The sequence below is a fragment of the Numenius arquata genome, chromosome 21 (assembly GCF_964106895.1).
Source record: "Numenius arquata chromosome 21, bNumArq3.hap1.1, whole genome shotgun sequence".
In the NCBI taxonomy this organism is placed as follows: domain Eukaryota; kingdom Metazoa; phylum Chordata; class Aves; order Charadriiformes; family Scolopacidae; genus Numenius; species Numenius arquata.
Genome location: NC_133596.1, coordinates 5,149,680 through 5,282,605, shown reverse-complemented (window position 1 = coordinate 5,282,605; position 132,926 = coordinate 5,149,680). Strand labels below are relative to the sequence as shown.

General features: G+C 47.1%; 13 protein-coding genes across 18 annotated transcripts; 4 read left to right on the top strand and 9 right to left on the bottom strand.

Moving 5' to 3' along the window:
- The first annotated feature begins 2,195 nt into the window (after positions 1–2,195).
- Positions 2,196–6,152, top strand: LOC141474158 (elongin-A-like). The gene is made up of 8 exons (XM_074161910.1): positions 2,196–3,137; positions 3,400–3,514; positions 3,874–4,011; positions 4,249–4,337; positions 4,621–4,795; positions 5,003–5,114; positions 5,415–5,575; positions 5,860–6,152. Exons 1-8 carry the CDS (start codon positions 2,910–2,912, stop codon positions 5,919–5,921), a joined length of 1,080 nt encoding a protein of 359 aa, XP_074018011.1. The 5' UTR covers positions 2,196–2,909; the 3' UTR covers positions 5,922–6,152.
- Positions 6,153–7,593: 1,441 nt separating this feature from the next.
- PITHD1 (PITH domain containing 1) lies at positions 7,594–10,578 on the top strand. The gene is made up of 6 exons (XM_074162047.1): positions 7,594–7,815; positions 8,027–8,070; positions 8,234–8,311; positions 9,209–9,313; positions 9,816–9,924; positions 10,162–10,578. Exons 1-6 carry the CDS (start codon positions 7,624–7,626, stop codon positions 10,261–10,263), a joined length of 630 nt encoding a protein of 209 aa, XP_074018148.1. The 5' UTR covers positions 7,594–7,623; the 3' UTR covers positions 10,264–10,578.
- A 3,082-nt stretch (positions 10,579–13,660) lies between these two features.
- On the top strand, positions 13,661–17,889 carry LYPLA2 (lysophospholipase 2). Its single transcript, XM_074162063.1, has 9 exons — positions 13,661–13,738; positions 14,518–14,549; positions 15,217–15,282; positions 16,081–16,128; positions 16,326–16,396; positions 16,675–16,748; positions 16,916–17,017; positions 17,453–17,629; positions 17,839–17,889. The coding sequence occupies exons 1-9, from the start codon at positions 13,661–13,663 to the stop codon at positions 17,887–17,889; spliced, it is 699 nt and encodes a 232-aa protein (XP_074018164.1).
- A 3,617-nt stretch (positions 17,890–21,506) lies between these two features.
- Positions 21,507–23,936, bottom strand: GALE (UDP-galactose-4-epimerase). Its single transcript, XM_074162031.1, has 10 exons — positions 23,816–23,936; positions 23,596–23,711; positions 23,187–23,300; positions 22,798–22,974; positions 22,584–22,697; positions 22,420–22,486; positions 22,210–22,295; positions 21,977–22,054; positions 21,649–21,763; positions 21,507–21,562 (listed from the first exon to the last, which is right to left on the bottom strand). The coding sequence occupies exons 1-10, from the start codon at positions 23,934–23,936 to the stop codon at positions 21,507–21,509; spliced, it is 1,044 nt and encodes a 347-aa protein (XP_074018132.1).
- A 1,780-nt stretch (positions 23,937–25,716) lies between these two features.
- HMGCL (3-hydroxy-3-methylglutaryl-CoA lyase) lies at positions 25,717–30,953 on the bottom strand. 2 transcript variants are annotated; one of them, XM_074161920.1, is made up of 9 exons: positions 30,879–30,953; positions 30,705–30,791; positions 30,375–30,482; positions 29,867–29,962; positions 28,379–28,527; positions 27,786–27,849; positions 27,299–27,487; positions 27,043–27,168; positions 25,717–26,738 (listed from the first exon to the last, which is right to left on the bottom strand). In XM_074161920.1, the coding sequence occupies exons 1-9, from the start codon at positions 30,924–30,926 to the stop codon at positions 26,637–26,639; spliced, it is 969 nt and encodes a 322-aa protein (XP_074018021.1). In that variant the 5' UTR covers positions 30,927–30,953; the 3' UTR covers positions 25,717–26,636. The 2 variants fall into 2 exon arrangements, with proteins under 2 accessions (XP_074018021.1, XP_074018022.1); XM_074161921.1 differs by lacking the exons at positions 25,717–26,738; positions 27,043–27,168; positions 27,299–27,487; positions 27,786–27,849; positions 30,705–30,791 and having other exon boundaries at positions 28,375–28,527; positions 30,375–30,484; positions 30,872–30,926.
- Positions 30,954–32,075: 1,122 nt separating this feature from the next.
- On the bottom strand, positions 32,076–38,766 carry FUCA1 (alpha-L-fucosidase 1). Its single transcript, XM_074161962.1, has 8 exons — positions 38,378–38,766; positions 37,181–37,315; positions 36,419–36,556; positions 35,666–35,771; positions 35,031–35,231; positions 34,627–34,817; positions 33,697–33,796; positions 32,076–32,323 (listed from the first exon to the last, which is right to left on the bottom strand). Exons 1-8 carry the CDS (start codon positions 38,752–38,754, stop codon positions 32,183–32,185), a joined length of 1,389 nt encoding a protein of 462 aa, XP_074018063.1. The 5' UTR covers positions 38,755–38,766; the 3' UTR covers positions 32,076–32,182.
- A 2,068-nt stretch (positions 38,767–40,834) lies between these two features.
- CNR2 (cannabinoid receptor 2) lies at positions 40,835–41,902 on the bottom strand. Its single transcript, XM_074161963.1, has one exon. It carries the CDS (start codon positions 41,882–41,884, stop codon positions 40,835–40,837), a length of 1,050 nt encoding a protein of 349 aa, XP_074018064.1. The 5' UTR covers positions 41,885–41,902.
- A 14,007-nt stretch (positions 41,903–55,909) lies between these two features.
- Positions 55,910–57,795, top strand: PNRC2 (proline rich nuclear receptor coactivator 2). Its single transcript, XM_074161889.1, has one exon. It carries the CDS (start codon positions 55,922–55,924, stop codon positions 56,342–56,344), a length of 423 nt encoding a protein of 140 aa, XP_074017990.1. The 5' UTR covers positions 55,910–55,921; the 3' UTR covers positions 56,345–57,795.
- An 891-nt stretch (positions 57,796–58,686) lies between these two features.
- SRSF10 (serine and arginine rich splicing factor 10) lies at positions 58,687–69,938 on the bottom strand. Of its 5 annotated transcripts, XM_074161867.1 has the most exons (7): positions 69,745–69,936; positions 67,502–67,606; positions 65,645–65,748; positions 63,799–63,961; positions 63,448–63,501; positions 63,169–63,270; positions 58,689–59,999 (listed from the first exon to the last, which is right to left on the bottom strand). In XM_074161867.1, the coding sequence occupies exons 1-7, from the start codon at positions 69,807–69,809 to the stop codon at positions 59,981–59,983; spliced, it is 612 nt and encodes a 203-aa protein (XP_074017968.1). In that variant the 5' UTR covers positions 69,810–69,936; the 3' UTR covers positions 58,689–59,980. The 5 variants fall into 5 exon arrangements, with proteins under 5 accessions (XP_074017970.1, XP_074017971.1, XP_074017968.1 ...); XM_074161869.1 differs by lacking the exon at positions 63,169–63,270 and having other exon boundaries at positions 58,687–59,999; positions 69,745–69,938; XM_074161870.1 differs by lacking the exon at positions 63,169–63,270 and having other exon boundaries at positions 58,688–59,999; positions 63,448–63,498; positions 69,745–69,930.
- Positions 69,939–73,293: 3,355 nt separating this feature from the next.
- On the bottom strand, positions 73,294–76,974 carry LOC141474247 (fatty acid-binding protein, liver). Its single transcript, XM_074162065.1, has 4 exons — positions 76,842–76,974; positions 75,531–75,703; positions 75,165–75,254; positions 73,294–74,131 (listed from the first exon to the last, which is right to left on the bottom strand). Exons 1-4 carry the CDS (start codon positions 76,972–76,974, stop codon positions 74,081–74,083), a joined length of 447 nt encoding a protein of 148 aa, XP_074018166.1. The 3' UTR covers positions 73,294–74,080.
- Positions 76,975–79,684: 2,710 nt separating this feature from the next.
- Positions 79,685–105,841, bottom strand: MYOM3 (myomesin 3). Its single transcript, XM_074161942.1, has 36 exons — positions 105,735–105,841; positions 105,508–105,582; positions 104,628–104,787; positions 104,227–104,384; positions 103,023–103,118; positions 102,286–102,374; positions 99,249–99,293; positions 98,891–99,031; positions 97,759–97,920; positions 97,325–97,466; positions 97,033–97,232; positions 96,662–96,715; positions 96,202–96,329; positions 95,253–95,436; positions 94,213–94,387; positions 93,420–93,541; positions 92,572–92,759; positions 92,269–92,395; positions 91,612–91,790; positions 91,421–91,535; positions 90,986–91,142; positions 90,488–90,597; positions 89,944–89,988; positions 89,687–89,823; positions 87,948–88,092; positions 86,760–86,819; positions 85,716–85,783; positions 85,316–85,426; positions 84,587–84,674; positions 83,462–83,500; positions 82,835–82,940; positions 82,055–82,218; positions 81,366–81,402; positions 81,230–81,252; positions 81,084–81,139; positions 79,685–80,360 (listed from the first exon to the last, which is right to left on the bottom strand). The coding sequence occupies exons 1-36, from the start codon at positions 105,839–105,841 to the stop codon at positions 80,061–80,063; spliced, it is 4,293 nt and encodes a 1,430-aa protein (XP_074018043.1). The 3' UTR covers positions 79,685–80,060.
- A 7,314-nt stretch (positions 105,842–113,155) lies between these two features.
- On the bottom strand, positions 113,156–120,605 carry IL22RA1 (interleukin 22 receptor subunit alpha 1). Its single transcript, XM_074162201.1, has 7 exons — positions 120,563–120,605; positions 117,626–117,758; positions 116,747–116,928; positions 115,333–115,517; positions 114,724–114,859; positions 114,357–114,478; positions 113,156–114,163 (listed from the first exon to the last, which is right to left on the bottom strand). The coding sequence occupies exons 1-7, from the start codon at positions 120,603–120,605 to the stop codon at positions 113,156–113,158; spliced, it is 1,809 nt and encodes a 602-aa protein (XP_074018302.1).
- A 4,148-nt stretch (positions 120,606–124,753) lies between these two features.
- IFNLR1 (interferon lambda receptor 1) lies at positions 124,754–129,071 on the bottom strand. Its single transcript, XM_074162191.1, has 7 exons — positions 129,014–129,071; positions 128,174–128,297; positions 127,737–127,918; positions 127,185–127,327; positions 126,514–126,670; positions 125,872–125,990; positions 124,754–125,668 (listed from the first exon to the last, which is right to left on the bottom strand). The coding sequence occupies exons 1-7, from the start codon at positions 129,069–129,071 to the stop codon at positions 124,754–124,756; spliced, it is 1,698 nt and encodes a 565-aa protein (XP_074018292.1).
- Between the last annotated feature and the right edge of the window lie 3,855 nt (positions 129,072–132,926).

Sequence of the window (132,926 nt, the reverse complement as noted above, 5' to 3'; positions counted from 1 at the left end):
CCCCGCAGGTGGTGGGGAGAGGAAGGTGGGCAGGCGGGGAGCGATGGGGGCTGGCAGGGTGGGGTTTGGTCCCCAAGGTGTACAGACAATTTTCTATGTTCCTTTTTTTTTGGTGGTAACTAAGATGAATATTTTAATGAGATAAGTTCTATGAGAAGAGGAAAATCGTGTCTCAATAAAAGCCAAACACTGGAGTGTGTCTGTCTGTTGTTCTGTCTGAGCGAGAACCGCTGAGGATGCTCTGGGTGGGCCCTGTGGGTGGTGTGGGAGTGATTGACTGATGGCTAACGAGAGCAGTGATTCTCATGCCTGTTTTAGCTCCTGAAGGGAGGGAGATCCCTTTGAATAGTGTTGGGGTTTTTTTTTTTTAAATAAAAATAAAAAACTGAGGGAGCACTGAGTGCTCTGAGTTCCTGCTTTTGCAGAAAGAAATACACTTTTTTCGAGCCTCTCTTTTCCTTGGTCTCCAGTGTACTGCACTCTGGGTTCCTTCACGTACCCGAGCGTGCTGGGATCTATATCTCCCCAGTTTGGGTCCCTGTCCTTCTTTTTTCTTTTTTTTCACAGTGTTGGGTATCTAGAACACGATGTTGCTTTGTGGCATTTGTTAGTATTTTCACCCATAGAAGACAAAGCAAATCCAGCTTCTCATTGTTGAGAGCAATGGGGGTAGTGGGAATGGCTGGGAGAAACCAACGAGCTGCCCTGTGTGTTAATAACTTCCTGGGCTTCCTCCCTCTCTTCCCAGGTTCAGGAACATTCCTCACATGTCCTTTGATGACGCGGCCAGGGAACCGGAGCAGACATTCAGCCTGAACCGGGATCCGACGGGGGAGCTGGAGTACCCCACCAAGTACGATGCTGACCCGCGGGCCTGGGGGGGTGTAGGGGGCCGCTCCTCCCGAGCGCAGGCGCCGCACTCCATCCAGCTGCTGGCGAGGTGCCCGCTGGTAGGAAATGGTTAGCAGAGGGCAGTTCCTTCCCTGGCATCTCAAAGGTGCCCCAGAGCAGGATTTGCCTCCCCGTCTCCCTCCTGCCCTTGTCGGGTTGGAGCTCTGCTCTGACACCCATATACCCAGAGCTGGGGGGGTTCCTGTGGCTGCAGCCCAGAGCTTTTTTTGGGTGCAGAATGTTGAATCCCCTGCTCCTGGCCCCAGTGACAGCTCATTGCTGGCCACAGCAGTGAAGGAAGCTGCTCCTCCTGCTCCCTGGGCTGTTTGTGCTGGGAGGAGGGGGCAAGGCAGCAGGGTGGCAGCCTGGACGCACAGCTCCGGTTCATAAAACACACCGTTACTATTGAGATCAGTGTTTTGCTCTTCCAAAGCAAACAAGAACAACTTTGGTCATGGCAATGAACTCCTAAATATAATGGCGATGGGGCAGTGGTTTCTGGTGAACAGAAGCGCTGGAGAGGCTGCCTGAGGTGCCCGTAGCACTGGATGTTCTTGTGGTAAGAGCTGTGAAATCTCTGCCGCTTCCCGGGTGTCTGTCAAGTCCCAGGATAAGTCTTTGCCCCGGGAATGGGGCCTGTTCCCTCGGCCGCCTGCTCCAGCCCCATCTCACAGGCGCGATTGTGATGCGGTTCCAGAGATAAAAGGCAGCGCCAAGGAGCGTGTCAGGGGGAAGCCTCGGAGGACACTCGCTCGTCCTCAGCTCTTCACCAAGCTTCACCCTTGACCGAGACCTGAGAGTCGGAGCCATTCCTGACGCTAGCGGAATCGGCATTAGATTATTAGAATTATTATTAGAACTAAGATTAGTTTAGGTTATTAGTTTATTAATTTAATAGTTTATTAGATTATTAGTTTATTATTAGAATTAATAATCCTGACGATTATTAGTGAAGTCTTCTGACATCGAACTTACCCGCGGTCATGGTAAATACTAACTTGGGTTATGGCTACAAATAATTAATGTTTGTCTAAGGCAGAGTTAACTCATCTTTGATTTACAGAACTGTAGTAAACGCTACAATGGCTGCTGAAAACATAATTTATGATTTGGGGTATCTCTGCCGTTGGATCAAGGGGGTTTATTTCTACCTGGCGGGGACGGGCAGGGGGTTAACTTTATTCACCCTGTGGGAAGTTGAGCAGAGGTGAGGATGCCGCGTGTCTTGCTAAGATGAACTGATGTCTGGGCTCTCTCCTGAAGGAGACGGCTCTTGGGAACACTGTGACCGAGCTGGACGCAGAGTTTGAGGCAAATTTCCAGGCTGCGTGGCAGAAGCTGGAGCGGCTGTGCCAAGAGGCACTGAGGTGAGTGAACCTGGCTGGTGATCTTGATGGAGAAGCTTTGTTCTGTTTTTGCCGTGGGGAGGAGAAACTTCTCTGACGGAGGTAATAAAAGGGAAGGCTCTGGGAAGTCTTGTGAGACAAGTGTGCTGACTCTGGATGGGGTTTGTGCCTTGCTTTGGCAGAAATTCCTGCCTCTGCTGGCCACGGAGCGTTGGGCTGCTGGTGGCCGCAGTTTTGGGTGAACGTAGGGACCAACTGTCAAGAATTTGCAGTTTGATGAAGCCATTAACAGCTTTAAAAGGCCTTTCAAGGCCAGCAAAGTGCCTTTAATAAAGCAAGAGATGCAAGCTGCTTGCTGCCCATGTTTTAATCTAACGATTTTGGGGTTTTTATCCCTTCAGAGAAAACAAACACGCTGAGAAGGAAAGAAGCCGGGACTCTGAAAGAGGCAAAGCGGTAAAGACCAAGCTGAGCCTGGAGGCATCTACCGAAGAGCGGCAGAAAGGGACATCTAAGAGTGACTCTTCCAAGAAAATTAAAGAGAAGGGGATTTCTGGGAGCTTAAACTCTTCCCAGAGGAAGCGCAAATACACCGATGTGTATAAAAAATCGACGGGCTTTTCCTCCATTTTGGGGGAGGATGAAGAGGAAGAGGAATTTAAACCACCCACCATGTCCTTTGAGGAGTACCTCACCTATGACCAACCCCAGCAAAAGAAAAAGAAGCGAGTGGTCAAAGCCTCTGTGTCGGCTGGGGAGGAAGAGCAACGGCACAGCGCCCATTTGCTGTGCCACCCCAGCGTCGACAGCTCCTGCTCCAGTCACCAAAGCCCCAGCCGCAAGCGCAGCAATGAGAAAAGGGCAGAGCAGGAGCCACCAGAGGCTCCTAAACCAAAGAGGGTAAGGTTCTGAAGGGTCTGCAAGTGAACCAAGGATGTGGGACCAACTGCTCTCTGTCCTCTGCCCTCTGGGGCTTCTTCGTTTTCCCCTTAGAGGTGCTGGCTGTGTAAAACCTTGACTGCTGAGTCTTTTTGCTCAACTTTGAAACACTTTCCCCTTCAGAAAGTGTTTTTATAATCTTAGCAGCCTTTTGCAATGCTGAAAAGGGGCCACATATCCATGTTACAGGTATGTAACTTGCACGTGCTTTGTCTCCTTCCAGATACTTCTCGATGTGGAGATAAAGCTCCCAGAGATCCCCCTGCCGCCGATCCAGGCCAGCTGCAGCCCTCTTCCTGCTGCTGAGTCCGTTCCCTGCTCCCAGAAGAAAAGGAGAGGTATGTTGGGCAGGCAAATTGGTCTGAATTGGGCTGCAGCCGCTCTTTGTGAGAGGGAGTGGATGGTGGCTGCGTTCAAATCTTTCTGTTGGCGTCTTGGTGCCCAGAGCCCGGGTTTCAGCCAAGCGATGGCTTCTCTCCCACGTGCTCTGGCAGAAATGAGGAAGATCCTTTGCTGACCCTTCTGGAGGCTTGGGCTTTGGCCTTGCCCTTCCTGAACCGGGTTGTGGGTCTCAGAGAGAAGCCTTGGCCCTTGAGGTTGCTTCTGGGGGACTCTGATTTGTGTCTGCTGTGCCATTCCTCAGGCTGGGCTCTTCTTTGCTCTGTTCCCTTCTTACCCCAAGTCTTCCCCTTTACAGCGGTTTACTCACCAGTTGAAGAGACTGAAGGGGGCTTCACAGGCCGCCGGCTGTATTCAAAGACGCCCGTGTTTTCAGGCCGAGTCCCAAAGAGTCCTTCTCAGCAGTGTGTCCCAGTCGTCACCAACAACATTGACTGTAAGTACCTTTCCTCAAGCACTGGAAATAGTGGTAAATGGAGCCTTGCGCAGGCACTTCTGCACTTGGAGAGACTGGTGCCTGATGACCCACCAGAGCTATGGCACCCACGGTTCCTTTCTCCTTCCCCTCCTCTTGTGCAGTGGCTGCAGCGGTTTCCGCTGCATTCAAGGAGTTGAGCCCTTCCCTTGGTGAGGAAGGGGCAGGATAAATACTCTGCATCTTGCTTCTCTCTAGCGATCTGTGAAGCGGGTGGCGTCCCTGGGCTGGAGCCAGAGAGGTGCGCTGTCCGAGGGCAGCTTTGTGGCACCGAGGAACGTCACCATGTGAGTGCCTGGGCCTGGGGAAGGGCTGGTGACACGCGGGAGGGACGTTCTGTCCTCATCTGCAATAGATGAATAGTCAAGAACAGCGCTCTTTGCAGCAAGAGGTGGCTTTGGCTAGTCCAGAGTTCCTGGAGTCGGCATCTGCCCCTCTCTTGCTGCACGTTGCTCCCGAAGCTGCCTTGCCCTCGCTGCTGTTCCAGTGCCACTGGCGCCAGCCGGTGCCGAGGGAGAGGGGAGTGAAGGTGTCCGGGGGGATCCCAGCTCACGGGTGGGTTTGGTTCAGGTCCTCGTTGAAGATACAGAACGGCTCTGGCGCAACCGATGTCTCCGAGACTTTAAGAACGAGGAGCCCCAAGAGTCCGAGTCCTGGCGGGAGATGTACCTCCGCCTCCAGGAGGCACGAGAGCAGCGGCTGCTCAAGTTAGCCCAGAAGATCGGCTCAGCTCAGGCCAACAAAGGTAAGGAAGGGCTGAACGATGAGAGAGGGGTCTGGGAATGCTGCCGAGGGGACGTCTTTGTGTGGGGAAAGTCTTCCAGAGTGGCTGGTTTAACTCCAGTCCAATTTAGGAGCTGCTTAACTCTCTGTTCTCCACTAAGACAGGAACTGAGGAGCCCCATTTATCACCAGCTGCATCTCAGCAATGTTTCCCTTTGGCCTCCTACAGGTCGAGCGGGCAAAACCATGCTTCTGGCCTCCCCGCCAAAGGCTCCTCGGGACATACGACGGAGACAAGAGCTGTTTGGGACTGGAGGAGCGTTTCTGCCAGAGAAGACCAAGTGAGTGTTTCTCAAGGAGCGCTTGCTGTTCAGGGCCTCTTCTCCTGGGCACTCCTGCCAGCGTCCCCTGAAGCTCCGTGTCCTGGCAGGAAGGGACACTGTGTCCTCGGGAGGCCCTATTCCAGGGAAACCCGTAACAGTAATGGCCTCTGTCTTGCTGGGAAGCCTGGAGGTCCTGGTCCCTGCTGGTTCCATGTGGTCTCAGCCATGCTGCTGTTAACACACGTGGCTTGTTCCTGAAGAATTGCATCAAACCACAGCGAATCCTTTCCTGAAATGTCTGTCCCGTCTCTTTTTCAGAACAAAACCAGTCCTGTGCTCATCTACCGAATGCCACCCTCGTGTCAGTGAGGAGAAGTCCTGTGACGGGCCCAGCACCAGCAGTGGCCGTTCTGTCCCATCTTTGGGCAGGACCATATTCTCCTCCCGGGTTCCTGAGCCCAAGACACCACCAGTGAAGAGTAAGTACAAACCGCACAACGTCCCTGAGTCTCCCTGAGCTCCTCCTTCACAAACGCACGAATCTGCTGCTTCTCCCGGCTCTGCAGGAGGGGGGATGTTGGTGGCCTCTCTCCTCTCCCCAAGGAGAGGCTAAAGGCTGTTCCAACGCTTACCCCTGCCTTGGGTCTGCTTTGCCAGGGCTGCAGCTTGGAACTGCTCTCTGCTCCCCTCCTCTGTGGCTGCTGCTTTCATGTGAGGGGGTTTGGGGTTGATTTGTGTTTTCTTTTTTCTTTCTCTGTTGCAGAAATTGCACCCTTGATGGCACAGTCCATCAAAGACTTCAAAAAGACGTTCTCTCGGAGATAAGCTGCAGTCCAGACCTGGGACTTTCCCTCTTGGGGACGCGTGGCACTGATGGAGGAGAAGGTCCCCCAAAAGCCCTTTTCTTTGGACTCGTGGGAGGCTGCAGCTTTGTCATCTGACAAAAGAAGGGTGTACAGCATCTCCCGAGAACATGTAAAGTCTTCGCACTAGCGGAGAGTGGAAGATCCTCACAATATTAACTTTTTAACCCCTTAATAAATTATAAGATGGTTTTACTTGATATTTTGCCCCATATCTCCCCCCATAGTCTCCCCACTCGCAATGCAGTACGAGGGCCAGCCTCTTTGTGCCTGGAGCTGGCAGGAATCCCTGTGTCTGAGTGGACACTGGGTCTCACGGGACTCTTTCCTCGTGAGCTGGTACCTGGACTCTCTGGGACAGGTCAGACCAGTGGCCCATCTGCTCATCGATCCTTTGGCAAGTGCATAATGTCCCGAGGCTTCGCTCTCTCCTCGTGTATGTTCATGAAATCTTGTCTCTCGCCCTTCTCTCTGCTGTTACCGTAGATCTTGTACAGATGCTTATGTTGTTGTGCAGGGATGGCAAGACCCAGTGGGGACATGTTCTCTGCTCCTGTTGTCTTCTGCTGGCTACTAGAAGAAAAGTCCGAGGGGCTTTTGGAGAAATCTTACTGTGCACCAAGTCAGGTTTTGACTTTTTTTGAGAGGGGACTTTGTCTGCCTCTGTTATTCAAAACAGTTTTTAAGTATCAATGGTTTGGAGGTTCTCGCAGGGGAGCAGAGCTTCCCTGTACCCTTGACTGATGAATGGTGCGTCTCTATCAGGGAAGGTCGTCCCCTTTGACCGAGCGCGCAGCTTTGGGAGGGACGTACATGGAGTGGAGAGGGGACACCCCCCTCGCCAGCCAGACCAGCCGAATCAACCCTGGCGATCCATGGGGTGACAGATGTCGCAGCCAGATCACCCTCGCATCCAAAGGTTGGGCCAGATGACCCTTGAGGTCCCTTCCAACCTGGTATCTGGGATTCTATGATATCAATGAAGGCATCAGTTTGCCTCTTTAGGTGGAAAGAAGGAACCCTTTTCTCTTGCTTTCTGTGTGGAACTGGGAAGGATTTACTTCCAGTTTGGAAGCTGGTGCTTCGTGTCTCTTCCCTGTACGTTTTCCTCTGCCCCCTCTTTGGAAAAAGGAAGGGTTTTAGTCTTTGAATCTGAAACCACTTGACTGGGGTTGGGGGGAAGTAAGGAAATGTTTTTTTTCATGCACTTTTACTACATCGCAGGATTTCAGAAAGCTGTGCTGCACTTGATGTCTGAGGAAGTGGAGATCTGGAATGAAAGAGCCCTTGATGTGGCCCAGCGGCTGGGGTTGCTGGAAGTGTGAGGGGGTGCCCTGGAGCCCAGCTCCCCTGGGAAGAGGGAAATCACGTCGCAATAACCGCTAAAAACCGGATCGCGTTCGCCTGTTCTTCTGCGTTTTAGCAATAACCTCTAATGGCGCGGTGGGCGGAGCTTGGGCGCGACGCTGGGCGTGGCCTCAGGATCGTGTGGGCGCGGCTGCGTGGCCGCAGTGGGCGGGGACTAGTGACTGCGTAGGCGGAGCGTCGGGGTCCGGGGGTGACGGTGGGTGTGGCCCCGTGGGCGGGGCGTCGTGGCCGCGGTGGGCGGGGCGTGGGCGGCACTGCGCAGGCGCAGTGGGGGGGGCGGGGGGCACGGCGCAGCCATGGCGCACGGTCCCGGTCGCTGCTGCTGTTGCTGCGGGGAGGCGGCGGCGCCGGGCGGCGCGGAGCGGGGCGCGGCTTGGGGGCTCTACCTGCGCATCGACCGGCAGCGCTTGCAGTGCCTCAACGAGCGCCGTGAGGGCAGCGGCGCCCTCGTCTTCCGCGCTTGGGAGGAGCGCGGCGATCGCGCCCAGGTGAGGCCTGGACGGGGCCTGTCAGCAGCGCCGCGGCCTGAGGAGAACCGGGCGGCGGGAGGGGAGGGGGACGCGAGGGGCTGGGGGTCCCCCCCCCCGTGCCCCGGAGCCCCGCCGGGGTTACCCGCCCCACCAGTACGCACTCCCCCGGTGCGACAGCCGCGTCCCCGCGCAGTGGGGCCTGACCTGACCTCCTCCTCTGTCTCCCCAGTTCGTGGAAAGCGACGACGACGAGGAGCTTCTCTTCAACGTCCCGTGAGTTCTTTCCCCGAGCTCCTCGGGTACCGTCCTGGCCGCTGGCGAGGCCGGTTCCTCAGCTTTGCGTTCCTGGGAGCGAGGCACGTCTGTGCGCTGCGGTAACCGGGGCTTGTTTGGGGGAGAACGGAGCTGAAACCGCCACTTGTGTGTCCCTGGGCAGGTTTACAGGCAACGTGAAATTAAAAGGAGTAATGGTGATGGGAGAAGACGACGGTACACATCCAGCGGAGATGAGACTGTAAGTGACACGGGTGTCAACTCTGCTGGAGCCTAAAAGGCACTGATTGACTGGTAGCTAATGAGGGCAGCGATTCTGACACCGTTGGGTGTCCCAGCACCCAGCGAGGGGGCACAGCGTGGGAGAAACCAGCGTCACTCTGCAGCTCCTCCGTCCTTCCAGGGTGCCAGGAGGAAAAAGAAACCGTAACTGGTACAGGGCTGAGCATAGCTACGTGCTGCCTCTTCTCAAGAGAAACGGGGCGCTGGTTTCAAAGAGAAGATGCCGTTTGATTAAGACACTGGCTGTGCTGCCAAGAATCCAGCCTGCAGCGGGGTTAACAGGCTGCAGAAGGATCCATGAGCCAGGAGAGGGGCACGTTTTAGGGGGGAATGCTGAGGGCTGGGAGGGAGGGACACAAGGGACGAAGCGTCCTGTAGCCAGGTGAGGTATGTAAGGCTTTGGCAGTGTTCCGGCCATGCTGAGCCACGTGGCCTGTTTTAGCTTCTGAAGGTAGGGAGATCCCTCTGAATAGTGCCTTTGTTTTTAAAAAATGAGAGTGCGCTGAGTGCTCTGCAGTTCTTGCTTGGGGGGAAAGAAATACAGCTTTTTCAAGACCCTCTTTTCCTCGGTCTCCAGTGTACTGGGGTCTGGGTTCCTTCACGTACCCAAGCGTGCTGAGATCTCTACCTCCCCTGCTTGGTTCCCTGCTCTTCCTTGTTATTCTTCAGGGTGTTGGGTATCTGGAAAATGATGTTATTTTGTGGCAGCATTTGTTGGTATTTTCACCCATAGAAGACAAAGCAAGTCCAGCTTCTCATTGTTGAGAGCAATGGGGGTAGTGGGAATGGCTGGGAGGAAACCAACGAGCTGCCCTGTGTGTTAATAACTTCCTGGGCTTCCTCCCTCTCTTCCCAGGTTCAGGAACATTCCTCACATGTCCTTTGATGACGCGGCCAGGGAACCGGAGCAGACATTCAGCCTGAACCGGGATCCGACGGGGGAGCTGGAGTACCCCACCAAGTACGATGCCGACCCGCGGGCCTGGGGGGGTGTGGGGGGCTGCTCTTCCTGAGCGCAGGCACCGCACTCCATCCAGCTGCTGGCGAGGTGCCCGCTGGTAGGAAATGGTTAGCAGAGGGCAGTTCCTTCCCTGGCATCTCAAAGGTGCCCCAGAGCAGGATTTGCCTCCCCGTCTCCCTCCTGCCCTTGTCGGGTTGGAGCTCTGCTCTGACACCCATCTCCCCGGAGCTGGGAGGGTTCCTGTGGCTGCAGCCCAGAGCTTTTTTGGGGTGCAGAATGTTGAATCCCCTGCTCCTGGCCCCAGTGACAGCTCATTGCTGGCCCACTCGACTCAGGTGTGAGGGAAGTCCTGCCCCCTCGGCCCTTTGCTCCCACATCCCACTGGGATGAGGCTGGGAGCTCTGCAGGGTGCGGGGCTGCGGGGCCCTTTGTGCTGAGAGGAGGGGGCAAGGCCAGCGGGGTGGCAGCCTGGACCCACACTTCAGAGTGTCTTTTCTTTCAGAATTGCCCGTTTCTCCAATGTTTACCACCTCTCCATCCACTTTCCGAAGAACTTCGGAGCGGAGACAACCAAGATATTTTATATAGGCCTGAAAGGAGAGTGGACAGAGGTAGGTTGTCTCTGGATGAGCAAGACTCTGCTAATGGTGTAAAAAGGGTTTTAAATCAGAACTTAAATGGAGCTCTAGCAGTGAGGAGGAAGTGGCAGTGATGTGGGTCCTGGGGACGGAAAGTCTGTGATGAAAGGTCTGTAAGATTAGAACTTGGTCAGCTCTTGCCAGTCAGGTGTTTTAGGAGGAACTTGAATTCTGTTCTCCTCTGGACTAACATGTTTAATCTTAATTCAGGCTCATCGCCACGAAGTCACTATCTGCAATTACGAAGCATCAGCAAACCCAGCTGATCACAAGCTGGAACAAATCACCCCACAGACTCACTTCATCTCCTAACAGTGCTGTTGGGACTCCCCCGAAGGCTCTGATACAAGGCTACGGACGTGATGGGCTGACTTGGACAGAATTGGCTTCCTGGAGTGCTGCGGAGCGTTGGATCAGTTTTACGTTTTGGTCTTTGCCTCAGAAAGCAGAGCTCTGAGCCTACGCGATGCCCACGTGGAGGTGGCCGCTGAGGGCAGCGGCATGCTGGGTCCTGCAGAAGGCAGCGGCTCCGCTCTCCTCAGGGGAGAGTCGGTCTTTAGGCGGTGGCGAGCTCGTGTCCGGTGTTGTTTACTCCTCTGACTGCCAATAAAACACGCTGAGGTGCCGAGTTGTGGCTGTGGCCTGCTCACACGCATCCCCCCCTCCCCTCAACGCGGGGTCGCAGCCGGTGGCTGGAGCCCACGGGGGCGCGCTGCCTGGCACCGGTGGTTGTGTGGTGGGGAAGCGGGGCGGCGCTCGGTGCCTCACCGGCAGCAGGGGGTGTGGGGCGGGCCGCTGTGGTAACGGCAGGGCACCGGGGCCGCGGCCGCTCACTAATAAACCGCCGACAGCCCCGCGTTTCCCCGCCGGACCGGGGCCTGGCTCGGCCGCGCCGCTCTCGCCTCAGCCTCGCTGCCAAGATGGCCGCCCCCTGAGGAGCGGGCGGCGCGTCACTTCCGCCGCGCTGACCCCACCGGCGGGCGGAAGTTCCGGTCGGGAGCGCGTCGGGGGAGCCGGGAGGAGAGCGCGCGCCGGGCCCGCGGGAGAGGTGCGGGGCGGGGGGGGGAGGGATGGGAGGGGGCACCGGGGCCGGGGCGGGGGTGTCGCGGCGCGGTGAGGGCCGAGCCGGCTCCCAGGGACGAGGTGGGGGGATGGCGGGAGGCCGGGGCGGGGCCCTTCCCGGGGTGTTTAACGGGGGGGAGCCGGTAGATCGGCGGCTGGGGCAGCTGCGGGCCGGCATGGAGGGGGGGGGGAGGGGAGCTTCGGCGGAGAGACCGGAGATCCGGGGCTCCGCTCCCCAGGCTTTCCCCCGCCGCGGTTCTGGCTCCCGCCAGTGGCCGAGGGCGGGCCCCGGTTCCGTCTCGGTTCCCCGCGGCCTCATGCTCGGGGCGGCGGGGGACCACGCTGCCGGTAACGGGGCCGCTCCTCCCGCCGCCAGCGGCCTCCCCCCGGTCGGTACGAGCCCCTCAGGCTCCCGGCCTTTAGGAAAACCCCTCAAAAAGCCGCGTTTCCGCGGAAAACTGGCGTTCCCGTTCCGGCGGGGAAGCTCGTGAGGGCGGCCGGGCTGGGGTTCAGGCGGGATTTCTCCGGTCTCCTGTCGCCGTTCCCCCCCCCCCTTCGCCCTGCGCCGGTTCCCCTCCGGGCTGCGGGAGCGGGAGAGGCCGGGGACACGTCATTAAGCGATAATTAGCGCCTTGCTCCCCTCCTGAGCGTGGGTTTCCCGTGGCGGGGGGGGGGGTGTGGGGTGTGACAGCTCTGGGGCTACCACCCGAACAGCCCCAGTCGGACACGAGTTCATCTTTTTTTTTTTCTCCTTTGTTGCCGGTGGGGGCTGTGATCCAGGCACAGACCGTTCTGGGGGCTCGATCCTTCCCCTCGTACGTTTTGGCCTCAGAGCTGCCTCTGCTCGAGCTGTTCTTGTGGCAGCAGCCGTGGACCCTCCTGTCGATCATATAATCACAGAACGGTTTGGGTTGGAAGGGACCTTAAAGCCCAGCCAGTGCCACCTGGGCAGGGACACCTCCCACCAGACCAGGTCGCTCCAAGCCCCCTCCAACCTGGCCTTGAACCCCTCCAGGGATGGGGCAGCCCCAGCTTCTCTGGGCAACCTGGGCCAGGCTCTCACCACCCTCACGGCAAACAATTTCTTCCCCAGATCTCATCTCAATCTCCCCTCTTTCAGTTCAAAACCATTTCCCCTCCAGGAGTGGGACAGAAACACCCCAGGGAAATCCCGGGTGTCTCCGAGGGGTGGCTGTGGGGTGCTTCAGGCAGCTTTGACCCTCGAAACCCCTCTTTTCCTTGAAGCTCCTGTGAATAAGGCGAAGACGTGAGTCTGTCTGCTCAGGGAGCACGTTTCAGCGTCTCCATCTGTCATGGAAGATGCTTTTATTTATGGCTCTTCTCGCCAGGAATGTTGGCAGGTGCTGTTTTTTCTCGCTGGTTGTTTTGACCCTGGAGTACACACCAGCACGTGGGCTGTGTGTCTGTGAGGTTCGCCAGACCCGAGGAGCTTGTTGTTCCCCGTGTTTTCATTTGAGTCGGGGAAGCAGCTGACGAACAGTTGGTGAAACGAGTTGGGCAGGTCTTGGCCCGGGCTGGTAGAGGAGGTGGCTGTTTCTGCTGGGTAAGGCTGTCTGCCGGGGTACCGGCGGTTTAAGGAGGGGGGGGTTCAGGTGGTCCCGTGCTCATCCAAAACCCTCTGGGGATGGTGCTGGCTGTGAGACGTGGAGACTCGGGGAGACCACGGGGGCTGATCTGGCTCCTGGCAGTATCTGGGAGGCTGATCTTCTTCCTGGGAGATGATGGCAGCGCTGTAAACGCACCCTGATCTAATTAGTCCTGGGCGGTAAAGCGGGGGTTAGGGCCCGTCACGTGAGGTGCGGTAGTTTTCGCGATCTGCGCCGGACTGGGAACAACCGCTGTCGACTGTCGCGTCTGGAGGCGGTGTCGTGGGGGCCGTCGTCTCTGCCGGAGCCTCCCGCCTCGCAGGTGACGGGGATCCAGGAGGTGACAGTCAGCCCACCGTGCTGGCAGGAGGCCGTTGCGGTGGGGACAGCGGTGGTGGCCCTGGCTGGCTGCCTGTGGGGGAGGGACAGCGATGCTATCGCTGGGGGGGGGGGGGGGGCGCAGGCTCCGGGAGGGAGTGCGGGGCTGGGTCTCAGGCCGGTGTCTGAACACTCTGGTTTATCCGTGAACAGCTCCATAAAAGAGGGCTGGACCTTTTATTAGTGCTATAAAGCTGCTGCGTGCCGGGCGCCGGCGTTTCCTGCTTCCCCGTCGGAACAGATGTGGGTCAGGCTCCTCCTCGGCTCTGCTGGCAGCCGGGAAAGGGATGCTGAGGCTGCGCGACGCCCGGCTGCCCTCTGCCCACGGCGTTACAGTCACAGAAATAACTTTGGCTTTGAGGTGTAACAGAAAGAGCTAATTTTAACGCTTCCAACACCCCACGCGCCCAATCCCTGCTCACACGCATCTGGTGTTGCGACGTGGGAAGCGTTTGCTGCTTCCTGGCTCTCCGGCATTGCCAGGACAGAGCAGGGCTGTCCCAAGGGCTTAAACATCAAAGCCTTCACGGACTCTTTAATTTTCCCCTAAATAGCTGGTCCTTCTGGAACAAATAGTTGCCGGGGAGAAGAGGGGTTTATTTTCCTGCCTCACCTTTGTCCCTCTGTCCCACAGGTACCAGTGTCTGAGTCCCTCTCGGTGTATGTGTGGTAACAACATGTCTGTCCCCCTCCTCGCTGACGCAGTGACTGTCTCAGGGGCAGAGCGGGAGACTGCCGCGGTAAGAGCCGGACCCCTCTTGCCTCACCTCCTTCTTCCCTTTTAGCGGCCTTGAAGATAAGGAGCTGCTTCTGTGGGGTTCAGAGGAGCCGTTGAGCTCAGCCCGTAATCCCTCGGTTCTCCAGATGTACATCGTGGTGCATCAAAGGGGATTCAGGACCAGCAAGGGCTGGTCTTGCTGGGGAAAAGTAACTGTCCTTTGGGCTGGGCTGTTTGTGTCTGGTGTTTGGTCCAGCTCAGTCCAGCCTCGCAGAGAATCAGTGGGAGTTGGATCTGATTTGGCTGTTTAGGTTTTTAAAAGCAAACCCCCCCAAAGAAAATCCTCTTGTCCTTCCCTGGGGCTGCCTTCCCTCTGCTCCCCGTTGCGTAGGGGTTGCTCTGGCCGTCGATGAAAAGCCTGTAGGGGTGGGTCTGTGAGTCCTTGGCAAGCTCGGCCTCAGCTCAGCGTGGTGCCGTGCAGCCTGGTGGGACAATCCATCCGTCCCTGTCCCTCTGCTACGCCAGGCAGCCAGGGAGCCGATGACACCCACAGACCCGGCCGTGACAGCAGGCTCTGTGGCACAATGATGACGATGATGATGTGCCTGTTCCACCCATCCGTCCTGCTCAAAGCTGCAGAGACGTGTCATTAGCATCGGCTAATTTCTGCCTGTTTGAGTCTCTTCTAGTTAGTGACTGAGTGGCCTTTTGCTGCTTCCCTGCGAGCCCAGCCCTGCCTCTCTCCCAGAGCATCGGCTCTCGCACCGGCTAATTCTTTTGTTTTTCTGCTTAATTTAACAGGTCATTTTTTTACATGGCCTTGGAGACACGGGGTGAGTATTCCTGGAGCTGGCTCTGGCTGTGACGCGGGGTTTCCTGCGAGCGCCCGGTGCTGTTCTCCCCAGGGGCAGCTCTGAGATGTGTCTGGGGCTTTGAGCTGGGTCCGATGGCCGTGCCTGCGCCACCCTCGCGGGGAATCGCCGGCCAGCAGCTGTCTGCAATTCAGCTTGAATATTTATGATCCCAGCAGCCTGGCAGCCCCCCCGCCCCCTGCGGGTTTGATTTTCTGCTTTCTTTAAGGCAAGCAGATAAGCACTGCGGTTTTTCCATTCCTTGGGAGGGCTGGGAAGTTGGGTTTTGTCTGCGCGAGTGCATCTCTTTAACGTGCAAGGCCACCTTAGAGGAGAGCCTGAGATCCAGCAGTAACAAAAGGCTTCTCCCTGCACGGGAGATTCTCTCTCCTCCCTCGCTGATAGCAGCTCCTCTGCTTCCAGCTGCGGGGCTTTGTGCGCTGCCTTCGCCCTGCCGCAGAGATCTATGCCAGGGATTTGTGTTGGGATTCAGGCTGCTGGGGCTGGGCAAGACTTGGTAAAATAAGGTCAGGGCAGGGGCAGGGGGGCAACAGCCTTGGAGAAAACCTGTCCTTGGGGGGAATCCCTCCCTTTCCATCAGCATCCTCCTAAGGCATGCCTTGAACTCCCTCCTCTCCTCTCTCCCCAGGCACAGCTGGGCTGACGCTCTCTCCTCCATCCGCCTCCCCTACGTGAAATACATTTGCCCTCACGCGTAAGTGCCGTCCTTGCTTCGGGAAGGGCCTTGGGGGGGCCTGGGTGGGCTGTGACACTGGTCCCCGCTGCCAAGACTGTTCTGGGAGGCAGATGGTGGCCTGTGCCCTGACCTATCCGTGGGGCTGTGCAGTGAGGCTTGTTCTCCTGCTGTGGCCAGTTCGTTCAGGGCCCCAGCCCTGACATTTTCTGCCTGCAGAGCCCATCAGCGCAGGAGCTGCTGCTCTGAGTCTGTTTTCTGCCCTGTCCTGTCCTCTGCCTCTCCCTGATGACTGCAGTTAAAGCCAAAAGCAGTGGAGCTCCTTCCCCATCCCTCTGCTCAGGCAAGAGTGGGGCTCAGTGGAAAGGGAAGGAAATGCTCCCAGCTGTGTCCCCAGGGTCAGTAGCAGCCCATGCTGGGGGGCACTCACCGGGCTGGGAGAGCTCTGCCGTGGTGGCGTCCCCAGCAGCAGGGCCTGGGCTTCCCGGTGTCCCCTCTCAGCAGCAGAGGCAGCCGCTCCATCAGCGTCTCCTGGCTCGGCAGCAGCAAACAGAGGGACGCAGGTGCTCTCCTCCCCAGACGGGCTGCTTGGCAACGCCCTGGAGCCTCCAGCTCAGCCGGGACCTGCTCGGGGCTTGCGGGTGATCCCTGGGGTCACCTTGTAGCCCCCAGGCTGGGTCTGGTGGCACCCACCCGCTGCTGTCCCTTGGAGAGGTGTCCTGCGGCTGTGAACAGAAGGGCCGGTCACCCCACTTCCCTCGGCTCAGATTTTCTTCCTCTTGCACTTGAACTAAAACACCCAAACTGTTTTCTCCACAGGCCCCGGATCCCGGTGACCCTCAACATGAAGATGGTTATGCCCTCCTGGTCAGTGCTTTGGGGGGCAGGGGTGGGTGAGGCCCCTTTCGGGGTGTATTTTGGGGAGTGAGAAGGGTGGGGGCGTTGAAGAGCCAAAATTCACTGCCCTGTAGGAGCCAGGGGAAGGGCAGAGCACACCCAGCTCCCACTTCCCCACGCCCTGGGTGCTGGGAGAGGTTTGGGGCTGACTCTGCTTCTTCTCCTAGGTTTGACCTGATGGGGTTGACTCCAGATGCACCTGAGGATGAAGCTGGGATCAAGAAAGCTGCAGAAAACAGTAAGAGGCTTTGGGGAGGAGGAAGCACTTAGCTCCTGGGTACCTCTCCCTCTCTTGGGCAGGAACAGATGTCTTCCTTCCACCTCTCCTTCCTTTCTGCTCTCCTGTCATCCCACCCCACCTTCACCCTGGCTGAAGCCAAGTGTGTTCAGTCCCTGAGACCTCTGGCATCTGCCTCTCCCTGATGTGCTGAGGGTCCTGTGTGCACCCCCAGGCGTTGGATGATGCTCTTCAGCCCCCCTGGCCTTTCACTGACCCTTTTGTCTGTCTTCTTCCAGTTAAAGCAATTATTGAGCATGAGATGAAGAACGGGATCCCACCTAACCGCATCATCCTGGGGGGCTTCTCACAGGTGAGCTAGGCTGAGGGTTGGGACCTCTCTTTCCCCTCCAAAAACACCCCCCAAAGGGAGCACCCATGGCGAGAAGGCGGGTGGATGGTGGGCGAGCCGGGGCTGGTGGGTGCTCTGGAGCTGCGGGCCCCTCCATGGCGCTGACAGACCTTCCTCATCTGCTGCAGGGTGGCGCCTTGTCGCTGTACACGGCTCTCACTTGCCAGCACCAACTGGCCGGCATCGTGGCGCTCAGCTGCTGGCTCCCGCTGCACAAAGCCTTCCCACAGGTACCTGGCGCTGCTGCCGCCACCCCGCGTGTCCACAGGGAGGGTCACTGGGGTTGGATTTTCCCATCTGGAGTTCGCTGCGGTGTGAGCCTGGGGCTGCTGGGGGCACGAGGTGCCTGCAGTGGGGGTTTAATCTCATGCCTTTACTCATGGGGCAGGTGGGGGCTCAGGAGAAATCAGGGCTCTGTCTCCCATCAGGTGTGGGCATCTGCAAGCCCATTTGCTCCCCGAGCCTCCTCTGGGCCACCGGGCAGCAGCTTGGTCCTCGTGGCAGCATGGGAGGAGGCGTTTGGTGGCAGGGCAGCTCTCCATGTCCCTTTTGAGGAGGGGAGCTGCCAGGTGACGTGCATGGGGACGCAGATAAAGCACCTTCTCCGTTCCCCACTGGGGATCCCCTCTCGTGGGCACGCCTGAGCGCTTCCTTCCTCGCTGCAGGCGGCGAATAACGGCGTGAACAAGGACATCGCCATCCTCCAGTGTCACGGGGAGATGGACCCCATGATCCCCGTCCGCTTCGGGGCCCTCACTGCTGAGAAGCTGAAATCTGTCGTCACCCCCACCAAGGTCCAGTTCAAAACCTACCCCGGCGTGATGCACAGTTCCTGTCCTCAGGTCAGTGCCTCAGGGTGGAGAGAGGGGATGGGGCTGTCAGGGACCCACCCCGGTGCCGTGGGTCGGTCAGGGCAGGGACATTGTTGAGTCCAGAATGTGTTTATTCCCTGATATACTGCAGGGTCACCCCACTGCCCTCGTGCCCCCACACTTGGGGCAGAGCACGGCGCTGAGGAGCCCCGCAGTGACGGGTTCTGTGCTCTCTGCAGGAGATGATGGCGGTGAAGGAGTTCATTGAGAAGCTGCTGCCCCGGATCTAAGCGGAGCCAATCGAGACTGTCGCAGGGAAGGACGCTGAGGCCGCAGCCGCCGATCTTTCCCTCGTGACCTGTCCGCTGCAAACGGAAGCCATGGCACCCCCAACGCACCTCCCGCCGCACCCCCGGCCCCTGCCTCTCCCCGTCTCCTCACACCGCGTCCTCTCCGGCTGGGGGTGCCCCGTCTCTCCCCGCTGCTCTCGGAGCTGAGATCGGAGCTGTCTAAGGCGAGTCTTCGAGTGGCCTTTTCTCTCCTCCTCTTGCTCCGAGCGGTCTCTGTGGGGGTCACCATCCCCTCGACTCCCCGGTTCAGGCACCACAGTGTGTGGGTCTGGCACAGCGCGGGCGAGGTTTGGTTGTTTGGTTTTTTTTTTTTGGTTGGGTTTGGGGTTTTTTTTTGTAACAGTATTAGGGGTGGGACGTGCCCCCGTGCGGCGGGAGGAGCAGTGTGGGCACAGGGCAGGGTTGGTGCACCCTCCATAGCCTGGAGCAGCCCGTGCTCCTCCTCTGCCCTTGGCCCGGCTTCTCCGCGGCTCCTCTCGGCCTCCGCTCAGGCGACTCACGGGTTTTCAATCAGAGCTCAGGAACCCGAGACTCTCCTGCAAACGCCTCAAGGCCCAGAGGAGAGGCTCCACTCCGGGCCCGTACAGCCAAAGGCTGCCCCGTCTCCCGGGGCCGGCAGAGAGGCGTCCGCGCAGCTCCTGCACCTCCTCGCACGGGGCCCCGGCCCCTGCCCTGTCGCACACGCACAGTCCCCGGCAGCCTCAGCCCTCGGCTTGTGGCAGCTCTGCCCTCCTTGAGATAATCGCCTCCTTCCTCCTCCTCTTCTTCTTGTTGCTTTTACAATCTCCTCAGCCCGGCAGAGGGGTCCCAGAGGCGTCTCTCCCTCCCTCAGCCCAGCTCTGTGCCCTCAGAGCCCCAAAGTGCTGCCGTTTACAGCCGGTGTCCGAGCAGCTTTGCCGCGGAGTCTGCCTGGCGCTGGCCCAGTCCTTGACGTCTCTCTTGCTGCTACTTCTCCTTCCCTTTGGACTCGGGCTGGCTCCAGGAGGGAGAGGTGAGGTGAGGAGAGGCTCCTGGCCCCCAGGGACGGCTCCTGGCGCAGCTGGAGGAAGCAGGTTTGCTCCCAGCCATCATCTCACCAGCATCTTAACGCCCGGGTGCCGCTGTGCCCCGTCCTGTGGGGTGGCGGGGGGTTCTCCATGCTCCCCAGGGCCACGGCTCTGTTGGCCTTTCCGTTGTACAATCACAGTTTCTCCGGCTGGAGGCTGCAGCCAAGGCTTGTCCTCTCGAGTGGTGGTGGGTTGGGGCATGGGGCTGGGACCGTCCCCACCAGCAGAGCAGCTCCCTGGGCACAGGGCCCCGAATGTCTCGTGCGCAGGTGGGCTCCTGGCCGCCCCCTCCCCTGCCACAGGGCCGAGGGCACTCGCTGTTGAGCGGCGCTGCCCTTCTCCTCGCCTCCCCTCCACCGGGCTGAGCCCACAGCACCGCTGGGTCCTGCCGGGTTGGAGCCGTACATGTCTTTTAAGAAATAAAAAAAACACCACAAAACCCGCCTGTCGCTCCCTCCCGTGTGCCCTGTCCGGCCCCTTGCCCCGCAGAGCCTCTGCTCGGTGCCCCGTGGCTAGCAGTGGGCTCGCGGTGCCAGGGCAAGGGCTGCTCTGGGGGACAAGGGGGGGCTCGGCCCCAGCCGTGCCCTCCCCACCTGGGATGCGCAAAGCAATAACCCGCTCTCCGGAGAGTCGGATCTGTTGGACCCATCCTTGGTTGATTTCTTGGGTTATTTTGAGTTGGTTGGGGTGTTTGCTTTTTTTTTTTCTCCTCTCCCCTCCCTTAGGAAGTCTTAAACCAGCAAACCTGCTGCTGGCACTGGGGGGAGCCCGGCTCTTCCCCTTGCTTTTGGGGTTCAGTCCTGCTATTTCTTCTATTTTTGTCTGTTTTAAAGCTGCTGTGTCCTCCCCTCCCTGCGCTGGGGGCGGGTGGGGAGGGGAGCGGGGCTGGCTGGGACAGGGCGGGGGGGGCGCAGCTTACCCCAGGGCTGGGGGACGGACAGACCGACCTATTTGACTGTGAACTGGAATCATGTGTATAGCGGGGGCCAGCAGGGGCCTGGGACTCGTGGCCATCCTTAGGGCACGGCCTGGGTGGCCACGCTGGCCCCGTTGCAGAGCATTCCTGCTTGCTCCCCGCCTGAGCAGCACGTGCCTGGCCGGGGCCGTGCTGAAGACCTGGGAGGGAGAAAGGCTTCTCTCCATTCCTCAATACAGCTATTTTTTTTGGGGGGGAGGGGGGGGGTGTTTGGTTTTTGGGGTTTTTTTTTGTGGGTTTTTTTTTTTTCCCTTCTCTCTTTCTCTGTTTTGTCTTCCTTGTAAATGTTTGGGGTTTTTTGTGCGTGTGTTCCACAGAGTCAGATACAAGGTTAAATAAATGGTAAACCTCTCCCTGAGCTGCGCTGGCGTCATTGGTGGCCGGGGAGGAAGCGCCGTCAGCACCTCCGTAAGGGAGGGTCGGGGGGAGCGGGTCAGCACCAGCCCCCCCCCCCCCGTCCCCCCCAGGGTGCCGTTTGTGGGAGCAGCAGCTCCGGCTGAAGGGAAAGCAGAACAGAGCTGCCACTTAGAAAGTAAGAAAGTTTATGTAAAAACAAATCAAAAGCTCAATTCATAATTTAGTAGCATAAGTTATTAATCCAGCTGACAGCAGAGCGGGGTGACTGCGTCAGCGCTGCCTAACGAAGCCGTTAGAGCTGCCAGTAATAAATAGGACCAGTATTTGACAGCCGAGCAGAGCCTTCTCCTGGGCAGCCTTTGGCAATGTGATTAAGGGAAGCGGCTGCCACAGGCAAGGTGGAAACAAAACCAGGCACCAGCCGTGGGCAGGGGCTCCTCCGGTGGGGCAGGAGATGAGTTTTGGTCCCCAAAACCATGCTGGGGGACAGGGAAAATGGTGTGGGGGGGCAGCTGCTGGCAGCCATCAGGTCTTTTCCCTGGGGAGGGGGGGGGAAACAAACCTTGGGCTGTGACTGGTCCCTGGGGGAGTGGAAGACGTGGCACCCTGGCCTGGGGGTTCCAGAGGCTGTGAGGTAGGGGCTCAGCAGCCCAGGGGCTGTAGGTGCCCCAGCCTTTCCCCCTGAAGACTGGGAAGCTCCCTGCTCCCTGAGCTGGGCACATTGGGGTCCAGGTGCAGCAGGAAAGGGGCTGTTTCCTCTGCAGTTTGGGCTCAACAGAACTCATGTATTTTAGCACTGGCTGCGGCCACTTCCCAGGGCACAGAGAGAGCCCAGGAGCAGCTCCAGCAGTAGCCGCAGGGCCCAGCCGAGCACCTTCTCCCTGCTGGGGCTGGCATCAGCCCCTGTACATTCCCATGAGGGGATTTTGTGCCCTGGGTGCCAAAGCTGGGCCCTGGCTCTGTTCTTCCTTGTGGTTCTGCTCTATGAGATGCAAAGGACCTGGGGGGGGGGGGGGCATTGAGGATGAGGAGTGAAGAGGCTGGGGATGCTCCCGCCTTCCTGCCCCACGCGAGAGGCAGGAGGGGAAGCTGGAACTGCACCCAGGACGATGGCAGCCTCGCTGGGAGGGAGGTGGGGCTCCCACCCATGGCAGCCAGGCAAGCCCTCAGGCCACAGCTCAGTTCTTGCTGAAGCCCATGGGATTCTGTAGCTGCCACCGCCACAGGTCCTCGCCTGCAACAGGAGAGAGCGGCCATGAGGGGTGGGCCAGGAGAGGGGCAGCCGGTGGCACACAGGGTGCTGGGGAGGGGGAATCTTACACATCTTGTCTAGGCCAAAGGCAGCTTTCCAGCCCAGCTCGCGCTCGGCCAGCGCCGGGTTGGCGTAGCAGGAGGCCACGTCTCCCTCCCGCCGGCTCGTGATCTTGTACTTGATCTGCAGGGAAAGCAGCGCCCTGGGGTCTGGGGGCTCCTGGCTCTCAAAGGGGACTCATCTGAGGCCCAGGAGCTAAGGGAGCAGTGCCGGTGGCCGTCACAGACACAGGCACAAGGGCTGCCGTGGCTGTGACGGTGTGAGGTGACGAGGTGGGGGTGGTGGGAGCCGCTGTCTCTGTGCCTGCGGCCCTGCAGGCTGTGGGTCAGACCTTACCTCCCGCCCCGAGGCTTTCTCCATGGCCTGGACCATCTGCAGGACGGAATAGCCGGTGCCTGTGCCCAGATTGTAGATCTAGGAAGAGGATAAGGGACACAGGTCAGCTTCTTTCACAAGGGGAGAAGAGCCAGGCCCCCTTTTACCTCCCCCCAAGGGCTGAGAGCCCAGCTCTGGCCCAGCCCCACAGCCCCGGCAGGGCTGACTGCCCCCCACAATGGCCGCCTTGGTACCTTGCAGCCGCAGTTCTCCTTGAGCTTCTTCAAAGCAGCGATATGGCCCTTGGCCAAATCCACGACGTGGATGTAATCCCTGACGCCTGCGGGGACACACAGAGAGTGAGCACAAATCCCTCCTGCCCAGGGTGCGGCCGGGCTGGGGAGCTGTGAGAGGGCTGCCCCGGGGGGACGGGGTGTCTCCACCCCACCCGTTCTGCAACGCACCCGTTCCGTCATCCGTCTTGTAATCATTCCCGAACACGCTGAGGAATTCCCGGCGCCCCACTGCCACCTGCACAGAGGAACAAGCCCACGAGAGCCCTGTCAGCCTGTGCCCCACACAGGCACCGTGAGCCCGGGGGTCCTCAAAGGCCGCAGAGGGTCAGTACCTGCGCCACATAGGGCATAAGGTTGTTTGGGATCCCCTGAGGATCTTCTCCGATCATGCCTGACTCGTGGGCGCCGATGGGGTTGAAGTAGCGCAGGAGAACGGCGTTCCAGTCCTGGGGAGACACACAGATGTGGCTGCCTGGTCACCCCAGCACGCTCCAGTGGGAAAAGACCCCAGTTCCCAACCCTGTGTGCCTTGGGGCAGCTCCTCACCCTCTCTGCTTTGCAGAGATCTCGAATCATCTCCTCGATGAAGTACTTGGATTTGCCATAAGGGTTGGTGCAGCCTCCGACTGGGTGGTTCTCATCCAGGGGCAGGTACTTGGGGTCTCCGTAGACAGTGGCAGAGCTGCTGAACACGATGTTCTTCACGCCATGGGCTTTCATGGTCTGGGGAGCAGGGAGCAGCCACCACTAAGCCAGCAAGCTCCGTGCCCTCTGCAGGTGGCAGCTCCCACCATGCAGGCACCGTTACAACCCTGGGACAGGGCCTGGGCATGGGGAGCACTGCAGGGACCAGGCTGCCAGCCAGCACAGCCACCCCAGAGCAGGATCACACCCGTCACCCAGTGCCCGTGTGGCCCCGAGCCGGCTCCACTCACCTCCAGCAGCCGGATGGTCCCGGTGAGGTTCACCCTGTAGTACTCCAGGGGCTTCTGCACAGACTCCCCCACTGCCTTCAGCCCCGCAAAGTGCATCACGGCTGAGAAACGGTGCTGCAGAGGGAGAAAGAGCTTGGCATTAATGCCACAGCAGTAGGAGAGAGAAGCTCCAGCCAGAAACCAGTCAGAAATTTCCACAGGAGTTTCACTCAGCGAGCCCGTGTGGGTTCGTGGCCACTCCGCGGCCCAGAGGAACATTTGCTGGTCACAGCATTTCCTCAGCACCGTCCTCCCCACTCAGCTCCTGCTCGGTCCGTGTCCCCCTCCTGGCTCCCACCTCCAGCACCAACCCCTCTCACCCCTCGGAGCCCACGACGCCACCCTGGGGCACTGTGGCTCTTGCTCTCACCTTACTGAAGAGCTCCTGCAGCGCTGCCTCGTTGGTGATATCCAGCTCCTGGAAGAGGATGGGCTTGTGCACGATCTGCTGCACACGCCGGAGGCTCTCGGGGAGCGCATCTGCCCCTGGGGAGATGGAAGGGAGTGAGGCACTGGGATAGCTGGATGTCCCGGCACAGGCTGAGAGGAGCTGAGCCTCTTGCACAGGAAGGGATGAAGGCTCTCCGTACCTCGGATGGCATTGTGAAAGTTGTCTATGACCACGGGGACATAGCCAGCCTCCACCAGCTCCAGCACACAGTGACTGCCGATGTAGCCAGCTCCGCCGGTCACCAGGATCTTCTCTGCCATGGTTCCCTGGGGAAGGAAAGGCCCTTCAGTGCGGAGCAGCCGGGGGTGGGCACGACAGCCAGGGCCCCTGGGAGGGAAGGGGCAGGCAGGACTTGGACACTGTCACGTCAGCACTGCCTCTGGGCACTCCCTTCGCTCGGCCGGCCAGCGCTAGGACGGCATCCAGAGAGGAACAGGCTGGGCAGGGTGTAGCACACCCTGCCGACGTCGTTCACACCTCCCGGACAGGGAGGGTTTATCTGACACTTGTCACATACCAGGAAAAAAAAACCTTATTCTTCCTGTTAAATCCAGTCAAGATCCTGGCGTCACCCATATCCTACAGCACAAATCCCTCAGGCTAATTTGCCCCCAAGCACAAGGGAGACATCTAACAGTACTAACTTGGGTGGCCTCCTCCAGGGGCATCAGCTCTGCCCTCTTCCCCCCCATTCCCTATTTCTCTTCCCATTCTGAAAGCCCCTCTCTACCACAGTCCCAGCACTCCCTCCAGCCTCCCTTCCCAGGCCCAGCTCTCACCCCATTCCTCCCCTGCTCCCCAGGAAGGTGGGCATTGGGTCGCTGCAAATTACAGGGACATTTGCTGACATATACAAAGTGGAAACCTGGAAAATAACCTGCAAGAAGGGGCCTGTCCTCAGGAACTGAGCAGCGGCTCCTGCCCAGTGGGCAGGAGGGAGAATCTCCTTTATTACCAAAGCATGTGGAGGCAGCACAGGGAAAGTTTCCACCCTGGGTGACTCGAGTCACTCCCAGAGCTGCGTCTCAGACTGAAAATCAAACTGACACCCCCAAACTGCCCTGCCCTGTGCCTGCTGCCAGCCCCGGGGCTGCTCTGGTAGCCAGAGAGAGCAGCTCCAGGGGAGGCCAGAGCCTGAGCCAGGCAGGAGAGGGCTGGAAACCCAAAATAACGCTGCTTTTTGCCTGGCAGGTGAAGAGGCAGCGGGACAGGGCAGGGGCCTGTGGGACAGGGTGTGGATGTGGGACAGCAGCAGGACAGGGTTACCTGTGAGGCTGCCGTTACCCGCAGGGCCAGGAGGGAGTTACCCGAGGAGCCGGGACCAGGGCTGCCAGTGGGGCTGGGGGTCTCCTGAGGGGCTGCGCATCGCCTGGGGGGCTGGGGTCGGGTCCAGGGCTTCCCCTGAGGGGCTGGGGGTCCCTGTGGGGCTGGAGGGGCCCCAAGGGGCTGAATATACCTCAGGGGTCCGGGGTTACCTCAGGGCCTGCGGTTACCTCAGGGGCTGGATTTACCCCAGGGGTCCGGGGTTACCTCGGGGGCCGGGCCGTGGGAGCCCCCCGCTGAGGGAGAGCACGGCAGCACATCCCTCCGCTCGCCCCCCGCCCACGCCCGAGCCCGAGCCCGAGCCCGAGCCCGAGCCCGAGCCCCTCGGCCGCTCACCCGCCGCTCCGGCCGCCTCCCGCCGCCGCGCTGGTTCTACCCCCGTGCCGGGTGCGGCCCCTTTAAGGGCCGGCTCGCGCTCCCCGCCCCCCCGCCGTGCCACGCGCCCCGCTCTCCCATGGAAACGTGTCACCGGCTCCAGCTACGGGGCGGCGGCGGGGACAAAAAGCTGGGGAGGAGAGAAGGGGGGCGCATGCGCGGATACCACGCCCCCGAGGGGGCGGGGAGTAGCGTAGAAGGGCGCCCATTGGCGCGCCGAGGGGGAAGGCGGGGCCACACAAGCCCTGCCCCGCGGGGAGGGGAGCGCTCTGTCCCGCAGCGCCCCCTGGCGGCGGGAGGACGCCACAGCCCTTCAAAACGCACCCAAATTATTCACCGGTTCCGACTCCTTTCAGTGGCGGGGTTTATTAAATTGTTACAGCTTATTTAAGTGAAGCGGAGAGACCCAGAGGGACGGTCGCGCATGTGACCAGCTGGTTTCTAGTCTTACTAATAGTCTATTAAAGAAAGTATTTTAAATAGAAGACTGCGGGCAGCTGCCCTAGGACCTGAACCACACGCAGTTCGTGGGGGTACGGAACGTGGGTACGGAACAAGGGTGTTCCACGCTCCCTGCTCTCAAGGGATGCGCCACAGCCCACCACCATGCAGTATTTCCACAGTGGAAGAGACACTTGGAACCAAAGCAGCAGCAAAAGTTCTTTTAACTGGTTTATTTAAACCTAATTTCTAATAGCTTAGATTATTAAATAATGTGTTTATTACTCCTCGTATTTAGAAGTATCTTACAACAGATACAGTCCTTTATTACAAGCCCTAAACGCTAAGACAGAAGGTGCAAGGCTGCCCCTTGAAGGAGGAAGGGGAGCCTTTTGATTTCAGTCTCAACATCTTGTAGGGATGAGAGAGAAGGAGAGAAGGGCCGAGCCTGCCCTGGGAAAGTGCTGTAACTGGGAAAGCTGTGCTTTATCCTTTGCTGGGAGTTTACGGAAACACACTCTCAAGGCAGCAGTTACCGGACGCTGTTCTGAGCCAGGACTCTCTGGGGGAAGGCAAGCGCTGCGGCCGCTGCTTCTCCCTCAGCCTCTCCGCGTCCTCCCCTCTCTAAGGCCAACGGCTTCAAGGTTGAATGGAGTATACTCTTTTTTTTTTTTTTTCTTTCATTTCTTCAAAGATTCCAGTGGATTACACGTTTCCTCTCAAGCGCCGAGCCTGGAAGGGGCACTGAAGATCAGAGGGGAAACCCGGCCAGCACCAGATCCGCGCTTTCTTCTTGATCCCAGGAGAAACGCCACCGGGCATCACAGTCTGCAAGACGCCTGGGAGACTTTGGAATTGGTTCGTCTGTTGAGAGCGTTGCAAATAAACGTGCCCGTGTCCATCAGCTTCTGCAGATCCACACCCTTCATGGGGAAAAAGGAAAACCAAAGCTACGGCATGCCTTGGTACCAGTTCTGCCACGTAAAGCTGCCCAGTAACAACTGGCATCACTGGGAGAGACCAGCAGGGGGTGAGGGAGCCTTTAAAGGGTACTTTAATGAGGTTTAGGTTACTTTAACGAGGTTTAGGGTACTTTAACTAAAGTGCCCTTCGGTTAAGGGGTACTTTAACCAGTGAGCACAGTGCCTGCTGCTCACTAGTCCGATTCTGAGAGAGGGGTCAAACCTCGGAGCGCTGAGAAAGGGAGATGTTCCTGCTGGCACTTACGGTGTGGATGCCCAGGCCGTTCAGCATGTACACCAAGTCCTCTGTAGCAACGTTTCCCGATGCCCCTTGGGCGTAGGGGCAGCCTCCAAGGCCAGCGACCGAAGCATCGACCACGCTCACACCCATCTGCAAACAAAACCACTATCAGTAAACGCTTAAAGTAAAAGCCACGGTCCTGCCCCTAACATCTACGGTTCACAAGCAAGCGCAGAAGAAACTCGAGGAGAGATGCTACGCTGCAAAGCAGGAACCTCACCTGAAGCGCTACCAAGATGTTGGCAAGAGCTTGCCCGTAGGTATCATGGCAGTGAACAGCGAGAGCCCCCACCGGCACCTCTTTCATGACTGCTGTCAGCATCTCCTTCATGCTCCCCGGGGTCCCGATGCCAATGGTGTCACCCAGGGAAATCTCGTAGCATCCCATCGAGTACATCTTCTTTGAGACCTGTCCGAAAGGTGAGAACACTCAATGAGAAGGCAGCTTTGCCATTCCCTTCCCCGCAGCTGGAAACCCGCCGTCCAGAGGAGTCAGAGCATGATTTCCTGGAGCACAACGTCCAGGAGACTATCCCCTGAATCTCCACATCCATTTCAGGTAGACCCACCCTTCCTGTGGTGGCAGCCACCTGTAACCTTCCCCAGTCTTCCCTCAGCCTTCCGTTAAATGGTTTGACACATCCTCCAGCCATAAAAGGGAGCCAAAAACCTCTCAGAAATTCTGGTTATAGTTATGATGAACTCACCTCTGCAACTTTAGCTGCAGAAATCTTCCCTTCATAGGGACACCCAAGGACACAAGAAACATACCTATGGTAAAAAAAAATACACACTTTTAGCTAGAGAACTGAAGGGAGATCATACTGGCCAAATTAGTCAGGACTCAGGCTGCATCTCGCATGCTCTATACAATGGAAGAATTAGTTTCATTCTCTAAAAATCAGCCCAGTGGACAAAGCTTTCATAATTAACTATTCAACAACTACTTCGTCCACAGACGTGAAAAATTTGCCAAGACAAGACAGAGTAATTCCATGAAGGGTGAATCCATCTGGAAGAGTACAAACTGTCACGAGCGGTACAGGCTTTGCACCAAGCCAGCTTCTGAACCCACGTTAGGTGTGGCGGAGTTTCCAAATTAATGCTTCTCAAAGCACTGAGCTCACATCTGCTGGCACCCACCCAGGCAGAGAGACACCTCCCTCCAAAAAAAGGTAAAGTTGAAAAGAAATCCCACTGCCCAGCGCCGCACGGGCTGGACCCCAAAGGGATAAATTCAAGCAGTCGTATCTCTCCACATGACCCGCTCGATGCTGAATCGGCGGCAGGAGCTCCTTACCCCCGGACAGGAATGCTGGCTGCTCTCGCTGCAGTCATCACTTCATCAAACCTCTCCAAACTCTCCTCGATGGAACAGTTGATGTTCTTCTTCGTGAAGAGCTCAGATGCTGCTCCAAAGATCGACACTTCTTTGGCCCCTGCTGCCACCTGCCAATAGAAAGCATAAATTAAAACAAGGTAATTTCTCTTGCAAGGGAAATGACAAGCGCAACCATGACTGCACTTCTCTCATTTTATGAAAACAACATTTCTTCCCCAATAATAGCTCAATTGGGAATAACCCAATTCTCTCCTCGGTTCATTGTGCAGCAAAAACATCCAAGTTTGCCTTCAAAGGAAGCGCAAAGTTACAGATGCAGCACCAAAGCCACATCTGCTGGATGTAGTCAGGAGAGCTGTGGGACATGCGGATAAGACTGAAAGCTGTCAATTAATCACTGTCAATTAAAATAGATTACTCTTTTTTATATATATATATAGTAGAAAATGTATCGAGGTATTTTCTATTATAAACAAGAGGTTTACATTTCCCCAGCAAAATGATCCCTTGCAAAGGAACTAGAAGATGAGAGCTGCCTGCCAGAGGGAAAGATGCATTTCCCACCCTTAACCATGGAACCATGGAATTGTCAGAGTTGGAAGGGACCTCTAGAGATCATCCAGTCCAACTCCCCTGCCGAAGCAGGGTTGCCCAGAGCACATCACTCAGGGCTGCATCCAGGCGGGGCTTGAAAATCTCCAGAGAAGGGGACTCCACACCCTCCCTGGGCAGCCTGTTCCAGGGCTCTGGCACCCTCACCGGAAAGAAGTTTTTCCTCATATTTAAATGGAACTTCCCATGTTCCAGCCTGTGCCCGTTGCCCCTCGTCCTGTCACTGGGAACCACTGAAAAGAGTCCGGTTCCATACTCCTTCAACCCACCCTTTAGGTACTTGTAAACATAGATGAGGTCTCCCCTCAGCCTTCTCTTCTCCAGGCTGAAGAGCCCCAGCTCTTTGAGCCTTTCCTCATCAGGGAGATGCTCCAATCCCTCCATCATCTTAGTTGCCCTACGCTGGACTCTCTCCAGTAGGTCCCTGTCTCTCTTGAGCTGGGGAGCCCAGAACTGGACGCAGTATTCCAGTTGTGGCCTCACCAGTGCAGAGCAGAGGGGGAAAATGACCTCCCTCGACCTACTGGCCACACTCTTCCCTACGCAGCCCAGGATCCCATTGGCCCTCTTGGCAACAAGGACACATTGCTGGCTCATGGAAAGTTTGCTATCCACCAGGACTCCCAGATCCTTCTCCTCAGTAGTGCTTTCCAGAAGATCCACCCCTAACCTATACTGGTGCCTGGGGTTCTTCCTCCCCAGGTGCAGGACCCTACACTTGCCCTTGTTGAACCTCATGAGGTTCTTCTCTGCCCAGCTAAGAGACGAGATGTCCCTCCGTAGGCAGCCCTGCACACAAGGCACCGAGAACACGCAGACACTGCCAGCTCTTACCGCCGCCTGAAATCCCTTCAGGTTGGGGGTCAGCACAGGGTAACTAACACCAGGCAACTCGTTAATTCCTTGCATGACTTCGGTATGGTCAGCCATCTGCAACGCAAACAAGGAAAAGGTTTCTAACAGTGACGACATCCACTTCGGCAAAGTATAAAATCTTTCTTAAAATGGGAACAGAAATATTTGGGAATAAGAGAAACGGGCCTCTAAAAGAGCGTAAAGCATTGCACCCCGTGAAGGATCACAGTCCAGTGACCCAGCCAAGCCAGCGCCAACACGTGCGCAACCGGCTGTTTGCGTTTGAGCTGCACATTTGCTCTTTCGCAGGGTCCAAAGGGAAGGTCTGGGACACTGCAAGCTCTTTTATTTGGCTTTGCTGCTTCTTGCCCGGTGACAAGCCACAGTAACAAGGAGTTTGGAGCAAGCGGATTGCTTTTATTGGATAACTATCTATTAATCGTCATTTTTTGTAACAGAGAATTGTAAATCCCATTTGAATACTGACCTGAGGAACCCACTTGGGGGAAACAAAGCTGGTGGCCTCTATAACCTGAAGCCCCGTCTCTGACAGCATATTGATTAAATTGATTTTCACCGGTGTCGGTACAACACTCTAAAAAGGAAAAAAAAAAAAAAAAAAGAAAAACCACCTTAAGTTATTATTTTCACAATAAAGTTTCCTACCACTGCAAAAAACCTCATCTTTCAACATCAAAAAGCAGCATTTAGAAAAAAGGCCCTGTCAGTGGGGCACGGTGGCATGTTCTGGGTATTTGGTTGGAGGGACCCCCCCCGGTGAGGTGCTGAGGGTCCGGGAGCCCCGGCCTGTCCGTACCTTCTCGTTCTGGAGCCCATCGCGCGGCCCCACCTCCACCACCTTCACACGCTTGGGGAAGGCTCCGGTCGCCGCGGCGGCGCTGACCTGGGGAGAGAGGGAGAGCGTCAGCCGAGCCCCGCGCACCCCGTCCCGGTCCCGCTTCTCCCCGTCCCCGTCCCCGTCCCCGCTCACCGGCCGCAGCGACACAGCCCAGCGCGGGAGCAGCCGCCGCGCCGCCATCTCCGCCCGCTCTCACGTGACCGCCACACACGTGACCAGAGGAGGGGGTGTGTGTGGTTTCACGGTCACATGACACCCGCGCTCTCCACGTGGAGCCGGGACCCCCGCTGCGGGCCGGGGCCGCCGCCGCCTCCCCCCCCCCCCACCCTGCCTCCGTCCGCCGAGGCCCCGAGCGGCCGCCGGGGCAGCCCCAATCCCGTACCTGTCCCCGCGGGCCGTCCCGCGGCAGCGACCCCGTGTCGCACTGCGGCATGTTTTCCCCCCAACGCCGCCGGCACTGCGCGGCCGCTGGGCAGCCGTTGGCTTTATACCCCGGCCTTTCGGCGGGCCGGGTGCCGCTAAATAAACACGGCCTGTTTGTTTTGGGTGGGCGCCCCCCTCCCCGCGCCAGAGGTTACCGGCGTGACGGGGTCGGGAGACAAAAAGGCCATGGCTTTGTTGTTCCTTTTTTTTTTTTTTTTTTTCGCTTTTCCCCCAATTCTGTGTTTCTAACAGCGTCATCAGCAGCGCCGGGGTGACGCTCCCGTGAGCGGGTCTCTGGCCGTCGGTGCCAGTTCCCTGAGGTACACGCAGGTTCGTCAGCACGGATCGTTGTTTGTCGATTGAGTAACACGTTGCTCCTACACCACCAGCCCAGCACGTGTCCCAGCACCCGGGGGCCTTCTCTCGCGCTCAAAATCCAAGCGTTTGGGCAACTTTTGCTCGCACCGACCCGGTACAGTAGCAAAACACAAACCAATGCCGGCGTGCAACGCTGCGGGGCCTTCACACCAGCCGCGCGGCAGAAACACACGCCAGGAGGAGTTTCATCCCATAAGGACGTACTGTTCAACCCTTTTAAGAGAAGTTCCAACACGGACACCGGAAATCTTATTTCACCGAAAGAGCAGAAGTCAGAAGTTCAATTCCAAACCGGTGGCTTCTCTGTTAAGTTCACACAAGAACAAAAACATCTGCCAAGAAACCCCCAAAAACCATCAAAAAACCTTCTTGTTGCAAGTGTAGAGAGATGTTTGGCCCGTGGGCTGTCTCACCCCGGCAGAATGCTGCAAAGGACGTCCCAGCTTCCCACTGCTGAGCGAAGAGGTCAGTCCTTCAGGGTCCACCGATACACAGGCAAAAGGGGTTAGAAAATAAATTCTCTTAAGAGAAAATTTAACAATTTATTCAACACTGAATGAAAAATCCTCTCAGACTCGATTTAAAAGAAAGGCGGGGGGGGGGGGGGGGGGGGGCGCTGCTTTCATCCCGCAGCGTCACTTCACACCTTCAAGCTTGACAGCCCAGCCAGGCTGGGGAGGCAGAGGAGAGGGAGGCAGGAAGGGCAAAGTTACGAGCAGTCCTTTACCCGGGGACTTCTGCCACTTCAGAGTCCCCGCAAACCCCAACATCGTCACCTGCAGAGGAGGGTGGGGGGAAACGCTCAGTCGTAGCTCACCCAGCTGCTCCCCGTTTGAACACCCCGCTGCACCCACAACGCGCTTGCAGTCTCTGTACAGCATTTCCCCCCCTGCCCCGGCATCCAAACCAGTCCCGCGCATTTCCACTCATCGCTCACGGTGCACAAAAGGGAACACGCAGGATATTTTGGGGCCAAACTGTAATTTGTTGTTTGTTTTGGTTTTTTTGCCCTTTTTTTTTTTTTTTTTTACTAAGAAGGCTTTACCTCTGTTTGTCTAGAGCAAAGGGCACTCTAGCCATTTGCGTCATGTCCAATTACATTTACAATTAGTGGGTCAGTGTACCTGATTTGAATTTGAGATGCAATACCAGCGATCCCTTCCATAGAATCATAGAATCATTCAGGTTGGAAAAGACCCTTGGGATCATCGAGTCCAACCATCTACCCTACTCTACAAAGTCCTTCCCTACACCATGTCCCCCAACACCGCATCTAAGCGACTCTTAAACTCCTCCAAGGATGGTGACTCAACCCCCTCCCTGGGCAGCCCGTTCCAGTGTCTGGTCACTCTCACTGTGAAGAATTGCTTCCTAATGTCCAGTCTAAACCTACGCTGTTGCAGCTTGAAGCCATTCCCTCTTGTTCTATCGCTATTTGCTTGTGAGAAGAGACCGGCACCAACCTCTCTACGATGTCCTTTCAAGTAGTCATAGAGAGTGATGAGGTCACTCCTCAGTCTCCTCTTCCTCAAACCAAACAGTCCCAGCTCCCTCAATCGTTCTTCGTACAATTTATTCTCCAGGCCCTTCACCAGCTTCGTTGCCCTCCTCTGCACCCGCTCCAGCACCTCGATATCTCTCTTGGATTGAGGTGCCCAAAACTGGACACAATACTCCAGATGTGGCCTCACCAGTGCTGAGTACAGGGGCACAATCACCTCCCTGCTTCTGCTGGTCACGCTATTTCTAATAGAAGCCAGGATGCCATTGGCTTTCTTGGCCACCTGGGCACACTGCTTGACTCCATGTGTGAGGCTCGTTATTTGCTTCACCTCCCTGTGTCAATAGGAACAAAAGACTCGGGGGGGAGGGGGAGAAGCGTCTCTGCCTGTCCCACGGCAGACTGTGAGCCTGTCCCGGCAAGTCCTACCCAATGCTCTGTGTTGAAACAGCGAGGTGAAGCCTGAAGAGCAACCTGGGGGGGCTGCAAGGATCTGGAGGGAGGCCAGAGCACCCCAGAACAAAAAGTACGGGATGACAATTTCCACACTCTCCCCAACTTCCAAATGGAGCCAGGTTGGACATTCCCAGCCCACACGTACCCAGGATGGGTTCTCAGAGCGCGTTAGCTTTTTCTCAAGTTCCTTACTTGTGTGGCTGGGGATGGAGTGGGCGAGGACAGCTCCAAAACGTTGTCCTGAGGCCAGATCAGAAAGATGGCGTAGACAACCGGGCCCTTAGAGGTGTACCTGAGAGAGCAAGAGTTCAGCAAGGTGAAGAGCCCCACCAGAGAGAGAACCAGATACGAGCTTGACCTTTCCAGACAGCACGAGAACACGGGCTCGCCTGCTGTCACCGCACAGTGGTCACCTACTTTCCCCTCATTCCAAAACCTGTCACTTTGGACCCACCACTTAGCCAGTCAGCACTGGCTGATGAAACCCAAACAAAGTCCGTGCGTGCTTCCTGAAAGCAAATGTCATTTGCCGGGTTGTCCTTGCCTCAGTGTGCGGTCAACAGAGCGGATATGCCGCTTGTCCTGATCGTTGCTCTGCATTTCCAGACTGAATACACTTGAGCACACCAAAAAAAACCAGAAAAACCTCTGTTGTGTAGCAATTTGTGGCTCTTGACTCACTATGCCCTTCTCAGTATAAATCTAACCGTTGGGTAATAGTGATTAGTATTATTATATAACAGCTTAAAAGCAAATATCAGTATTTACAAACTGTATGTGTTTGGATGATCTACATTTGTGCAACTCAAAACTAGCCAGGTCCACTGCTTACACAGTCCTGACAGCATGAGCATGGATATTTTTTTAAAGGAAGAGTTGGGTTTTTTTCCAAATGAAGCAAGATGGATGAAGTCCCAATTTTTATTCTCCTCTTTCAAGCAAAATATTCCTTAGGTAACACCCTGGGGCAGTAACAGAGCACTCCAATTGTAGGATATTACCTAAACGCCATCTGCACCTGATGGCAATGCTTCAGAGTGTACCAAATTTAAGAAAAGAATAAGAAAAAAAGTCAGCTCTTGAAAGCCCAGCCCAGAGGGTATTGAGCAACAGAGTCCTTACCAGACTGTGTCTGTGCTGTTCTCCATCTGTACCCTCCATGGCTTCGATTCATAAATTGCCTCCCCATTAGTGTCCAGCCACCTCCCGAGGGCCAGAAGTCTTTCTTGGAAGATGGGAACAATCACCCCCTCTTTTGTAGGTCCCACATTGAGAAGGTAGTTGCCTCCAAAACTCACAGTCTGCACTAGCTCCTGTGTCAGACAAACCAAGGTAACAAATTGCATTATCTTCACTTGTGACAACGAAGGAACCCGAGGAGAGCTTTGTCCTCGTCAACTGCTTCTTTAACTCCAGCCCAATTGTATGAAACACAGGACAACTCTTTCTGCAAGTTGGAGGATGATGGAAACCTCTAATTCTCAGTAACTCCCCCACACCTCTTATTTTGATCTCAGATTTCTTACCTCAATGATACTTGCTTCATCCATTAGCTCAGAAATGTTCATGTTGCTTCGATAGCCCCAGGAAAGCTTGTCGATGGAGGAGCACATCTCCCACTTGTGAGTTGGCAGGATCCCTGGCTTGTATTTGTCAGCGCAATTGTAGTAGCCTCCATGTTGGCAAGAGCAGTTATTGCACCAACGATCGTTAACAACAACAGTGTCCTGAAAGAAGGAACTCAGCTCAGTAGGGAGAATGCTTTGTCCTGGACTTTTCAGCTTGTATTCATCCCTCTTAAGTTAGCAAAGGCATCTAAGTTAGGAGGTAAGCACCTAAACCCCCAGTGTAATTAAAGGAAAGAGAGAGAGGATCCTCCAGAGAAGGCCGAATCCCTCTCTGGGAGAACCTCTCTCTATTCACTCAGTTAGAAGTTAAGGCAACAAGATTCCAGGCCTGTGAGCCTCCCATGTGTGCTGTAAGGCCACTAGAGTCTTCTCGCAGGAGCACTGTGCAGGCTTCTTATTTTTTGTGAAAGAATAAAGCACATCTGGCATCTGTCAAGCAGGTTTCTCATTTGTTCACATTCATATCTCACTGCTACCAGACCTTCCATACCCATAAAACTCTAATGGCCATGAGGGACAGCTGGAAGCGATACCTTGACGGGACTATCGTTATAAAGCCAGGCAAGGAAAGAGGTAGAATTCCAGTATGACTCCGGAGCTTCCCAGTCTCCATCCGACCAAATCAAATCTGGTTTATATCTAACAGAGAGATGAACGTTATTTCAAAATGGCTCATTTTCTCCTACCACAAAGGAAGCGCTGTGTTTCTTGCATCTGGAGTTCTAGCTTCACTTCCTCTTCCTAATGCCTGACATTACCAGAGGTTTATGCTATCACTTTCTGCTTCAGACAAAGCTTTAAGTGAGGTTCTTGCAGCAGCAAAGAATGATGTGTTGAGCACGGCTGAAGAGAGGATGCAATTCTTCCAAAAAACGGAAGATTACATCTCAAAGGCGATTACAAGGCACATTCTTGACCTGGTACAATGGCCATTCTGAGCAACACATGTCCAAGCCTCGTATTTTTGTCCACAAGGATAGCAAGGCAAGGATGTAAATTCACAGTGAAATTGCTCTTCTACTCTACTACACACTAAGCAGCTCACTCCACTTTCAAAGCCACTCTGAGTGAAAAATTTGTCTCTACCTTATTCTACAAGTTAGACTGTCCACAGGGCAAACATGAACCCCTCTTCTAATAACCACAAATCATCACCAATAAGTAAACAGATTTGTCTTGGCAAAAATTAGCATTTGTCACTTCTTTTCTCTGCATACACTTTGTATCTTATCTACAGTACCGAAATCAGGAAAGGCTCCTGATTCCTAACTGGTTCCAGCTCTTACGTTAAGACAAGATCATAAAGTTCTGGCATGGTCTTCTTCAAAACGAAGTTCTGGGTCCTGAAGCCACTTTCTTTGTCAGCCAGATAGAGCGGATTAAACCACTCTAAGAGAGAGTGATACAGTCCATAGCGTATGTTGCTGAAGGAAAACATAGAGGAAAGAGTTAGGCAGCAGGGACTAAGAACCAGTGGCAGATTAGATCACAGAATCACAGAATGATATGGGGTTGGAAGGGACCTCTGGAGATCATCTAGTCCAACCCCCTGCCAAAGCAGGTCCACCCAGAGCACGTCGCACAGGAACGTGTCCAGGCGGGTTTGAATGTCTCCAGAGAAGGAGACTCCACCACCTCTCTGGGCAGCCTGTTCCAGGGCTCTGCCACCCTCAAAGTAAAGAAGTTCCTCCTCATGTTTAGATGGAACTTCTTAGTTTCAAGTTTGTGCCCGTTACCTCTTGTCCTGTCACTGGGCACCACTGAAAAAAGACTGGCCCCATCCTCCTGACACCCACCCTTTAAGTATTTATAGGTTTTGATCAGATCCCCCCTCAGTCTTCCCTTCTCCAGACTAAAAAGACCCAAGTCCCTCGGCCTTCCCTCATCAGAGAGATGCTCCAGGCCCTATTATTTCACAGAAGATATCATGACTTTGCAAGCCCTACTGTTTCATATTAATCTCATCGTTTTCCGCTGTTCATCAAGCACAGTCAGGAGAATTCAATGCACACAGACAACGGGAAGAGCACGGTTTAGCAGTGCTGTACCTCTCCCTGAGGGCTTGTCCCAGCTCTCCAACAAGATCTTGGTGGGGCCCTGTGTCCAGAGAATTCCAGTTCCAGGACACAGGCGACCCCCAGTTGGTGAAGCCTTCATGGTGCTTCGTGGTCAGTACCACGTACCTGAGGGGAAAAAAAAATACTCGATCAGGATGACAAAGGAACTACCTAAGATATTCCCCAGCCTCATGGGCAAACCCAGCCACTAAGAGAGCAAGGGACTGAATAACCATGCTGTGAGGGGCTCTCTTTCCTTACCTTTAAATTTAGAAGCAACTACGAGAAGAATAGAGGTTTTTAATGGATTTTAATACTGAAAAGAATGAACAATCGAAACTTGGGAAGTAGCAAGACCCATCATCTCAGCACCCTGGGCACGACTCCTCAGGGATCTCCAGCACTGCTCAGGGATCCCCAGTCCCTCAGGGATCCCCAGACTTGGCCCTTCCATCCCCTCAGGAACCCCTGCATGCTCTTGGGGACCCCAGGCACAGTCCCCCCATCCTCTCCAGGCCTTTTCATCCCCTCAGGGGCCCCCAGACATGGCTCCCCCATCCACTCAGTGACCAGGGACCCCCATCCCCTCACAGATCCCCCGAAATGGCTCCTCCATTCCCTCAGGGACACCCAGACATGGCACTCGTCCTCTCAGGGACTTGCCATCCTCTCAGGGACCCCCAGACATGGCTCCCCCATCCACTCAGTGACCAGGGACCCCCATCCCCTCACAGATCCCCCAAAATGGCTCCTCCATTCCCTCAGGGACACCCAGACATGGCACTCATCCTCTCAGGGACTTGCCATCCCCTCAGGGACCCCCAGACATGGCTCCCCCATCCACTCAGTGACCAGGGACCCCCATCTCCTCACAGATCCCCAGAAAAGGCTCCTCCATTCCCTCACGGACGCCCAGACATGGCACTCATCCTCTCAGGGACTCGCCATCCCCTCAGGGACCCTGAGACCCACACCCCATCCCCTCAGGGACCCCCAGACATGGCTCCCTCATGCACTCAGTGACCAGGGACCCCCATCTCCTCACAGATCTCCAGAAATGGCTCCTCCATTCCCTCAGGGACGCCCAGGCATGGCACTCATCCCCTCAGGGACCCGCCATCCCCTCAGGGACCCCCAGACCCACCCTCCATCCCCTCAGGGAACCCCTGGGCGGTGCCCGGTGCTGACCTGGCCCCAGCCCGTTGGAAGAGCCGGGCCCACTCGCGGGGCTGGAAGTCGTGGGCGGTGAAGCGGGGCGCGAAGTCCGCGTAGGTGGTACCGGGCGGGTACCGGCGCTGCACGAAGCGCTGGTAGTCGGGGCGGTGCTCGCCCTGCCAGTGCCACCAGAACCACTCGGAGCCCCAGGCCGGGACGGAGAACACCCCCCAGTGGACGAACACCCCCACCTTGGCCTGGTCGAACCAGGCCGGCAGCGGCCTGGCGTCCAGGCTGGCCCAGTCCGGGCGGTAGCGCGGCCCGGCCAGCACCGGCCCCAGCGCCGCCGCCAGCCACAGCAGCCCGACGGCCGCCATGCTGCCGCGTGACGTCAGCGCGGCCGCCGCCATGGCTACCGAGGCAACGGCGGGGCGCCGCCATCGCTGCCCAAGGGGCCGCCGGTTCGAGGCCGCGCTCCGCCTGTCTGCGGGGATGGCCGCCGCTTTCATCTTTCCCTCCCTCCCAGCCCGGCTCTGCCCCGCCGTAGCCGCCTGTGTGCCCCTTTGCTGCGGTTTGAGCCTCTGTGTCCATCCCGTGAGGGGCCAGGGGAGAGGCCGTGGGGTTGGCCCCGTGGCCACTGGGCCTCCATGAGACAGAATCACAGAATCACAGAATCTTAGTAGTTGGAAGGGACCTTTGAGATCATCGAGTCCAACCACATAAAAAAAAAAAAAAAAACAAACCAAAACACCACAACACACAAAAACAAACAAACAAACAAACAAACAAACAAACAACAACAAAAAAAAGGCACCCACCAACTAAACCCCACACCCACAACCTCACACACAACACCCCACCACAAACCAACAATCCCAGGCACTAGAGAATGCCCTGAAGAGCCATGTCTACACGTTTCTTAAATACCTCCAGGGATGGTGACTCCACCACCTCCCTGGGCAGGCTGTTCCAGTGCTTGACCACTCTTTCAGTAAAGTAATTCTTCCTAATATCTAATCTAAACCTCCCTTGCCGCAGCTTCATACCATTTCCTCTGGTCCTGTCGTTATTCCCTTGGGAGAAGAGGTCAACCCCCGCCTCTCTACAGTTTCCTTTCAGGTAGTTGTAGAGGGCAATGAGGTCTCCCCTCTGCCCCGTCTCCGACCGGGCAGCTGGAGCAGGCCTGGGGCCTGGCTCCAAAACCCGCACGTGAGGGCTAAGTGAATCCTCTGGGGAAACAGGGCAGAGTCCAAGAGCCCCGCGGCCGTGCCCCGGGCCAGGCTCATCCCCGTCAGAGGTGTTTCGGGAGCTCCAGGACACCGGCAAAGGGCCCCGTCCCACTTTGCTCTACTTGCAGGTACCCGGTTTGAGTAATTTGCAAAAAAACCTGTGGAGTTCCTCATGCTCAGAGTACCTGCCCCAGCCTGGGCTTAAACCCCTTGCCTGGAGGAGTCTGTGCGTCTGTGCCCTGGAGGTTAATGGAAGAAAAGGCTGGAAAATGGCTTTAATGTTTAATGACGTAACATCCAACAAATACCTGCGTGGTACAAGTTAGCTTCCCTTAAATTTGCTGAAAGAAACATGCTGCCTGCGGGGTCCTGTCCGCCTCGAAACCCTTGACTACGGCAGAGTCCATAAGCCACAGCAAGAGCATTTCAGCTTTCCATAAAGAATGAGACGCTAAAATCAATATGACCCTAAATGCTGTGAGACAGGATTAGCCGGGACCGTCTGCAAGGGAGTCCAGAGAAACCACCTGCACCTTTCCCAGCAAGGGCCGAGGTCCTTCCTGCTGCCGCTCCTGCTCCCGCACGATGCAGCGAGCCATTAACCATCATCGGGACCTCATCAGGACTCGGTGTTGTTCTCTGCCACCTTTGCCAGGACCTGAAGACCTTTTGTCACCGTGCTGCTAATGCATAACACCCCAGGACGGCGTTCAAGCCTGGTATAAATAGATGTACCTCTGCTACGTAGCGATGTGCCGTTAGCACTTTGCTGACGGTGCTTGTATAACTCTGCCCGTGCTTGGTTAAGGGGTTTAGAGGGAGTTACATGATGCCTGGGGATTTCTAGAGAAACTGGAGGTCTGCGGAGTGTTTTATTTGAGGTTAGCTATATTTTAAGGGAGTATAAGGAAGACACCACTGAATATAAGAAAAGTGGGCTAGGAGGATAGGCCGGGGAGGAGGCCAGGCAGGAGGAATTGTCATAAGATGTTAGGATCTGCTGTTCTGGGGCACAGCAATATCTGCTGCCTCGTGGCTGGCACATTGACGTGGTACTGGTTTCTCTGCAGCTTGGGGAGCAGCTGCCTGTGTAAGTCTGTGCACTTTACGTCCCAGTGCCTAAGAATAACATCAGTGGGAGCTGGCTCCACGACAGGCATCTGATCCCCCATCTCCCAGGACCTCCGTAAGAAGAGAAAAGAATAAAAGGGATCCAGACTGTTTCTGCCAGCCCAAACATGGACTTTCCACGGCTGCCTCCCTATGTTACGCGCATGTCCTCGCAGACAGTCTCTATCATGGAGGATTTGTGGGTGCTCTCTGCTTCTGGGCTTTCCTCAGAGACCTTCAGCTGCCTCCTGAAGCGAGAAAAGACCATCGTCAGGGAGGAATATAGCTCCTTGCTCCGCAGGGCATAAATAACGGGGTTCACCATGGAATTGAGCAGGCAGAGGGTGCTGCAGAAGGCAAACACCTTGCGTAGGTGATTGCTCAGCTTAGCAAAGATGCTGTAGATCATGAGAACGAGGACAGGGGACCAGCACAGCACGAGGACAGTCAGCACCATGACGAGGGTCTTGGCCAGCATGACGTCCATCCTCATCCTGGTGTTTTGCTTTCCCACCTGCACTTGGTGCTTCTCCATGTAGGTCACGTGCTGGTGAGCCCTCCATAGCACGTGCGTGTAGGCGTAGACGATACACCCCAGCAGGACCATGATGAAGCAGATCCAGCTCGACAGATAGTTGTCATCCACAAAGGGGAAGAGCTCGGAGCAGGTTGAATTCAATGTGCAGCAGTTCCAGCCCAGGAGGGGCAGGGAAGCAATGGTTGCACAGGTCACCCAGAGCACCCCCAGGGCTATCCACGCTCTCTTCCTTGTCATGAGGAGCTTGTATTCAGAGGGCCGGCTGATGGAGATGTAGCGGTCCAGGGCTGTCAGCAGCAAGCTGCTCAGGGAGGCAGAGAAGGACGTGTTCACCCCTCCCAGCTGCAGCAGGTACATTTCTTTAGAGAAATCTGTTTCGTTAAAGACATGGAAGTTAACAAAACTGCAGACAAAGATGATGCTGGCCAGAATGTCAGCCAAGGCCAGGCTGCTGATAAAGATGTAGGAAGGCTTTCTCCTGGTCCCAGGGGAGGAGAAGATCAAGTACAGCACCAAAGAGTTCTCGAAAATGCACAGTGTCCCAAAGAGGCCGCACAGTGTGGCAATGCTTATCTTCTGCGCTTGCGTGCTGAGGACCATGAAGCACTCCATGGTGTTCGCACTGCATTTGGAGGCATTTTCATGTGTTTTGCAAATATCCATGGTAATTAACTGGAGCCAGGAGCTTGCAGAGAGCGGTTTTCCTTCCTTCTGCACTTCTTTGGATGCTCTGAAAAAGACCAAGAGGAAGGGGATTTACAGGAGCACAATGAGCAATAAATTCAACCCGCTCAGACACATCCCTCCCTTTAGATGGAAGCAAGCAAAAGGAAAATAGCCCAAGGAGACCTACTTTCAGGTCCACAACCCAAATGCTGGAGCCAACTCCACCCTTTCCCAGCAGAGATCCAGGCTTTGTCCCACCGGTGATTTGGCTGAGACCCGTCTATCGCAGCCCATGGGTACCACGTCCGTACTGCGTCCGTAGTCTGTACCACCTCTGTCTCTCGGGCTGTTTCCTCACCACAAGAGGGAAGCAGCAACGCTGAGAATTGTATGATGGAGAAGGATGAGGGATATTGCGCTGCCAGGGACTCGGTACGACTCATCTGGGAAGACAAAGTGTACTTTGAAGTACCAAAAATTACAAGACTGGTTTTATATTTAAGCTTGCCTATTGCAGTCTTATAAAGCTCAGCCTCATTAAAGTTGTGTTTCTCCCCCCATAATCCCTGTGTCATGACTTAGTCTGTCCCATTGTCAGAGTGATTAAAAGTTATTGTTTAACATCGACATTAGAGTGTAGGTTGGACATAATAATGGGGACTTTACTGTGAGGGTGGTGAGGCACTGGAACAGGTTGCCCAGAGAAGCTGTGGATGCCCCATCCCTGGAGGGGTTCAAGGCCAGGCTGGATGGGGCTTTGAGCAACCTGCTCTAGTGGAGGTGTCCCTGCCCATGGCAGGGGAGTTGGAACCAGATGATCTTTAAGGTCCCTTCCAACTCTAACCATTCTATGATTCTGTGAACCTAAGAAGCCCTGTCCATGCCCAGGATTAGGTTAATTCTATCAATATTTTAAGCTTCAGCTGAAGGGAAATGCCTTCTTTTCCCCTCAGCAGATATTGAGCTGCTCGGTGCACTCTGTGGCAGCAAAGTTGTGTTTTTCTCTACACTTCTGCCGTTTAATGCATTTAAATCTCTTCATCTTCATTACACTCATGAGCTTGTCCTTCAGATGTTATTTTTCTCCCATTCTTGCACTTGATTATACTCATCCTTTAGACGAAATACTCTTTCATCGAGGGCTCAGCTGCCTTGTGTTTCCTCATGTAACAGGGGGAACAAGGTCATCCTGGACTGGGTTATAGAGAGCAGACGAAGAGGTGGTTGTAGGATACACTAAAGCTGCCTTATTAACAGAGAGATGCTGCGTCCCGAGTGCCACACACCAACAGGTCGTACTGCCCTGTTACAACGGGAACAGGGGGACAGGAACCCCCTTCCCGAAAACATCCGCCTGGCTTCAAGTATCCAGGATCCCCCATCCAGGCAATGGGGCCATGACTCCCGCTGCCGGAGGAAAGCACTGGGCTGACAGTGTTCCCTTCCCCCAGAACAAACACGCCACTGTCTCTCCCTGCCCTCGGCGATCTTTCGAAAGAGGAAATGCCCAAAACGCGTGAGCCACAGGTGACAGGATGTGTGATGGCTACGGCCACCCGGGGAGCAGAGCAAGTGCCCAGGCAGTGCTGGGGCCAGGTTGCTGCGCTGCTGGGCTCCGGGCACCTGTAGACAAGCATCTGCGGTTTCTCTGTCTGTTTTTTGAAATTCAGCAAAGGCAACAGCTGTCTTTAGAGGCAACAGTAGCCAGCAGTGACCAACACAGTAGAAACCTCTGTCCACAACATCTTAGCAGTGACACATATTTTAGACCTGTCTTCATCACTTCCTTCCCCACCAGTTCCCCCGTCCCTTGGCACCCATCACTGTTTCTGTGTTTCGCAGTAGTCGCAAAATACCCCTGACCACTTGAGATGCTGCCCAGGAGGTGATGGAGAAGAGCCTGAGCCCCACACTTTGCTCCTGCCTGCCCATCAGGGCTTGAACATCGGTGGTTGCAGGGCGTTCAGTGCGTATTACAGCCAGAGCAATTCAATCCTGATTTGCATTTCTTGGCATATCAGGCTGGAGGAGTCCTGGACTTTGGGCTGAACTGTGGCTCGGCGTTGCAGCAAACCTCTCTCCTCTTACATCAGGCTCTGGCATGGGGTAATCGCGCAGGACCGGAGATTTTGCACTCGAATCTCAGCACTCTTGTTTCCTGCAGCTCTTCACAGGAACGCTACAAGGGCAGCAGTAATTACTAACTGCTGTTATTAAACCTGACAACATCTCCCTCTCCAGAGAGAGAAGGATTTAGCGGACAGATGGACTTCGGCATATCTCAGGGCTCACCAGGGGCCACCAGGGCAGCAGCTGCCTCCTTGAGTACCCCAAATTCCCCAGCCAAAACTCTAGCATCCAAACCACGACATCTCTTAATTAAGCAGACTCCAGCATCACCTTGACATGTACTAATTGCAGCCAGCATTCCCAGGACCGTCTTAAATGCTCAGTATCTGCAGTTGTATAATGTCCAACAAACATATTTAAGAGCTTGGAAACTGTGCTGAACACTAGGCAAGAGACTGAGGGCAGCAAAATGCCATCCCTCATGTTATGTCGCTTGGGGAGAGAATTTGGTTATAATGGCAAAATAACTCCTCTGCTGACTGTTCTGGTACAGCTCTCTCCATTAAGCTGATACAATTCAGATAAGCCCTTAGGTTCAAAATACTGTGCTGGGCTCGTAGCAATCAGCCAGCCCAGACCTTCTCTTCCCACATCTGTTGTGTCTCAGGCTGAAAGACAAGGATGAATCTCTTTGCAGTTTTGACCGAACTCCCCCAAATCCTCCTTCCAGCTCCCGTGTCTGTGAGGGAAAGCATGGGGCTTTGCTCCAGCACAAGATCTCTTCTGCAGAGGCTCCAGAGAGTGAAAACACAGTGCCAAGAGCCCCTATCCTTGCAGTGTCTGTCCCTTTGGTTTTTTTCAAACATAAGGTTGCTTTTTCCTGCCCAGGGGACATTTTTCTCTTGTCAGATGGGCTCCTGGATTCAACCATTTGTTTGTTCATGCCCACTGCCTCCTGCACAACTCAGCTCCTGGGAAACAAGCCAGCCCGTATCTGGATCCCGAGGGAGAGCTGATCACAGCATCCTCCATGGGGCAAGTCCCACTTCCAGGGTGGAAACCCCCTTCAGAGGGGCAGCATCTCCACCTCCCTGGGAATTACAGCCCCGGGCACAGCTGTGCATCCCCACCCCAACCAGCCCAGAGTCCCTGCCCGCCGGGCTGACATTTCAGCTCAGCAAGAAAGAGTGAAGGGGCTTCTCGCCCTCCTTTGGAGCCAGGAGGCTGCGGCACAGAGGGACTGGTCCCTGGGAGCAGCAGGAGCTGAGCAGGAACCCTCTGCACAGGATTAACTCTCCTCCCTGCACAACAAAGTGCCTCCTGCCAGCAGGATCTCCCAGAGTGGGGAATATTCTGCAAAACAAAGCAATGGAAACCTTGTCTCTTGCAATGGAGAAACCCCCATACAGTGCCAATAACAATAGCAGAGCCGCGGGAGGCAGCAAATGGAAGCAACGCACTGAATGAACAAGAAGCCCAGCAGAACAAAATGCAGATAAGACATTTGGGAATGCAATATTTTTCTGATACAGCCTCACTGACTGTAAAGTCTGCCCAGAAGCAGCAGAGAAACCTTTCTCCCCCATTAGATCTGCTTGTGAGCCCACTCACTCCAGCCTAGGAACTCCACTGGCTTCGGCGGATATTAAATCTACAAGTGAAAAAGTCCTTTTCCATCTCAGTGCACCGCTGCGATTGATTTCAGCTGTCAGATGTACACTGCCTTGAACGCAGCAGCACCGTTTCTGATAACACTTGGGATGGTTTCTTCATTTACAGAGACATCTCAGAATCCTTGTGATTAATAAGTTAACGTATCAGTTGCTTAGATAACATAAAATTACATTTTCTGGCTGAAATCAGCCAGTGCAATGTGCCTGCAGCACTCTGAAAGCCCTGGTCTTGAATATTTTGTCACCAGAATTTCTGAGAGATTTGATCTTTACAATAGAATAAAATTTCTTAAGTGATCACCTAGCATGAACAAGCGATTTATGCAAAAATTGTCATTACTGCTTGGAAATTTCACTTGCTGAAAAAGCAAAATATCTTTTGCTTTACAAATATTTTAGTTTGTACATGATTCCTTGTTTTGATCGCAGGAGAAGTTTTGCCACTATTTTGGAAATAGCTGCTCAGCCCGGTTTATCCCTCCGACTACATCAAATAATGCCAAAAGGAGTTACCTCCCTGATGAACTGTCTGGCACAAATGCCACACTGAAGATTTTATGCTTTATTTCTATTCAGAGTCCAGTTTTGTCCCTGTGTGACTGCTCGGGGTGATAGCATTCAAAGCACAGGGTTGTGTAGGCACAGAGCAGCACCGCGAATGCCCGTTTGGGTACAAAGCCTGACAAAACAGAGCTTCTCTCACTCCACCAAACCCACCACAACTGGAGTGATAATACACACTAACTCGTGCAGAACACTCAGCCTGAGAGCTCAGTATCGTACTCATCCTTGCCAGACATTTGGAAATAGCTCTGACATATCCAACATTATTATTTTCTAAAACCAGCTGTAAAGAGTTAGTCCCCAGTCTGCTATTTAAACACTTACCTTCCGTGTTCTCGTTAAGAAAGCATCCATCCTAAAAAACAATTTTCCCACCCTTTGTTACACATGCCATTGCAGTTTATCCTGACTAACACCGGGAATCTCCCCGTGAGATCCTCCCCGCGCGCGGCAGAATCTCCCCGGTCTGCCTGCCTGCGTGTCAGCACCGTGGGCTCAAAGGGACGATGTGTTTTACTGCGAGAAAAAGGATCCTTGGCTGTAGGATGTCCCCACGGGTCAGCAAACGCAAACCACTCACCTCCTCTCACTGGCGCTGCGGGCTGGGGGTGCCTGGGGGCTTCCCATCTCTCCAGCTCTCAGGGCAGTTTGTGCAGCTGCAGACAGCGCCCGCTTCCCTCTCCTTTCACATCGCTCCTGCTCTCATCTGGGTTTCTCATACCATTCTGTTTTATTCCCCTGGGCTGGAAATCCATTGGTGCAAATCCTTCCCCTGGTTTCTTGCTCTCTTTCGCATTCTTTCAGCGAACGTGTGTCAGGTTTTCTCTCCTTCCCCACTTCCCCTCTGGGTCTTGTGTTCTGCTTCTGGCTGCTAGTGCCACATCTCACAACCAGCCTAACCCTCCGACTCGCTGAAATAATTTCCTCAGTCCCTCCATTTCCTCCGTCTTCCTGCAGTGTTCGAGGCAAGAGACATTCAGGGTCTTTCCCTGATTTCTCTTGGGAAGTGGAAGAGGAGGGGAAGGAAAAGAGCTAGAAGGCAGACATCGAAAAACCTGGATATACCTACCTGTGGGCAGTTCTGAGGGAAAGCTCAGAAATCTGCCATCTGTGTGTTTGCCTGACACCATCGACAGCAAGAACCACAGGAGTCTGTGCCCCAGAAAGTGGGCATGTCACTTCTCTGTGCACAAACGCGCTCTGCTAATGCCAGAAGAGCAAGGTGATTTTCTTTTTGCAAGTGGAAGGGAAAGGAAATGGCTTAAGGTCTGAAGTTACATCATCATACCCCTGTGGTCGTGCTGGACCCAGGCTGCAGAGGCTGAGGTCTCCACTCTACCCGCTCTCTGCTCTCTTCTTCCCCTCTGCTGGTCAGCAGCGGCCTGGAGCTGCTTATATGCAGGTTGTGCTCTTGCTGATGGAAAGCAGGGACATCTGGCAGGGGACACCAGAGCACTGCAGTGGGAGAGTATCTCCTGTTACTCCAGGCTCCGTGTCAGCGGGTAGAGGCAAGTTTGCCCCAAATCCCAAAGGAATTGACCACGTTATGGTTGGGTAAAGACCATACAACGTGTAGTGGGGAGCACACGCTGTGCTGGCTGCAAAGGAAAGGCTGTGCTCCTTGGCCTGCCCCACAGCAGGTCCTGCTACGACATCCTACAGAGCAGCCACAACCATCAACCTGTCTTCTCCTGAGCGAGAACTCAACCTTCCCTCCTGTGTGGATCCCAGTTCCCCCCATACGATGGGTTCGTGATGCTTTTGAACAGCAATTACATCTCCTGCTCCCTAAACCTTTGCTTCACACGTGTTCCCTCTGCCATTACTGGTGGCTCAGGGGTTTCCCAGCAGCTGGAGCTCGGCCGTTCAGCAATGCTCGGCTGCCCTCTCCAGGGGAGCCCATGACACTCACGGGGACATCGGCCTGCAGATGCTTGAGAAATGGGCAAAATTGGGAACCCAGCGCTTCCTCTTGGCCCCTGGATGGGGAGAGGGGGTTCCCCTGTTTGCTGGGGTGCTTGAGAACAGCTGGGACTCATCTGACCCCTTCAGTGCTGCTCAGGGCTGGGTGTTTCCCAATGCCCCTCTCTGGATCTCACGCACGGAAACCACAATAAAGATGAAAGGCCTCACGGACTATTGTATAAGCAAAGGGGAAGAGGCAGGTTATCAGCTCTGTCGCAAAAAATAACGACTTCTATTTCAGCTCCTGATAAATTTTCCTTTGCAAGAACAAATATGAGACTGTAAAGAGCTTGTGAAAAACAGAAAGATAATTTTTACTAGTCCTGAGTTAGAAAAGCAGCACTCAGCCCCACACTATTCCCTGCTCTGTCACGGCTTCACGTCCAGCAGGATCCTGTGAAATGTAGATCCAAGTTTCCCCTGTCCACAATGAGAGCTGTTGCTCTCTCAGAGGAGTGTGTGCTATAAAATAAAAAACACTATTACTGCTGCACAGCTAGAAGCTTGTAATTTGGTTTCTGGACACTTTTTTGGAGCAAAATTGTCCTGCCAGAGTAAGAGCAAGCTCTGAAAGGCTGACTTCTGTAATGGAAGGGCTTTTTGTTCCCCTCTAGCTTAGATTTTTCCCTTTTACCAGCTGCAGCTAACACAGCTGTGAGCAGCCCTGCTTCGGGAAACCCCCGGTACCCAGGGTCAGCTGCTGGGAGCAGTGATCAGTTTTACATTCCCATGAAGGTCACGTTCTGCTTTTGGGGCAGCCACAGCTTCTCTGGGCAACCTCGGCCAGGGTCTCACCACCCTCACAGCAAAGAAGTTCTTTCTGAGATGTCATCTCAATCTCCCCTCTTCCAGTTTGAAGCCATCACCCCTCATCTTGCTCAGGAGTAGTGTCTCTGCCCCCAGAGCAGTAGGGAACAAACCCTGGCGCTGCCGTTAGGACATAGCTCATGTGATGGGGCACTTAGTCACTGGCACTTGCAGAAAGCCTGGCTGTGCTTTGTGGGAAGACAGTGGCTTGCTTGTATTTCTCTGACTTTTGGTGTGCGCTGGGGCTGAATTTGAAAATGAAGTGGCCCAGACGGCACTGAGGGTGGAGGTGCTGCTCATGGTGATAAGGTGTGAATCAGAGCGAGACAGTGTGACTTTATACTGCACTCTTTGAGGAAACACTCAGAAAAAAACACCCTTATTGTCATCTGCACAGGATAGTTCAGGTGAGTGAAACGGGACTCACCTGAGGAGTTTGCCCTGGGTCCCCGTGACGCTGTGCTGTGCCCTGGGTGAGCTGTCCTGCTAGAAAACCACCTCTGCTCCCTTGTGTCCTGAGGTGTGTTGAGGGTGGAAACGCTTTTCCTGCTGATGGGATGTGAACCAGGCATATCAATTTGAATGGGCTGAAGGCTCCTGTGGGCTTTGGTGACTCAGAGCTGGTGCAGGTTTGCACAGGGAGCTGTTGAGACAGAAAACATACAGGGTGTGAGCGGGAAGTCACACCTGGATGTGCTTTTAGTTCCAAAGTTCAGAAATCAGCTGTAACAAAGTTGCTGCAGCACAAGCCCTTTAAACCCCCCTGGGCCATAAGGCTCAGGGCCTGGGCAACTGATCTTCAGTGAGCCCTGTGTGCCCATGGTGTTTTCACTCTCGGTGCCAAGTTTGTTGTTCTGGGTGTATATGTATGTACACAAGCATGCACGCTGCAGTCACGCAAGGGAGATTCCTTCTCAGAGACACTCCTGAGCACCTAATTGGTTTCAGAGTGCAGAGGAGGAAAGTTATTCTGGAGACGATAAAACTTGGGTACTGGTGGACACTGGCTTAATTAATCTCTACCTAGAAGGTATCCTGCCTCTGCTTTATTCAACAAAAAACCTTAACTTATAAGGAGCTTTAAGCAATTAAAGTACCTAGTTTTATTGAATTGCTGAGGTGCTTGCCTTGTACCTCTTCTCTCTTCACTCCGGAGAGATTCAAATATCCACCTAGTTCCTGTAGATCACTGCCGTGGATTTCCTGGGCTTTATTTGATTGAGAAACAGGGGTCCTCTGCCAAATAGAATAAAGGATATTCTAAATGTTACTGTGTACTCAATACTTTCATGCTGATTTTTAAGAAAATACAAACTCAACATGTTTCCCACACAAGGAAAACTTAGGTAGACTGTTACCCTGGTTAATGTTTGGCTCTGATGGAAACATCTAACTAGTTTCAAGTGTGTCATGGGACTCTTAGTAACCCCAAGGTGTTTACTTTTTATGGCTCTAAGAATCAAGTACCAGCGGAAGCTCGTCACCCATGGAATAAAACTGGGGCAATGGTTCACTATTGACTTAACAAATGATTCATCTGTGCTACTTACTTCCTGCAGCATCCACCAGTGGGTGTTTCCACCGAAACACCTGGGCATGAATCCGTACGTGGTTGGATCCATCTCGATCACAGCTGGAAGCGTTTCAGTTTGGGGCTAATGAAGCTCTGAGGAGCTTGTCTTCACTGGAAGTTCTATGCAAATTGCTGGTTGTTGCAGTGCCAGCACAGATGGAGCTGCTGCCCTGGGCTGGTGTTAACGCTTGCGTTGAGAGGGAATGGAGATGCTGAACAGAAAATAATAGTGGCAAGGGAAAAGCTTGAGCTGCTGTCACTGTGGCAGTACAAGTATGGTGGAGGACGAGAGGAGGATTTGAGTAATGTAGATCCTGGCTTGCTGGGAACATGAGGAAACTTGGTAGTTATTGCAGTCAGCCTTAGATTACCTGGAGGAAGCAGAATAATCCAGACCGAGCAGACGCTTGCACAACAGAAAAAAACACATACTATAGGTTATAAGAATATGTTGCGAAGGTGTCGTGGAGCTGAGGTCACTGAGTTTGTGTCACCATGTGGCAAAGCACAGCAACATCAGGTTTGGAGGTTCAAGCAGTGTGTTGGAGGGCACTGTCCCTTGGACCTTGTCTTCAGCAGATGCAGGGCTGCATGGCATGAGTGGTGGGGATAAGCTGCTCCTTGAGCCACCTCATGTCCTTCTGCAGAGACAGTCCGCCCCTGAGTAACTGAGGTGCATGTTGTGCCATAGGCTTTGGAACAGGAAGTCTTGTGTTGAAAAAAATAATGAGGGTTTAAAAATCATTATTTGAGGGAGTGGAGTAGCTTCTCTTGAGGGGATCTCAGGTCCTAGTAATAAGGGATCAAGACTGAACCCTGGGACTGAGTCTGTGCTGTCTTCAGGACATGCAGTCCAGGACATGGCAGGCACTTGAGGCGCTTCTCTATGTGTCAGGGTTACCGTAGCTCTGGGAATCATAGGATCATGGAATGGTTTGGGTTGGGAGGGACCTTAAAGCCCATCCAGTGCCACCTCCTGCCCTGGCAGGGACACTTCCCACCAGACCAGGTTGCTCAAAGCCCTGTCCAACCTGGCCTTGAACCCCTCCAGGGATGAGGCAGCCACAGCTTCTCTGGGCAACCTGGGCCAGGGTCTCACCACCATGACCCCTTCTTCCACTGCAGGAGAGGAAACCTGCCCAAGGCTTTAGCAGCTGAAGTGTGAAGCATGAGAAACTTTCTCTTTGCTTGCAAGTTGGGCATTGTGGTGTTTTGGATATTCTGAACCGCCTGCCCTTTTGATTTAAAAATCCCCTTGTGTTCCTGCTTGAACTCTGAACGACACAATTTACTGTAGTGGTCATCTGGTTTCCTGGTGTTTTTCAGTGAGTTTCTGCACAAAGACTGGTTTATCACTGACATTTCCTGCTGTCCTGTGGCTCTGGCTAAATGTGTCAGCCTGACCCCAAAACCAGTTCTGAAAGACAAGATGTGTTTTTTGAAGTATCTAAAAGATAGCGAGGAAAAACTGCCAGACCTTGTGTCATCCTTGATCTGAATTGAAAAGTACATGGATGTTCTGTTCCCCAGACAAGAGAGCACATGTGCAGCCAGTAAAATGCCATTTCTAAATATCAGTGGCGTGTCCCGACTTAAAAACATCCGCACACTGAGCTAAGATGATGTTTTAGCAGATATAAACACGCTAAAGATAGAACCAAAGCAAAAATCTGCTGGCGTGCATTATAGGAGAGTTGTTTGAGATTATTAGTGGAATTTCGAGTCTTAAGTGTTTGGTTACAGCAGATACTGTTGCTTCTATCTAAATGAAAGCTGCTAAAAGGATCTCAGACATAACATTAAGTGCCAGGAAATAGGGAGCAAAGGGAAGAAAACAAATTAATCTCAGCTTGGTTTGTGCAACGTACAATAAAGAACACGAACAAAGGTCTGGGCTTGATTATGTCAACACATTTTGCGTATTAAAAGGTAGCATGGTTTTTTGGTTGGTTTTTTTTGTTGGTTTTTTTTTTTTTTCAGTAACACTGCATAATGAAATACAAACTTTATAAAGACGCAGCTTCCCTTTGAGGACTTGTCTTTTGTCCCAAGAGTGCCCGAAGACCCTAGGATGGGTCAGAGCCCTGGAGAACCAGGTGCTGGTCAGTCAGAAACCAGCTCTGGTTTAAATGGTTTACAGGTAAAGGAGAAAAGAGTAATTTTTCCATTTTGTTGCTATAAAAGTAGAGCACCTCAATGAGCTCTTCGAGGTATCTGTACCTGAAAACCAAAACTTTGAATCTTTGTGTTGTTTGTAACTACTTTTCCCTGCCCCAGAGTTGATGAAACTGTATTAGTTGCTTTGTGTTTTCTTTTGGAATTCCTCTTTTTTTGGTCCTTCAAGCGGTGTGCGGTGCTTGACTGGCCCCTCAGGGGTGACAGGAGCCGGAGCTTTCTGGCGAGCATGCAGGTTTCCTGCGTTTATGGAATTTTCACTCAGCCTCTACACATAAAATCTCGTGGGTTTCGGTGTAAACGACCCCTTGAGGCAAAATATGAGGATGTGAAGATAAACACCGAGAGCGGCCATGGCCGGGGGCTCGGCAGCTCCGAGTCCCTTCCCACAACAGTGGCTTAAAACTGTGGAAGATTTTCCTTTCATGCATTTCCTTGCAGTTTGACATTGAAAATACCTCTAAGTTCTTTTTAATAATTTAAAATTTAAAAAATATTTTATGAAAACACATGCGGGTGTGGGGGACGGGCTGGACGAGCCCCTCGCTCCCAGATACCCCTTATGGCGATCGGGAAGCTGCGGGGGATCTCTACGGGGCTGGATTTCGCTCTTTGTTCGCTTTTCGGTGAATCCCCACTCCCGGGGACCCTCTTACAGCCGGAGGAGTCGGTTTTTTTGTTAATTATTTTATCTCTTTGAAGCCCCAAGCGGCAGCTGGCGCAGCCACCACCATCCCTCCCCTTTTGTTGTGCTAATTCCCGAGCCGGGGCGGGGAGGAAAGCTGGCTGCGTGGCTGGGGGGGTGGGGAGCGCAGTCCGGGAACCCTCAGGCCGCGCCCGGCGGAGGGTCCAGCCCCGGGACAAAGGGCTCCGGTCCCCGGACAAAGGGCCCCGGGGCGGCCATCCTCCCGAGCTGCCCTGCGCTGAGGAGATTCAAACGGCGGCCGGTCTGCCCCGTCCCATCCCGGCAACAGGCGGGGCTTGGCGCTGATTGGCGGAGGGAGCAGACGACGCGCTCCTATTGGCTGGAGCAGGGTGGTCAGGGGAGGGGGGAGACGGGTGAAGGTGTTATACGGCGTAGGGAAGCGGCCGCCATTTTGTGTGGGAGACAGAGGGGCAGCAGCTGGAGTTGGTGGAGCGGTTTGGGCTGTGCTTTACGGGGGGGGGGTGTCGGAGAGTGACGGCGGAGGAGCAGCGGGGTCGGTTTCTGAAGGCCCCCGTGTGTGTGTCCGTGCTTTTGGGCGAACGAGACGGATAGAAGTCGGTAAGGGAGGAGCGGTGCGGGAAGGGCCGGGCGCTGCCGCCGCCATGTTGCGTTCGCTGGGCTGCTCCATTGTTGGGGAAGTGGGGACGGGGGTTCCCGGCTCGACGAGGGACTGGGGGGTGTAGGCAGCGTAAGAAGAGAAAAAGTTTAAAGACAAGCAGATGGAGGAGCTTTGGCAAGCGCCGAGCCTGTGAGGGCCGCTCCGGTGGGAGCAAACAGCGGAGCATTTTGTGCTAATGACGTTACCTCGGCCTTTAGTTTTAGTCATAACAAGGCGAAAGCTGGAAATGAAGATGGGCGGCTCTTCCTGGAGCTCTTGGGGAGAGATGGACTCAAGAGTGCTGATGACTCGAAAGTGAGACATCGAGTAGGGGAAGGTGAACAGATCGGAGTGATTTCGGATTAAAATCTTAAAAAAGCTTCCAGGAGGGGATGAGCCACGGGCTAAACAGGAAATTATTTTAAGTTAATAAGGAATTACTTTGGTGAAAAAAAAAAATAATCTGGCAGATTAGAAATGGAGCTGTGTTGTAATGGCTGGAGGAGGGTTTGGGGGGGCGAATTTCCCCCCTTTTGGGGGAAAAGGCGACTTCCTTTTTCTGGGAAGGGTGGGGACACTTGGGGACAGTTCTGGGCGCTGCGTTCCTGCCCCGGTCCCACAGTCAGAGGGTGAGTTCTCACGGGGGGGTTTCAGGAAGGATTTCTTCGTGCTCAGGAGTGATGCATTGGAGCGCTAATTGTCTAAAAATTATCTCAAAGTATTTCCCCGTTGAATTTGACTTTTTCCCCCTATTAAAAGAATTGTGAAATACGAAGTAGAATGGTGAAGTTTATATAAATAAAGATAAATATTACCTTTTTGTTCTTTTGTTTAAAGATATTGTCATCTTTCGCAAATAAGAGACTTCATGAATTCTCTAAATTATTTCATCTTGAGAGAGAAGCAATTGCTTCCTTAACCCGAGTTCAAACTACTTTCTCATTTATGCAGTGCGACTTCTCCCTTGGAGCTTCTGTGCCGAGAATCCGATGTTGGGCTCGGCTCCCTGGCTGAAAACAGCAGATCAGCCCATGAGAACTTCTATTCCTAGCCAAAGGAAGGAGTCCAGCAAAAGGCAGCACCGACTTTTCCAGGCTTGGACGCAAGAAAGGGGGCAAGAATTGGAGAGTGTGGAATCTGAGAAAACAACTGAAAGGTAAAGGGGGTGGGAGAGGAATCTTACAGTGTCGGAGACTGAGCAGGAAGGTGGGACGGTATCTGGCCGGCTGTTTGGGAAGTTCAGTTATAAATGGCTGCTTTCCATTTGCGGTTGTTTTCAGTTCACTTTGGGGTTTATCAGAGTAATTCTTGGATTTACCAAAAAATCGGGGAGTGGCTTTATCACTGCAAACAAGGTGTAAACAAGCCTGGTTTAAATGTCTTGAGGATTAAATATTAACAGCTTAAATTTGGGAGTAACATGTTTTTCACATTCTTCCAGTAACGCCTTTTGCTGAGGAGAAAAGAAGGGATTTATTTAGTAGTTGGGCTGCGTGGAGGGGCCAGTGTTTTCATAACTAGGTAGTTAAAGCTGTGACTATTGATAAGGGGGCTGGGGTGCGGTTCCTGAGGGAGGGATTGCTCTGTGACCTGCTGGTCAGCCAGCAGCAGTGGAATTGTTTAGACAAGCCATTGTAGAGTCAGTAATCTCCCATGCAGAAGATAAATTGCATTATAATTGAGTTCTCATGAGCGCACCAGGTAAGTTCGTGGTTATTTTTGAAGTCGTATCCAGTAAAAGAGAAAAAAATACTACTTTCAAAGAGTTTTGGTTAGATTGATATCAGTCCCCTTGCTTAGAATCTAAAAATTCTCTGAAATATTTTTAAAAAAAGAAATAAAGTAGTAATGCAAACTCCACTGACTTTTTCCCCTGTTTTTACAGGTGACATTTAAGTTGAAGATGGGTGGTGGAGAAAGATTCAACATTCCAGCTCCCCAGTCTAGAAATACCACCAAGAACCATCAACAACTTAAAAACAGGCAGAAGAACAAAGACCAGAATTCGCAGATGAAAACCTATATGAAGAAAGAAAGAGGACACGGATGCAACTCATCACCTGGAGCATGGCAGGCCATGCAAAAAGGGGGAAAGAACAATGTTCATTTCCCCAATAATCAAAATTGGAGTCCTAATTTATCGAATCGCAACCTGTTTTTCGCACCTCAGACCAACCAGAACTACGCTGGAGCAAAATTCAGTGAGCCACCCTCACCAAGTGTTCTTCCTAAGCCACCAAGCCATTGGGTACCCGTTTCTTTTAAACCTTCTGATAAAGAAATAATGACATTTCAGCTTAAAACATTACTCAAAGTCCAGGCTTGAGATGTAACTTTTTCACATTTTTAAAGTTATTTAAAATTTACAAGGTTTCAAATTTGAGAATTGTTGTTCCTAACCCCAGAGGCCAGAGAACCAGATGTTCTTGCTGCATGTAGTTAAGTCACTTGGAAGAGAAGGGGCTGGGAGTTTACATTCCCCTTACGTTTTTACCTCAAAAGTTGTGTGCTGTGTTCACTGTGAAATAGGTATTTTCGTAGAATCATCGAATGGTTTGGGTTGGAAGGGACTTTAAAGATCACCTTGTTCCAACCCCTGCCATTTTCTCTGTAATCAATCTAATCAAATCCTGAACAGTTGCCATTTATTACAAAAGTGGGACTGTCAAATTGGAATTGTGACTGCTTTTTGGTATGGTGTTAGAAAATCAGCTTTTCCCTAACTTAATGCAGCATTAACTGGAAAAAAAAAAAAATGCACTGAAAGCTTTAGTCTTGTACTTTGCTGCCTTTCAAACTCGTGTAAAATTAGCTAGTTAAATAAAAACTGCAGAGCAGAGCTCCACCTAGGACTAGGTAAACCACAGAAACTGTTCTCTAGAGAGCTTGATTAGACACCATCAAATCGGCAGATGAGCGTTTAAAGCCTGTGACTAAACTTTAGATGTGGGAAACATCTTGGTGCGTGTCCTGGAACTGCCGCTCTCCAGCTCTCGTGATGCTCCGTGGGCATCATCCCAAGTCAGACCGTGCCAACCCATGACACTGCATTGCCAGACGACTGCCAAAAAAGCTAAAAAAAACCCCCATTTGCACAGCAATTGCACTGATGAATCCTAAAATACATTTTTATACCAGTTTTATAAAATTGTAAAAGAGGTGGAGTAGTTACTTAGGCTGGTCTTAAATTGGGTACCCTGTAATAATTGTTGTGAGTTACAGTAGCTTGTGGCAGGTATTAAAATGTTTTCATAGGGAAGACAGAGCCATGTAAATAAATGTAAAACTTTGTAGCATATGTAAATTGATGCTGGGCTTTCCTGCACAGAAGTATTTTTTAGTACAAAACTGCTGAATGTATGATGACCATGTGGAGTACATGGCCCGATTTTAAAAAAAAAAAAAAAAAAAAGATATTTTGTTAAAAAAAAAACCCTAAATAACTGTGGCTGTGCCCTTGCACTTAACGTACAGTGAATATGCACGTTGTTGTGAGCTCATTTTTAAAGTAAACTCAGTGCAAAAGAGGCTTATTTAGAATTTTTTAATAAAATAAAAAAAAATATTAAAAAAAAAAAAAGCAAAGCTGCTCAAGTTGAAGATCCTCACGTTCGGAATGTACAGGAGAGGTGCGTGTTAAACCATGGAAAAACACTAAGGTGTTTAAAACCAAATTGGATGTTTCACAAAAAAGTGCAAATGGCTGAGTTTGGGTGCTTGATGAATTGTTTCTTTTTCTAAAATGAATCAATGCTACAATGTTATTTTGTCCCACTAGTTGCTAAAATAAAAATAGAGAATAAAAATACAAAACCAGGGCAGTTGCCAGGGGCAGCTTTCAGCGCTGTCACAATTCAGTTGACCCATAATGGAAACAACTGAACTGTGACAACAAAATCCAGAGTGTTTTAAAAATACAGTAATTACTAAAAATAAGAAGTGCTTTAACTTGAGAGGGAGTTTTGCGGATTGTGAGATGTTCTGAGATGTCTTTCTGTACATTCGAAATGCCTTGGCAGCTGGGTTGAATGTTTACAAATCTCTTTGCTCCAAATAAGATGGAATTGGCGATCTTTAAACTTAAAAGACTTTGTGACCTGGCCCTTCCCCAGTGAATGAGCTGTTATCCCACTTACAATTGTGTATTAGAAATTCAACTTCAAATTGTCAATTACTTACTGTGTTTGTACAAATTGGAAATGATAAAATTTTAAATAAACTATTTTCACCCCCTAAAAGCATCTATTTATTTCAAGATGGTAACGGAAAAGCGGGATTTTTTTTTTTTTGGCAGCTTAAAGAGTTCTATATAAATCTCTTGACGTTCAAAACACTGATTAATGTATTTAAATACCGCTTTTCGTATCCTTAACTTATCCATAACCTTCTTTCCTTTCGCAAGAAACTCTTTACTATTATCTTTATCTGGCAAGAAACAGGAACCTGGGAACCCCAGCACAAGTCGAGTGTCAGATAAGGAGTTTCTTCAACTCCAGCCCTTTTTCCTCAGCCCGGTTGGGGATTTGTGAACGCAGGGCTGGAAAATTCACACTCACCAGGACAACAGCGGGGCTGGAAGGGGCTGGCGGGACCCTCCTGGGGCATCTCCGGGACCAAATCTCCACCAGGCTACGGCTGCAGTAATTAACTCAGAAGGTGCTCTCGAGTTATAGTCAAAACTTGTACATTTTATTCCCAATTCACAGGGTTATTTGCACAGATGGAACACAAAACTCAGGAAGAAAGGATGTGTATGAATAAAACATCAGCATCTTTTGATCAAACACACTACAGGGTACAGAGTCTTCCCTTCCTAGAATAGTCTCATCAGTAAGAGCATCTTTAGACAAATATTATAGCAAATGGACTACAGACTTTTTAAGCAAGTTACAAGATAAATGGAGAAAACCAGCAATTATTAATGGGCGATTATGTCCTAAAAATGTGTAAATTTATCCCTTCGTACTTCCAAATGTTAATCATCTGCAACATCCCTGTCAAAGATCAAGATGTTGATCCAATTGCCCTTCTCTGAACATATTTTTCAAGCTGTTACCCCAGACTAAACAGTAAGAAAAAAAAAAAAGCTCTTTCCAAGAAGAGAGCTCAAAATAACATTTAAATTGAAAATTTCCACTTTGAATAAAGCCATTATACTGTACATTTAAACATCTTTAAAAGACATAGAAAGGATAACATTTAGCTTCCAGAGACCAGTCTATTAGAGGCCCTAATTTAAACACCCAGCTACTTGACCACTAAATTTTAAAGATTTATAATTATCGGTTGGGTGCACAGACTTTTGGTGAAAAAGAAGTTCCAATAGAGCCTTCTGTTACTGCTGAGATAAACGGATAATTAACGCTGCAGATATTTTGGAGCATGGCCATTACTTTTCAGCAGAATTTTTTTTTTTTTCTGCTTTTACACACTACTTCAATTCTACAAATTTTGCAGGAATGACAAAAAAAAATATCTATAGTTTACCACAGAGAAGAAAAAAAAAAAAACAGAATTCCCACCGTTCTTGAGACTCCAAAAGAAAGATGCCTAGACATGATCTTTTGTAGCCTGTGTATGTTCTTGCATTCCAGCTGTGCATAACCTGCAGGGAGCTCGCACAAAACAGGCTACTACTGCTTTTTATTTTTTATTTCTTGGTTGGTTGTGGTTTTTTTTTTTTTTTTTTTTTTTTTTAGGGCAGGATTAGGATTTCCTGCCTCGAGGGAGGGAGATGTTTTTATCTAGATGGGCTGTGGCTTGACTTGCGTGAATGCGTAAACATTCCCTGCCCTTTTGGCCACATCCTGCTAACTCGTCCCCAACTGAAAGGCCCACAGAACAGCTTCTTCACAATTTTTCCATGGGAGCAAGAACTAGGACAACATCTTTATTCATGCACTCTTGAAACATCGTGGGTTTGTGTTCGGCTTTTCTGGCTTGTTCATATACACAAGTCAAGTCAAAGTTTAGTCCTACCTCTGGGAGAGAAAGAAAGAACCATCAGAACTGTCAGATACTACATTATACTTGCAATGAATTGGATTTTCAAAACAAAAAAAGAATTTTAAACTGTGCTATACATAAATGTTGAGGCACACAATATAAGGACATGCTGACAAAATAGTTAAGGTATCGTTAACTCTTACTCCGCAGTCTCAAATTAGAACCTCAGCCTGGACACAAAGACCTTCTCCTCCCTCCTCCCCACCCATCCAGCTCCAATTCTGGCTGGACTAACGAGAACGTTAATTACAGCGAGGCCTCGGAGGCTGCCGACAAAACCCCAGACCCGCACCTTCCCACGCCACAGTCGGCTGGACCGCTTTCAGGTGGGATTTCAGTCTTGAAGACTATATTCTTTTAAGAAAGCTGAAAAAGGGTGGGCTTTTCCGCTCTTACACACCACTTTTATGCTACAAGATAATCACAGCTCAGCTTACGAAGTGTAAGAGGGGGTTTCTCAAAGCAATTAAGTGCTTTTCAGAGTTGTTTTTGTTCAGTGGCATTAAGAACAACCAGTTGTAAATACCAGGAGTGCCAGGAGGCAGCTTGGGTTCTAAACATCACCAGCAGAGTTTTTGCCACCCCCTAGAGAGCCATCACTGGTGCGACTCGTGATACAGCAAATATAATTTGAGAAGGTGATACTAGAAATTTGGTTCTCTAGGAATCTTCAATTCCTGATTTTAAGGAGTTTATAACCTGGCTAATGATACCCGAATTATAACCACAGGGTAGTTCATCCAGCAATAATGAATGTTAACGGAAAAGAAATGTCAATATATTAGACTACAACATATGCTTATCAATCTTATTTTGTCTAGTACCCCTTTAAAAATGTGAAATGATACTTATTCAGACATTAAATGATAAATTCCTGACTTTACTGAAATACCATAGTAAGGATTTTACTCCGTAAGGGATGCATAGCTCTACTCCTAACCATGCTCTGGAGTCAAATTCTAAAGCTACAATAATTCCAGTGGATCAGTATTTCCTTCATTTTTTTATTACAGCATGTTTGCTAAATTTACAGCAAGCAGAAAATAAGCTGGGTCTTTAGTTATTTTGATCAAAACATTGATGTTTTTAAGGTAGTACACAATATTTGTTAAAAAGAACATATAAAAATACCTTTTTAGAAGCCTCTATAAGAAAGGAAATACAAAGTTTAATCCCACAACTTTCCTCTGCTAAGAGCTGCACGCTACTGCTACAGTTTTAAATAGACTTTTTGCTGTTTTTTAAACTATACATCCAGGAAAGTCTACAAAATTAAAGGAACGTGCATATAAATGATTGCATAGCAGAACATGAACATTAACTGCAAACAGTAAAGAAAAAAAGTTAGAAATACTATCAAATGTACAAAGATTCTAGAATCAACCCCCTAAGCACGTTCCACCGCCAATATTTAAAAGCTGTCTGCGTTTCTTCAAAGGCCCTGCTGGAAACACTAAAACCAAAAACCCTAAAATATTTCTCTAAAAAGGAATTTTGTGAAATCGATGTCTTTATACGCTACTACATAAGACAGCAAGGAACACCAGGTGTTTGATGCTGGCTTTTGAAGGTAAATAGAAAAAAAAAAACCAACGCCAAAAGCCATTTTCATAACAAAGTATCTTGCCTTCTAGAGAAATACTGGTAAGATTACACACTGGTTTTGTTATTTTTCACATTCAATTTACTAAATATACTGTATTAGTGATAAACTAAATAGCTAGAGATGCAGCTCTTGTTCATATCCAACTTCAAACATTTGTTCTTAAGTAAAACGAAATCTTGTAACCAAACCACTATCCGTTCTGAGGAAGAAGTGATTCAGACTTGCTTGACCAAATACTTTTTTTTGATGTGTAAAAGCAAGTCTTTGTTACTCAGGAAGAGAGATGGCTACAGTTTTATACCTATGAAGACACCAACTAACCACAGGAGTCATTGGCATAAAAGTTTAGTTCTTATATACTGTACACACACGACTCGAAACAATCTACTGGTATCTAACAGCAGGAAAACTAAGTAATTTTATGGTTAACTGCTCACTAAAATTTAGAATAGATACAAAAACTGCATAAAATGTACATACAACCTAATATTTAGTTGCTCTGCCGTTTGCTGAAATTGGAATTTAATTTTCCACTTCAAGGTGTGGTGTTTTTTTTCCTCACACATTTAGTACTAGCAGCCAGGTCAAAAGCAGTGAAGCCTCTATCCTGACATGTCCCGACACTGCACAGGCTCCGAACGAGCTTTCCAAGACCGACTCTCTCCCCTTGTAGTCTGTGCAATGTTAGTACCATCCCTCCAGATGGCAGGGTTCAAGAGAAATCTCCAAAAAAAAAAAACCAACCCCAAAAAACCAAACACCCCATCTCTCCATAGAGCTCCATTCACCAACCTACTGGTGTCACTGGGCTCGGAGAACACGGAAACCTGCCTTGGAACAACGGAAAATCGCTAGCCTGCATCTCCCGGCAGCCAGTGTTGCACTACAGCTGTCCAGTTTTTCCGTTTTATCCCAAGAAGTTTAGTATTAAAGAACAAGTTAAACAGTTGGTTTAACTGTTCAGCACAAACTGGTACCAATTTCTCTATGGGTATGACTTTTTTTTTTTAATAGGACAATGTTGCAAGTTACGATCAATCAAGTCATCACCAATATCTAAGCATTTAAAAATGCAAATCTTTACAAAAATATACATAGAGACACCACAACCAAATCGGTAGCTGCCCATGACGTTTAACCAAGTGGACATTCTCTCCCTCTCTCTCTCTCTCTCTCAGTGGCTTCTCAACACTGTTTTAATTTTAACCATTGTCGGCTACAGGGAAAACTGACGAAGAAAATATTTTTTAGCACTGTTGCAACATCATATTCCTGATAATTTAAGTAAACTGAACTGTGTGTAAATGAATCTTACATGCCTAAAACCAACATGGATACACTGTTAGTGGCCACTGGACTTGGGACTAGTCCACGACCTTGATCTGGATTTTGACCTAGATCTAGAATGTGATCTTGACTGTGATTTGGATCTAGCTGGTTCTTTTTTTCTCGACTCCTTTTCATATCTTGAGCTGGACTTATAGTGTGTTTTAGAATCTGTTTTAGAGGTGCCTCTAGATTTGGTGTGAGATGCAGACCTAGACCGTGATTTAGCCTTCATTTCTTTCTTGGGCTGTGACTTGGATCGTGATCTTGAATTGGACTTAGATCTTGAAAAAGATCGATTGCGGTGTTTGAACCTATCAGAATAAAGGGGAGAGAGGAGATTTGAATGTAAAAACACTATTCTTAGACATCTAGTACATTAAAAATTGTTTACCGTTTTTTTCAGGAGAAACTTTTTTTTTTATAAACCTATAGTTAAAGGAATACAGTGATCTAAGTTTTCAATTTAAAGAGTATAAAAAGTACTTTACCTATCATTGTCCGAATGGCTTCTGCTACGACGAGGTCTTCCAGTAGGTCTACTGCTAAAAAGGTACATCAGAAAAAGTAAACGGTGACAAATACCTATGTATGTAATAAACACTTAATAAATTATTTTTCAAGCTGTGCATTTGCTTTTAGTTATTCTTCAATGAAGCACAGAATCATTTCATTCAATATTTCTGATGTGATGGAGCATGCAAGATACATAACTCCCACAAGTAATTACAAAGTGAGTATAGAGAAAGATTATGCAAGATTTTAACAGTTAATTAGTCAATGTGATGTTTCTCCTCCAACAGACTGCTGTCCAGTTGAAGCCAAACACACACTACACTTACTTTCTGGGACTATACGATCTTCTATAGCTGTAATCAAAAGAACGACTTCTAGATCGTCTCCTTTCGTAACTCCGACTTCTAGATCGCCTATATCTGTCATAGTCATCGTAACGAGAAGAACTGTACAGGTTTCTCCCTTCCTTGGCTTTCATCTGATTTGGTGCTGTAAAAAAATAGCAATATTTAACATTTTAAGTTAAAAAAGACGCCCTGCTTTCCTTTCAGTGACACTACTAATCCATATATTTGGTATTTAGCAGAAAGCCTAATTCATGATTCTAGCAGCGGTGTTTATGGAAAGGACGGATAAGAGATCACTGTATGTCATTTGCTTTTTGCCGCTTTAACCAATGGACAAAAATTAATGCAGCCTTGTGGGCATTATAAATCTAGGGGGGAAAAAAAAAAACCAAACCAAAACCAAACCACAAATAAACTACCTCCAAAACCAGTAAGAAAGGACTAATGCTCCACAGAACCAGAGCAAAGAACTGGTTAAGGTGATTTCAGGCCACCTGGAAACTGGTGTGACAAGCCAAACCCATGACTGAGACATTCTAACATTCCTGAATTTACTCAAAAAGTGAAAGCTAACAGGGAATTAATTAAACACCTATTTTCTTGCCAACACAGCATCACGCATTACACCTGATCCACAGTCGTCTTTAATGATTAAAAGGCAGTGTATACACCAGCAGCAGTGGATGCCACACAAAGAGAAGTCTGATTCTAGAAGTACTCCCCCTGCCAGCAAAATGATGCACATTCACTCTGTAGCTCAGTTATTAAAACAATTAAGAATGAATGAACTTATTAGTCTTCTGTTGTACTTCCTCTAAGCAGCACCGCTTTCTTTCCTTGGCATTAAATCCCATTCTCATTCAAACCCAAAGACCACACTCACAGTATTTTAAACATATCATGCTGTGATGAACACTATCTGTACTAAATGGCTACAACTTTTATGTTTTAAGTGCTGCTGTTTCCAACACTACGGTTGATTTAGTTAATTTTTCTTCAGAAATTTGGAAGAAATCCTAATGTTTATATACAGGACAGAAGTTTATCCTTCAGAGCATACAATTTCCATTGACTTCAATAAGTTAAATGTGTGTATTTGAGGGAAACCTGCACAGTTAGGTTGTTTCTTTGATAGCTTAACTGAAAGATCCTTAAAGCGCTTTTATTCCCAAACTGCACATGAGTATTACATTCCTGGTTTAGATCAACAAGTACGTGTTAGGTTTACCAACACCATGCTGTATTTTTATATAGTATTTATGTATATGTTAAGAATATATATACGAATTACAGATGGAAAAGGGCTAAGTTCTCTTTACAATTATCTGTTCAGCACCTAACACATCTGTGTCACGTTGAATTGAGATACCTCGAAATTCACTTTTATCTTGAAGCCAAGTGAAAATGAAGACATTACCTCAATCCTGGAAATTGGACTGCAGGGGGAAATGTCAACACAGAATCACTAACACGCTTCAACACAATAAAACATAGCAATGCATTAAAACTGAGCTACTCATTTTGACAGGGAGAAAACTTTCAACAGTGTGTTTCTGCAAAGAAAGCTGAACAGAGCTGCACAGAAAGCTCTTAAGATTTCTGCCAGCAGCAAGGATCGGATTGTGGTAAGTGACCGTTACACTTAGTTATCTGTTTTTAATTAAAACGAGTCATTAATAGTTACTGAATAAAAAGCAACACAGCCACATACTGTTTATATACAAGTAAGAACATATCACAGCAATTAATAACACATGTAACATTGCCTGGCACTACACATTAAGGCCAAAATCACAGTCTGATGAAGTAAACGCAAAGCACTTACTCTTCCGATCCCCCTGTGCAAACTGGATTTCTATTTGCCGACCACAAATCCACTTTCGATCCAAATTATGGAGAGCATCTTCTGCATCACGGACATCTTCAAATGTGGTGAGTGTTAAGGTACTTGGGAATTTGAGTAGTTTACAGATTTGGCATTTAAAATAAAAAAAAAAAAGTTATTTTATAGTTTTACAGGGCTTTTTTGGTTTGGGGTTTTATTTTAAGTTCTTTTGGTCATGCTACAGTATACACTAATAAATATATTTTTTAAAATTTAACCACCATCTATCTGAGAACTCGTACAATAAAATTAAAGTCTCATAATATGACCGCAAACTTATCCATCGGCAAGCAGTTGCTATGCGATACTCTTAACTTTCTTCTTCTCCCACTTGTACTTATGCAAGAAAAAAAAGCGGTATCCGTTTCAAAACACATTTGTTAATGGTCATTCAGTTCACTACACTGACTTTACTAAAATTAAACCCTTGTTCTTAAATTACTTTAGGCATACCAACAGTAAATTTAACACGTGTCTATTAATTTTAGGATTGGGATAAAGCTCTCCATTTTTTCACCAACTGACTTTAAGTTTAAATTCTGTAATGCCATGGACACGTATGCAGACCTTCAACAGCCCGAGATAAAAGCATACACTAAAATCCTTCCACTCTCAGTCAGGCCAGATGTTCAGTAACAAAGACATTACTAATTTTAATCTGCAATACTGACCACTACTGTAATTCACACACCACCTTCCAGCTACGTGACCTGAAAGAACAAATTGCCTTTCTCCTTGTAGCAACTCAGTTCATCAGCAGCATCATCTAAGCAGAAAATAAACTATCGTGTTGTAGGTATATAGCTTGATAAACCAAGAACGAATGCACTTTCACTCAAGACCACAGTTACAGTAGCACTCACAAGAGAAATATTACAGGTTTTGTCAATGGACTAAACCAGAATCATTCATCAAATTACTGCTTACGTGACAAACAGAAGAAAAGCTGTTATTCTGTAGGATACATCAGGTATGACTCCTTTAATCTTGGCCACCATTCAACTTCATCTTGACCTTTAACTCTTTAAGTGCTTGTCAGAAGGACTTGTCATGAGATGCTTGGCCAAAAATGACAGATGGCTTTATCTTTTACTTTGAAAAACAACCTTTTCCCCCTTTTGCAGATAAAGCGAAGCTTTGTCTCCCATTATGGCTTGTCCTTCTTCCAGCTTTTCTTTATTTTTTCTTTTCCCAAACTCTCCCTTCTCTTCAAGCCTGATCCTTAAGAGGTCTTTGGCTTGTCTACTTGCCTTAATTGTTGAACTCTACTCTAAAGGTTCTTTCATGCTTTCTCTTTGGGGTCGCCATTACTGTACAGCTTTACATTCTGAGGCAACAACAGAGGACAGTAAATTAGGGGACAATATTAAAGAAAGAACTTCACCTCATTTTTTATACAATCTGATTTTGATCAAGTGATTCCAGTTTCCATTTGTTAAATTAACAATGAATACCAGCCACAGTTTGCTAAGCACAAGTTTACTTACATACCAGTGATAATAAAAACGTGCTAGACAATTTTGAGTCAGTGATAAATTTTCATTTAAATCATATAGTATTAATTTCAGTGACATAAGCAAGCTTTTATATTACTGGACTTAAGTTTTGCAAAAAGGCAAAGAACAATTGAGAGAAGTTAATCTTCAAAAATAATGAAACACCACAATATAAGTAAGACACTTATTAGATACAACACAAAAGTAAACTGCTTTTTCATTTAGATTTGTTACCTCTTACACAAACTTGAATTTCAAACTTCAACACCCCTCACTAATCAGCCATCTGAAGAAAGGATATTGAACATAAGCAAATCCTCTGGGACGACGAGTGTAGAAGTCAAGTGGAACGTATACATCAACTATAGGCCCATAACGACCAAATTCACGGCGCAAGTCTTCAGACCTAGAATATCACAAATATCTTATATGTTTTTTCACTATTTAAGGTGTTACAAAAACATCCACCAAATAAAAAATAATAGTAATTTAAAACATTTAAAAATCTACAATAATATGACCACCCATCTTTCTGAAAGCAGTTGGTAGAGGATGCATGTAGCAAAACATTTTTTGGGGAAAAAAGCCTTTGGGCAGTTCATTGTTAAGGAACACACGAGGCTTTTCCAAAACACTCAACACTCAGGATGCTTGAGATACACCCTGGCATTTGGAAACCAGTGTTCAGCATCTCTCTACAATAGAAGTGTAAACTGAAAAGCGAGGCATTAGTCAATTCAATGCAGGATGTACTAGCAGAGGTGGGCAGAAAGTGAAAAGACAGACCTAAGAATTATTGTTATTTAAGTACCTCATGTAACTCTTGACAATGATTTTGCAACACGCAGACATCAACCGTAAGATCCAAACGAAGAGTACGAGAATAAACCAGTCACACAAACTCATTTCCATAGAATAATCAATACTTACAACCACATCAAACAGAACAAAACTTGAGTGAGCAACCATTCATGCCCTTAGGATAGCTTTTCCGAGGAGGTGGCTTTAAGAGAGCTGAGCACAAAAAACTGTTGAACAGAACTGTAACTATACTTGGAACAACTACTGTCTCCTCAACAGAGAGGTTTCTTAATCACATCAGCTTCTTTACATGTATTTTTGTGTCATTTGAGGACAATAACCTGTATGAGAAAGACTGATGTAATGCCATATTTATGTGGTATAAAAGAGTTACTACTATTCATTTCTCTCTCTCATCAGTCGGGAAAGAATCTGGAGTGCATATAGTCAATGACGACAGAAGGCAACTACGATGACCAACATCAACATCTCATAATGAAACCAACTCTAAGAAGAATGTACTGTCTAATCACAAGCTTATGGTGATAGCCTCAAAAGGACCCACATTATTTTAAAATGTTTGGAAGCAACAGTCCTCCCTGATTGTTCTGACAGTAAAATAAACTACCAGAAAGAGGAAAGAAAAATTCGTTGAAAAAAAAAAAAAATTAATTTAAAGCTAGTTACACTTTTGACTACAACAAGGTTTCTAATTCATTCTGTCGCACCAATGGTACTGTTATTTCCTGAACGACTTTGGTGCAAGCTGCCCAGGTAGCAAGCTTAAAAACTCATGCTTGCATTTTATACTACTAGACCTTACAGGGACCCTCATACAAATTCTACAATAATTAACAACAAAAGAGGGCTCTAATTCACGTATGTATTCTATACGAATATGCTCTATGTTTCACAGCTGACAAAACACAAAAGGGACACGATAAACTGCAAAACAGAAATGGAGAAGTCTAGTAGTTTATTAAAAATACCCAAGCATTAAATAAGAACCTGTTCAATAACCACTTTTCAATTACTTCAATTCGCTGTGAAAAGTTGCTTCACTAAGTTGCTGCACATATTTAATCCTTACGGGATTTTGCTACAATACAATTATTACGGAGAAAAAGCATCGTGTCCCCCCCCCCACTTTACAGTGAGTGTCATAAGAGGACACCATACATAACCGTTAATGCAGCAGCATTCCACCCGAGCTGGCAGCAATTACCATACTAACGGAACTAACGACGCCAAGAATTTTGGGGACACCCACAGCAAAGGCGCTGTTGTCGCCCTTCTAGTAACAACCGCTGTATTTCAAAAGAGCATTCCCCTCTCCAGCGGCTGCTGAGCATCGCTGAGGGGCACAGGCAGCTATCCCTCAAGCGGGCTTGCAAATCCCGCCTCTATCTCCCGCTGGACAAACTCAACCGCGGGTAGGAGAGTTTCACTTTCTTCCGGCCCACCTTTGTTCTTTCTGGACGTTTGTTTTGAAACCGATGCTCGTGGAGAGGAGGGAAGGAGAGCAGCATGGCGAGGAGGGAGAGGAAAATGGAGAAGGGCGCGGGAAGGGAAGGCGGGGAGAAAGGTAAAGCAGCAGAAGGCAGCAGGCCGGCCTCGCCCCCTCCCCTTCCCTCGCCCCGTGAGGGCCCCCGCGCCCCTCCGGCGGCTGCCGCCCGCGCGGCCTAGCGAGCCCGCCAAAGCCTGCGCAGCCCCCGCGCCCCGCTGGCGCCCGCCCCCACTCACCGGGTGTCGTCGGCCACGTTCCGCACGAAGAGCGAGGTGTTGGGGGGTCGCAGGTAACGGGACATGGCGGCGGCGGCTGGAGGGGGAAGAGAAGCAGCGAGCGGCAGGCCGGGCCCAGGCGCTGCGGGGAGGCGAGCGGCTGAGGCGACCCTCCGGAGCTGCACGCAGCGCCACCGCCGCCCGCCCGCCGCCTCTCGCGAGACTTCCCGCGGGGCTTCCGGCGAGAGCTCGGCGCGAGGAGGGAAACACAGGGAGAAACTGCCGGCGCCAAAAGCGGACCTGCGCTCACTGCGCATGCGCCCTCTACCCGCCGCGGAACGCGCGCAGGCGCAGAGCGCGCACTCCCCGAGTGGGCGCGTCCCCCCCACACCCGCGCCCGCTGCGCATGCGCCCTGCTCCGCCTCCGCGGCCGCGCGCCTTTCCCGCCGAAAGAGGGGGAAGCGCGCGAGCGGCTCTCCTCGCGCGGGCAAGATGGAGGGCGGGCGCCGGCCGTGAGGGAAGAGGGTCCCTTCGGCCTCCCGTGGTCGCCTCTCAGCGCCATGGCTCGCTCCTGTGCAGTCGGCCAGCACAGCGACCTGTTGGTCTTTGTGGAGTTTGGTGACGGGTAGAAATACTTGCTGCCAGGGTCGCCCTTTCCAACTGGAAATGGAACAGATTTGAACAAGATCCAGATAAGATTATAAATACTTTTATGAAGGGCCTTTTCCTGTGGCTTGAGGGATCACTGTGCTGTGGCCCCATCACCGATGGCTGTTGTGCCCCAGGACTTTTCATTGGACAGTTGTAGAGCAGCGGTATTTGCAAAAGACCGGCCCTTTTTTACTAAAGCCATTCGTGAGATGAGAACAATAAAGTAGGCGGGTAGAGAGATTATTTCTTAACGCCTTAATGTGTGAGTCACCAACATTTATAGGCAGATAAATGGCAGATCTGTGACTGAACAGTTACAGGTGAGACGATGAAGGGTTCAATAAAGCAGCGTCTCTGCATCTTTGCTGCTGTGAGGAATTTTCAGTGAACTGCAGATGGGAGAGAAAGACCTGATGTCTGTCACTAGCGTATTTTCGCTTTTTTTTTTTTTTTCTGAATATGAATGAAAACTCTTGTGGGTGGACCCTGCTGTTCATATCCCGGCAATCTCACACTCGGAATTGCCTGACATTTCTACGGGTTTTGAATGACAAGTTCGATCACTGACACAGGAGGTGTATGTCAACTATATATGCTGCTCATCCAAAAAAAAAAAAAAGAAAATTACTGTGGTTGTATGCTCAGTGGTCTGTGTCCAGGGTCTCTGGCAATGTTTTCTGCATTTAATATTTACAGTTAACATTATTCTGTGCTAAGTATGCTACCAGCAGGTTGAGTTTGTTACCTTGTGCGATATATATACACAGATCTGATTACACAAGTCATCAAAAGAACATGAAAATCAAGCCAAGAAAGCACATTAGAGACTGAAATTATGGTGGGAGTGTGTGACACAAAGCAGCTACACCAAAGCAGAAAAAATTCCTTCCATAGATGTTCTGAAAAACAATGGAATCACCAAAGAGTGATGGTGATGGGTAGAAATACTTTGTGCCAGGATTACCCTTTCAGAGCTTCTCAAACTGGAAGAGTTTTGAACAAGATCCAAATAAGATTATAAATACTCTCATGAAGTCCTTTGTGGAAAAAAAATGCCTTGGTTTTGTGGAAGAGTGAATCCAGTGCTATCATCCAAACCTGTAAGAGTTTGTCATCCAGAAAGGATCGATTACTTTGGGCAGTGGGGCAAGGTTCTCAGTCTGATGAAAATCCTTCAGGTTTTGACTGCTTCACGTAAGGAACTGCACTGAGTATTTCATCTAAATCTGAGATTCCCTGTGGCAGAAGAATATTACCCTTGGATCGAAAAGATTAGCACAGTTGTTGGAAATACTAAGTCACCGCAATTGTGAAGTAAGGTGAAATATTCTTTTAAGAATTTTTAGTGCCTTCAAATTAAAATGGCTTAGCAATAGTTTAACTTCTGTATAGGATTAGTGTGGTTTTAGTATGTAGTAGCTACAGTCTTTAAGTTAAACCACCTTTGTATACCAGTTGTCATGTATTAAGATTGGACTTTGTTAAGGGGTTGAATAGGGAAGAAGCGAGTTTGCAAGGCAGATTATGTCAACAAAGCCGGGAATATTTAAGTAGTCATTGAACCAAAATAAGACCTTCATGTTTCTTCTAAAAGCAAACAAATTCATATGCATTTTGTTTTAACATCGGTCCCATTTTATGTCACAATGTATCAGAAGCAATTGTTTTGTAACAGGTTTTAAAAGTGTAGTGTTCAGAGTAATGAATGGTCTCTAAACCTGAAGGGTCTCTTATTTTGTATCCTACAATTTACCGATACAGCATTTGGTCATTGAAGACTTGCAGTGAATTTACTGTTGGAAAACTGTGCTCTGTTTTGTCGTGTTTCACTCTGTAGTTAGCAGCAGTTACCCAGCAACTCCCAAACAGAAGTGTTTGAAACTCTTATATGGCTTTTTTTTTTCAGTACAGAGGCTTTAAAGCAGCCTTCTCCTGGAGTTTTACCAGTGTCTTGATTTCTGTTCTGTTGATCTTATTTATGTGTAACTCACATGGAATTGAATTTAGTCTGCAAAAGTCTACTTAGCAGCAGAGCCACCTGGGAAGCAGAATGAACACGATATTTGGCACCGTTATCGAATCATAGAATCATAGAATGGTTAGAGTTGGAAGGGACCTTAAAGATCATCGAGTTCCAACCCCCCTGCCATGGGCAGGGACACCTCCACTAGAGCAGGTTGCTCAAAGCCCCATCCAGCCTGGCCTTGAACACTTCCAGGGATGGGGCAGCCACAGCTTCCCTGGGCAACCTGTTCCAGTGCCTCACCACCCTCACAGGAAAGAATTTCTTCCTAACATCTAATCTAAATCTCCCCTCTTCCAATTTAAAACCATTACTCCTTGTCCTGTCACTACACTTCCTGACAAAGAGTCCCTCTCCGGCTCTCCTGTAGGCTCCCTTCCAGATATTGGAAGGCTGCTATGAGGTCTCCCCGGAGCCTTCTCTTCTCCAGGCTGAACAACCCCAGCTCTTTCAGTCTGTCTTCACAGGGGAGGTGCTCCAGCCCTCTGATCATCTTTGTGGCCCTCTGCTGGACCCGTTCCAACAGGTCCATGTCCTTCCTGTGTTGAGGACTCCAAAGCTGGACACAGTATTCCACGTGGGGTCTCACGAGCGCAGAATATATGCCAGTATAACTCGCCGTGAGGACCAGCCTTATCCCGGAATAAGAATACACTTCCCAAACTGCTTATATCACGTTGCAAGTGTTATTAACTAAAACACAACCTCCTCCCTCACAAACTGCCCTGCTCCTCGGGTAGGAAGACGTAGGCTCAGCACTCTTAATTGGAATAAAAGATCCCCATGAAGATTTTAAAAGGCATAATGAGTCTAGCAACATTTTCTTCATGGAGGTCTTACACCCAAGACCAGTTCTAACAAATCTGCAGTGACTTAAATAAGTATGAAATAGGACTGGGAATACAACAGTAGGATTTAATCAGCAGTGAATAGAGAAATGGTTGTAGGCATGGGTCTTGTGCATTTTATGCTTCAGTAGAGACACGTAATCTGAACATAAACAGTTTAGTTGCACTTGAGCTTCACAAACTTGAACTGTGACAAGCAGATATTGGGAGTATGTTGCAAATTGGAAGAACATTTAATTCCCTTTGCTCTTGTAGTGCCTCATTTTTGTTTAATCGTACTCTCGTGTACTTCAGTTTAAGGGCAGCCATTCCTATTATTACTTCGTAATTGTTTAGGACTGTTAAATACTTCATAGCTTTTGAAATATTACTGTTTCTATTCCTGTTACAGACACGTGGTGCAGATCAGCTAAATAAATGTCTAATTGTTCTTTGCTGGCTCAGTTACAGAGAAAGGGTTTTTAGTAGAAGACCAAACTTTATTAGACAAAGGAACTAAAGCTGAATATGTTCTCTGATTATATAAGAAACCAGGAAGAACTTATATCAGCTTTTGTCTGCTCCCAAGGATTTACGATAAATCATAGTGTTCCAGTTAATGTCCAGGTTTGGTTGTCTGGGAGGCAGACTTCTGTCACTTTGAGTATAGAAGGGATCTTAAGTGCACTTGGGGAAAACACAGTCTTAAAATAATGGGAGGTGATACGTGTGTGAAAGGAGAGCAAAAACCATAATTATCTTCTGTACTGTTTTTTCAGATAACAAAGATCACACCTTGTGGAAACTGCGCTTTATTCTAGGTATGTAAAGATGTCACAAAGAAGGTGATCTGTCTTTAAACTTTCTTGCTTCTTCTGACAAGTGTTACTCCACCAAAAGTCATAGTCTGTAGAAGACAAATACGCATAATGTATATTTCATTTAGACTTTAGGAAATCTGTTTATAGCTAAATGGCTACAAGTTGCCGTAAATCATTATAAATCCATCTTATTCCACAAGAAAATACATTTACAGTACGTGCTTATAAATATGTGTATAACATGCATTCCAAGGAGAATTTTTTTACAGAACTAGTTCTGAAGATGGAAGATCTGAATACAAATGCCTTAATCAACTGCCTTTTATCCCTCTGTTTTAAGAACTATCATAGATATTACAAGAAAGTCATGCTTCCTGTAACAGAAATCCACTGTCCCAAAAAATAATGGGTTCTTTTGCCTGGTGTTTTGCTTACTTGCTGTTACAAAAGTAGTTTGAGATATTTAAAAAGATCTTAGGAAATTGCACATCCAAACCATGTAACTTTAATGCAGTTAGCTGTAACTCTTGCAGCAGTATTTACCCAAGTGGACACTTTCTAGAAGCCAAATGAGCTTTACTCTATAGAGAAAAGCTCTTGGTCAGTACCAAACAATTTAAAACTAACTAAAGAACTTTGAAGAGTTGTGGGCAGAACTACAATTGTAAATTTTCAGGTTTGACTCAGCCTTTACTGTCCAGAGCCATTGCTGTGGATAAAGCTACGGGTGGAAACACTGCTATAGTAATATAGAGGAATTTATAAGGAGTCTTTCTGCAACACGCTCAGCAGTGAAAGCCCTTCACACTTCAGTGCCTAGAATTGGCCCCAGGGTAGTAATTAATAAAAAGATTTGTTGAGCAGGATGCCTTAAATATATGAGCAATGTTTAAAGGAGAGTCATCTAAGGCAATTGGTTTAAATAAGAAACTGGAATAATAAAGGACAAGAATAGTATTTTCCATTAACTGCACTAAGTTTGAAATACTAAAAGTCACCTGTAAGGATTTTGGGGCCAGGATTTGTTTAAAGTATTGAGCCTACACTAAGAGCTGATCAACACAGAACATTTTTTCCTTCAGTATTTTTCTTAACGTGCCATTGTTTTCTCACACTTACCTCCACCATTTCACTTCCTTTAATTTCTTGCTCGTGAGAGAATTTGTCTGATTTGCACACAAGCTTCCCGTTTACCATGTTCACAGTACACTGGTGAAGCAGATTTAAAAATGATAAAAAAATTTAGATTTTGGAATTCAATTAGAATAAGTAGAGGGCTACATAAATGGGAAATAAATTCTACCGGTGTTTCATCATCACATCTGCTAATTAAACTGGACACCAGACCATTTTAATAAGAGTTTTAGAAGAAACTTTTCTGTTTGTTGAAATGAAAGAAATGTATGCTCTTGAAGTTTCATTCATACACAGAAACTGAAGTATAAGGATGAATAAAGAGATGAAACCATTCCTGAAATACATTACCTTTAGCTTTCTGCCATCCATAGTAGTAATGTCAGCTTCTTTTCCAAGCGTAAATGAGTTAGTTACAGATTGCTTGGGTGTTTTTGATGTCACAACAAAGTCATTTCCTTTTTGTTGTATTTCAACAATAGGCTTAATATCTTTGGCGAGTTTGATAAGGTCGTCTGGCAATGCTGTAAAAAAGGCGAAAAAGGACTTTTATGAAGTAGTGTGTTGATATGAAATAGCAAATTCTTTTATTTGATAAAGTTGCAAAAGATACAAACCAATAGAAAGTGATGGTTTAGATTCCTCACTTCTCTATGGGCATAATGTTCCATTCCATCTAGTCTGTACAGATTTTGATATTATATTCATTAATCTTTTGTCAGAATATGTATTGTTTCTTTCAGTAACAGCTTGCCATGAGATGACATTTCTCCATGACAAAAAACATGCATTATTTTGTTTCTCTCACCTCTTCCCAGGGAGACTGGAGGTGAGGGTTCTCTGTCTTGTCAGGGCTGCAACGGCGCAAGTAGGCTCAGCCTGCCTTATTGGCGCCTCTCCAGTGTGATTTGAGGGTGTCATCTTTAGCAGTAGAGGGATTGGGTCAGGCATCATACTGTCGGACTAGGCTTTTCAACTGTAACTGAATTTTATTCTATTGACTACCTCTTATATACTCTTAAAAATCCCCCAAATTGGAACAGGCTTCTCAGGGAAGTGGTGGGGTCACCATCCCTGGAGGTATTTAAAAGACGTGTAGATGTGGCATTTAGAGACATGGTTTAGTGATGGACTTGGCAGCGTTAGGTTTATGGTTGGACTCGATGATCTAAAAGGTCTTTTCTAACCTAAACTATTCTATGATTCTATGATTTTTATTAATGTAGGCATAACCACTAAACCTATTCCTTACAGATTACTAAGCAGCTCCCACACATGTTAATCACTAGTGCTGCAGAGAGAGCCTGCACTACCAATAGCACATTGGACACCAGAATACATCATTGACAACTTGTTTCTAGTTAAATGTATTTATAAAGTTATGTGAATCAAAGCAAGTTGATTTCTGATATACCTCTTCTTTCATGAGGGACTCCTGTGATGTTAAGGTAAGGATTTGGCAGTTATCTATAACCTTTCTACATATATTTTTACAATTTTCAGCTTCTTCTAATTTCCAAATTACAGACTTGCCTGGCAGGGGTAGTTTGTCATACAAACAAAAAACAAAAAAAAACCCAGAGAAATACAGTAATAAGAAATATTGGGCAAAGTGTGTGTTGGGATCCGAGCAAATGATTTCAGAAGTAACAAGACACTTACCAAGAGCCTTCAGAAACGCTTCATAGTTCTCTTGGGCATAGACCTGCCAGGTTCCGTTGAATGCCATTATGGATGTTATAAGGCAGTTCAGGGCGGTGATGTCAGCAGGAAAGCGAGGGCTCTCTGTGGTCATTCAGATGCTATTTATGGAAGGGGAAAGGCCAGCCCAAATTGTGACTGGCTAATTATTAACTGTGAAGTAACAATTATTAATCATTTATTTGTTCTTAATGATCATAACCTCTAGTTCATTCTGCTTTGTAGAAAGTCTTACCTTGACCAGCTGGTTTGGGATGTTATGTTTACTGCGGGTTACTGAACTCGGGTCATTATTCATAATTGTTCTAAAGTGTTGCATGGATTAATTTCTTTTCTTTTTGTTCACAACCTCTATGTTTAATACATTTTCTGTGTTTTGGATAGGATTCTTCAGATAAAATGGCATAATTCACAGTAGATGTGAGGTAATTCCTGTCTTGCAGCAGGAACTTCCTAATTATCACAATATTCTCTACTATGGGCACTTGGACCTTAAATGGTGGGAATAAAATCCACAGCTATTTCTTCCAAAGTTGTGGGCCTTCAATTGCTTGAGGGAAAATCATTGCAGTGGGACAGTCAGTTATGACTTGTGCAAACCGCATGAAGTTCAACCAGGCCAAGTACAGGGTCCTGCACCTGGGACGTGGCAATCCCAGGCACAAATACAGGTTGGGTGGAGAATGGCTGGAGAGCAGCCCTGAGGAGAAGGACTTGGGGGTGTTGGTGGATGAGAAGCTCAACGTGAGCCAGCAGTGCACGCTGGCAGCCCAGAAAGCCAACCCCATCCTGGGCTGCATCAAAAGAAGCGTGGCCAGCAGGTCACGGGAGGTGATTCTACCCCTCTACTCTGCGCTTGTGAGACCCCACCTGGAATACTGTGTCCATCTTTGGAGTCCTCAACACAGGAAGGACATGGACCTGTTGGAACGGGTCCAGCAGAGGGCCACAAAGATGATCAGAGGGCTGGAGCACTTCCCCTATGAAGACACACTGAAAGAGCTGGGGTTGTTCAGCCTGGAGAAGAGAAGGCTCCGGGGAGACCTCATAGCAGCCTTCCAATATCTGAAGGGAGCCTACAGGAGAGCCGGAGAGGGACTCTTTGTCAGGAGGTGTAGTGACAGGACAAGGGGTAATGGTTTTAAATTGGAAGAGGGGAGATTTAGATTAGATATTAGGAGGAAATTCTTTCCTGTGAGGGTGGTGAGGCACTGGCCCAGGTTGCCCAGGGAAGTTGTGGCTGCCCCATCCCTGGAAGTGTTTAAGGCCAGGCTGGATGGGGCTTTGAGCAACCTGCTCTAGTGGAGGTGTCCCTGCCCATGGCAGGGGGGTTGGAACTCGATGATCTTTAAGGTCCCTTCCAACTCTAACCATTCTATGATTCTATGACTTTATCCAGTAGATGTCAGTAATGTGCACCTAAATCTGTATTAAATTCAGTTTGTTTGGTTTTTTTTTTAATAATCCCTGCGTGCATAGAAGATTAAAGTTATAATATAACATGGAACATCACTTGGAGACTGACATGGAAGAAGTAAATGGGATGTATTATTTTTTCTTCTCACCAATTGCACTAAGAATTCCTCACTAGTTATAGCTATTGAGTGATATTCCTTGCTGTCTATGCAAGCATGACTGTTGATTTTGGAAGACACTCATTAGATTATGTATCTTGCAATTACATTGCTTAATTCAAATAAAGCCCTGTATCCCAGGGGTGGATGACCTTTCTAAGCTAACTTCTATTACTCCATACCAGTCAGTAATTCTTCTATTTAAATAGAAAACCAATGCTGAACTTTTTCTTACACATTCACAACTTTTTTTTTTTTTATTATTTTCAGTATGTAATTTTAAAGAAAATTCACACAAAGTGCCAATTTTGTAATTACGTTTACATATGATAATACCCGAGGAGCAAGGATGAGGTAGTGATAATGAATAAGGCCGTATTTCTGTGTGGGGTGTAACACACATGACTCTAAAAGGTGCGTATTTATACTGGAGTTATTCTAGGACATGATCGATCTTTTCTACCGGAGACTAATGTTAATGATGCTATCAAAGGGCCTGCTTTTCTTTGTTCACTGTAAGGTTGATTCTAGACAATTAGCAAAGCTCTCTCTTTTTAGTATTATTGATTTTAATAATAGAAATTATATACATTTAATTTAAGTAGTGTCTGCAATGTGACTGCCTTTGGTCAAAAGATTGGCAATCCTTTGCAGGACTGCTGTGCTCTTTTATGTTTATGCTGGGACTGCAGTGTCCCTCAAATAACTGGGAAAAATACTGCTGCTGTGAGGACAGTTTATATTAGTTTGTGGAGCAAGGTAAGATCCTATTTTGCTGAATAAATATGTTTAGCTGGATGGCTGTATTAGGAATACTATCACTTTTTTGTCACTCACTGTAAACTGACACACTTACTGGTAGAAGCTGGGAGTATAGCTGTGGCTTCTGAGCAGTTGAGAGGCCACATTTTTTTCTTCATTCAGAATATTTTAACATAACTACTAAACCTAAAAATCTCTTTAATTGTAAAGAATATAAGTGTGTTCAGTAGGGTGGAAGGGTCTGTTTCCACCTCTGTAGACATTCACTCAGCCCTAAAGAAGCTGAATGTGTTACTCTGTAAAGAACTAAGCCTTGAAAATGTCACTGCCTTGTTTTCTTCCCACATGGGTCAGGTTTGGAAAGATGCAGATTTCAAGGCCCCGATTCAGCATGGTATTTAGGAAAATTCCTAACTTCCCACACGCTGATCCACTGATTTCAAGACGGATGTACTCGACAGCAGCGCTGAGGTGCCACCAAGGGTGTAAGTTTAATAATTCACACACACACAAGCATTTGTCAGCTACAAGATAATCAGTAACACGTGGTGATTTAATACAAAAAGCCTGGTTCTCATACGGGAATCCTCTGGTATTTCCCACCCAGATTTACTCAGAAAGAGTTTCTCTGTGAGGTGAACATGTACGTGTACCCATGCATGCACACGTGTGTGCACACGCATACACACATGAGGATTGTTTTCTAATGACTGCCAAAATTAAAATACTAAAATATTCCTAAAATAAAAATAGAAACATGAGCCTGAGTTTTAGGGCAGAGACACTGAAAGGAATCCAAAGGAGTTAAGTTCCTTTTCAATTCAATGAGACATAAATGACTAATTCATTTAGGCTTTTTTGTTATAACCCCACCTGAGACTCGCTCTTCTTCCATTCCTATCAGTATCTCTCCGTGCTTATAGACACTGATAGTAACCTGCCCTGTTTCAGAACCATACTTATTCTTGACGTAGATGCTGTATTTTCCTGTGTCTTCGTTGCAGACTTTCTCTATGGTAATTGTGACAACTGTCCCCTTCACATCCATTTTGTAACGATCTTTAAAGACGATAACCTTCTCATTTTTGAACCAAGTGATTTCTGGGTAAGGATCTCCAGATACACAGCAAGTTAAACACAGGGTCTGGTGGTAAAACACATAGCAGAAATAGATTATGAAAATATAAATGAGCAACGAAACTCAGTTGATGAGAAATTAAGAAAAATAAAAATCAATTCTCTTAGATTTTCAATAGGTGAGATTCCAGGAATGCCCACTCCTTTTCCTGATACCCTCCAGTACAATCAGGATTAACCTGGCTGAATTTACTGGGCCTGACTCATATTTGTGCTACTATCTTTTTATAGCTTTCTTACACTGTAAAGTGGTACTTAAATAGGCACAAGGTGAATTTGCAAGTACTTCACAGGATTTTTATTCTGCCTGTGTACCAGTAAAGGGGAACGTGACTCAGAAACGTAAGTGGCAAGTTTATATGATGGGAAAATCAGGTCCAGCACTTAAAGGCCTTAGTCTAAGCCTATGAAATGGGAAGACAACAGGAAGGATCTGGTTGTGAAACAGACCTAGGAAGCAGTAACATCCGAAACCTGCAAGAAATAGGTTCTGTGCCACAAAGAGCACCTATGGAAGAAGAGCAGAAAGCACATGCATGTTTGGAAGCACCATCAACAATGAAGGGGGCTGATACAAGTATTACCGAGGGTACCATTTCACACCTTTGGCACTGCAGTAGCTCAGAATAGCTGCTGGGAACATACAGGAGGGGAAAACAGTTTTCTCCCCATCAGTTATTCTTCTATGTCTGTGCAAGGGCCAATTATACCAACAGTTACTCAATATTACCTTGTCCTCCATAATGGTGGCAACATCTGGCAGACCTTGAACAACTCTGGCGCGACCTGGGAGTGAACAAATATGACCTTTTAGTTTTACGTGCCAGCATCCCACTAGGCTTTGCTTCACAGAAGGAAGGAAATTAATTGACTTACACTTTTCTGCTATTGCTGCTTCCCTGAAAGTGAGAGAGAGAATTATAGTGGTTTTATTTATTAGGCATTGTATTCTCAATACAGAATATGATGCTCAAAATAGATTTAGCTGTGAAAATATTTAGGCAGAACTTACTTTAGCCTTCTGTGCTCAGCCAGGGCATCTTCAAAGGCTGCAAGGAATGTAAAGGTTTTAGGGAAAGTTGCCATTTATTTCATTGGACTTAGCAGATTTAACATAATGCATCAGTGTTGGAATTACAGGTATTTGTGCCCATAGATAAGTATAATTATCATCTAGACAGTATCTATATCTGCCTTAAGGAAATATGACTCGATTTATATACTTCTGAAATAAGTGGGATCTAGTACTCCCTTTCCAAAGAGAAGTCCAGAGGAGGCTAAAAAACCCCCAACTTTGAACAGTTTGGTAAGGTCTTTGTAAACCTGAAGCTACATTCTCTTTTCCAAGATGCCACCTGTAAGCTCTGTTGGTCTGTGGGGGAACCGGACGCATCCCAGGAGCAGCTGCCCTGCCACTCATCCTTTCCCCAGGAGTGCCTTACACTAGTTCAGATTCCGGGAGCAGCAAGGCTCCCTAAAGGCTTCAATCCTTTCTGCTGTGCATGTCTCCTCTCCCTGTGTTTCCTCTGACTTCTATGGGCACTTCACTGTCCTGAACCCAATTTTATAGCGTGCTCTCATGGAACTGCAGCTCCAGCTCAAATAAGGCAGAGAGTAATCACTGCCCACGATTAGAAGGAATCTTGGAAAGCAGCTCAGGTGTGTCTCACTCGTATGACAGTATCATTTGACTCAGCTTACCTTGTCCAGACAAGTCGGTTGACAGTTTGCGAGAGTTGTTCCCGTCAAATAACTCCAGGGTGTATTTTCCCTTATCTGCATCGGTTGGGTTCAGTATGTGAAGCCAGATCTGATTCATTGTGCTTCCAGTTTTCAGTCTGTCACGGCTTTCCAGTTGTTTCTCCCTAAGTAAACAAATGATATAATTTCAACAGTATTTAGCAGAGCTGTAAAAATTAGAGTGCTAACTTTTTTTAGACTTATATTGCTTAGAATAAGAGAGTGGGAGTCAGGACCTCACTGTTAATTTCATGGAGAGTTATGTGCTCAGTCACTTTTGACAATCTCACGGGGCATCTAGCAGTGTTTTTAGGCAGTTTGCCAAACCTCTAAAAACTCTACAAAAAGACCTCTTGGTTCTTATTTAGGAAATTAAATAGGATTTAGATGTCGAATATTTGTACACGTTTAGCCCTTAAACGTTATTAAAAATTGGCCTTCTTATGTACATGTGTAGGTGGTACCTAATAAAACACCATTTCTCTATTTTATGAAGACATTCTGAGGCTAAATTAGCTAGTGTTTGGAAAGAATTTTATAATGTTTGGGAATATTTGTTAGTCAGAGTGGGGTAATAAAGTGGTGTAGGGAAGTAAAAAGTAGTAGAAATAAAGAATTTGAAAAAACCAACAATTTCTTTTCCTGTCTGTAACTGAGCGGTACCGTTGAAGGTACTGCTCAGTTACAGCCACCGTGGATACAGGACTCCGTAAGCCTTCCAAATATGTTTTGGAGACTTACTTGTGATACCAGGTTGTTTTCATGTAGTCTGTGTAGTACTTCACATCTGTGTAGATTTTGATGCCTTCTTCAGTAGGCTGAATCTTCAGAGGTGTCGCAGAAAGAGCTAATAGTGTAATTGAAAGACTGAAATTGAGGAGGATGCTCAAGAATGCACAGTTTTACACATTACACAAACAAAAGCCCAAGCGACCTATTAACATTTCTCCTGGAGAATGTGGCTAGGTGAAAGCTGCATGGAATTCTACCTCTTGAAGACCCTGGATCTTTTAGCCAAAAGCTCGTAGAAAACTGTCAGCATCTCTTCTAGAGACCTGGGTCTGGAATACACATCTCAGATTGAAATAGTGCAACTTGCCCAAATTCACAAAGCAAGTGATGTGACAAGGAGCGGGCTGCTGGCATGTAAAGGTCTCAGAATTCAATTTTAAGTGCAGAGGGGTTTATCTCCCTGGGTTTATTTACTGACCATCCTCCTTGACAGTTCAAAGGTGCTTCTACAGGAGTAGTAAATGAATGGTATCGTACTTGATCCAAACCCAGCTCCTGAGCGGTTTGCTCTCATTGTGAGACCCCACCTTTCTCCCCTTCCGTTATTACTATGTCAGCTGCTGAGAAATGACATACCACTGATCCTACACAGCTCCTTGAGAAGGTCTTCAAAGGCTGCAAAGACATAAAGATATGTGTCCATAAATACAATATTTAGCAAATCACACTTGATCTATCAACTTAATTTCATTATGTTTAGAGTGTGTTATATCTAGTAGTTATTCATTGCCTTTTTCTGTTGCAAAGCTCACTCAGAAAGGAGTTTTTGCCACTGACTCAATTATTTTTAGATGCTGGGCATTTCTTACTAAATTTAGATGCTTCTATCTTCCTTAGCACTCAACATATGCAACAGACTGCCTCACAGAAAGCAGATTTATGTAGCAGGTTTAAATGATTCCAGATGTCAGGGTAGGATTTAATCTTTGAGAAGCAGAAACTTCTGATTGATGCTGAGTTGAAGCGACTGAAACGTTACTGAGCTTTTAACTGTGGTGCTTGACAGAATTTATAATGCAGTCATAGCTTGATAAATGACTATATATGTAAATGACATTAGAATGTCGGAACTGCATATTTATTTTTCCATTTCCAGAGCGTATTCAGAACACTGAAAAGTGAGGCAGGAATCTGTAGTAACATGTAATTATTTTTCCACTTGATGGTGTCTTTAACAACTATTGTGTCATTGTAATTTAGCCTAGATATTTTTTTCACTGGAAATGAAAGTTTGTGGAAATGGAAGTTTGTTCTCTTGATGCTTTGGAGGACTGGCTAAACTTCCAGGAGTGAAAAGTTGCCTGTGGATTATCAAATGAAGTACAGTACAGACAGATGCAAAACCAGCTCTAAGATCAGATACAAAGGAGAGTCTTATTCTGTTCATTGGGCTCTGTATAACTCTTGCAGAGTAAGAGACTGTTTTACATAGTGCATTTTATGACTCCAATCTCACATGAAATACTTGTGATTTTTAAAATGATCAGCATATATATATATATATTTATGCTATAGTAGATCAGAAAACTCTTTAAATTTGACCAGTAACTTTTTAATGCAGGTTTAAATCCCTATAGAAACATGTAGAAACTACGGTAATTAACAGTGTGGTAGGAAGTTATGAAATTTGTTTTTAAATCTAAAATGAATCCCAGGCAGGGGTGTGAATATGTATTATTGCCTGATACAAGGTTCTCTTACCTCCTTTTGTGAGATCAAGTTGGGTGTAGTCCTCTCCTCGGTCATCTGAAACAAGGGCTCTGTATTGGCCCTCGTCTGCTTTGGTTATCTAGCAAATACATATGTACATATGTAATATTTATTTTAAAAAAACCACAAACACACACACACACCCCCCAACAGAAATGTCACGTATTATTGAAATGGTGCAGGATTTGGAAAAGGGGGAAAAGGTGAGATTTTCTTGTTCCCTCCCAATGAATTTGGCTGGATGGATCACAAAGGAGGGCAAAAAAGGCAATTCCCTCCAAAGCCTCCTTTGAAAGGTTAGAGGGGCCCCTGGTACATTATGAACTGATGTGTTGTCAGTTATGGAGAGTCAGCGTCTCAGCTTTTGCCCTCAGTCACCCTGTACCACTGCGTGGCCTTAGTGGAGTAAGGTACAGGTATGTCTGGGACTCGGTTATGACCAATGCCCACTGCTCCCTAAATTTTCCTCCTGTCGCTTTGCCAAAGCTCTTGACTTCCAGCCTGCAGTGTTCCTGCTGGTCCTCAGACTTGTGTGAGCAGAGATCCCCTTCACATACATTTATCTGCTTGTTTTCTATAGCGTTTTCTCAGCATTTGTTCATTTCCTTTCATTTAGTGGCCACTACCCAAAACACACATTGAACATTAATAAAGACCAACCCATATTTTTTGCATTTTCATGTGATCACCAAAGTTTCTGAGTTACTTTATGTTTTTCACCTTTTTAATAAGAAGAGTTCCCATGCCAGTCTGTGGATCAAACACACCACCTGCTCGTTCTTTCTTATTGAAGAACCACTGGAAGCTGGTGTCTTTTCTCAGGTTTGTTGCCTGTTTGAAGTCAACATTTAGAAGTCAGGGTTCCAAATACATTTTATATCTGAATGTTTGGATGTCTTTCTAATGTGAAACATCACTTGCATTAGAGGATTGCTGCAGAATCTTAGAAACTTCCTTCTTTATTAAATATCTGTCCAAGATACACTATTTCTTAACTTTCATTGGTCTGCAGATAAGCGTTTGGATGAGCACTGTTCATATCCTTCCCTTAAAATTCACACCTCAAATTTAATGCTAAAGAAATTTAAAATGTGCGGCTGCATCACACAGCTGTATGTACCTTGCAGGTAAGGAGTACTTCACAGTTCTCAGTAACCTTCCATTTCAAGTTCTCTATAAAATGTGGACCTATAAAGGAAAATAAATGTCTTCAGCGATGCATTTCTGCAGCTCTGAAGCGTTACCTACAGAAACGCCTCCATCTAGTGGTGAATCCCCACAGTGCGGGCTGGAGGGAATGATTCATGTGCTGACTTTTGCATGCAATAGGGCACCACAGTTTAGAGCATATAATTATTGCTGGGTTTGTATTGTCTTTAGGTAACGTATCTTTGTTCTTTGTTGAAGAATCCTATCTTAAAATGTAGCTAACGATGCTGCTTAACCACTCCTTTATGACTCTACTTTGCGTCAAGTCAGTGTAGGAGTTGATAGCTATTTTCCAGGTGAATTGCAATAGGATAGAAAAGCCATATACTTTCTGATTTTCTTCCTGATTCTGGGAGGGTAAACAGGGGGACAGATTACTTTATATACACTTTCACCTAATACTAAGCATCTCTGAAGACAGGAGGCTAGACCTATAGTCTAGTGTGGTATCATGGTTATTAAGTGAATATTATTATCCCTGCTCAAAGGGCATCACCTTTCCAATTGTAGTATTTTTTTCTCTGAAACTGTTTTATAAAATTCCTTATTCATTAATAGAAGATGGGGGATAAAATGAAAGTGGAATGCATGGTTCTTTTTAAACTTACCTAGAGAATCCTGTTTTCTACAAGGAAAGTGAGTGGATCTTAATGACATGGTATATATTCAGATTGGACAGTTTTCAGAATTCAGAAATGTTCAGTGTTACAGCAGTGATGCAGAAGATCTATGGTGAGGACTGTGGCTAGCATGGCTAAAACTATTTAAATAAATTATTTTGACGTTTAGGAGCATGGCAGAGCATCTTAAAATAAGGAATCTTATCCTAGTGTATTAATAAGCTTAAATAATAGACTTTAAAAAGCCAATAAAAGTATTTAGAGCACTCGGTGAAATAGCTTTGCTCAGGTTTTGCCATCCTGTGGGCACAGTTCCGGCAAGTCATTAACCTTACCCTGCTTTTTCTTCCATTCTCTCCGTTTTGCATCAGCCTCCTCTGCAACTTTAGCAAAACCTGTGAGAACAGCAACGGTCAAAGTCAACAACCCCCCACTCTTTCTCAGTGTAACACTTTAGAAATTTCTGATCACAAAATGCATTATCATTAGACCCTAACATTTATTTTCATTAAAACAAAAGAGTCTCTGAAGACCTGACCATTGTGCATTTAGGAAATGAAATGGGAGTCTTGACCGTGCGAAAGGTAGGCTAGAAGCCCTGAAATTAAAATGTTTAAAAAGTAAGAAACACAGAAGGCAGAGAGCATAGAATTTACCACTGTTTTAGACAACTGCATGTAACTTCAGTTATCTCTACTTCCTTCATTGTCAGCAAAGAAAAATGGGCACTTTTAGAGCACAATTCATTAAACTTATTTTATATCCTGAACTTAGCATGTGCTGAATCACTCAGTAAAACCCTATTTCTCTCCACCGGTTGTAAAGGGAGTCAAGTAGACTTGGCATTTTATAGTCACTTTCCATTCAAAAGGTTCAGAAGCTTTAGAAGGTCACTTGAAAGCAAACTGTTTGCAAGAACTGAAAATAGAGATAGACATTCTATGGGGAAGTATTTGAATGAGAATCTTGTTACTTTCTATTTTTAATTAACTAAAAAAGGCTCTCTGTTCTAATATACAAGGACCCTTTATGTTTCATGTTCAGTTTGCTTTGTTGCTCGAGTACAGTTGACACTGGTTTCTTTATTACATTCAGTTTAAAGCAATTAACCAGCTGTTAAATACACTGAATTTTCAATCTGATCCTGTTCTGAGATAAGTGAGTACATGTAATAATACATGTCATAGAGTTTACTTCCAAGACACAGACAGTTTGCCATAGCAAGATAATATGTAAAACATTTGAAAAAAATAACTAAGCATGCCACTGGATATTTTGCTTTAGCAGACCATTTTATCATCAGGACCCTATTTATGAGACCAAAGGCTACCATTTATGTTAAAGAGAAATTCAGATAGTTTCTTACATGATTCCTGGGCTTTAAATGTGTGCTAAAATAAATATTTGTTCTCCCGATTCCCAGTGTGCCATTATAACTGTCGGAAATACTTTCGGGCCTTAAGTGCCTGGAAGACTTTCCACTGAGCATGGCAGTCTATATTTGATCCTGAATTTCCACTTACTTTCATCCACGAGAACTAGGGTGAATTGATTTTTAGCTTTTCCATCTTGCAGCTGGGCTGTGTACATCCCTTTATCGTCAGCGCAGAAGTTCTGGATTATCAGTTCTACAAGACCTTTTCCTTTGACAAAATTTATTTTATGTGTCTGTGAAAAACAAAGGAAATACCATAAACTGAATAGTTTTTCCACAGCGGAACTGTTCCAAGATCAGATCCTGGCATAACATCTTCCAAAACATGCAGATATTTCAGTTCTTTTATATATTTCCTTCATTTTACAGGAGTAATGAAGCTGATGCACTCTGATATTCTGTCTTCTGGGATTCATCTATTATTTGTTTATGGATATAGCTATAGTAGAATTTAGAGTTTTCTCTGGGAGAAAGTTTCTCTTAAAACCACACAACACAATACATTCTTTCTTGTTTGACATTACAGATTTTTCAGCTTACCAGAATCTGTATGAATTTGAGTCTAATAGAAATGTTGCGCTTAATTACAGGTCTGTGGCATGTAATTGCGTATTTGGGCAATGATGAGTAATATTACCACCCTCTTGACATCATGCAAGCACTACTGAACCTTTTATACATACACCCCGAAACCTGCCAGGCGCTTAAACAGAAATATCATCACTATGCCTTACCACCTTGTTTGCTCTAGGCAAATATTATCATTACAAAGAGCTTGACAAATACTTTGTAATTGTGCCTGACCATGTCAGTGCTCCAGTGTAGAAAAGACAGTTCTGAGGACAAAGCCTTCAATAAATTTGCTACCCATTGCTTTAAAAAACCCCAACATTGCAATAACAGCTCTGAAATTCTTTGGCCTAGTCCTATCCCTCTGATATATCTGTGCTTTTTGTTATCTCGGCGTTGCTACGCTGCATTTAACTGACAGGCGAGTGATTTATATTGTTCTTCATTCTCAACTGTTCTCCCCTCTGGTCCTGTCATTCCAAATACTTTTTAAATGTTATAATATTAACTTGATATGGGAAGACAAGGAAGAGGCTAGAGCAATTTTTTAAATGCATCAGAAGGTTGGAGTGCACTGTAACACATGATGCAGTGTTAATTCCAGCGCCTCAGACTGAGAAATAAATCACTTTCATCTGCTCTTAGAATTCGTGAGATTTATCCGTATTCCGTTCAAAGAGACAGGGTGGGAAGCTTGCAGCTTTGCTTGGTAAAGCAGGAGAAAAATATCCTGTCTCATTGTGAGAGACGGATAGCATTTAGCATCCACTGAAATGAGTCGGGTTTGTTCATCCAAGACAAAGCTCTCTCTCCCGCACAGGTGCGTGTGTAGTATCAGATGAATTACACTGAGGTTTGTGGTCGGAAAATTCCCTTATAAAAAGGAAGTCTCTGCTGCAGCAAGATTGTCAGGGGCAGCCTCTCAAGAGGAGGGGATAAAAGGAAAGCTGGCTAAGGAGGGGACGCTCTCTGAGTTACCACCGCAGGTTTTGCTGGCCACAGCACTGAGGAATATTACACTGTCGTTAACTAAGGGCGTCAGTGCTGCAGCCTTGCTGGATACTGGACAACTTGAGAATCGGACAGTTTGGCTTTCTGTTTCTGCACAGTGGAAAACCAAGCCCTAGACACTTCAAAAACATGCATCAAAATATCTGATGGGAATTTAGAAAACTGGGAAAACACCCATTTGTTCTGTCTCCCTGTTCAGCAGGGGAAAGTAAGTCAGAATTAAAACCAAAACAAACCCAAACATACTGGAGTGCTTGTAAGCTCCTTGTCATTGAAGATTAAATGCAGCTCTGCATTTGGTGACAGCTTTTCAACCTCCAGCCATAGCCGCACTTCTCCTTTCTCCAGAACATCAACGTTCCACCCAGATATCAGCTTGATCACTGGAAAACAAAGCGAACCACGGAGGGGAATTCACAGGTGACCACAGACTCTGGCTCAGCCAGGGTGATGCCAGGCTTCCCCTTTCAATATGGTAGTGGCTTCCTACTGGTTCAACTTACGTGGGTTCCTGATTTCATGGCTACGTTTCAATAACTTGTCCAGATCTGAAATGCAAAGAATAAAAAGTCATTTATATTAGTACAACTCGGCCAAAATGAATTCATTGTATTAATTTAATTTAATTTGTTAATGAGCTTTATTTATGTCAAGAAGAAGATGATAAGTACAAAACATTCGATAGCGGGGAGGACTAGAATAGGTTGTGAAAATTACTCTTAGTTATGTCTGAATAAAATGTTGGTTGTATCAATTCAAGAAACATGTTAAAGAAGTTTTAAATCACTGTGACAGTGTAGCTGTGTGTGAAATCTGAACTGTAATGGAAAAATGACCTTCCGGGAGCATGGAATCTTTTCCTAGGGGACTGTAAAAGACACTGCCCTTGAGCCTTCAAGGAATGGAAAACATCTTTCTAATGATGCCACTATCATTAAGTGACATCAGTCACTTACTGTTCCTCTACAAGAAACTTTCCTCTAAGAATCTAATATTAGAAAATTATGGCTCAGTAGATTTTTGTTCTTGGCAATTTTTAGTTTTTACCTTCTTTTGTTAAAGTGCAGCTGGCGGAGATATCGTCATCTACATCCGTGACCTCCACTGAATATATACCCAGATCCTTTTCTGATGGGTCTTTCAGTATAAGCTTAGATCTTAGAAATAAAAATAATAATAATAAAAATTATATTTTCCTCAAAATTATGTCTTTTGTAACAGAATGAAAAACACTTGATACACCCAGAACATCAAATATAGTACTCATTGCCATGTATATATGACATTGAGGAGCAAGGCAAAAATGTTAGCAATATGATGACTGATGCTTCCCTTTTGTGACCTGAAGGTTGCCCCGAATGCCCCATTTCATGGAGACCAGAGCTGAGAATCAGGGACAGAGATTTGTGGTTCAGTAGTGTATATGTATTTTAGCTGAATATTGGAAGGAGAGGGAAACATTTGTCTTCGCATTTTTTCTCTGTTTAACGTGTTCTTTATTCGACAGTCCACAATTAGTTTTCTCAATGTGCATGATGTACTCACTTATTGCCTTTCTCTTCAATCTGAACTCTGTCAGCATCTGGTGGTCCTTCATAGTCCTTTGACCAGATAAATTCGGAGTCGTCATTCTTTTCAGGAGCTTCAAAAGCCATATAAATGAAGCCCTCTTCATCGACCCCAAGTTCAATTTCATTTGTGCCTGTATGAGCAAAAAACCCACAAAACACTCCTTACCAAAACAGGTCAGGGCTTAGCTTCTGGACAGCTAACTCAAAAAAACCCCCAAAACCAAACCCTAAACCCCAGAGTGTCCAGCTAGAGTCAATTACTTTGGGTAATTTGATTTGCTAATCTTTATTTTGACTGAGGTTCTTTCTTGCTATGAAACATGTAGCTGATGTTTCATAAAGGAGCTTTTTACCAGGATCATCACAGTATTTACAGACTCGCACAATCTCATCACTTTTAGTTTCATACCGGGCTTGGTTTTAGCCACCACAGGGTCTGAGGGGAGTGAAGGGGGTCCAATTCCAGCCTTGTTCAGTGCTCTTACTCGGAAAATATAACATTTCCCCCTTTCCAGATCTGAAACCTGCAGGTAACAATAACAGGCATTAACATAAGAGTAAGTGAGAAGGGACACTTGGATACTAAGTGCATGTACAGACCTTCATATGGGTGGTGGCTATGGACTGCTTGTTTATTTGAGTCCATTCCTCTGACCCTTCTTCACACATGTCTATATAATACCCCGTGACTGGTCCTGCTCCCATGTACAGTGGTGCTTCCCAGTGTAGCTTCAGGGACGAGTCTCGTACCTCAGTGCACTTCACGTCGTAGGGGGGGCCTGTGCAAAAAAGGGCAGGCTGTCAAACAGTAACATTAAGAAATTAAACTGACTACGCTTTGTTTGAGTTTGAGATCAGAAAGCAGAGAGTTTTAAGATAACGAGTAGTAGGTCCACAGGAAATGCCTTCTATACTAATTAACTGTAGAGGTAGGTTCTAGAAAAAAGCATCCATCAGCTGGTTTAATGGTATTTGCTTCGGTGGAATATACAAAGACGTTAAGATATTAGATCCAGAGTCTTCATTCCGTGGAAACACTATTAAAAACACCTGGTTGCTACATCTGTGTAATGCAGAAATAATACCCTGTGTCTGAATCGGAACGTCCCTAGAAGTGTGTGTGCTTTTCTGTTCTGGGAGCCACCCTTACGCACATCTGTAGGTTTCAGAAGTGCCTTGGATTCACAGGAGAGCGAGGAGGTAACTTGGTGATACCTGGGGATATTTTTCTGGCTGTTACTTTTACACGAGAGATACCTGGTTCTGGCATCGTCCATTCCTCACATCTGAACAAGTCGCTGGGTTCAGACACTTCCCCAACACCAGCCATGTTCACTGCACAGGCTCGGAATTCGTACAGGTGTCCTTCCTCAAGGCTGCTGACCTTTGGGTTCAAAAGTGCAAACAGACTATTAGTACAGCCCTGCGTGGTTGTAGTCTTGTGAGGGTAGGAACAGAGTTCTAGACTAGAGGAAGTTGAGGAAAAACAGCTCAACCCTTGTTGCAGCTACGGTCCCCTCTATGCTTAAAGAAGGACAGGATTATATCTGAAGTGAATACCGTGTAAACTCGTTGAGGAATTGGGTGAATATTGACTTCATGCCAATCTAGTTCAGAGGTATCGTGCTGATCTAGGAAATAACCCAGAATCTTTGTTCCTCCCTTGCGCTTCGGGGGTTTCCAGCCGATGGTCATGGCAGTCTTCCCACAGTTGAGAAGAACAAACCCATGCGGTGCTGATGGACGAGCTGCACGGCAAAGGGAGAGAGAAACCCGGGTGTTATTCACTGCAGGTTTGGGATCTAGGGATCAGGAAAAAAGGTGTAGGTATGGGATAAACTGGGCTGAGGTAATTCTATTTGTGTTAAGGCCCCCCTAATACCACTTCTGCAGTGTAAATGTATTTGAAAAGAGCAGATTCTTATTTGGAAGTCACAGCAAAAGTCACAGATGTGTCTCAGGACATTTCTTGCCTGTTGCTTTATGGTTTGTCTGACAGAAAAGATGGAAGCAGTGGGTCGATAAAATGGAGAAGATGGAGGGTTAATGGGGTTGGTAGGATTTTGAAATTGCCCCTGGAGAAATTCACAATGCTGATTTCAAGATACCAGCATAATCGAGCACTTAAAATGGTCACTTGTACCAGTGCCAAATTAATACTGAAAATGTAACACACTGCTGAGTCCAAATGCTAATTAACTGTCCACCCTTGACAAGTATAATTGATGGCGGAAGCTGTGGGGTACAAGAAAATCAGTTCCCTGTTGCTTTGCTTTGCTTATTAGAATCACAGAATCACAGATCTCTCCACATTACCACCACTACATGGAATAATGGCTATGCACGATAGATATATTTTTGAGGGATTTAATTTTTGTGTGTATGTGCATCTATATGTTACTACTTACCAATAGCTGGCCTCACAACGATAGGATCTGTTTCTGGTGAGCTTTCGCTTAGTCCTGCCTCGCTGACAGATTTCACACAAAAGACGTATTCTTTTCCAGGCTGCAGCCCAGGAACAGTAAATCTAGGGGAGCAAATTAATATGTTTGTGTTTGACTGTTCAAAGTACAGGTAAACAGTCTTTTGAACAGATAGCAATACATTTTAATAAGGCATTGTTACTTAAATAATCGTTATTTGCCATTGCAAATTAAAGTGCAGCGTGCCACGTAAAATGGCTACCAATAAATCAGACGGTAAATGCAGATCAGATAGAGAGGTGTCACGCTGCGGGCTGGCATTGTCACTAGAATAAACAGGACTTTTTAATGGACTTTTTCTCCTTGACATGTCACCCCCACAGCTAGAGAGGTATTCTAAATCCTGTGTGTGAGTGACACCAACTTACTCTACTGGAAAGCAAGCAAGAAGGAGGAATGTGGTTCTGCTGGTGCCACAGGGTCAATCTACCTTAGAATAATAGAATGGTCTATGTTGGAAGGGACCTTCTGCAGATCCAGAGTCTGTGGAGATACAGGCAGGCTTTGCTGTCAGTCTGGCTTTGGGTGTAAAAGCGAGACTTTGAGCAATGCTTAACTCTGAAAGAGGAGGTGGTGTTTGTGTGTGCAAGCCTATGTGTGTGCGGTGAAGGAAGCTCTTTTTTTTTATCTATCTGAAACATGACTCCAGCCATAAACGGAAGGATCCAGGTTGTCACTCTGTCTCCTCTCGGTGGGGTATAATAGCTGAACTCACTCGTTACATGTCACAGGCTTATTATTGACGGTTTGCCATTCTTCTGTTCCAGTCTCTCGACAATATATGTAGTAACCAAGAGGCTCCAGACCATCCTTTAACTTATCCCATTGCAAAAAAACAGATGTTTTGGTGTCTCTGAAAGCTAAAACCTGAGATGGTGGAGGCAGAGTAGCTAAAAAAAGAATAAACAGAGAAAAATGGGGGGGTTTAAAATTAATGATTGGAAAAAACATTATCAGTGAGTTGGCCTGTTTGATTTATTAACTTTTCCGGAGCATCATTTTCAAACTAGAGCAAAATACCATGAACATTGTCCCAGTCTACAGCCTGTTTTTTTATGTTTGGGTTTGCTACACCTCATACTCCTCTCCCTTACAGCCCATTGATTCTGCAAAGTTACGCCTACTTAAACCTTCTCTGATGAAACGAGACTCTCATAGTAACTCTCACGTAACTCCAGTATGAAATGGGCCCCACTTGACTCTGGAGAAAAAAGCACAGTATGAATGAATGCTTGAATATAGGAGAGTATAAAAAAATAAAAGAAAGAGTGAGTGCTCATCTCTCTGCATAATGGAAACATGGGCATGAGTCTTTGCGTCTCTTACTGTTGTCAGCTCAGTTCTGGGAGGAAAACAAAACAAATCAGCACCGCAAAGACCACTGTTCTGTCTGAAGCCCCCAGAAACTGGCTGCTTCAGCAGTCACATCATTCCTTCCACCACTGCCCTGCGTAACCGCTCTCTGACACAGTGCTGGAAGCATACTTGGATTAAACACAGGCTTCAACTCTTTCTTATTTTATTAAATTTAATTCTCCCATCGTTGCTCTGTTAGATTTACACTGCGCTGACCAACTGCGAAGTAATTAAACAAGGATTTAAGGCTTTAAGAGATTTCCTGATATCAAAGCAACTGCTGTGTAATCATATACCATGAAGTTTAAAGGAAAGGGGGGGCAGGGGAACCCACATTACTTTCATAGTACATCTCCTTTTCCATATCGTTAGTGTAGAACATATTAATGAAATAATTACCCAGTTTTGCTCCAGCTGTTACAGGCTCACTGGGCAGGGATGGCTCACTGATTCCATACTTGTTAACGGATCGCACGCGGAAACAGTATGATTTTCCTTTAACAAGATCAAAGAGCGCAAATCTTGGGGAATTAACTGGCATATCCAGATTAACCATTTGCCAGGAGTTGCTGCCTACAATCGACTGTAACGAAAAAGGTGATGATTTACAACTCCTTTCGTAACTTGAGCTTAAAACCCTCCTGAGCAATAACAAAGCTGATCTGGACCAGAAAGTAGTTTCTTTAAAAAAACCTCAAAAACAACAAACAAATAAAAAGCCAAACCAAAAACGTAAATTATGTATTTCTTGTTGATATACCCACACTTTTCTCCCTTGGCAACAGAGGGCCCCTTTGCAGCAGAAATGGTACAGCAGGTGTGAAAGAGGTGGGTAGAAGATAATAATTAATCAGCAAAATCACCAGTGGGGAACAAGAAAATGCACTACTGTGCAGTTCTTCACAGCTTTTCCACACTTAAGGGCCCATAGGGCAGAAACAGCCTTCCTGTTAAAGATCTGCTGCTCTTCTGTGGTGTAAAACTTACTTGTTTATTCTTTGTTAATCATTACTACTGGAGTTGGTGTCTAGAGTCAGGATCATAGCTCAAGTCAACTGCGGAGCTGGAGAGAGGCTGAGCAAGCCATTTTTGAGGTTGTAGTTCATAGAATCATAGAATCATAGAATGGCTAGAGTTGGAAGGGACCTTAAAGATCATCTAGTTCCAACCCCCCTGCCATGGGCAGGGACACCTCTCACTAGAGCAGGTTGCTCAAAGCCCCATCCAGCCTGGCCTTGTAGTTCTCCAGTTATCGACACAGTGAATTGCCTTGCCTCTGCTATAGACCAGCTGAGAAATAAATCATTCTGTTCTGCAATTTCCTCTCCATGTGATATTCTTTTCTTACCTTTTCCACATAATAATTCAGTGGGTCTCTGCCTCTTGGATCTGGTTCGTCCCAGGCCAAAGCCACATAATCTTCTCTGACCTCACTTGCATGAACGTTGGTGGGTGGCAAGGGAATTCTAATGTGTCCTACGGGAAGTCAGAATAGGCTACACTTTAGTTATAATGTGGCAGGAAAAAAAAAGTTCTTTTACAATGGATTATGCTTTCCTACTATAAAGTAAGATTCTTCAATATTAAGGAGGAGACATAAACCCTTTGGGGACATAGAAGCAAACCAAGATTATTATAAAAGGCTTTGATATTTATTTAGGATAGTTTTGGATCCTTATGCAGCTTGCAATGATATTTCACCTGTATTTTCCTAAGTGTGTTTTCTTCAGTCATGTTATTACAGATCTCTTTGTTGTATAACAATCGTTTCTCTCTGAGAGAATGGCTCAGTATAAATTCAAACTTACCTTCCAGGTCATCCTTGGAAATTTCTATTGTCCTGCCTTCGTCGTACGGAATAACTGTAATGTCAAACAGGGCAACGTTATCCACTAAGAGAAGATGCTTGGGGCTTGTCAACAAAGACAGAGCACAGGACTGTCCTTTCGTTATATGCATATTTATACATTTCATTACACGTACAACGAAATGTCCTAACTGGCATTTTGACCTTTTTCCCTTCAAAATAGTACTAAGGTGGGTGCAGCAAAGGCACAGCATGGCAGTGTGTTGCGGTGATATCTGTGAGAATGGGGAGAATCTGGACAAACTGCGTTCAGTTATACTTGCAGCCTTACGTTGTACTTAAGGAGCACATTTTCCTGGTTTTAGTACAAACCTGTCACTCTCTTGTCCTTGCTGGGGTCATATGTTGTAACTGGATCACTGGGTTTTGAAGGATGACTGATGCCCTCTTTATTGACAGCCTTTACTCGGAACTGATACGTCTGGCCTTCAGCAAGGCCCAGGACAGGGTATCTGCAGGTTTTCACAGGCTTCTCATTGCACGGAACCCAATCCTCTGACCCAGCAACACACCTGAAATGAAACACAGCCCATGGAGTTCCTTTGTGCTTTTTCCACAACATGACCATGAACTTTTTTTGCTGGAAGATGACTGACATACAGACCTTTCAATATAGTATCCCAGGATCGGACTTCCTCCATTATCACTAGGTGCTACCCAGGAAAGAATCAAGCAGTCTTTATTTACATCATGGCATTTCACATTGAGTGGGGATCCAGGTGCACCAGCTGTTTCTGCTGCAGCATCTGTAGAAACACCCGGTGGTAATGGCTAGGTTTTTTTCTTCTCCGTACCAAAATTTTCATTCAATAGCTTAATTTTAAGCGTCTAAGGGCCTACATGTCAGCAATACAAGTCATATTTTCTAATATCTAAATCACTACTGAAAATAAGATTTGGACATTTTGATAATTGTATCCGTGCACAAAACTAGGAGACATTTTCTTGTGAATGAGGTTGTGAATTCTTTTATGCCATGGTCTTAGGAAAGGAACTTCTGTTCTAAGTTCTGTTCTAAGAATAGAATCCTGCTGATACCTCTAACAAACACATAAGTGGTCTGCTCTTTATATCCATCCAGCGAGGGGATGCGGACGGTGTAGAATCCCTCATCTTCTTTGTAAGCACATGACACCGTCAGAGAAGCCTCCCGGTCTTGCTGCTTTAGTTCCCGACATTCCGAGCTCTGCAGCAACTCACCTGTGAAGCATGAGAAGGGGTAAAGGATCTCCACCTGAACCGGCTGAGTCAGGAGTGGCTTCTTTCCAAATGCAAAAAAACCCACAGAGCAAGGCGGAAGGGATCTGTAAGACACTCCTGATATTATTATTCTGCCTCCAAGTTATGGTCATGGACTCTGATCCTACTTTGTTACTGTGCCTCTCTGTTCCCTTTGTACACAAATGCAGAGCAAAAAGCATGGTCCTTGTCCTGAAGAGCTTGCAGTCCAAGTGAAAAAGAGTATTAAAACGTGGCTTCAGACGAATTAGTGAGTAAAAGGTGCTCTTCACACCAGGTAAATGAATGCTCTGAAGTCTGCCAAGTGTTATGCCAGCTCTAACTGAGGATACATTACTGCTCAGCTCTAGGATCTTTTGTCCAAGCAGTGTTCAAAACCAAGGAAATGGAATGGCATCTACTGTGCATTTTGTGTATATCTGTCCAACAAACTCTGCCCAAATTCTCCTCAAATCACTAAAACTCAGTAGGTCCTGCCATTTTCACAGCTGATTCTGGCAGAAGTGCTGGAATGGCAAGAGCAGTCTGACTGCATTGCTTCTGCTTTCCAAGACTTCATAGCACAGAAAGATTCCCTGTTTGGCTGAGCTCGACATCCTGATTGCCAGCAGAACAACACAGAATATCCAGAAGTTTTTTTTCACTAGAGAACCACTGGCTTTTCAGTGAATTAACAAACACTTGGAGCTCCTAAACTATTCTTACAAGCAGAAGTACATCATTACCTCCAAAACATATTAATGGTATCATCTTTTTACAAATGAGAAAAACATACACATTAAATAGTAACATCTCTAGCTTGAGAAAAGTTGAGAGCAGCTCAAGAATCCTGAATTCTAATTCTCTTATGTGAACATTAGATCACAGCTTTGAATTCAGATGGTATATCCATGGAGATAAATGCATATAAACTTATCTGTTGCATACAAACCATCTCTGAACCAGGTAATGTCTCGTTGGTGTTCAAGTAAATCAGAAGAGAAGTAACAGGAGAGGGTGAAAGGCTCCTTTTCTCTTGAAAATAAGGGTTTCAATGGAAAAGCAAAATCTGCTTCTCTGGCCATGAGGGATCCTATGAAATAAGAGTAAAAGTCAGCATGAAGAAGAGACTTCCCAGAGCCTTCCTCCTTGTAGTATTTTTGTTACCATATATTTAGAGTGGTACTTGAGCCTTGCACTTTCACGTGCAGTCAGGCTAATAGGAAAAGCTGTAGATCAGAAAAAAAGAATCAAATTGCTTCAGGCTATAAGAATAAAAGAAATAATAAGGACAACAATCATTTACTCACTTCTGTATATTTCTGAATCAAATCCTGACTCCATTTCATAATATTCTATAAGACAAGAAGAAAATATATTTAGCAACCCTCCTGCCAGTGTTTATCTTCCCCTCAAAAACATACAACGATGCTCAGCAAACTATATTTTTCCCTCAAATCAGCTCTTAATGTGAACCTTCGAAGTGTCGTGATGTGGTAAAACATTAATTCATTTGACAGCTGATGAGCTTCACAAACAACCGAGGATGTATCTCATAGAAAATTGTTCATGCGACTATAGTAGTATAACTATTACTGCTTTAGATGCTCGCCTGCACACATTTAGCGAAGGAGTTGGGGGTTTTGTTCAATTTGGCTTCTGCCGTTTTAAGCTGCACTAGAAAAGTTACGCTGAATAAAAGCATTCATACAGAGAGCTACAACTTTTGTCATATGAGCGTACCAATGTGGTTCTGTCCAAATCAGATGTGTGACAATCTAGGATCGCCCATGACTGAAATGCGTCAATTTTGTCCCTGTTTGGAGACGGAGCGTGGCAGCGACTCGTTGCCACATATAGGAAAAGAATAAAGTATTGGTGTCATAAACATTACTGAAAGTGGAATTTGGCCAAACCCTGGGGTTTAAGCAGCATTCCCAGAGGATGACGTGGGATTCTTGAAGCCTATGGGCAACTGGGACTTCAAGCTTTAACCAAAAGAAAGAATATCTGTTCTGAGACACTGAGGTAATTCCTGGAGCTGAGGGAAGTGTGTTCCCCCCCTCCCAAATCATTTGCTTCAACAGCCGTGGGTTCTTTGGAGGCATCATCCATGAGCGCTGACCTGCTTCATCTGATCTAGCCTGGGAGAACTGCTGGCACCCCAGCGCGAAATGAAATGATTTGGAGCTGAAATCTAAGAACTGATACGCTTAACACAAGATGAAAGTGAGATACTTTCTTATCTTTATAAGCCTCAGGAAAAGCACAGAAAATAATGCCTATTTTTTCAGCAAATGAAGTTTGGCAGTAGCAGAGCTCGCTCATAAACAAAAGATTGAGTGTTAACAGCGGAAGAGGAAAGAAATATAAGGCACAAAAGGCAAAGCCCAGCCTCATCCCCCATCCTCTGAGACCCTCGGTGATGTCTTTAGGGAAAGTGAACTTCTGCCGTAGGAACCACGGATCCCTGAGACCCTCCCCTGGCATCAAGGGCATTCCAGACAGCATGGGGCCAGGAGAAGAGATACCATCGGCCTGCCTGGGGGATGAGGAATGTTTCCAGTGGAGGCAGGATTAAGGCCTTGGTGTAGTCTCTATTTTCAGAACGTTAAATGCAAATAGCAAAAGGAAGAATCATGTTACTGGGATGGCATTAGACAGGGTCACGGGAGAAGGAACAGTGTGGGCCGCTCACCCGCAATCGCAAGGAACAATGTTTGCGAGCTGTTTGAAATGCTCGTCAGGCCTGATGAAGGACGGTTTAATCAGGCACTTAGAGGTGAAGCGAGCAGTCCCACCCCAGGGTTCCGTGACAGACCACAGCTCTTGTTCTACTATCATGCCTGCTCTGATCCTAAAGATGCTGACGGGAATTGGGAGGAGTATGTGATTATTGCCATGGATTTTTTTTTGTTTCAGACAGCTGCTTCTGCTTTATGGCAAAGGCCCAGTTCCCGAGTTCTGGAAGTGCTGTAAGAACCTTTCTAGAAGAGAAGCTTTGCACACATGGTAACTTTTTCTGTGTTTCTGTGTTAGGGCGAGGGGAACTTAGGAATCTGGGAAGGCTCGCAAATGAAGGTTTTCTGAGCTGTTATATGTAACCCTTTAGAATTGATGTGTGCTGCATATTTCCAGATATGCTGAATTTTGACATTGTTTAATTAAAGGATCTGAAAGATATAAACAATACACTTCTATTACAATTCTGGAGTCACATTCTTCTGTACCCATATGTGTCCCCAAAGAGTATTCAGATGTGATCAAAACATGGCATGCAAAGAATAAGGATGATAACATAACCCATGACAGAGCCAAGAATATATGAAAGCACTAACAATAAATATACTATTTAAACCAAAGAAGACCTCTCCTCTCTGAAAAAATAGTTGAAGCTGGCTTTGCAATTCAGCCAGTTGAAGGAACCCAGCTCTTCGTGACCAGTAAGATGTCCAAAGCAAATGTGTTCCCTTCCTATTCCTCTGTCACCATTTGAATTACACCCTTGACTCTGTGAGTCCCACTGAAGTATTTAGTTGTTTACAGTTCTGTGGGTCTATTCTGTTCAGGCTTTTTACGACAAAATTGTTATTTATAGATACATGTATCTATATATATGAAATGTGAACAGCTAAACTATGATCCTATGATACTGCACTGCATATTTCTTAAAGCTTGATATAATTTCCCTTTTAAGTACTGGTAGTTTACTTCCTCCACCGTATGTCTGAATTTGGCTTGTGCAGAATGTGTATCTATGGAGTCTATGCCAGTTATTTTAAGAACAGCAGAGATCCAAAGAAGAAAATCTTGTATTTCCTCTTGGTAATTACTGATTTGAGAGAGAAATCAGGTATTCTATGCAATGTTGCTCTGAGAAATCCCCTCGAAAGCCACAGTACTTGTTAACCAACTTCTTGCTTATCTTTAGAAATGCAGCAGACTCTTTCTAAGCCTATTATGTATTTAACTGTGTGTCTGTTTCATATCAGTCCAGAAGAAATAAGTACCTAAATTTAGGAAAATTTCAGCACAGTGGAAGGACAGCTGTGTCTGTATGGAATCTGAAAGATTTTGCCTGAGTCTAGAAGTGACTGAGAAAGAGAAGCTGTTATATCGGCCATATACATATTAGTTAATAGTAGCTAAGGATTATTTTATCCACTTGTGCTTTTCCCTCGCTAATAACTGAGAAAAATTCTCCTCTCCTATTAACAGAGCGCTCCACTTCTTTCCTTGTTTTTCCAGAGTGCTTGTATGTTCCTGTGATATAATGTATAGCATTGAAAATAATTTTGAAGAATCTAAAGAATTTGTACATTTAAAACCAAAAGAACATCTACTTACTCCTGACAAGCACTGTAGCAAAGGAATAAGCCTCGCCATATTGATTCTTAACTTCAACACTATATTCAGCAGAATCTTCCATGGAGCATCTGGAAAAAAACATTTCCCCTCCATTTAGGTTTCAGTTATTGTTCATACTTCACGGGACAAATTCAAAGGGGTTAATCCCAGAAGTTAAAAGTAGGTATTTGCTTTTCATCAAAAAACCGCTTTTCCTTTTGATTACAAGGATTTCTTCTACTTAGTGGTCATTTTTTTTCTCTTGATACACAAAAGAATACCATTTCGAGTAATGAACAAGCAAAAGCCCCGTGGAACACTTGGTTCCACTGAAGATATACCTGTATCTTTATCACATGTATAATTCACAGAGTTGAACTAATGGCATTCTGATTCCATTGATCCGTCCTGAATCACATTGGTACATCCGCTCGTGAAGTGCTCTCCATGTGCATGGCCTTACCCCGAATGAGGAAATTTTGGCCATGCCTAAAAAGTGCAAAACCAAATAAGACCCTAAATTATTTTTTTTAAGATTTTTAAAACCTCATGCACTACTGTTGAGGTTGCTTCCTAGTGGCAAAGGCGTTGCTCAGACACAACACACTAAAGTCAAGCAGGGTCAGATTCCAGAAGAATATTCTTTTTTGTTTGTTTAGCATACACGAACAGGGAGTTTCGGGAAAGCAGGCCCTATTCAACTGAAAAGACAACTCAGACGAGAGCACATACGTTACCTGCTGATGTGCAGAGTCAGCATCCCAAACTGGTTTTTGATCTGGTATTTTCCTGCTGGGGCCAGGCGAGGATCAATACGGACTCCATTTTTATACCTAGTTGAACACAAAGGAAACACGCCGCTTAGGAAAGGATGGAGAAATTGGCTGGTAAAATTAAGACTTTATTTTAAAATTAACCATGTCAAACCCAACAGAGGCACACCAGAAGTGAGGAGCGGACAGAGTTCCCTCTCTTACAGATCTCCCACATCAATCCAGAACAGCCTGGTGCTAACCTAGATCCCTTTCCATGGTCCTGTGTCTGCTCCTTCCCTAGGGCTGCCTGCAGACCTCCCACGGGCAGCTTAGCGTCCGCTTATTGCTTCCCCCTCAGTTTACGCTCCCCGCTTTGTAGGTTGTGTGAGGGAGTTGGAGCAGATGTCTCTTGCTTCTTTGTGTTCACTGGGGATACGTGGGAGGTTCATATTCTCTTTGCTCTTTAAATAATTCAAAGATGTTGTTCTGGAAGGACACAGGACATCAGCAGCTCTGACAGTAGTGGAGTGAGCTGCCTACGAAGTCATTAGTAATCCAAATGTTTGCATACTTCAAACCTTCCATGGGAGGAATGGTCAATCGCTTTGACAAAGTGATCAAAGTACACTTTGCAAATTATTTTTTTGAGGTGATCTTCCGTTTATTTCTATCCCTCTGTTATTAATGGTAAATGCCACAGTCAGGCCCAGTACATGACACTTCCTCTTCTGTGGTTTGATAAATACGCAAAGCTGAGCAAATGAAAGAGTTGGTTTGTATTTTACAAATTGTAGATGCGATAGCAGTTTAATGCTAAAACTTGCATGGTGTCCAAGGTAGCCAGGCCTTGATGGTGTGTACGTGAGTGATGATTTAGTGCTGGCAATAGATTCTACTTTCCGAGACTTAAATTCCGAGATTGGAGGACGGCACCAAGGGGAACAGGGAGGTCTACGTGAATGTCAGTTCTATCCCAGAAGGAGGCCCATAGAACTGTCCATCGAATACTTTATGTCTTTACTGGTCCTAACAGTGGAACTGGAGAATTGAAAGTGTTTTCTGTGATTTCTGAAGCTCTCCGTTCCTTCTTTCTAGCAGAACACAGATGTTACTGCTTTGGTGGCTTCCTGAAATGCAGACAATTAGCCACATGGGCAGCATGAGTCATTGTCATCGACTGACCTACCAAGTCACCTGCGGCAGTGGGGAAGCCAGGACTGTACATGCCAGCGTCACTTCCATCCTCTCCCAGACCGCATGTACTCTCAGGGGGATCCAGAACATAGGTGGTCGCCCCGAACGCAGCTCAATGTATTCCTTCTCCTCGCGGGCCTTCTCTAGAGCCTATGACAAGGACAGACTAAATGAAGGCAATAGAAAGGGATTATGTTCTAACTACCCAAATTCTTTTACAAAGTGACATGAGTGATAATGCTTCAGTGCCAGGAGTCTAAGGCCTTATTTCTAATGGGTTTGAGGTTGTCCCAATGACTAATTAGGTTTAGTATCCTCTCTAGAATGCTAGTTAGTCTTGGCAATTTTAATCCTGTTGGCGTTTCTGCTACCAGTAGAGATGTCTGATCTGACCTTCCTCCGGAGGGCTTTCCGGTCAGCTCTCACACGCAGCAGCCTGCAGTTCCGAATAACCTCCTTTTCCAACTTTTCCATGTCATTCCCAAACCGAACTCTCTTTTGCCCCCTCTGTTCTAGCTCTAGGATGGCAGCTTCCCTTCTTGTCTTGTAATCCCTGCAAGAGAGGATGATAAAAACCAGCAAAAGTTAGGATTATACTTTTTATTTCATTTTGGTCTTCTTTTTTGTGGTTTTATAGCGCATATTTTTGGTTAAATCAGAACAAGTGCTAAGGACAGAAACATCAGCTTGCATGCGTTGTGGATGTCAGGCGATTATGGCTCATCGGAACCAGCTGTGCTACCGTGAGATATAACACCTTAACGGCACAAGAAGGGGATCCACTATATGACCACTTTTAAGCCCGGGTGGGGAACTGGGAAAAGGATTGAAGGGAGGAGGGATGTTGCTAACTGAGGTTGTTCAGCCATCACAGAAGGATGGACAGCAGGATCGCTGCCAAGATTTTCTAGGAAAGAGGGGGAGTTCGATGTGTTACCTTTAATTTATTAATCTGACTGTATTTTTCCATTTATTCCTATGAAACTTGGTTTCTCTTAAGCCCTTGTTTGTGAGCAGGGCAATATTGCTCATTAACACAGGTACCAAAGTGATATAATTTCATTTTCTTCATTTTAGCTGAGGTCTGGTGTTTTTCTTTAAAGGAAGAGCCTTAAAGGTTCTTTAAGGAAGTTTTTTCTTTTAAAGGAAGAACCTCTTGATTGTCCTGCTCTTTTTGCTTCTAATGAAATGAGTTGGAACCTGTGACCCCTGTATTACAAAGGCGATGTTTCATACAATGGTTGTATTTGAGTTATAATGATTTCTGACTTACTGTGGTATTTCGGTGACCAAGGCAAGGGCAGCTGCTATCGATAACTCTGAAAGGCTGAAAGTCTCTTCTTCCTCACTTCCGGAGGCAGACACACATAAAAAAATCCAGAAAAAGTTCTGTAATTTCATAAACTCAAAATTTAACAGCTCTGTGAATGCTCAGTACCGAGTGTAGAAAGTCCTGTCTGGACCTGATTTACTCGGCCTGTCCCTAACTCTGTGGCTTACCTGGTTTTGAACTTTTTCTTTCTCGTTGTGGAGGTCATTTGCAAGCTGTGTTGCCTCTCCTCCTTTTGCTCCTCCTCTCTGTGGTGGAAGAAGGCTCGGGTTCCCATGCTGGGAAGTCAAATACGAACTTTCTTGCTGGAAAAAGAACGTAAAGTGGCTTTCAAATAAGACAACGGAATCTCTTTAAGTTATCATTAAGTCTTTGCTTTGCTTTGATGTTCAAAGGCCATGAATGAAAGTTCATATAATACTGTCTTCTGGCTTTCAAACTATGAAAAGGCTTTGTTTTGTGATGCTTCTGTGAAAAATGGAATCAGATGAAGAAGTTACTAAGTCTTTAAAGGCAGCTGAAGCTGTAAGAGAACAGTAGGTAGGCAGCATTTTCTGGGGACATATGGTTTCCTAGGATTGATCTTATGCTCTAAACCTGGTGGATATTCTTCCAGGGAGTTCCATTAGATCAGACCCCCAATATAGCATGCAGGCAAATGAGGAGCACCATGGAAAAGGAGGTCAGAGGGATAAGGACAAAATAAGGTACGGAACATCAGATAGTGAGATATGGAGGAAAAGGTTAGAATATAAGCAGTCTGGAAACTGTATTGCAGGAGTAGCCATGATGCCAAATAGCCTCTGACCTGCCACCCAGATTGTGATTGCACCGTGTTCTGCCCCTGCCTGGATGTGCCTGGGGTTAGATAAGGCAACGCTGCTGAACCAAACACACGGGCTGCTCTGCAGGGATCACTTGGTGGCAGTGGCAGTTGGAAAATCCAAGTGGATTTTCTGGAACTAACCAGTTGCAGTTGCCAAAACAGAGCATTTCTTCAGCCTCTATTCCCATCTGTGTATCTAAGCTGCTGACAAGAACAGCTAAAGTCCGATACTTTAAGAGGATAGTGCCTCAATCAGTCCTTTGAGTGCATCTCGAGAGAGCAGTTTATTCTTAGGTCTTAGAAAAGGGTTGATAAAAACATAGCATCCTTCAAAACGTTAGCCTTAAAGGCTCGGTTAACAGCAGGATATTCCCCTGAGTGACCAGAGAAGCCTTTCCAGAGAGATCCCTCTCCTACAGGTGAAACGTGGGGAGCAAACGTCTGTGCTCTTGGCTCCCGTCCCTCTCCTGCATCAGCTGCTGGAGAACCAGGCTGTTGCTGCAGCTCTGGGAACAGGCAGCGAGCTGCTTTTAGGCACTGACTAATGAGTGGCCATTAAACAAAAGTCAATTTTAAAAGTGTATCCCTCCTTATCCCGTTCTGTCCTGCAATTGGTTCAGAAACGTACAGCACAATCCTTAAACCATTCAGATTTTCAAGTTGTAAGAGCTTAGCTTCCTTTATAAAAACAGCTCTGGAAATGTAATTATTGCTGAATAATAACATGTTAAAACACGCTTGTAAATCTTTCCCTAGCTCGTGTTCCAGTATTGAAATTTTCCCTTGGCAAATTTTGCACCTGGATTTTAGTTTTACTGCTTTCTAATCCTAAAATGATAAAAAATACAACCCCCTCAGCTTTTATTAGTAGTACAATTTTTTGTTAACGTAAACAAATTTCTTAAGAACAGTCCATGGAAAAACACCGTTCTATGGAAAAGCAGAGTTGTTGTGGTAAATGCAAAATATCCCAAAATGCAAATGAAAATAAAGAATTATCATGATAATATTACCTCAGTAGATGTTAACATTGGAAGAAACAAAGAACTGTTGGCAAGTATAAGAAACAGAAAATAAAACAGGCTTTTATGGAAAAAATATCTTTGTAATTTCATGGACTACTGTTCTCTTCAGAACTATTTCAGCTTCAGAATGACTACTGGGCATCAGATCTTTGTTTCCATTTTCATGAACAGTTACCCATCCAGGTTAATTTTTGCTATATAATGTTCTTTATTTTTCCCTGGAAAATGCTCAGGGCTTTATAATCTGATGTTTATTGTAAACATACAGAGTTCTGGTCTGCTAAAACCTACACTTTTCAATCCAAGTATAATTTTTTTTTTCTGAACAGACCAGTAAACCAGAATAGACTCTTGTGAGAAAACATGAAGCAAAGCAGTATTTTCATAAGAACAACACTGGAAAGACAGTAATGACACTTTAAGGCAGATACAATCACGAAGCACAGTCTATTTCTGAAGTGCAAGTCAAATAAAGAGATCATACAAAATAGCTGGTGCTGCTATGACGATCTTATAAAATCTTGCTATAAACAGTAGTTTATTTACAGATAAACCAAACTCACCCTGTGAAGACTACGGTGAGAGTGCCTGTCCTCGTGAAAGAGAAGGGACAAAGGAGCGTTTCCTTCTCCCTCTTGATGACACTAGGAATGACTCTCCCCAAAAGAATGTTCCCCATGTTTGAGTGCCCATCCTGGAGTCTTAAATATAGCATCCTACCATGCCATCGCGGTGACAATGGGGAGACCCATGCAGGGGTTACGCAGTTGGAGCTGTTTACTGCGATGGCAACTAATCACAAACTCTTTTTCAGATCGGGCAAATCATTGCCTTTGCCAAATGATATCAGGAAAGACAGGTGCCTCCAAAATTCAGGCATCGGAGTGTTGGATTATCCTCTGCTCATTTCGGATAGAAGCTCACAAGGCATCTAAAATGAATTATGAATTTTTTAATCTCCTCCAGGAATTTCCCTTGGGTTAACATTGCCATTGCTGCATAATAGAGTGAAATCATTTACTTTGACATCTCTTTAGTGAATGCCAACCCCAGCCAAATTATGTCTGTGTATAATTAGACCAGGAGCTAACAGCAGCTCTTATGTTTTGGTTGGCTGCGACTATTACACTTTCCTTATTACAGACAAATGAAGGCTTGCTGCCACAACGGCAGGCGAGCTTATATATCCAGCTGCCCGTGGTGGTCCCTGAGAGTCCGGGGTAGGGTAAAAGAACAGAAACTACCATTTTTCCATTTATTTGAGATAGACTTGCAGTTTCAGCAGTCAAGATAAACCCTTCCCAGCAGTGTGAGAAGCAGGTGATATTTTTTGTGCTGTCAGAAGGAGAAATGAAGGTTTTGAAGTAGTGAAACACTGAGGCTGCAATACCAGTTTGTGAGCCAGATGTTTGCCAGCTACATTTTGTTAGTTGAGGAGTCAGCGCATCAGTTGTGGACTTCTCAGAGCTGCTACAAGTCTGTAAAGAGGCCATAAAATTGCCATAGTGGATGAAGCTGAAGGTCCGTTCAGCCCAGTACCCTGTCTCTCAGAGTGGCTCGTAGCTTTTCCTGAGCAGGACGCTGCTTTATTATCACTAATAGTCCCATCCCTGTTAAATTGCCTAATTCCTTTTTGAACACTTTCTGATTCTGGCCTCCACAAGGCCTTGTGGAAATGAATTCCACCATCAAATTTGGCACGGTTTGAGTCAACCTGCCCTTATCAGCAGGCTCCATTTCTAGGAACCTTTGTTTGCTTCACCATCCAAATAAAACAAAGCTGAAACCCAGCAGGATCAGCACTAGAACTGCAAGGACTTCTGTGTTTCAGACATTCCTAAGAAAGCAATAAACTGGTACTCCTGGGCAGGCATGGCTGAATATATTTTGGTATAAGCTGGGCAACACTTTTATTTCATTGGTTTTGAACAGTTGCATGACCATTTGAGTGCTTTCCTGAATTTTGTATTACGAGAAGTGATGAGTAATTATTGTCTATTCTGTTTAATATGAATAATTTCATTCATCTTTGTCATATCAACTGCCTGTTTATCCTATCATCGTGTCTCACAGCTCTCATTATCTCAGTCTGAGAAGAAAGAAGATGTCCATTGATGTTTTAAATCCTCGGAAGCAGCAGGTGTAAGGCCACTGCTTAGCGCTGTGATCCAGCTGCTGGATCTGCAGCATCAACCCTCCCCATCACTGACGGCCATGCCAGTCAGCCAATATGATGCCAGAGCGAAGATATAAAGTCTATTTTATCAAGGTCCCTAATACTTTCTGAGCTGCCCCTCAACTCTGCTTCATTCTGTCTCCAGAATTTGGAGCTTTTAATTTGTTCCTTAAGTAAGACTTTCCTCAAAGGACTTGTTAAAAAACTGATGATTTTTTTATAGTCTTCAAAGAGGGCACTTTTCAATGCCAAAACAGATAACGAGGGAGAACGTGAGGCTCAGTCTGCAGCGACGTGTCCCTCCTGGTGCAGGGACCCCTGGTGAGCTGGGAGCGGGGCTGCTGGCGCGGGGAGCAGCCAAGTGACAGTTCCCCGATTTAGCCGAGAAGACAAAGAGTAATACTTCGCTCTAGGGTTACAGCTGCCACCTGCTACGCTGATATCCCTGTGACAACTGGAACTGCAATGCTCACCTGTCATCGTCGTGACATCTGCTTGGGAATAAGCACAGTTTTTGTGGCAAAGCTGATAATTTTTATTATCTAGAGCTATCAAAACTGTTACCTGGAAAAGTCAAGATAAATGAGGAACGGTCTGTTGGTAGGTACAGATGACTTGCGTGGGAAGACCTTTGAAACAGTGTTGAAATCCTGCTGTTTATCTGAAAATGTCCTTACGCAGAATGAGAATGAGATAATTAGCTCCCACTGTAGCTGTTTGCTGTAATGCATTTTGAAACAAACAAGCCTATCAATTTGATTAGAAAAAGCAGTGAAGCAGAAGGCAATAAAGTCAGCACGTGTTGATGGGGGATGGACGAGCACTTTCCTTGCACAGCTACAATAAAGCTGGGTACCATCAACATCTGTTTCCAAGCTTTTCCCAAGAGAAAGAGTTTTAGAAGGGATAATCTTCTTGTTAAACTTAAGAGCTGACTCATGAGACAAGAATTGATCTCCTCCTGCTGAGTATATCAAGGCCAAAAAGACAAATATTGACTTAGCCATGATGAGAGCAGGAAGCTGAGAACATTGCTGTCAGTCACCTCCTTGAGACACGGCTCACAGAGTCTCTCTCTTGACTGCGTTCCCTCTTCATTGCAGTTGCTGCTGTTCGGGGTAGAACGGACAAGGACAGGACGGAGCACTAGCTGGGCTGTAAGCCTTTGAGATCATTCCTGCCAATGCAGCCTTTGAGTGTAGTCAGAGGCAACGTAGCTTTTAATGTGCCTGAAGAAGAGATCGACATCCCAGCTGTGGGACACTTTGCATCTTTAGGCACCTACATGCTTTCTAAATGTCTGGTCCTGAGCCTTTCTGTGCCTCAGTTCCCATCTCTCCTCCTGGGGCACCAAGATGATACTTTTATTAAGGGCAGGACATCATAATCAAACCCTGTGGCAGGGGGTCTGCTGAGGGATTTGAAAAGGCTTTTAAATAGGGAATGTTGTATTTTTTAGCAGCATCTAAAGCTCTTCTAAGGCCCCCTTCCCTTCCACTATACGGTGCCCATACTCATCCTCTGCTGAGGGTTGTATTTCACAACATGAGCCAAAATGTTGACATTGTGGCATTTGATCATTGCCCGAGTAGCATCACTGGGAATGTTGTTGACACGAGATATGCAGCCCACAGGCAACTCTGAATAAGGTAATTGGCATCACTGGCTTGAAATGCAGTCTCTCTAGGGGGGGTCACTGGGGCAGAACGTTACTTCTGGGGTCTCGAGCTCCTTGGAAACCCCAGAGCTGGGCTGCTGCAGCTCCTGTAACTGCAGCGCTTCTGTGTGTGCTGGGTTTGATGTTGTAGTTTGGACACAGAGTACGTGAAACAGCTCAAACGACATTCCACGAAACCGTTGATACTGAATGGTATGAAGTGAAGCTCTCACAATGGAAATGTCCTTCCAGGCTGCTGCCCGGACCGTGCACACATTCATACCTGTCATACCCTGTGCCGTGACACCTCCTCACCACACCTGGCATTTTGACCTTTTGGACTCATGTGACAGGGCCATAGTGCTTTATTCCTTACTGATGCTGGAGTTAAGAGCTGAACCTTTGCCTCTAAAGTTTCCAAGATTATTCCTTTAATCCTGGGTTGAATCATCAAACCCCTCTACTTCCATAAGGCTATGGTTTATTTGCAAAATCACACCAAAGCAAGTGGAATTTAGCCTGAATCAGCTTCCCTGGATAGAGGAAACATCTAAGTGCGTTCTCACCAGCTGAGTTTTGCTTCTGGTTGGCCTTTCTCTGGCAGTGCTCAAGTGAGAACTTCCCCATACCATTCCAAGCCTTGCTTATTCCTATAAATGGTTTCAGTTCTCTAAAACAGATGTCGTCAGACACTCACACTTTCTCACCGCACCAGTGGAAATGAACAGGCTGAACTATGCTTTCCTCTTAACGAAAAATTATTTCCTCTTCTGTCCCCTGAATAAATACCACTTAACTTGCTTTTTGTAAAGGTGCAGTGCTAAAGGAATTTGGCTCTCGGTTTACATTGGGTTTGGTTCATTCCAGCCCTGGAGGTGGGCACGCTGGCAACAGGAGCAGAGGAGGGCTCTGCAGTCATAGACTTCTCTCTACCACGTAAATGGAGCGTATTCCTCATCCACAGTGTCAGTGAAGGGTGGGAGGAGGCAGCTCAAGACCTCCCTCGTCTCCTTAGGAGATTATTGAGTGCGTGAATTGAGATTAGTGTAAATTGAGATTGAGGACTGAACTGAGATGAGTGTAAATCCTCACATTCCTGCCTCCTGGATGCTTCCTCCCTGGGCATTTCAAAAGAAGAGAATGTGTGACTATTTCAGAGAAAGAAATGCGCAGCAGCTGAGAAATCTGTCAGAACTGGGTGAAGACTGCATTAATCTGTTGCAGAGATGAAAAAGGCTTTATCTTTCTGCAGGCATTAAAGAGCACAGCAGGACAGGGAACAGGTAATTTCGCAAAATTGCTGCATCAGGAGCTATTGCCGCAGTTTCAATGACTACTTTAAAGGCAAAGTCCATTTCATGGAAGCAGCTTATTTTTTTGCACAAATCATATATCCAAGGGTAGAACACCAATATATATTTAATTCTTTTACTGTGCCATAATACATTTAATCCTTTTATCTTTCCATACATCTGCACTTGAATTTCTTCAAAGGGTGGCTATGTCTTGGACCTGGATCTTTGTTTGTAAAGAGCAAATACAGTTTCTGTTGTGAATTTTGCTAAATTTTCAATAAACTGAATCTGGAATTTGAACTTGAGTCTTGACTCAGCTTTTAAAGTAGTCCATTTCATAACAATTTTGAAGAATGTGCAAGAAATAAAGGCCTATTATTTAAGTGGAAAGACACAGGATTGCAGCGTACCAAGAAGTAATTACATGAGTAAAGGTACCTATCCCAAGGACAGACAATAGTGGAAAGAGTCAGACAAGTCTGGCCATGTTAATATATCCAAGATTTGGTATGTTTATTTGCATTGCACTGTTTGCAGGATAGGCTACTATTTCATGCAAGCAAACGTAATCTGGATTTTCATATCATTGTCATCCTAATAAAATTCTATGTTTTAATCCTGTTCCCACAGTACTTGCAAGTCCAAGTCTTTGAAGAGCATTGTGAGAGCAGTGCCATTGTCCTGGTCTGAGAGAGTGTCTTGGGACACAACATTATTCAGTTTTGTGCAGCTTAGCTCCTTTGTCGCTGCTAACATTTCTGTTTCTTGAGTCTCTGGGAAGTGCAATTTATTCGCAGAATGTGAGAATGAAGCTGGCAACATCCACCGCTCTGTGTTCTCTCCAGGGAAGCTGTTACCGGTACCACCTGAGAAGAGGAGGGTTGCCGACAGAGGTGACAGTGATTCATCCTCTGGAACATAGTCTGTGTCAACTTTCACTGAAGACAATAACAGTGGCAGTTCTGCTCTCTGTTGTCTATAGCATCCTCCTTGTTCCAGCAGAGACAGTGACAGCTGGGACACATGGACTTTACTTTCCATCCCGTCAGCCTGCACCAGCAGTTGCTGTGTTTGCCCGGGGCTCCCTGTTAAGAGACCTGTTTCCCTTTTGTCGCTGCTGTTCCACAATGCCAAGTTTGGCCTCTGTTCTTTGTAATTCCAATGGCTGCAGCTCTTGTCCAGCATCTGGCTTATGAGCTTTCCACCAACAGAACTGTCTGGAGAAACTTCCTTTAGCATTTCGTTTGGCTGCAAATTCTCCTTGTCGACGTAGTCTGTGCCTTCGACGCACACCCCATAGGTTAGGGGCAGAATTTTGCTGGGAGTGGCCGTAGGAACGCTTTGCTTGGCTGTTTGAGGAGCGTAACCAGCAGGAGCTGGGCTTGCCAGGCAGGGGGGCTGAGTGGGCAGCTGGAATGCCAGTACATCCCTCTGTTGCTGATAGGCAGTTTCTGGTGGAGGGAAAGACCACGGTGGCTCCAGTGCTCTGTCCAAATGTTGGGTGATCTGCGGTAACTGCACTTCAGGGATGAGAAGTGAAGGTTTGGAAAAATTAATGGGCTTTATTATGTGCTCCACTGTCAGTGTAAGAGGCTGGAATGATGAAATTCCTCTGAAGTCCTGTTAAAGTAGATAGACAAACATGAGTAATTAATAAGAAGCTGTGACTTTGAAGGTTTGCTTTAGATTCTATAAAATCTTCTGTGGAGAAATATCAGTAAAAGCCAGTAACTGGTGACAAACTGTCTCTCTTTTGCATACACATAGTCCTGAGCATTTTAAAGATTTGCTGCGATGGCTTAAGAACACTTACCAAAGACATAGGCTGCGCACTGTGTTGCTTGACGTATTTATAGATGACGTAGCTAATTGCAGCAAACACCAGCCCGGCACAGAATCCGAGTGCCACGAAGCAGTAGAGAAGCCACGTGTTGTCTGGTTAGTGGGGAAGAAAACAAGTGGAAAATGTAGCTTCAGAGAGTTGGATTAGAAAAACTGCAGGAGATTAGTTAAATGATGTAATAGGTCGAGTCTCATAGGACTAGATTTTTGAATTAGGAAAGTCAATGTTACTTCAAGATCTTTAGCAAGGCGTTATTTCATACCAGCTGAAAATCGGACTCTTTTGTGTATCCAATACCCCAGCTGGAGTTTTAAATTAGCAGAGTTAACAGCCTCACCTGTTAGCGTTTTAACCCAAAATACTTGAGCTTTGCTGCTTCTCTGGAGGAGACATATATATACTGTTCCATTATATTCAGTGTCCGGGTCCAAGTTGGAAACTTCAAATTCTTTGTTGTACTCATTCTTTGTCCACTATTTAAAATAAAGGCAAATTCTGTATTTTAGAAAGATTAAATGCATACATTTTCTTCAAAGTAGATTGCAAAATTCAGTATAACATTTTATTTACTAATAAGGTGTTATAGGAGTATAACAATTCTATATATATGGAATTATAAATATATAATTTGCTTTCTACTGTTACTGTATTTAATTTTTGCATTTCAGTTCCTTAAGACTTGAACTAATTTAGTTGTTCTCTTTTTTAGTCACCAGTGGTTTTACTTTTTGCTACTTATACAGTACCTTGGGAAAATCTAGTTTCCTTTCCAGAATATTAGAGGAATGCTTAAAGTTCCTCTTCTCTACTGAGAGTCAAAGACTCTGAGACTTTCCCTTGTACAGAAATCTCATCCATCATGTATAAACTCTGGGGTCCTTCTCCATCTTATGCGAAATGTGATTTACAAAGGTCAGTGGGCTGGCGGTCTGAGGTTGTTCTTTACCTCTTTCTGTGTCCTTTGGTTGAATATTGTTAAGTGATAATCAGCAGCACCAAATTTGCTAGAAATGTCCTCTACGGTTAGCTGGCGGCCATCCTCACCTCTCAGTGGAGTATAGGGAGGCCGGATAAGAAACTTTACAGACCGTGCATAAGGAATATACTCCACTTCTGGTGCTCCAATAACAGCTAGAAAAGAAAGAACAGGCAGCTGTTAAGATTAAAGTTAATACATTATCAGATCATCTTACATACATCTTATACACACCCCCAGGCTCATTGTTAATTATTACTTCTGTTTATATACAAAAAGGTATTTGAGTGGTATTTCACTGGGCACAGGAAAAATCAGGCAACTGGAGATAATGCCACCCTTAGCCGGTGTTTGTCCCTAGAAATTCTTGCCCCCAGCTTTTCCTCAGGACCGTGTTGTCACTGCTTCCGTGTTGCTTCCCTGTCCTGCACAGGGACATCCTCCTTCACACGTGTGTGATGAGTGTGAAATCCCACCACAGGGCCCTCGGGTAACTGCTGCCTAAATTCCTATTCCCGTCCTACACCAGATGTTGGCGGCTTTAGATTTTCACTTCACCCCTTCTGTACCTACACTTATCTTCAGTGAAAGGCATATGCTACACCCAACGTTTAAACAGAGGTTTAACCCGATCTATAGCAGCGTATTGAAAAGCAGCATTCAGTATTCCTCTAAGGGTATGTAGCTTGAAAACATCAAACTGAAAAGAATGGCTCTGCGGGGTAGGATAACCTCACCATGCGTGCTAATGCCTATGCTGCAATGAGAAGTGAATGTTTCATGATCAAACCAACCTATGGCTCTTTCATAGCTTATTTTGTGCAAAGATCTGAAGGCTTTTCATAACCATGGGCTGCTAATGCCACCTGAAATTGTTCTTGGCAAATATGCAGTGGGAAAATTCTAGTCACGGAGCCCATGAGGCTCCCAAAGGCTGTGTTGTATCTCTGTGGCAGAGCTCACATAGGGCTTGGGAACAATAAGTATCCATTGGTCTGGCTGCATATCCTGATTTTCGGGAGTTCACATTTCATAGCTCCGGTGACTGTATTACTGGCCGTCCTCAGGTTGCCCATCATGTCTCTTACTGGTTTCCTTCTGCCTCTCATCAGCCTTAACAGCAGGTCTTCCTTCAAGGACATTTGGCTTTCCCTTTTCTCCTCTAATCCCACTTCGGTGTCTGACCTCAGGGAAGGCCCTGCCCATTTGCTCATTTGCCTCCTTGCTCAATAACAATAAGCCTTCTTCAGGCCTTCCCCCCCTTCCTATCAAGCACGGAGTCTTGCAATACTGAAATCAGAGGAAATGCCATCCTAAACACCAGCAAGACTTGGAACGAATCCCCAGGAACCAGGATTGAATAGGTTTCAGCAGCGGTACGTACTCTCTTTTCTGGGTTCAAATCTTTCTGAGCGCACCCAGTTGGAGGAGCAGTAGTTCTGGCCGGTGGCCCTCACCCTGGCGTAGTAATGCTCCGTGAAGTTCTCTGTTTCACGAGTGAGATTGCAGAAAGGCCGTGTGATGCTCTGGCACTCGGGCTTGTTAAGCCAGAATTTTTCTCCATACCTTAGGACAAAAAACCAGGCTTTTAGTCTGTTTGATAGAACAGATGCAATACAACCCTTCTCCACAATGACCCAAACAGGCTGTTTGACCAACTCTTAGTAGTTTTTTTAATTCATTATTGTAATTAGCAAGTGGTAGGGAATGGAATGGCAGGGAAACTACAGAAACTACAGCCCTTGATCCGTTCCCATTGATGGCTCCTGCATGGGTATCGCCTTGAGGAAGTGCAGCTTATTTCGAGGCAGACTCAGGAGTGTCCTGTGAGTCTGTGACTCTTTGCCCAGCTCTGACACTGAGTGATTACGTGCAAGTTTGCAGCAGTTTGCAGACTTCCCCAAAGGCAATAAAACTGGTCTGATTCTCTGAGCATTGGTGACTGACCCAAAGGAAGACAATTGCTATTACCTGTATTTACAGGTGAGGAAACTACAGAATAGAGAGAAGGAAGTTGCCGAAGGCCAAGAGTAGGTCAGTAATGGAGTAAAGCTGGCAACCCAAGATGTAAAAGTATTTGCTTAACTGAGCACCATCTACCAGTTTAAATAATCCTGTCCTTTATTGAGTTGTTGTCTGAGCAGAACCATTTCCATAAGACAAGCAGCAGAAACAGCAAAATCTACTTTTCTTGGCCCTTCTTTGTCTGTGAACAGTGACGCTAAGAACAACAGAACTCCAAAAAGAAGCAAATTTCACATACTGTTTATATTGGACATCAAATACAGTGCCAGGGGGAATATCTGCTTCAGTTTCCCAGGTCAGGATGTTCTCAAAGTTTGTAGAAGAAAATGCTGCACGTTTCAGACATGATGACCTCTCTGTAGTCACAATGCCTAAGGGAGCAAAGAAACAAGTATTAAAATGCATATTCTGGCATCTCAGCCCTCACATGAATATGGATCCAATGCTGCTCAGCCCCTTAGTGAACAGAAATATCAGGCCAATTCCAGTTTGTGAGAGATGGGCTACAAAGCAGAAGCTTGAGCAGGAGTTCAAACCCTGCACACACCACTGTATAAGCGATTGTTGACTCATCCCAAAGAAACATACGTCAGGAATTTTTACAGAAAGACTTAAAAAACTCAGAAACAAAATCTTTGAGTTCCTTATCAGGTTTCTTTTACAGCAGTTGAATGGCTGGGAAACTAAGAACAACCTGTTTTCAAGGCTAGATTCATGTCTATGAACGTCTCCGCTTTCTGCCCAGACTCAGGGAAGCAGTATGGTGAGATGAGTTGCACATCATCGAAGATGTGACTGTCAGTGACCTCTCGCACTCCATGTTTTATCAGACGGAGACTGCCTGTACAGAACGACACACAGCCAACTGATGCCTGGACTCTGATCTGGGTGTGCCAGGACGAAGGCAAACAACTCACTCAGCTCCCTGCTTTCTGAGCCCTTCCCCAGGGAGGATGGGTTCTGGCTTTGATAAGCAGAAATGACAAACGTGCCCCTGGTCTGAGCTGCCTCTGTAGAGCAGGACACCACCGTGATCCACTCGCAGCAGACTGGCTGCGAGCAGGCAGTGCAGAAGAGTATCCTGGAGACCTGGCACTCTCCCATCATGAGAATACACAGTGCAAAATGTTCTCAAGGCTGATTCACAACACTGTCTAACATGGAGAGTAACCTTCAGCTAAGCTCAGATAAGCTCTTCAGATAAGAAGTACACCTGAACTACAGACACATCCTCAAAGATAGATTATACATTACTCAACTCTTGGTTTGCAGTATTATCACCTTGAACTTGCATGGGCTTCAGTCTGCACTTGCTGAAAATGAACAGCCCCGTTATGGTGCTTGTAAGTGGACACTCAACATAGAATCATAGAATTTCAGAACCTTTAAGATCATCTAGTCCAACCATCAACCTAACTCTGATAAAAGCCCATCACTAAACCATGTCTCTAAGCACTATGTCAACCCGGCTTTTAAATACCTCCAGGGATGGTGCCTCAACCCCTTCCCTGGGCAGCCCATTCCAAGGCTTCATAACCCTTTCAGTGAAGAAATTTTTCCTAATACTCAGTCTGAACCTCCCCTGGCGCAACTTGAGGCCGTTTCCTCTTGTCCCATCGCCTGTTCCTTGGGAGAAGAGACCAACCCCCCCTGGCTACACCCTCCTTTCAGGGAGTTGTAGAGAGCGAGAAGGTCTCCCCTCAGCCTCCTCTTCTCCAGGCTGAACACCCCCAGCTCCCTCAGCCTCTCCTCATAAGACTTGTGCTCCAGACCCCTCACCAGCTCCATTGCCCTTCTCTGCACCCGCTCCAGCCCCTCAATGTCTTTTTTGTGGTGAGGGGCCCAAAACTGGACCCAGAACTCGAGGTGGGGCCTCCCCAGTGCCCAGTACAGGGGGACGGTCACCTCCCGAGTCCTACTCATCACGCTGTTCCTGATACATGAAACATGATTGAGCCTCTCCCCCCACCCCATCCTCCCTCCTGAAAAAATGGTGTGAAAAGCAAGTAAGAAGTTTTACAGATGGGAAAGCTGGGGACCAGAATGGGGATGACTTGGACAAGGTCACAGTGAGCAGTTGTGGTAGAGCAGGGACTAAACCACACCAATTCCTGGATCCTCGCTCCAAGCTTTCCCTCCCGCTGCCTCCACGGAGGAGACCTGAGTGTCAGCAGTTAGAACTCGCCGGCTGTATAGGAGGAGAACTAGGTGTAAAGACATGCACCCGGTCCTCAGTCCTGCTGTGTATGGCATTTTGGCAGGGAAGCAGTGCAGAAATGCAGAAATGGGTTGCAGTCTCATTCAAATTTCATCCTGACCTCACCTGCAGTTCAACACTCGCCTCGGCTCACATGCGGCTCAGCGCAATCTTCCCGGCAAGGCAGAAATGCAGCAGCCGGTGTAAGGTGGGTGAGTTTCCCTGTCTGGGCACCATGAAAACTGAGTCACCAATACTCTGATCGTATCAGAAGTAGGAAATCTGCCTTCCCACATTAATCCGGACTAAAACACAGTTATGCAAAGCAGCGTAACACAAGCACCATCAAGTGTGGGCAGAGAAGAACCGGGGTATTTCACAGTGTGAAAGTCCCTCTGTTTTAGGAGTTTCTGCAGGTGCCTTCCCTACAGCGTAAGATCACGGACACAGGAACAGATGAATGATAAGGTTTCTTCCTGAAAAGCTGGCATTTGAAAACAGCAAGTTTATCCTTGGTTCACCCAGGAGCGAGTTTGCCACATCAGGAGTAGGATGAAATGGCTTTATAGCGATACATTATTTGTTTGTACCTCTTTTAAAATCAGGGCTGTTCTTGCATTCATTTGCGTCTCCACCTGAGACACAGGGGGACTGATCCAAAGCCCCCTGAAGTCCTTGAATATCCTTTACTCCTGTAGGATTTGGGTTGTAACACATCAATGGCAAACTCTTTGAACTGAAGGAATCTTTTCTTCTCCCTCCTAATCCTTAAAGCACTGAGCACACCGACAGTACTTTGAAAATAGTAAAGGGAGAGAGCAGAAACAGAAGAGAGCTTTTCAACAACCTCAGACAAAAGCTTATTCTTTAGGTCTTTTTTTTCGGTAAACATGATTGAACCCATCCTACAATCCCATGCTACAGGATCAAACAGAAACAACCACGATCAGTGATAGGAAAGGAGAAGTCAGGACTTACCGACCACTGAAAACGCAGCCAAGACGTTCAGAAATTGCTTCATGAATAACTATGCAAGCTGCGCTGGGAGAACAGGCAGTTGTTGATCCTGTGTGCGGGTGAATCACCTTTCACAAGAGCTAAATTCTTGTTTGTGAGGCCAGGTTGGATTTGTACCTCAGTAACAGGCTGCAGAGCTACTATCCCATCCCGCCTGCATTCAGATCTGAGCTCACCAGCTCAAGATGTGTGCGCATGTGTCAGAGGGAACGTAAGAGTGACAACAGGATCACCTCTCCCCTTCTGAGCCTGCACACCTAACTGTACAAAGGTGCACAAGCCAGAGGCTTAGAAAATCCCCAGCTTTTGAAAAAGCGCCAAATACCATTTTGCTGATAAAGAGCTTCCTGCCTGAAAGCCCTCGCTGAGATTTCTCAGTTTTGGGGCTTGCTTTTCTGGTCAGGTAACTTTGACTTGTTCAAATTCTAGAATAGAAAACTTAGCGCTGTGCATGTAGTTGGTTTTATAACTCCTGCAAGCAAGACACCTATTTCCTTACGAAGTACCTTCAAATACTTTATTAAAATGAAAGTCAACCAGATCGCTAGTTTTTAAGCTCTTTTATTTGTCGTACCGGCCCTGGATGGGTGCCAAATGACCAGCATGGAGCCCTGCTGTCTACTGGGCAGACCACGGGCTCCTCAAGTCTTCCACGTCCCCGCTCTACAAGGGAGCTGCAGAGGTTTCTTGTTGATGCAGAACGGAGGTAGGAGCCTTTCCGTAGGGGGAGCATGTGCCGTCCCATGGCTTTTGTCAGAGGTCACCGTAGACCTACAGTTTATTTTTGTGGTTGCTTATAATATAAGGCTCTGTTCTGAGTGTCCTGAATGCCGCGTGGTAAGAACTGGGAGTTTGTATGAAATCTAAACGAGCAAGAGATACAGTTCCTTTTCCATAGCGTTCTTAGTTTTTTTAGGGTACTGTTAAGTTACATTTTCAGGGTTTTCTTGGAAGAGGGAGAGACATTTCCTTCTCGGGTCAAAAGTGAAAACTAACTGCCTGTCTCCAGGAGCTGTGGATTTAGAGCCACCAGATGTCTGTAACGTCTGAAGAACTGGTAGAGCTGTGATGCTGCTTATTTTACCCAAGATGTCCTCAGCGGAGAAAGCTTCACACATACGTGCTGCATTTGAGGCTTAGGAAACTCCCTTAGCCACTGCTTTTGAATTTCTATAGTATAACTATTCCCTTGACACAGCCTGGGTGACCTCCCTGGTTTGTTTCTCTGGCTCGTAACTGTTCACACAATAGGGAAGTCCTGTCCTCAGTCCTCAGTTTTGCCTAGGACTAACTGGACCATTGCATAAAGCTGAGGTTCCACCAAAACAAAACCAACTGGTTTTGTCCTTGTGAGCACTGAGAACTTCAAATTGTGATGGCTCCAGCCCTAGTAAAACTTTACCAGAAATATCTGCCCTAAACCACGTAAGGCATTAGACAAATTCCTTATGAGCGTGCTTTTATATTGTCTAAAGCCTATTTAAAGCTCCCGAATGCCAGATTTTTTTGTTATTATTACAAATGAGTCACACTTGCATCCAATTTAATCAAACTACAAACCGTGTGTGCTTCTGAAGCTGATCTCTATGGTCCTTCCCAACCCAAACCTTTCCATGATTCTATGATTCTGCTTTTGCTGTTCTATCCTTGTGGCCAAACATGTGATAGAAATTCCTATCCCTTCTGCTTACCTCTTCACCGCATGGATTTTCTGTTCCTGAAGCCGTTTCTATTCCCTGCCCTGCTTCGATATTAATCCGGATTTATGCTTCAAACCATGCCATGATGCATAGCTCTCCTTTTGTCTTTCTCATCTCACTTGGACAAATGCAGAAGCCTCATGGGTTTGTTAAACAAAGACACACCTATCCACCGGGATGGCCTACATCTAATTAAGTACAACTCTTTGTTAGGGTGTTTCCTGAATAGCTTGGTAAAGTATTTCCATTTTATTCCTTTATACGTCACTGCCTCATGCTTCTGCTGTGTGATGACCCATGATAGGACAGAGGTGCAGGAAACTGTAGTGCACCTGAGACTTTAGTTTTGGGAATATAACTTAAAACTTTGTTTCTGCCCTTATTTCCAGAGAGACGTTACCTTTTGAATAGCCCAGAAAACACCTTTCTGAATCTTTAGGTACCTGAAGATCTCCAAAAGTCTGGTTCCAAGTTTAAAATTAAACACTTGGCTTTCTAACTTCCGAACTGTGGAGCCTGAGCCTATGTCAGAAGGTAGTCCCAAAGGACAAAAACAGACTGAGAGGTTCATACCACAGATTTTCTGTAGAACTCTGCTTATAACCTGGCACAGCTGGGGAAAGAGGAGAAAAATCTTGTGTGCCAGAGATTTGTGAAGATGATAGATTAATGCCAAAAAGATCAAGGTGGTTTTCTCCTCTGAGCTGCTGCAGCGCTCAGGCAGAGCCCCACTCTTCAAGGGTTGCATGAAGCCTGGTAGCTGCTGATCCAGGGATGTAGGAGATTTGATTCCAGCTCAGGTGAAAAAACACGGAGGAGCGGGATGCTGCCCCCACCAGTACAGCTCACCTGGCCTGCTGCCTTTTCCCTTTTCCTGAGAAAACCTGGACAAGACAAAGCACTGATCCCTGTTTGCGGAGCTGTGACATGTCAAAATAATTTTATAGAGCTTACACAACTTCAGAGCTTCCTGTAACTCAAAGCGTGGGGGGGTTTCCTTGATTGCACAAGAACATGGGTGGTGATTATGTTTGGATGAGCTGTATCTTTCTAAACGAACTGGAGGGATTACAATCCAGGATGTACCTAAGGACATCTTGTGGAGGACAGGTAAGGAAAAAAATGGAAAATTCTAGTTGATGGATCTTTTCTCCCACCTCCCCTTTGTACTTTAATTAGTACATTTTGCTTTTCTCTTTCAAAGCAGTTCCCACCCTTCCCATCACCCCCTACCTCTTTCCAGTACTGTTCTCCTGATTCTCTGAAGATGTCAGCTTTAATACCCTCCATCAACACCTTTCCCTCATCTGAAACAGCTCTCTCTGAACGCAGAGAATGGCTGTTGTGCGTCTCCCTCTTTCTTTTAATGCTCTGCTTTTCTGCGTGCCCTTTTGCTAGAATAAAATGGGAGAGTATGTTTCTGTGAGATGGGAAGATTGTGAATTAAAAATACATTGAAAAGGACAGCATTGCCCAGTTAAGGGAGGTCTTATCTCTCCTGTGCCTTTTGCTGGTGGACTCCTGATTTGATGCTTTGCTCAGAGAGATGGTCACAGTCCTGGTCTTTCGGTGACCCAGAGTCACCCGCCTGGGAAGTCTCGTAGGATTCCACTCAAACCAAAGCATTAGGAAGCCCGTGATGAGGTCCTGTTTTAAAAAGTTACGTTTTCCAGGATGAGCTACAGTCACCCTTTGTCATTTTGGGAAACACAAAAACACACACACGTGGAGTTATATATCAAAATATTATTGCCTCTGCATAAAGCAGCTCTCAGATATTCTGCACAGCAGGGGGAATTTCAGCTTCAATAAGTGTATTTGTATATAAAAAAATAATAATTAAACATGCTTCACATTTATCACTTTGACTTCAGTCCACTGCACTGAAATACAGAAGGTGATCTCTGTTGGTTGAGGTAGAGTTCTTTTCATCCCACATCCTTAGCTCTCTGTAAGGTACTTCCAGTCAAGCAGGGGTGCAATTTTGCAGTTACAGAAAAGGAAATGTAACATTAGCAGTTCATCCTAGCTCAAAATCAGCATGCAGGCACAACACTCCGCGTTTTCAGAACCCAGCTGATGGTTTCACCCAGGTCTGGGCTGTGTTTTTGCGGTCTTGGAGGTGGTTTTCAGTGGTGCCTCCAGGAGGTATCACCGCCTGCCTCACCCCTGGCTGGCTCCTACCAGAGCCTTAACACCTTATTGCAGCTGTACTTGTACAGAGGGATGGTCAACACACGTTAGTTACTTAGCAGTAAAAATATACCTTTTGTGTCCCTAAAGCCCTCTATCTTGATAGGCCAGACATCAGTAGAAAAAATTCTGTCTAGGTGAATAAATACAAAAAGCACCACTATTGGTTATTTGTCCTGGTTCCTGTTTGGGCATCCTTGCCTGGATATCTGGAGGTCTCTAGTATTTTCCAGGAACACCACAGAACTGGTGGAGTACTCTAGGTCCTTGCCATGTAATGTGTGTGCTGGTAGCCTTTGAATTTAACCTTTTGATCATATTTTTCCTCCATATTTGAAGTCTCAAATGCATCACTTAGCACCGTGGATGCAGGAGGTGTCCCTTCTGTAAAATTATCGCTGTCACAGTCACTTGCAATACCTTCATCTTCTGCCACCTGTAATGTCTGAAGGGAAATGAGCAGCCTGGTGCTGGGATCCTCACTGAGCTGTGATGTCTCACCGATCCGGACATGCAGATCAGCTATCCGTTTCTGGTAATACTCGGTGAAATGATGAGCCTTCCTACGCAGGTAGTGCTCATCGGCTGGAACTTTGTCACAAATCCCCTCCATCGGTGTTTGAAAAGGGGTCATTTCCAGGCATTCATCCATGTCTGTATCATCTTCCCTGCCACCTGGGAATCTCACATCAGTGAGGGATATTCTTCCCAAAGAGGAACTGTGAGAAAGGGATGCCTTCTCATTTCCTTGGGATCCTGAGGTGTCCACCTCGTTCTTTCTCATTGGAAAGAAGGAGAAACCCAAGGTACTTAGATCAAGCACAGATTCACTACCCACAGAGAGACCTCCAGTTCCAGAGTCCAAGCTGGTTTCCCCCTGAGCTGTTCTGGATGGTTGACAGTTAAGATGTCTCTTTGGAAACTGAAGCATTTCAGTGTATGGGATGAAAGTACTGCTGTCTTCTTCCTCCTCCTCTTCTTCTTCTTCTGATGATGACGATGATGATGATGATAGGAAAGAAGCCATCCATGGTAGATTGTTTCTTGCTAGAGTTTGGTTTGTCCTCCTTTGTGACATTGGCTTCTCTGTGCAGAGAAGATAGTCCCTGAAGAATTCCTTTTCACTGGGCTCACAGTGAAAGGCTGGTCCAGCAGCTTTTACATGAGATAAATCCTACCACGGAGAAGAAACAAGACACACAGATCAGTGAGTTAGAGATGCTTTTCAAATAAAAGTTTGGAAATAGGACATGCCAGAATGAAAGCTTACTTAAAATGGGACTTATGAAGCACAGAACTCCCCAACTCCCCCCCAGTTACCCTCCAAAAATCAGGAATACTTTGAGTCAGGAGGGGACCCCAGCATTTGGGCCGTACCAAAGCACGAGGCATCTTCTCTCGCTTTATATCTTGTTTCAGCAAACAGATGATGAAGGCACCTGTCATAAAGAGGACGAACACAGGGATTGTGGCATAAAACAAGAACTTCCATTCCACTGCTGAAAAAGAAGAAGACAAAAATAATCTCCTGCTCGTGGTATATCTTATAGCAATAACGGGCTTTTATAGTCAGCTTTTCTTTCAGAAATCTCAGAAAATGTTAGGCTCAAGATCCGTATTTTTACAAACGCAGAGAAAGGATAACAGACTTGCATAAGGTCAGACTCTATGTCAGAGTCACAGCCACAAATGAATGTTGATACCAGAGAGTGCCTTACTTGGAGCAGGTCAAAAATGAGGTTTTAATTGCGTATTTTTCATTTTTTAATATTCCCAAAATGTCATTGTGAGCATAACTCAGGTACAATATTTCAGGATTTTCAGAAAATATTTCAAGGTTGGATTTCTTAAATGAAAGTATTTCTGCAGAAAGCAGGAAGCTTTCCGTAGAAAATCCAACCAGCCTATTTAACAGGAAGCCCATTTATTTTCATTGAAAAGCTAATTTTGGTGGAAATCTTTGACTTGCCCCAATCCCTTTTGCTGTCTCATCACATTCGTTTCTCAGCAGGGCCATACCTTTGTGGTTCAATAGCACACACAGTGGTTGGGAGAATTCACTGTATTTGAAGCCAAGGTTTTGGTAGGAAGATCTGGCACTTAAACAGTAGTTGCCTCGAAGTGCAGTGGTGTCGATAGTCACTGTATTCTTCCTAAAGTTACGTTCATATTGCTTCTGTTAAGAAACAAAAAGAACAAAGGGTTGGAAAGATGAGTCTTTCACTGTTTGAGTGGTGTTTCTTTACCTTTTTAGCCCATGATGCTCTTCATTACGTTGTGTGGTTGGAAGGTGCATGGAGAGGCCTTTCATGTTCGTAGCATCTCTCCCAGGGCTTATGGATTCTGGGGTGGGATTTCCAGCTGGTGCTGTGCTCTGTTCTATCATGGCACGTTCTTAGCTGAACAACTGAACTAGTTGTTTTAAAACTCAGATATCACCCTATTATGCTGACTGTATTGTAGCCTCCCCATCACATTGTCCTGATAAAATCAGGGAACTACCAATAAAATAAGGATGAACACATACTCTTCTACAATTTTTTCTCTGGCTTTGGTTTAACTCTGGTTTGGGCATTTCATTTTTTCCAGGCCCTGGATCCGGTCCCTCCCTGCCCAGAAATTTGAAGCTATTTCAAGTCAAGCTGGGCATCGTTCCTTTGTTTCATCTAAGAAGTGCCGCTTTTACTGACCTTGTCTTCAGACCCAGCTTCCCAAAGGTTCAAGTCGTACATCCAAGGTAATCTCTCCACACAGGTGGCCATAGGGAAGGAGGCATTCACATGGATTAAGTTCTTCTTGACATTCACGTTTAGCACTGGGGGAGCCAGTTCCACTGTAATTGAGTGACCAGACATAAGAATAGTGCTTGCTTGTGTCTAAGCTTCGCAGAAGTAATGTTTTTCTGTGACTGATCTACACTTGTAACTGCCATCTTGTGAGAGACGTGAAGGAAGGAAGAAAGGGAAAGAAATACTTCTTTTTTATCTAAAATACCTCTGCTGGTATGTGGGGAGCTTGAAGCCGGTTTGTTCACCAAGAGCATTGATTAACAAATTCTGAGACGTGCTACAAAATGTATTTTCAAATAATCATGGCTGATTGTTGTTTGTGCTCACTCAAGTCTCTGTCATTCATAAAGCTGCCTGTTACTGTTTCTGTGGTGTGTGGTCTACTCATTTGCTCATGCCAACACTGTTGTTGGGATGTTCTTTCATCCTGGCTGTAACCTAATAGATACTCACCATCCAAATGGTATTCCTTGAATTGTGATTCTACCCATGGCGACTGGAATCTTCCAGAAACAGCTTTTACACGAGCCTGGACTTTAACAAAGAAGCTTGGAAGCACACAAGTCAGATTGCAAGAGGTTCCGTGAATATTTTTGCAATGAGGAACCTTTATCCATTTGTCCCCGCGTCCCTTGCTAAAAGAAGAAACAAGCAAACCATAATATTAAACGTGCTGTTTTGTTATCATTTGTAGAGTAAGAGAAGGAAGTGTTTTGAAGGATGGGTACCGAATCTTGCTCAGAGTTTGGAGCACTTTCCAGATGGATAAGGATTGGTTTTGGTGAAAGGATGCAGGCAGGTCACTGGTCGTAATGCCGTTGATTAATAGAGATGCACAGATGTTTGCCCTGTGCCACACTTTCAATCAGGCATCCTTTGTAAGCACTTACCTTTTATACCTCACAGTGTATGTCACATCTGGTGGAGAGCCTTCTCCTGGAGTCCATGTCAAAATCATGTCAAAATCCTTTGACAGTAGTGTAACATTTTGAGGAGGGGGAAGTTGAACATGACCTGATTGAAAGGGAAAATTACATGAATAATTTAAAATATCGTTGGGCACAGAAATACCACCCAGTTTTGACTAGGGTGGTTTCAAAATTTGGGGTAGAGCAGCTCAGTTCATTTAAGACTGGAAATTGGCTACAGAAGCAGGTATGGCTGTGATGTAGTCGTGTTTTCCTCATCTCCTATAAAACACCTTCATCTCAACAGCTTTTAGAATTAGAACCTACATTTGTGTGAACCATCCTATGGTATAATTTTGAGTGGCTTCCCCCATGGTCTCCCTGGATTTCCCTGTGACATGGTTTACAACCCTCCAAACTCCAATCTGCCTCCCTTGGGCTCCCACCCCCGGTGCCTGGACGAGGCAGACACCGCTGGCTCCCACCGCTCATTCAAGCCCGGTGGGATTCTTTCTAGGGATCTTCTAGGGCAGGGATCTTCTAGGGCAGGTCCTATCATGAAGGCAGCGAGACGCAGCACACATCCTTGCCTTTGTACATTCCTGCTACTTACTGTTTCTGGCAGGTAAATATGTACATCACTAGCCTTCGACAAGACACATTCTATAGACAGATTTTAAATTGCCATTTGTGTACAGCGGAATATTTCACTTTCTGTGAATAATTCCCATTTAAACTGCTTAAAATTGACCTATATATATCTCTTTCCTCCTACAAGCAAAGCCACATAGCATAGCAAAAAGAAAAACAGTCGTACTGTACCTCTAGTCTGCTGCAGGAAGCACAGCGCCATCAGGACTCTGACTCTCCAGGCAGACATGCCGAAGCAGAACTTTTCCACCCGTAATATATTTCTGTTCTTGCTACCTTTTCATCCTGTTGTTTTCTTGTATTAAGTTGGGTGAATGACGGAGGAGCGTAGGGTGAGTGAGCTGCACACATGCGCACAGCCTGGCTTCCTGGCTGGGCCCAGCTGCAGCTCCGCACGTTGAACTGGGACAGGAGCAAACCTGAGAGTGCTTTTGATGAAAGAAAAATATTGTAAAGATTGCAGGACTGCGCCCTCCAGTGTAACCTCCCCGATCTCTGCGCGGGCTGCGTGCTCAAGGAACGCAGGAAAACAGTGCGAGCCTTACCTTGGGAGGCACCTCATTAAAAAAAAATGACCTTTGGAATTTACCTGTGTGGCTGTGAAATATTAATAGAAATCAAATAAGGGTTTACTGCACGAGATACCTGATAATAACCTAGCAATAACAAAAACAGTAATCAATCTATGGTATTATGGCAGCCTTGTGTTTACAAGAGATCAAGGATTTTCTCTTTATTTATGTTACCAGATTAAGACTGTTTTCCAAAAAATAAGGGAATTACTCCACTTTACAGATGGGGGAAGTAAAGTGCAGAAATGGGACAGGGATCTGCCCCATGCACGGTGTGGGCAAGTGAAAGGACATGGATCCTGATAAATCCTGTGGCTTTGCTGAGTGCCAGTGCTGCTATTTCCTTATACCTTAGTTACCGCGTATCAGTTATTTGTCATCAACCCAAAAATAACAGTTAAGGTCAGGACCAGTTGGCAGGACTGAGCCCATGCACGGATGGTTCTTGGCCCCTGCACTGCCTGATCGATGGTCTCATCGGCTGTTGGCCTTGGCATTTGCAGCTACGAAACTCTCGAGGTGTTTGTGTTTTCAGCACGCGGCACCTTTAAACTCCAGAGCTCTTGGGGGCAAAGCTCAGTTCTGAAGTTGCTGCTGTACATTACAGCCTCACACGTCCTAAATCACAGTCATGGAGACAGCGTTTCGTTCTGTGTGTATCAGAAACAGCAGGAAACATCCTGGTTGAGCCGTGAGCCACGCCACCACGTACAACGTGCCCAGGTGTATGTGCATGGAATAGGTTGGAATAGCTGTGCCATTGCATCCTGCCACAGGGAGAGAAGGGGGAAAAATAGCCCCATCAGTTGTGCTGTTGGGTTGGCACGTCTGCTCTCCCGCTCTTCCCATCACAGTCCCATCCAGGCTGTGTCATGAGGAAGGGAAACGGGTCAGTGACACAATCACACAGAAGATGATAACACCGGCATAGAGAAAAGGGGCTTTTCTGGGTCTTCCCCAGCAAGAAAACTCACCAAGCCCAGCAGACAGCCTGTTGCTGTACCTGGGAATGTCAGGTTCTGGGTACTAACTGGGAGAAGACCCAGTGGAGCGCTGGTTTGTACTGGCGAAAGCTCGTGTGTTTACCACGAAGGTACCGAATGTCTCATTTTCCTGAACACAGTACGATTCAAGCCATAGGAGGAGACACAGTTACAAGTTTCTTAGTCACAACTTTCACCAAAAATCTCCATGTCTTCTTGCCATGGGCTTCTGTTACAAGCGCTTTTCTTGTCCCTTGGCTGTTTTGCTGCCTCTATTTAATTGCTATGAAGTTTCTCTTTCTCATGAAAAAAGAACTATAATCGGAAAACTATAGAGCTAAAAGAACTATATGGAAAAAAAACGAAGCTAAGGGTCTGGACGGTCCTAAGTCTATTGCACTTTAGCATCCAAACTGCAGAGCCAGTACCAACACATGGCTCTTACGCTTCCTGTAGCAGCCTTAACAAAATAGAAGCAATTTTAGGGCCAGTCTCATTAAGGTCTTGCTAAGAGCCCTCAGGCAGCTTCTCTTAAAGATGACGTGTGACTTTTAGTAAGCGTTTGCAAGAGATGAATCTTATTATCATCATCATCATTGTTTCCTGTGAAACATCTGCCCTGAAATCTGGGCTCCACCGGACTCTGTGGCAAAACTCCCCCTGATGTGAGCATGACCAGGGAACCTGTCCCAGGAAAAACACGTGTAGTGTTGGCAGCAAACCGGGGAGGGGGGGGAAGGCCTGTGCCACGAGGTGTCGCTGCCTGTCAAACGAAATACATTTGTTCCTCCCAAGCCAGGCGCTCTCGTCTAGACCTATTCAGAAACTTAAAAACTTGGCAAGCTTCGCTAAAACTCCTTCCGCCCTCTGCATTGCCCAGCGCCCTCCTCCACAGCGGCTACAGGAGTGTTTTCAGCAGCAGCTTCTAATTGCGAGCAGGGAGTTTGCGTTGCACACAGGGAAGTTTTCCTCTTCTGCCCGAATACCGTCTGGCCTTGGCTTTAGGTGCCCAGGCAGGCAATGGATCCCGTGCCGGCAGGAGCAAAACTCGTTACCCGTGCAACCGTCGCACCCATCGATGTGTTGGGAGCCTCCTGGGGGGTCTTCTGCCCTGTGATGACTCGTTTGCAGGCAGGGCTGCCCACTGCAGCAGAGGACCGGGCTTGATAACACTCTCCATCATTGGGCAAATCATGCCACTGTGCCTACATTCTCCCACGGTTTTACTCATATTGGAATGGGGTTGTCGTTCCTTGGTGCAACGGCTCGTCTGTAGGTGGGTCTTTTCATGCTGCTGTAATTCCGATGGTACTTGGGGGACTCTCTCGATTTGCCACCTCTTGCCTCTCTGTGTGCAAGAGGTGATTCAGAGCACGAGGGCAAACCCTGCAACCTTTCTTGAGTCATACCTTCCTTTCTTGAGGAGGGGCACTGCAGGAAATACAGTCTTAATCTTGTGAGGAAGGCACAGTTTGGGCCGTGGTTTGATTTTGACAGGCTGAGAGAGCTGGGGTTGTTCAGCCTGGAGAAGAGAAGGCTCCGGGGAGACCTCATAGCAGCCTTCCAATATCTGAAGGGAGCCTCCAGGAGAGCCGGAGAGGGACTCTTTGTCAGGAAGTGTAGTGACAGGACAAGGGGTAATGGTTTTAAATTGGAAGAGGGGAGATTTAGATTAGATATTAGGAGGAAATTCTTTCCTGTGAGGGTGGTGAGGCACTGGAACAGGTTGCCCAGAGAAGCTGTGGATGCCCCATCCCTGGAAGTGTTTAAGGCCAGGCTGGATGGGGCTTTGAGCAACCTGCTCTGGTGGAGGTGTCCCTGCCCATGGCAGGGGGGTTGGAACTTGATGATCTTTAAGGTCCCTTCCAACTCTAACCTTTCTATGATTCTATGATTTCATTAAACCTTTGGAGGCAACAGGCAGCATAAAGTACACCAGCTCCTTCCTTTAGCTCTTACCTTATCCACGTAGTTGTTCTGACAGAACTGTGAGTCCTGCGTTCTGTGAGCTTGGGAGGACCATCGATCCCATTGAGAAAAACCCCCACATATTAAAAAATGTAACAGGGCATTTCTGGTATGAACAGCACCAAGGGAAACCAAACCACTGATCCATAAGTGCAGCAGTACACACGTTTCCGGTGTGCTCTTACATTTCTGTCACCACCATATTCCGTGAAGGACTGGCTGAATGTTGTCAGTATTTCTTAAAATAGGAAATAGCCTCCTGAAATAGCCTCCACATGGACTCTTCCGCAGTTGATTTTTCTTTTCTTTCTGAAATGTTAAGAGTTTTTTTTTTTTCCCTTAATTAAGCAAGACGACGTGTTTGGAGAAGGTTTCTATTGAAACACCGGAAAGTTTCAACTCAACATTTTTGGGGAAGAAAATTTTCAATTTCTGCAGGACAAAAATCATTCTTCTCTAGCGGGTCTCATAGTCCTGTGCCAGGTGAGATCGCTCGGCCCAAGAGAATGTTGCAGGCAGGGAGAGGAGGTGGCAGTTGTCACAAATATTCTGGACACTAAA

Bases quoted from the DNA above. Each gene is read 5' to 3' on its own strand.
- IL22RA1 (XM_074162201.1), bottom strand. From the start codon at position 120,605: ATGAAGCAATTTCTGAACGTCTTGGCTGCGTTTTCAGTGGTCG. The intron at 117,759-120,562 runs GTAAGTCCTGAC...TTGCTCCCTTAG, and splicing joins GGCTGCGTTTTCAGTGGTCG to GCATTGTGACTACAGAGAGG. The intron at 116,929-117,625 runs GTATGTGAAATT...TTTTGTCCTAAG, and splicing joins TTTGATGTCCAATATAAACA to GTATGGAGAAAAATTCTGGC.
- FUCA1 (XM_074161962.1), bottom strand. From the start codon at position 38,754: ATGGCGGCGGCCGCGCTGACGTCACGCGGCAGCATGGCGGCCGTCGGG. The intron at 35,772-36,418 runs GTAAGAGCTGGA...TCTCTCTGTTAG, and splicing joins CTTTATGATCTTGTCTTAAC to ATATAAACCAGATTTGATTT. The intron at 35,232-35,665 runs GTATCGCTTCCA...TCCTTCTTTCAG, and splicing joins ATAACGATAGTCCCGTCAAG to GACACTGTTGTTGTTAACGA.
- GALE (XM_074162031.1), bottom strand. From the start codon at position 23,936: ATGGCAGAGAAGATCCTGGTGACCGGCGGAGCTGGCTACATCGGCAGT. The intron at 23,301-23,595 runs GTGAGAGCAAGA...CTCCCTCTGCAG, and splicing joins TGCAGGAGCTCTTCAGTAAG to CACCGTTTCTCAGCCGTGAT. The intron at 21,764-21,976 runs GTAAGGTCTGAC...CTTTCCCTGCAG, and splicing joins AGAAAGCCTCGGGGCGGGAG to ATCAAGTACAAGATCACGAG.
- LYPLA2 (XM_074162063.1), top strand. From the start codon at position 13,661: ATGTGTGGTAACAACATGTCTGTCCCCCTCCTCGCTGACGCAGTGACT. The intron at 15,283-16,080 runs GTAAGTGCCGTC...TTTTCTCCACAG, and splicing joins AAATACATTTGCCCTCACGC to GCCCCGGATCCCGGTGACCC. The intron at 16,749-16,915 runs GTGAGCTAGGCT...CATCTGCTGCAG, and splicing joins TCCTGGGGGGCTTCTCACAG to GGTGGCGCCTTGTCGCTGTA.
- HMGCL (XM_074161920.1), bottom strand. From the start codon at position 30,926: ATGGCGGCGCGGCGGCTGCTCCCGCGCTGGGCTGTGTCGCTGCGGCCG. The intron at 30,792-30,878 runs GTGAGCGGGGAC...CTCTCTCCCCAG, and splicing joins GGGCTGTGTCGCTGCGGCCG to GTCAGCGCCGCCGCGGCGAC. The intron at 26,739-27,042 runs GTAAGTGCCAGC...TTCCCCATGAAG, and splicing joins ACGGCCTGGGCATCCACACC to GGTGTGGATCTGCAGAAGCT.
- PITHD1 (XM_074162047.1), top strand. From the start codon at position 7,624: ATGGCGCACGGTCCCGGTCGCTGCTGCTGTTGCTGCGGGGAGGCGGCG. The intron at 7,816-8,026 runs GTGAGGCCTGGA...CTGTCTCCCCAG, and splicing joins AGCGCGGCGATCGCGCCCAG to TTCGTGGAAAGCGACGACGA. The intron at 9,925-10,161 runs GTAGGTTGTCTC...ATCTTAATTCAG, and splicing joins TGAAAGGAGAGTGGACAGAG to GCTCATCGCCACGAAGTCAC.
- PNRC2 (XM_074161889.1), top strand. From the start codon at position 55,922: ATGGGTGGTGGAGAAAGATTCAACATTCCAGCTCCCCAGTCTAGAAAT.
- LOC141474247 (XM_074162065.1), bottom strand. From the start codon at position 76,974: ATGACCACAGAGAGCCCTCGCTTTCCTGCTGACATCACCGCCCTGAAC. The intron at 75,704-76,841 runs GTAAGTGTCTTG...CCTTTTTTACAG, and splicing joins AGCGTTTCTGAAGGCTCTTG to CATTGCCAGACGACCTTATC. The intron at 74,132-75,164 runs GTAAGTGTGAGA...TGTCTTCTACAG, and splicing joins AAGGAAGTGAAATGGTGGAG to ACTATGACTTTTGGTGGAGT.
- IFNLR1 (XM_074162191.1), bottom strand. From the start codon at position 129,071: ATGTCTGCCTGGAGAGTCAGAGTCCTGATGGCGCTGTGCTTCCTGCAG. The intron at 125,991-126,513 runs GTATGGCCCTGC...CTTTTTCAGCAG, and splicing joins TGTGCTATTGAACCACAAAG to TGGAATGGAAGTTCTTGTTT. The intron at 125,669-125,871 runs GTACGGCCCAAA...TCTCCGTGGTAG, and splicing joins AGAAGATGCCTCGTGCTTTG to GATTTATCTCATGTAAAAGC.
- CNR2 (XM_074161963.1), bottom strand. From the start codon at position 41,884: ATGGATATTTGCAAAACACATGAAAATGCCTCCAAATGCAGTGCGAAC.
- LOC141474158 (XM_074161910.1), top strand. From the start codon at position 2,910: ATGTCCTTTGAGGAGTACCTCACCTATGACCAACCCCAGCAAAAGAAA. The intron at 4,338-4,620 runs GTGAGTGCCTGG...GGTTTGGTTCAG, and splicing joins GCACCGAGGAACGTCACCAT to GTCCTCGTTGAAGATACAGA. The intron at 4,796-5,002 runs GTAAGGAAGGGC...GGCCTCCTACAG, and splicing joins CTCAGCTCAGGCCAACAAAG to GTCGAGCGGGCAAAACCATG.
- SRSF10 (XM_074161865.1), bottom strand. From the start codon at position 69,809: ATGTCCCGTTACCTGCGACCCCCCAACACCTCGCTCTTCGTGCGGAAC. The intron at 67,607-69,744 runs GTGAGTGGGGGC...GTGATATTCTAG, and splicing joins AACGTGGCCGACGACACCCG to GTCTGAAGACTTGCGCCGTG. The intron at 63,962-65,644 runs GTAAGTGCTTTG...ATTTTTTTACAG, and splicing joins TGCACAGGGGGATCGGAAGA to CACCAAATCAGATGAAAGCC.
- MYOM3 (XM_074161942.1), bottom strand. From the start codon at position 105,841: ATGGGAACCCGAGCCTTCTTCCACCACAGAGAGGAGGAGCAAAAGGAG. The intron at 95,437-96,201 runs GTAAGAAAAGAA...TTTTCGTTACAG, and splicing joins TGAATTATTATGTGGAAAAG to TCGATTGTAGGCAGCAACTC. The intron at 83,501-84,586 runs GTAAGAGAACCT...ATGTCTTTGCAG, and splicing joins ACTTGATCTCACAAAAGGAG to CCTTTGAAGACCTTCTCAAG.